This window comes from Phaseolus vulgaris, chromosome 3 (assembly GCF_000499845.2).
Source record: "Phaseolus vulgaris cultivar G19833 chromosome 3, P. vulgaris v2.0, whole genome shotgun sequence".
NCBI lineage: Eukaryota > Viridiplantae > Streptophyta > Magnoliopsida > Fabales > Fabaceae > Phaseolus > Phaseolus vulgaris.
This window is the reverse complement of record NC_023757.2, coordinates 39,228,663-39,348,910: the sequence shown is the minus strand read 5'-3', so window position 1 is coordinate 39,348,910 and position 120,248 is coordinate 39,228,663. Positions and strand designations below refer to the sequence as shown.

General features: G+C 30.3%; 11 protein-coding genes and 2 long non-coding RNA genes across 19 annotated transcripts in view; 10 read left to right on the top strand and 3 right to left on the bottom strand.

The window, feature by feature from the left end:
* Nucleotides 1-7,464: 7,464 nt before the first annotated feature.
* Nucleotides 7,465-7,991, top strand: LOC137805920 (uncharacterized). Its single transcript, XR_011080277.1, has 2 exons — nt 7,465-7,683; nt 7,862-7,991. It is a non-coding gene; the product is annotated as an uncharacterized lncRNA (long non-coding RNA).
* A 14,043-nt stretch (nt 7,992-22,034) lies between these two features.
* Nucleotides 22,035-25,362, top strand: LOC137807594 (monogalactosyldiacylglycerol synthase 2, chloroplastic). The gene is made up of 8 exons (XM_068608312.1): nt 22,035-22,643; nt 23,384-23,556; nt 23,797-23,958; nt 24,056-24,197; nt 24,266-24,490; nt 24,574-24,636; nt 24,716-24,790; nt 24,877-25,362. The coding sequence occupies exons 1-8, from the start codon at nt 22,380-22,382 to the stop codon at nt 25,132-25,134; spliced, it is 1,362 nt and encodes a 453-aa protein (XP_068464413.1). The 5' UTR covers nt 22,035-22,379; the 3' UTR covers nt 25,135-25,362.
* Nucleotides 25,363-31,656: 6,294 nt separating this feature from the next.
* Nucleotides 31,657-34,191, top strand: LOC137807593 (actin-related protein 2/3 complex subunit 3). 2 transcript variants are annotated; one of them, XM_068608311.1, is made up of 5 exons: nt 31,657-31,766; nt 31,851-31,918; nt 32,029-32,137; nt 32,220-32,489; nt 33,801-34,191. In XM_068608311.1, exons 2-5 carry the CDS (start codon nt 31,916-31,918, stop codon nt 33,941-33,943), a joined length of 525 nt encoding a protein of 174 aa, XP_068464412.1. In that variant the 5' UTR covers nt 31,657-31,766; nt 31,851-31,915; the 3' UTR covers nt 33,944-34,191. The 2 variants fall into 2 exon arrangements, with proteins under 2 accessions (XP_068464412.1, XP_068464411.1); XM_068608310.1 differs by lacking the exon at nt 31,657-31,766 and having other exon boundaries at nt 31,769-31,918.
* A 2,974-nt stretch (nt 34,192-37,165) lies between these two features.
* LOC137807592 (histone chaperone ASF1-like) lies at nt 37,166-39,147 on the top strand. The gene is made up of 3 exons (XM_068608309.1): nt 37,166-37,441; nt 38,446-38,510; nt 38,647-39,147. Exons 1-3 carry the CDS (start codon nt 37,340-37,342, stop codon nt 38,987-38,989), a joined length of 510 nt encoding a protein of 169 aa, XP_068464410.1. The 5' UTR covers nt 37,166-37,339; the 3' UTR covers nt 38,990-39,147.
* Nucleotides 39,148-42,841: 3,694 nt separating this feature from the next.
* Nucleotides 42,842-47,346, top strand: LOC137807591 (ubiquitin C-terminal hydrolase 22-like). Its single transcript, XM_068608308.1, has 3 exons — nt 42,842-43,956; nt 44,101-44,225; nt 46,201-47,346. Exons 1-3 carry the CDS (start codon nt 43,076-43,078, stop codon nt 46,971-46,973), a joined length of 1,779 nt encoding a protein of 592 aa, XP_068464409.1. The 5' UTR covers nt 42,842-43,075; the 3' UTR covers nt 46,974-47,346.
* Nucleotides 47,347-49,719: 2,373 nt separating this feature from the next.
* Nucleotides 49,720-55,488, top strand: LOC137807590 (translocase of chloroplast 90, chloroplastic). Of its 3 annotated transcripts, none has more exons than XM_068608305.1 (3): nt 49,720-50,066; nt 50,626-50,762; nt 52,840-55,488. In XM_068608305.1, the coding sequence occupies exons 2-3, from the start codon at nt 50,630-50,632 to the stop codon at nt 55,089-55,091; spliced, it is 2,385 nt and encodes a 794-aa protein (XP_068464406.1). In that variant the 5' UTR covers nt 49,720-50,066; nt 50,626-50,629; the 3' UTR covers nt 55,092-55,488. The 3 variants fall into 3 exon arrangements, with proteins under 3 accessions (XP_068464406.1, XP_068464407.1, XP_068464408.1); XM_068608306.1 differs by having other exon boundaries at nt 49,742-50,066; nt 50,629-50,762; XM_068608307.1 differs by having other exon boundaries at nt 49,746-50,066; nt 52,846-55,488.
* Nucleotides 55,489-58,284: 2,796 nt separating this feature from the next.
* Nucleotides 58,285-59,688, bottom strand: LOC137807589 (uncharacterized). The gene has a single exon (XM_068608304.1). The coding sequence runs from the start codon at nt 59,653-59,655 to the stop codon at nt 58,555-58,557; it is 1,101 nt and encodes a 366-aa protein (XP_068464405.1). The 5' UTR covers nt 59,656-59,688; the 3' UTR covers nt 58,285-58,554.
* Nucleotides 59,689-70,492: 10,804 nt separating this feature from the next.
* On the top strand, nt 70,493-74,847 carry LOC137807588 (bifunctional purple acid phosphatase 26-like). Its single transcript, XM_068608303.1, is given in 9 exon segments — nt 70,493-70,607; nt 72,577-72,810; nt 72,944-73,144; nt 73,242-73,353; nt 73,429-73,655; nt 73,758-73,896; nt 74,023-74,243; nt 74,378-74,499; nt 74,576-74,847. Coding segments are annotated over 8 exon segments (1,362 nt in total). The 5' UTR covers nt 70,493-70,607; nt 72,577-72,636; the 3' UTR covers nt 74,742-74,847.
* Nucleotides 74,848-76,920: 2,073 nt separating this feature from the next.
* On the top strand, nt 76,921-83,777 carry LOC137807587 (bifunctional purple acid phosphatase 26-like). 3 transcript variants are annotated; one of them, XM_068608300.1, is made up of 10 exons: nt 76,921-77,144; nt 77,585-77,813; nt 77,947-78,147; nt 78,354-78,465; nt 78,641-78,867; nt 79,488-79,626; nt 81,422-81,642; nt 81,740-81,861; nt 82,033-82,194; nt 83,536-83,777. In XM_068608300.1, the coding sequence occupies exons 2-10, from the start codon at nt 77,628-77,630 to the stop codon at nt 83,606-83,608; spliced, it is 1,443 nt and encodes a 480-aa protein (XP_068464401.1). In that variant the 5' UTR covers nt 76,921-77,144; nt 77,585-77,627; the 3' UTR covers nt 83,609-83,777. The 3 variants fall into 3 exon arrangements, with proteins under 3 accessions (XP_068464401.1, XP_068464403.1, XP_068464402.1); XM_068608302.1 differs by having other exon boundaries at nt 76,925-77,144; nt 83,513-83,777; XM_068608301.1 differs by having other exon boundaries at nt 77,142-77,326.
* A 1,262-nt stretch (nt 83,778-85,039) lies between these two features.
* On the bottom strand, nt 85,040-95,250 carry LOC137807584 (synaptotagmin-5-like). The gene is made up of 12 exons (XM_068608299.1): nt 94,975-95,250; nt 94,841-94,886; nt 94,633-94,753; nt 93,708-93,829; nt 93,098-93,199; nt 92,541-92,615; nt 90,720-90,799; nt 90,156-90,306; nt 89,831-90,061; nt 88,294-88,590; nt 88,106-88,219; nt 85,040-85,309 (listed from the first exon to the last, which is right to left on the bottom strand). The coding sequence occupies exons 1-12, from the start codon at nt 95,187-95,189 to the stop codon at nt 85,163-85,165; spliced, it is 1,701 nt and encodes a 566-aa protein (XP_068464400.1). The 5' UTR covers nt 95,190-95,250; the 3' UTR covers nt 85,040-85,162.
* LOC137807586 (uncharacterized) lies at nt 94,752-95,205 on the top strand. The gene is made up of 2 exons (XR_011080558.1): nt 94,752-94,886; nt 94,975-95,205. It is a non-coding gene; the product is annotated as an uncharacterized lncRNA (long non-coding RNA).
* Nucleotides 95,251-112,943: 17,693 nt separating the features above from the next.
* On the top strand, nt 112,944-119,484 carry LOC137807582 (putative chloride channel-like protein CLC-g). 2 transcript variants are annotated; one of them, XM_068608297.1, is made up of 7 exons: nt 112,944-113,255; nt 113,366-113,566; nt 113,669-113,846; nt 115,178-115,440; nt 116,173-116,442; nt 116,547-117,678; nt 119,027-119,484. In XM_068608297.1, exons 1-7 carry the CDS (start codon nt 113,005-113,007, stop codon nt 119,132-119,134), a joined length of 2,403 nt encoding a protein of 800 aa, XP_068464398.1. In that variant the 5' UTR covers nt 112,944-113,004; the 3' UTR covers nt 119,135-119,484. The 2 variants fall into 2 exon arrangements, with proteins under 2 accessions (XP_068464398.1, XP_068464397.1); XM_068608296.1 differs by having other exon boundaries at nt 112,963-113,255; nt 113,366-113,846.
* A 305-nt stretch (nt 119,485-119,789) lies between these two features.
* The window catches only part of LOC137807583 (calmodulin-binding receptor-like cytoplasmic kinase 3), a 4,867-nt gene continuing 4,408 nt past the window's right edge, over nt 119,790-120,248 (bottom strand). Inside the window, exon 7 of the mRNA XM_068608298.1 lies at nt 119,790-120,248. This exon is cut by the window's right edge and continues 130 nt beyond it. Coding sequence (XP_068464399.1) covers nt 120,169-120,248 — 80 coding nt within the window. The 3' untranslated portion in view covers nt 119,790-120,168.

The following is a 120,248-nucleotide window of genomic DNA, read 5'->3' as shown; positions in this document are numbered from 1 at the left end:
TCCATCGATTCTGAAGCATCCACGGAACATTAGTCCTAGCAGTAAACGCAGCACAAACCAAGACAGAATCACTTTCAAGCCAGACATTAGTAAGCCCCATTTTTTGAGCTTCCTCCATAGCATGTATAACTCCATAAAACTCAGCAACCAAAGCAGTTTGAACTTCAAGAAACGCTGAAAAAACACCAATAAATTCTCCCATACTTCCACGAAAAATACCTCCACAAGTAGCAAGACCAGGATACCCCCTAGCAGCCCCATCAGTATTAATTTTGACCCAGCCTAGTGAAGGAAATTCCCATCTAATAGGAAGAGGACGAAGAACTTTACCACTACGAGTCTTAATACCGAAAAACTTAATCACGTTGAAGTCCAACATATCATTCTTCATTGAAGCTTTAGACGAATTTCCCACTAGACAAGTTAAATCTTTAATTATCGAAATAGCCTTAGAAACCCCAATCTTATCATGAAATCTAGCATAATTCCTCATACGCCATATCATCCATATAGAAAAGGTTATCACCGCAAGCTTAATCAATTTAACCAAAGGACTACCATCACTCTTAATAAAAGAAAGTAGATCATCCTTATTAGAGAAAAGAGAAGTAAGAAAAATTTGTTGAACCCAACTCCAAATATGCAATGTGTTAGAACATTCAAAAAATAGATGTTGAATAGATTCCTCTTGCTTTTCACAAAGCGAACACATAGAACATATATGCAAACCCTTATTCTGAATATGTTGATCTGTAGGAAGTCGCCCATGAAATTTTTTCCAGAGTACTAGAGTTTTGGAAGGCGGAATAGATGAAGACCAAATGAATTTACCCCAACCACCTGGAACTCCTGGTTCCAAGAAAAAAGTCCTAGCCGAGTTAAGAGTGAAACGACCAGACTCATTTAGAATCCAATTAGGAATATCCTGTTCCTCTCTAATTATGATATGATTAAAAAAATGAGGCATCTGCTGTAAAGATAAGGGAATATTCCAATCACAACTTGTCCAAAATTGAGAGACTGTATCCGGAATGCTAACACCATCAGATAACCCTGCAATATTCGCTAAAGAAGTAGTAGAGCACCATTTATCATTTAAGAAATTAATAAAAGAACCTGTACCAACAGTCCAAGAAGTATAGTCAAGTATGGTAGAATAAAATTGCTTAATTCCAGGCCAGAGAGAGGAAGATCTATAAACCGTTCTAAATTCATATTTTGATTTAAGAACCCTGGCTTTCAAGAGTAAAGACCAAGGTTGGTCGCTATAAGCAAAGTTCCAAGCAAGCTTAAGAAGATATGCATTATTTTCATGATGAAGATTAATAATATTCAAGCCTCCATCCTCAAGAGGTGAACAAATTTTCCCCCAATTAACGGTAGCAATACCTTTTTTCAAAATATCACCAGTCCAAATAAAATTCCGACACCACTGCTCAACTTGCTTAATAAGTGAAACAGGCCACTTATACATATTAAAACTATAAGCTAGAGATCCAGTAATCACCGTATTGACCAGCTGAATTCGACCCATCATGCTAAGAGATTTACCTTTCCAAGATGCTAGCTTCAATTTAACTTTATCAGCCAAAGGTTGAAGAAACTGACACTTTGAAGCACCAACAAAGATAGACACTCCTAAATAAATGAAAGGCAAACAACCATGACTACAGGAAAGAATATTTTGAATTTTGGTGACAAATCTTGGAGAATTATCCATGGTGAAGAAACTACTTTTAGAGTTATTAATATATTGACTAGAAAAATCACCATATGTTTTAAGAAAAGAACTCAAATTTCTAAGAGACTTAATATCCCCCCTACAAAAAATAAATATGTCATCAGCATACAAAATATGAGAGGGAGTGAGATAACCTTGCGGACTGACCATATTTAAAACCTTCTTATCATTCACAAGCTTAGAGAGACCTCTACTAAGAACTTCCTCTGCAAGACAAAAAAGTAAAGGAGACAATGGATCACCTTGTCTTACCCCTCGACTGCAAGGAAAAAAACCCACCAAACTACCACTTATTCTTATAGAAAGCATAGCTGAACGGAAAATTGTACTAATCCAACCGACAAAAGAGGGGTGAAAACCAAAGCGTTTTAAAACTAATAATAAGAACTTCCAACTCAGAGTGTCAAAAGCTTTATGAATATCAACTTTGTAAGCCACATTACCTCCTTTAACCTTTTTAGAAAGCATGTTAATAGCTTCAGAAGCAATACCAATGCAATCCTGAATCTGTCTACCCTGCACAAATCCATATTGATTAGGAGAAATGATTCTAGCAGCCACAAGTGCAAGCCTATCCGCCAGTATCTTGGAAATAATCTTAAACTTGAAATTAGCAACAACAATTGGCCTATAATCTTTAATGGAATCAGCACCCTGAACCTTTGGAATAAGAGATACCACATTACGGTTCATTCTAGGGAGAACCCAGTTTTGTTTAAAAAACTGTTGAACATCATTGCAAACATCTGTCCCAATAATTTCTCAGCAAGAATGATAGAAAACACCACCAAAACCATCAGGTCCAGGAGAACTATTACCGTTAAGATTAAAAACAACATTTTTAATTTCAGAAAAATCTGGACATTTAATCAACATCATATTCTCCTCATAGGAAACCATCGCAGGAATATAAGTACCAATAAAATCTTCCATATTATCAGTATCCAGAACATTAGAAATAGACTCAGCATAAAGATTTTTTATAAAAGTCCAAAATATGATCCTCAATGATTTTAGGATCCTCCGTAACCTCATCATCAATCCGGAGACGATGAATCCCACTAGAATTATTTCTCCTTTTGACCACTGCATGGAAAAAAGCAGTATTTCGATCTTCATCCTTAAACCATAACATCCTAGCCCTTTCTTTCCAAAACAAATATTGACAGTGAAGAGCATGATCAAACTCCTCCTTAGCAATCTTTTCTTGACAGAGAAGTCCATCACTATCAGACAAACTAACAATCTCTAAGCTTTTTTGAATACCAAGAAGGATGCCCTGCTTAAGAAGAACTCCATTATAAACATTACTAAAAGAATTTTTATTTCAGTCTCGGAACTCAAGTTTCAACCTTTAATGTTATCATATATTTAGATACAAAATATATTGTAATTTTATGATTATGATTTGTTACACACAAAAGATTGTTATATTTTAGTTACAAAATATTGTGATTATGAAAATTAATTTTCTTTATAATTTTATAAAAGTAACCTAGGATACATGTGTAATACACACCTGTTACTCTATCTTCTTTCGCTCGTAGAATATGAATATTAAAATATTTTATCGTTTTATTATTACTATTTCATCAAAATAGTGAATTAGTACATAAAGTTTTTACAATATTAAAGAAATTTTATATTTTAAAAGTTGATGAAGAAGTATGTATCGATATGTATTTTATTTTATTTATATATTTCAGATATATAATAGATGCGTTATAAATCCCATTTTTTTTGTTTGTTTGTAATGAAGCTAATATGGTGTTCAATAAATGGAGACTAAGAACAATGGTAACTGTATTTGAGGAGCTAAATTTGTAAAAGAAGTAAATTAAGTAAAAGTTAATTTGGTGAAAATATGACATATTAAAACTAATAAAAAAGATGCTGAGAGAATAAACATGATTTTTTTTAAGAAGTAAGCGATTAAAAATATAGTTTATCCATCAGTATAAATGAATGTCATGTACAAAAATTAACCTGACTTCCACATTGTTAGTTAAGAGTGATAAGTAAATGCTCAAAACTAAAATATTAATTTTAGTTAAGAGTTAATTTTAGTTTATGAAATTTATTTTTTTTTGTTCTAAAAAATGTTTATATAGAAGCTCATCCAAAAAAATCCGAATTAATTTGTTCTAAGTTAATCTTAGCTTCAAAGGAATTCATATATTTTAAAATACTTGTGGAAAAACTTATTCATATAAATCCTAAGATAAAGATGAGCGTTTTGAAGAAGTTTATACGCAAAACTTTTTATTAATATTTTAAAGCTAATTTCAGTTTATGAGTTTTTTATTCTTTCCTTAAAATGTTCATATGAAAAAGGTTTTTAATAAGATAACAAAAGACTAGTTTATGTTGTGTAGCTTATCTTGATCACACTATCGAAACTAATTGCTCCCAAAAATACACAGAAGGCGTGAGGAGAAAGACAATATAAGTATTACCTAAAATTTCACAAAAAAAAGTGGGTGAAAAGAGTAAAAGGAGAGTTTGCAAGTAAGACTCTTTTATTCCTCCACCTCCATATTCAGAAATAGTTTACAGATAATCTGAAATATATTTTTAAAAAATGGTATTTTGGATTATATAATCCGAAAGTCTGGATTTGAGAGTAGCTTTTAGATTAGGTAATCCGAACACACATTTAAAAAAAAACTTTCAAATTATGTAATCTAGAAGCTAATATTATATTAGAAAAGACTTTCAGATTATGTAATCCGGAAACTAATCATGCATCTGAAAAACGGTTTCTGGATTATGTAATCTAAAAACTAATTACGAATTTTAAAAAAGACTTTCGGATTACATAATTTGAAATATTGCAGAGGGGCATTTTTGAAAATTCAAAAGTTTATTGAGGTGAAAGAAGAAAGGAAACAGTGCACGTAGTAAGCCCTTTGTTGAGTTATAAATCATTTTTAGCACAATAAGATTTGGGCAATTTCTCCCTCCACCATATCAATTTCAGCATGCACCCAATCAGCTCTAGAAGATGACAAAAATATCCCTCCTAAATGATGAAAATAATCTTACACAAAAATAAAAAAAATTATTTTTAAAACTTTTATCTAAAATATTTTGGATTTCAATTTTCGGAACATATTTTTGAATTCTGAAATTTTTTTATCCAGAATGTATTTTTAGTTTTGTGTTCAGAATTTTTTTTCCAACATGTATTTTTTTTATTTCTCAATTATAATTATTATTTTGAATTTTTTAATTTGGAATAAGGATAGTTTTGAAAATTTAAAAAATTGATATGGTGGAGGTTAAAATTGATATGGTGCAGAAGGATAATTTTGAAAATTTAAAAAATTGATATGGTGGAGGTTAAAATTGATATGGTGCAGGAAGAATTTGCCTAAGATTTGGTCTCAAAGCCCAATCTCTATTGGGTCAATTCTTTCTGTACGTAGCATAGATTTTTTCTGCAACTTCAGAAACATAAAAATTTCTATTTTATCTTTTGCACAATGGAAGTTATTCTTTTTATAGATTATAATTCGGAAGTATTTTTTTTTGAAAAAAAACCTTTCCAATTACATAATCTAAAGGTCATTTTACTTTCAGAAATGGTTTAATATAATTTTTTTTAAAAGAAAAAATAACTTCTAATTTACACAATATAGAAAGAATAAAATAGAAACTTTATATTTATGAGAGTAAAAAAAATGTATGGAGGAGGTGTAGGAATTCGCTTCTCTGTTGTTCTATCAGCACATCCAGCTTAAGTAATTTTCAATTTGTCACAGTTGAACATGCATGAGCTTTATCTTCCAAAGTTAAAGTTAAAGAGGGGGAAAAATAGGTTACTTAATATAGATAATTACACTTATACATAAATTCATTTAATTTATTTATACATTATATTATTAAAAAATACATACATCTTATTTTATGTATTATTCCTATTTTTTTATGTTGAATAATATTTTTTTATAAATTACAAATTTTGATAATAATTAATAGGCTGGATCACATTAAAGACAAGTTTATATGCAAGTTTTTTTTTATAAAAAAAAAAGTAAATCAATTTTCAAATTTTGTAGAGACGTTAACACAAATTTCCCACATATTGCAACATGCTTGCTTAATTTTAAAGAGTAATTAAAGTTGGATTGATATGAACAGAACTAGAAAATGTGCACAAGGCACACTACCATTCATATAAGTGTAGAAAAAAACTATTACACCATAAACCAAAATTTTGTATATAAGAACTAATATTTGGACAAAGTTTTACGTTACATTTAAAATAAAATAAAGATTATTTATTTTGGGGTCATAGCCCCTTTGATATATAACGTAGCTTCATCCTCGTTTATCTCTCTTTTCATTGATTCAGAAATAAAGTTAGAAACTAGTCCACACACATGCACTTTCTATAAAAAAAAAACATTTTAAATCGTTCTTTTTTTTTCATCCCACACAAAACCTTTTATTTTGCTTTAACATCGTAAAACCACATATGCACTTCATAAACTTTAAACCCATCTATAATTGGTGAGGTCTTTTAAGCCATGAACTCCATTTAGATAATTTGCTTTTACTATTTTTACAAGATTAATAATTATTATGAAAAAAATAAAAACAGTTTTATGAGTCTAGCCAGACTCAAAGGGATTAACATCCTTATTCGTGTTCTTCTTCTATGGGTATGTTTTTTTTTCATTCCTTCCTTTTTCCTTTTCTTTTTTCTTTTTTGTTTTGAATTGTTGCTAGCATAGTATTGTAATGTAATGTATTGTGAAATTGAAGTGGAAAAATCAAAATTCTTTTATTTTCTTTGCTTGTTTTTGGAGTTTCTTGAAAAGGTTCCTTTGATGAACACCTGAGAAAATGTGATGTATCTGCTAAGCTTATTTTTAATGGAATTTCCATTTTTACTATCTCATATTAATTTGTTGTCCTTGAAAAATAAACAAATAAGGAAAACTAATTAACTTGCATGGGCAATATGTTAACAATTGTTTTTAGCTAGTTTAAATTTTAGTTTTTTAAATTTCTTGATTTCTTTAGATGCATTTAATTTAAAGGATGTTATATGGTAATTGTTCTTCATTTCAAAAATAATTTTTTCTTTAAATCTTAAAAGAATGAATGCAAGACAGAAAAAAGATCAATGAGTTTATTTTGCTATTTTTTTCTTCTCTTGGATTTTTTTTTTCCACTTTTTTGAACAAATGTTATGTTTTACTTCTTCCTTGTAAACTGCATTAGAAAATTATCTCTTTATATATTTTTTTCCTTCTTGAATTTGTGTGTGTTAGTTTGTAATCCTTGATGTATGTAAGAGTACTAACGATTGTTGTTGTCACTTTTTTAAAGCCAATATTATAAAAATAGCTTGATGCATTTTCCAACATGGAGCTATTGTCAAATGAGGTAATATGTTATTCCCATTCCTTTAATTATAAATTAATATTTCGAAAAAACTCCACGAACATACTTCCTTCATTAATTTCTTTTATCTCGTTTTACATAATTGATAATATATATATGTTCTCTAGCACATTTTTAAAATAAACGCATTTTATTATTGATTGGTTCAATTAGTTTAAAAATCACAGGTTTTTTAGGTTTCACGTTTTATTCTATAAGTTGTGTTTATGATTAATATTATTAGAGAATGTGTTTGACGAAATGTGTTAAAAAGTATGTGATTAAAAATCTTATTTGTTCACTGTCTTTTTGTTTTTTTCAAAAGCCTTCACATTCAGATGATCATGGCTTACTCCATTTGCCACCTGCATTGGATATAGCAGATAGATCGGTGAAGCTACTTAATACCCATCCAACAATGACAAATCATCATCATGGTCTTGGTCGTTCAATATTTTTGAAACAAACACGACATTATTATGGGCACCAATATTTTCGACGTAACTCTACCAACAATCATGCGAATGCATCGTCTTCACGTGGCAAGGGTATTTCTTCACATTCTAAACAACATGCAAATGTCTGTTTAATGATTATTTTTAAGATGCACAAAGTTAATAATAACATTCTTAGTATTGTTAAGGTTAGTTAAAAACAGTGTTTTTATGATTCATTCTGTATTTGCACTTTAGAAAATTGATTATTCAAGCTTTTTTTTTTCTTCAGAATATAGAGAGAAAGTGTTTTCAAGGCCAGAGAGAATTCCATCAAGCTCCTTGGGGATGGATGAAACATCATCAAATAAAACAGAGATGGTTTGTGGAATCTGTGAGAAACTTCTAAGTCAAAAAATAAATTTTTTGGGGAATTCAATCTCTTCTAGTGAGCTTTCAGTTGTGGCAGTTTTAGTATGTGGTCATGTTTACCATGCAAACTGTTTGGAGCAAAGAACTAGATTTGAAGATCTACGTGATCCACCATGCCCCCTGTGTGCAGGTTTACTCTTACAAGACCATGACAATAATAGTTCCAACAAGATCATATGATGTTACAACTTTATGTCGATGACACTGTTTATGGAACATATATATAACAAAATGTAAGATGAGTCATTTTGTTGTTAAGTGAATTATGGTGTAGCTTGTAAACTAATTCTTAGAATTTGTCAATTAAGAGTAGTATGTGTGATTTCTTTTAAAATTCTTTTGTTTCAAAAAGAATACACAGTATATATACAAGAACTTAATACTTTTACGATTTGAGTCACGATGTAGAAATTGTAAATATTCTAGAAATTTGAACATATAATGGATGAAACACTTCTTTGATTTCCCTTATTCACGCCACCTGGTAAAGTTTTTTTAAAGTGTATTTTGAAAAACTGTCTAAAAGGAAAAAGATATCCTTAAATTAAAATTAACTTATGGATATTAAAAAATAAAAATAAAGAGTTTCTACAAAATAACATACACATAAATTAATTTTAATTAACTTATAGAAATAATTCTTTAATTTTTTTATGAAAAATTATATGAAAAAATTTATGATGTATTTTCAATGAATAAGTGTTCTGACCAAATTGTGATTTACTCAACCTCGCCCAACACTCAATTCTTTTCTCTAAACTCTTTCCTGTTTACACTCTGCCTTCTCCAAAGTGTCGTCCCATTCTCCTCTGTTTTCATTCCCTTTTATCCTCTCCTCTGGCGTCCCTTGGATCCTACATGTTCTCGTCGAGGACTTCACGTTCTCTTCCACATTTCTCACTTCCTCTCTTGAAGTATCTTTATGCTATCCTGATACAGTTCATGATCTAACTTTGACTGGTCAGCCCGACGTAGCCTGTCAAGTCAGCAATCGAACCCTAATCCTTTAGTTGACCCTTAAGGTCGGTAATTAATCCAACTTGACCGAAGGAAGTTTTAAAATATCTTTAAAAAAATATATAATAAAGAAATTTGTAGAAATTTAAAAGATTTTATAATATGCTCTAGGTAATTTAAAGCAAGTAATAATACTTAAAAAAGACAAATAATCCCTTAATGAATTGATATCTCAATGTTTGGAAGAGGAAAAAATGTTTGAAGGAACCAGAGTGAAAATGGTTACATTATTTTACTTTAAGGTTGAGTAAAAAATTTCAAATAGTGAAACTTCATGATTATTCAAATTCATATTATTATATGTTTATTTAAATGAATTTATTTTAAATTCAAATTTATACTTTTTAGATTTTAAATTGTATTCATTTAATCAGATTTGGATTCAACATAAATTGAATAGTTTTTTGAATTTTGAAAATCTAACTTTTAAGTTATTTTAAGTTATAAAATGTTAGGTTGGGTTAGACCTAAGTAAAATAGTTTAAGTCAAGTTGATCAAGTCTTTAAGTTATGTCGGATCAAATCCAGATATAACTAAATCGGTCTAAACTTAGATCGAGTCAAGTTGAGCTGATCCACTTCGAGTCGAGATTTAGATTAAGTCAAGTCAATTCGGATCCAAATGAAGACAAATCAAGTTAAGTGTGGTCAAGTCAAATTGGACCCATGTTGGATCAAAATATTGAGCCTACATTGAGTTAGAGTCATTTCAAATTGAATTAGTTTGATGCTCCATTAAGTGATTAACTCGATCTGATATCACATTTAATCTAGTTAACAAAATAAATTTAATTTAAATTTAATTCATTTAGATTAATCCCACCTCGAATTTAATCTAATTGGCAAAATATATTTCATTTACATTTAATGTAGTTTAAATGGAATAGAAAAAAAGTTCAAATCAATTTGATTTAATTAAAATAAATCTAAATTTTAGATCCAATCAGAATTTTGAAAAATCTAATCACCCATACTTTTCTTGAAGCATGAAAACAATAAAGTACTTATTATTTTATTACATCACAGAGATTACATTCTTATCTCATCTTTTTGTATCAATCAATCTTTCTAAAATGAGAAAACAAAATATGTTAGTATCATATCCTACATTCATTCAATATTTCAACACAATATCTACATTCATTCCAGACAGTAACAACTAATGAAAACTCACGAAGAAGAAAGGATAAGAGAAAAAAAAATCATAAAGAAGGAAAAATAAGCTAAAATCTTCACATCTTCTCATAATTTATTTTTGTCAAATTGACCGATGAATCTACATTGTTATTTTAACTATTAGTGATTAATAAAAGATTTCGAGTGTATTTTGTATGCTTGTACATTTTTTTCCCCATACCCTGTAAATCCATGTATCATTCTCTCAATAATTTGACATAATACATTTTAGTGTTTATTTAATATTTTATATAAATTAAATTAAAATATATCCAGTAATATTTGTAGATTAATTTCTAACAGTTCCACTCGTGCAACTTGATATATAACTAGCAATTATCAAACCCAATACAATAATAATGGTCACCTTTAAATGCTGCTTTTGCTAATTTTTATGTATCAATTTAAATTATCTAAACCTAATCAATTATTATTAATTTTCTCTTCCTTTTTTCATTTCAAACAACCTTAAAATAAGGACGAAGGTTTTCATTAAGGTGAAAAGGAAGGTAATAGCAAAATATTCAATCTAAATCTAAATAAATGAATTGAATTTAAAATTCATATCCATTTTAATTACATATATAATTTTTTTAAATTTATTTAAAGTAAATTAAATTTATATTAAATTCATTTTATTAATTAGATTAAATTTATTTTATTAATTATATTAAATCTATTTTGATATAAATACAAACTAATTTAATTTAAACTGAACCTAAATCAATTTAACATGAACGCGAACCAACTCCGTTCAAGATCCAGTTCAGCTCGACGGGTCCGGAGCGAAGAGGTATTAAATAGTACAGCGATTGATTGGTCATGGGAATTGCTTCCAAACATGAATGAGTGTATCACGTCGACTTTTTTGCTTTCATAAAGCAATCACAGGCTGGAAGCCAACGCGGCGTTTGCGAGCAAAAAATCATTATACATTATAATAATTTAATTGTTCTTTTTTAATTTAATATGTATTATTGTTGATTACATTAATCAGTTGAAAAAAATACATGTTTATAATATAATTATAGTAATTAACTAAACATTTTTATCCTCTTTATGTGATGACAATTAATGCTTAATACTGTGTATTTGTTTTTAGTAGTTGAAGTGCACTCATGGTCAAATCACTCCACTAAAGAGTTAGGGGAACCAATTCTGTCAAACCTAAAATAGATTCTCCACTACTATCAGTGTTTTTTTGGGAATTTATAAATTATAATAACATTTGCACTACAATTTTAGCAGAATCCATGGCATATTCCCTGCAACTTTAAATTTCAAAAGTTTAAGGATTTTTTCTTTTACTTATATTGTTAGTTAAATTTGATTGTAATTCTTGTAATTTTAAATTAAGGAATTAATGATCAAATTTAAAGAAATGCGTAAATTTAATATTTCTCTCAGATTTACGAATAGAACAAATTGTACTACATATTAATTTTATGACATTCTCATTAATTTTATCTAAATAATATATATTTATCTTATCTAAATAATATATTTAGATAATATATCATGTAGTTAATGTATATATAATAAATAAGATAAGAAGATTTTCCAAATTTCTGTATTAATTTCTTAGTTTTTTTTCTCTAGAGATTTATCATTTGTAGTTTCTTCTTTTGTGTAACACACATTATTATCACATATTATAAAAATAATCACAAACAAAAAAAAAAATAAAAAAATAAGGATAAACTAATACCTTTAAAACATTCAATATAATTATATAGATGGTAAACATTCAACAATCATCTCATGTCTCATAATTTACACTAGAACATATTAATCAACGATCAAATGTCTATTACAAATTCCCACATTCATGTCAGAAATTCATTAACATACAACAATAGACACTTGAAACTCTTGAAAAACTCTTGTGTTGAAATTAGACTTAGAGATCTATGTCTCTCATACCACTAAATTATCCCCACAACAAAGTCTCAACATAAGGAAATACATCCTCATATGACATGGTAAATTCCTTATGACCTACTTGATGCAATTCTTGACACCTGAACATCTTTATCTATGTAATTTTAGTGTGTTAGGAGAGTTAGGATCATCTCTTAGTCCCAAAACCAATACACCCTCATAACATCTCAACATAAAACTTCCTCTCTAGGAATAATCATGTCTACATCATTACACAAGCTATATCACCACCAACCCATCAATGATTTTTATTCATACACATATATCCAACTCAAATTAAATACTAATAAATTGAAATTTATCAATCATAACATCATACAAATGTTCAAACACAATATATTAGTCAAAGATAACAATAAAGTGAAAAATAAACTCATTTTAGCATTTAAAGATGTTTAAAAACATGTTTGATCAAAGTTCATAAAACACCTTTTGTCCAACAAGCAATTGGATCGTCCAATGAATTGATTACACACTGCAATTTGCTCAACTGTCATTCTGCTTGCTCAGCCAAAGACATCATCACAACCAATTATTTTTGGTCGTCCAACGAACAAAATGTTTGCCCTACGACTACTCCACTCCACTGTAAGTTTTTCATAAAAACACTACGGCTATTGTGAATTAGCTAACTCAACAGCCAAAGCAATCAAAGTTTTCTTTTAAAAGGCTCATCCTACAACTAAAGCTCTTGAGTTTTAATTTAAAATAATTTTGCCCAATGACCAAACCCTTGGGATCAAATTTGCGCAATGAGAATGACTCGTTGATAAATGTTATAATTTAGTAATATTTCATATAAAAAGATAGAAATTTATCAATATTAATTGATAAAATAGTTATATTTCAACCTCTAATTTAGGAATTTGAACCTTTTTACATATTTTTGGATTATGAGATGAATAAGAACACTTTATTCCCAATTTTGTGATATTTTTAGAAATTTAATAAGAGGTGAAGTGAACAAATATATTATGAATAAATATGTCACTTAGCCCAAGTCTAATTAGGTTAAATAAAAGGCGTGAGACATAACCCAATACATCATTGAGATCATTGGGAGGAACCAAAGGAAGAAAACCCTAAAGAAGGCAGTCGTCAAGGAGAAACACTCTGGATCTTCTTTTCTTGTTGTCCATGTTTGTAATGGCCACCATGAGTGACTAATTCTTTTATTTGGGATTAAGAGTAATTTGTTCAAACTCTTATGTATTAAGGTGATATTTGTCTATAATATTTGTTCTTGATTGATGATTGGTATTATCATTTATTCTCAAAGATCGAATTATTCATGATTTTGATTCTTAAATTTGATTGAAAAGTACTTATTAGAATATGACCATAAATGATAAAGCTTAACATATTTGAATGCTAGGAATAGATTTGAAATGTTAAATTTTTTATAACATCTGATCTGTTCGTCGTAATGATAAGAAGTTTTTATAAATATGTGAGGAATCGAAATTTAGGAGACTCTCTTAATAGAATCTTTAGGAATGATTTTTATATATGCATCAATATCAATCAAGATTGAATATTATAATGTTTTAAAAAATATAGAAGAGTGAGATGGATGAACGTCAATCCCAATTTTCCCAATTGACTCATACAAATCTTTTACTTGGCTTTATTTAATTTAACAAACTTTTACATATTCTTTTATATGTAGTGAATATTATACTTGAGAGAATTTAAATGTTCTTTATGAGTTCGATATTTATCTTTAGAAACAAATTATTACTTCCGACTCAGTATACATGCCGTGAAAAAGAGTCATCAAGTTTTTGGTTCCGTGACCAGAATAATTTTGTTTAAAATTTGAAAGTATAATTTGCTATAAATATTGTGAATATTTTTAATGTTTTTGTATTTTTAAGATGTCAATATTTTTTAAAGTTTTTTTTATGTGAATATTTTAAAAAAAATTATTTTTTTAATTTTTAATTTTGGTTAGTGTATATATTTTATTTAGTTTTTTATTTTTATTTTTATTTTTACTGTATTTATTATTTTATTTTATTTAGGTTTTGTTTAGTGTATGTATTTATTTAGTTTTTGTTTTTATTTTATTTAATTTTAATGTATTTATTATTTTATTTTATTTAGTTTTTGTTTAGTGTATTTATTTTATTTATTTTTTTAGTGTATTTATTATTTTATTTTATTTATTTATTGTTTAGTGTGTTTATTTATTTATTTATTTATTGTTTAGTTTTGAATATTTTTCTTATTTTGTTGTTATATGTTTTAGTTTATTATTTTCTTTTACTTTATTTTTTAGTTTTTATTTTAAGTAAGATTTTGTTTTTTCATATATTTCTTATACGTTTATTGTTTTGTTTTTATTTATTTTAAATAGTTTGTTTATCTTTTATTTTTAAAACTTAGATATTTTTTCTTTATATTAAGTTTTTTTTCCTTTATTTATTTATTTTTAAAAAAATATAGTTAATTTTTTTTCTTTATTTTATTTTTTTTGTTTTCTTTTTTTAAAAAAATAAAATTAATTTTATTATTATTTGCTTTTTCTGTTAGTCCTAACATTGATTGTTCTATGATTTCTGATATTAAGAGGACATGTTCCTAGAGAAAACAACTCGGAAGATTAGAAATTAGAAAAGAAAATAAGTAAAGAAAAGTTAGAAAAGAATCTTCAACCACGTCTACTACTCATATTGAGATAATTCAAGAAGAAAGTAACATGATTGAGGAATGACAACCACCACCTAGGAGAACACCTGTTAAATCCTATGGAGTAGGGGAGTTGGAGGATCTAATGTCACACAAAAGCTGGGTAGTCAATGGTCAAAGGTTGAAGCCTTATTTGGTGGTGAAATTGGAAGGATCATAACAATGGTTTGTTGAAGGAGCTATAAAGAAACCGACGTCAAGCTATATGATGTTAAACAAACACTTGTTGGGAGACAACCCAATATTTTAATTATTATGTTTAGTTTTTTTGTTTAAGTTGTGTGTTGTGTGGTGAAACCATGTTTGATGATTCCATAATAATTTGGATAGTATGTTGCATGACCTACAACGGTAGATGAGGATTTTAATTGTGGGGCAATTATTAATTAGACTTTGTGTTTAAAGATTAGAACATGAACTGATATAGACAGTGGTTGAAAAAAAATGTGATGAATCCATATTCAAATTTAGTTGAGTCTGTGGTACATAAAAATTACACAAATTAAACTAATTAAGTCAAGTGAGTGCGTGTGAATCTTAAAATTTTTGAGAGTTTCAGTGATGAATATTGACCGTTATGGTTGCTTATTTTATTTTATTTTATGTTACATCATAAAAGAACATGAAAATGATTAAGGCATTTGTACTAATTTGAAATCCAGGACCAAATAATCAACCTTTATTTAAATTGATTATATATTTATGATAACCCTTTTTGAGCTAAGAATGTTTTTATTATTATTATTGCACCCTGAATCTTAACTGATATATTTTCATACCTACTGACATGTTTAAGGAAGGAGAACATAGATGAAATTTGATATATAGAAAAGGGATAGTTGGTTTTAATTGTTTTAAAGTTTAAATATTTTATTTGGTTGGAAATAGAAATAATATATTTCTATTATCATTGATTGAAAAAAGAAGAAAGAAAAAAAAAAGAAAAAAAAGGAAAAAAAAGTTATGTTCAAATCAGGAATAAGTAAAAAAAAAATGGGAAAAAGTATTAAAGTCAAAGAAATTGATAATTAGATAGCAATATGTATTGTATTTGAATTGTATGTATGTTCTTCTTATTTTAAATGTGCATTTTGTTATTTGGAATTCAAAACCCAATTTTGGATATGCACATCCGGAATACAAAACCCAATTCCAGATATGTACATCCAGAATATAAAACCCAATTTCGGATAACGATATCCGTAACACATTTCTCTACTACGGACATAGGCGTCCGGGAGTTTCAACTGCAAATGTTAATTACTTACAGATTGTTTATATCCGGAGTGTTTAACAATGACTTCTAGACGCTTGCATCCGTAAGGTTAAAATTAGGCTTCCGGAGATCGGTATCCGTGACCACCTCAGCTTGAATAAAATGTGAAAAACCATCTTAAATGTCTTCTTACCTCACAATAATGTCAAATGACGGACCTTACACTGCAAACGGCCTGTCCACCACCACCTCTGCAGCTCAAACCACCACCAAAGAGGAAAAGCAAGTTTCTCTACACCATACACTGTTTTTCAAAATAAAGAAGAAAACGACATAATTGGGTTTTAAAAAGTTTGTCGGGTGCAAGAAGCAATTGATTGGGTGCAGGGAGTAATTGCCCAATTTTCAACTTATATGATTTCACATTTCTTGAGGCCCAACACTCTCCCAGAAGCCCAACACTTTCTCATAAATCCTAAACCCTAAAGCCCAACACTTTTTCCTTCACCACAATCCTAACTATTTAAGAAGTTATTATTATTATAATTCTTATAATCAAAACTTTTTTTCGATCTAACATCTTCTCACGTTTCTCCCAACCATCTCTCCTTTGCCACAACCCTAACCCTCTCCCTCTCACACCTCCCCAAACCACCGTCCTTCACCGTCTCCGTGCCGAACCAGAAACCACCGCTCGCGTCGTTCCTACATCAACTATCGCGACACTAAGGTCTCACCCTTGCTTTCTTTCGTTTATTTGTTTCTTTTCGTTTATCTGTTTTGTTTCGTTTATCTATTTCTTTTCGTTTATATGTTTCTTTTTATTTTTCTGTTTCTTTTCGATTATCTGTTTTTTTTATTATCTGTTTCTTTTCGATTATCGGTTTCTTTTTGATTATCTGTTTTAGATGTTTACTGTTTAATATTTGAGTGTTCGTTTATACTGTATTATTCCAAAATACAGATTATTGAAATAGACTTAAATTCAATCCCAAGTATCATTTTCTATATTTGATAAGTTAGTTTTGGTTTTGGTTGAATCAAACCTAAATCTCTGAGTTTCTTGTGAAATATTTAATTTAGTTATGAACAAATTCTCAACATTATTTTCTATACTTAATGAGTTTTATAACAAATTATCTTAATTAGAATTGTTATTTGTGAGTTCGACATTCGTACTCTACAGTTGATTCGGTATAGTTGCCGAGAGAAATCAACAATTATATGTTATATGTTATGTTTTTATAAGCTATGTTATGTTTTATGTTATGTTATATATGTTATGTATATAATTATATATAATAATATAAGAAAATCATAACTATTAATGAATAAATTTATAACACAATAAAAGTATTAGACTTTTAAATATTTTATATAAAAACATATAAGTTATATTCAGATTTATTTTACGTAATTATTGTTATTGTACTATATTATAAGTAATTATATGCAATTAATTTAATAATGATAGAATCTCATGACATGATTAGTGGATCTAGATAATTTGTTTATAATTTGGAGAGAGAAAGTCATCCTACACTTGTACATGGAGTTTACATAGAAGAATAAAGATATTAGATATTTTCATTTACTTTGCTTGAGGACAAAGATTCTAGGCGTGAGAGAGTGGATAAATATTTATGGACTTTAATTGATAAAATAATTATAATTCAACCTTTAATTTAGGAATTTGAACATTTTTACACATTGTTGTCTTTTTACATATCGTTGGATTATGAGATGAACCAGAACAATTTATTCACAATTTTTGTGTTATTTTCAATAGCTTAAGGAGTGATGAAGCAAAATGAATAAATATGTCATGTACCCAAGCCCAATTACCTTAAATAGAAGGTGTGAACGCTATATCATTAGGAGGAAGGAAACCCTAAAGGAGACAGTAGTCAAAGAGAAACACTCTGAATCTTCTTTTCTTGTTGTCCATGCTTGTAATAACACCATGAGTGACCAATTCTTTTATTTGGGATTAGGATTAATTTGTTCAAAATCTTATGTATTGCGGTGATATTATCTATAATATTTCAGTTCCAGATTGATGATTCTCAGGTTTTTAATTCTCAAAAATTCATCGAGCAAGTCTGCATAATTTCCATAATTCTTAATTTGTCAAAGTGACTCAAATTGCTTTTTTAGAACATTTTTTACTTGTTTTTTAAAACTTACTACTCTAGTTTGAATCACTTACTCCAAATTCAAAATTTTACTATCTTACACAGAAAAATATACATCAATGGTCAAACAACCATCATTTTCTTAAATTAGTGTTAAATCAACTTATGCATATACACTTCAGGAACAATGACCATTTCATCAATCACTCAAATTATACTTTAGCATTCGCAACCAACCATCAAAACATGCTCACTCAATTTTAAACACAAAATAATTTTCTAGTATCTACTCATTTAAGTAACAATTTATTTCACACAACAAAACAACCTTGCAAGAGGAAATGGAGCATGTGACCATGTCTCCTTCACACCCATATAATCTAACCTAAGGTGCTTTTGAATGGTAAAACTAACTTCCATTACTTAATTAGATGATTAGGTACCCAAAACAAGCTTCAACTTCAAAAGACACATAAATGACCTAACATGCAACACAAAATCCTAATCAACAATCAAACCACATCACTATAACCTTGAACTAATATTGACTAATCCTAAAGTCAATCACATCACATGCAATATACATGTATATAGGTACAGGGAAAGACGCGCAACTGATTCAAAGGAAAAAATGAGTAAAAAGAAACTTACTCTAAATAAAATTTTGATAAAATAGTTTTAGTTCAATCACTCTCTGAAGTCCAAAATTGAAGTATGATTGTCAATCTGATAAATAATGCAATCATAAATCTAAAGAGAAGAAAATAAAACACTTTTCTAGAAAAATAGTAGTTATATTAAAAAAATTAATAACTTTTTTTTTCTATTTATAATAATTTTTTATTTTAATAATAAAATATTGATGTGTAAGTTTAATTATATCATTTATACTCTAAAGCTGTTTTTTAGGTTTAACAAAAATTTAAAAAAATATTTACATATTTTCAAAAAGTTGGAAATTAAATCATTAATATGAAAACTTAAAAAAAAAAAGTTAAAAAATATACCAAAAATACATTTTCCCCGTTTTTATACCAAATTAATTAATTATTTCTCAATATATCTTTTTTTTATATAAAGTTTTCGTGTTAGGCATCACTATGCAACTTGACATCTTAGCTAAGCTGACACATCAAGTAACAACAATCATCTGTCATCACATGAAAAAAAAATATTATTAAAAAAAAGAAAAAAGAAAGAAAATACAAAAATATGGGAGGACTAGACCAAAACCCATATGTTAACAAAAACGATACATAGGTAGATTATACCTATTCATAAAGAATTCTAAGAACATATTAGCTGGGAGTCTATTATACCAATGAAATGATTATCTATGAATAAATCCTAAATTAGCCAACTTATCAGCACACGCATTCCCTTCACGAAAAATATGGGTTACCCTAAACCTGATTGTCCCACAAAAATTAAGACAAGTATTCCATCGATTCTGAAGCATCCACGGAACATTAGTCCTAGCAGTAAACGCAGCACAAACCAAGGCAGAATCACATTCAAGCCAGACATTAGTAAGTCCCATTTTTTGAGCTTCATCCATAGCATGTATAACTCCATAAAACTCAGTAACCAAAGCAGTTTGAACTTCAAGAAACGCTGAAAAAGCACCAATAAATTCTCCCATACTCCCACGAAAAATACCTCCACAAGTAGCAAGACCAGGATACCCCCTAGCAGCCCCATGAGTATTAATTTTGACCCAGCCTGGTGAAGGAAATTCCCATCTAATAGGAAGAGGAAGAAGAACTTTACCACTACGAGTCTTAATACCGAAAAACTTAATCACGTTGAAGTCCAACATATCATTCTTCATTGAAACTTTAGACGAATTTCCCACTAGACAAGTTAAATCTTTAATTATCGAAATAGCCTTAGAAACCTCAATCTTATCCTGAAATCTAGCATAATTCTTCATACGCCATATCATCCATATAGAAAAGGTTATCACCGCAAGCTTAATCAATTTAACCAAAGGACTACCATCACTCTTAATAAAAGAAAGTAGATCATCCTTATTAGAGAAATGAGAAGTAAGAAAAATTTGTCGAACCCAACTCCAAATATGCAATGCGTTAGAACATTCAAAAAATAGATGTTGAATAGATTCCTCTTGTTTTTCACAAAGCGAACACATAGAACATATATGCAAACCCTTATTCTGAATATGTTGATCTGTAGGAAGTCGCCCATGAAAATTTTTCCAGAGTACTAGAGTTTTGAAAGGCGGAATAGATGAAGACCAAATGAATTTATCCCAACCATATGGAACTCCTGGTTCCAAGAAAAAATCCTAGCCGATTTAAGATTCTCAATATATCTTTTACATCAAGAATGCACGTACTATCATAAATTCATATGTGCGGATTAAGAATATTTTTTATAAAACATGTTTAAAAAATGGTTAAGTATATTTTTAATTCTCCTACATGAGAGTTAAGCTTGTTTTTTATGATTTAAATTTAAAATATATATTTTTAATCACTGTAATTTAGAAAACTGAAGTAAACCGTTCTTTATGAGCTGTCGTTGTTAGTTACCAAATTTTCAATGGTATTTATGATGGAGGAAATAACAAAGATATTTTTCAAATTTTAATTTTGGAAGACCTAACACAAACTTAAGTAACATTTGAGAGAGTAGAATTACATTTGTTTTTCAAAAAACTTATTCTTAATCACATATATATTCAATTTTGAACATAAAAAATATTTAAAAAATAATAATATTAAATGCAATTTAGATTTATTCATGAGACATATTTTTTTATATTTAAGACTAAATAAAGTATAGTAGATTTTTTTTATCTCCAGAGTTCTTTTAGGTCATTTTATCCTATAACCCTCAAAATTATCTATATTATAAATTCTTTCATTTCTAATAATGAACTTCATTTTCCAATAAAATAACGCAAATTATAGTTATTATTAAAATAAAGATGGCAGCACAACATATTTTTCTTCCTATTGTACCAAATCACAAATAATCTCAAATTCAAAAGTGAATAAACCCTATTCAAATTTTCAAAATCACCTATATTTCAATTTCATCATCACAAAAATTCTCAACCAATAATATTTTTCATAATCAAAATGATCCCAACATGACACAAACCCATAGATTTCAATATCAATAGCATTCATATAACTAGAATCAAATAAACAGTTTCATATTTACTCAAAAGTTACTTTTGTTCTAAGTAACACACCAAAATTTATAACAACTTTGTAAAAATTGCAAAACAACCAAAATACAAAGCAAAGGTTAAATTGACTAAGAAAATATTAATTTTCAACTGACACTATCAGACCAATAATACTAATTAATTAAAAAAATATAGAATAAATTGAACTCAATCTATATTAGAATCCTAATGGGATAAAATTGTTTTATACTGTGCTTCTTCTATAAAATAGGAATTTAAGAATTTAGAGTAAGAAACATGTACAAGAAAAGAAAAATAAAGAGGGAGAAAAAGAAAAAGAAAAAGAAAAAAAATGTACCGTTCGTCCTTCCATTACCAATTGATAGTTTACATTATACGTCCTTTCTTGCTTATAAGGCATGGCTAAGATATGGAGGGCAAAACAGTCCAACCACCTATTTTCAACAACCAATCAACGAGAAAACATAAACCCATAATTTTCAGCTGAAAATCCAAACGACAGTCTCCATTTTCATTTAACTCTTTCAGAGTCTCCGACATATAAGTTAAATATAGACTACGAAAGAAATTAATGCATTTTACATTTTTATAATTTGTAAAAAAATAAAATTGCATTTAATTTCAATTAAGATAGTTTCATGAGACCTGTAATAATAGTGTGTGGCGTGAAATGACAGATATTTGAAGGACGAAGATAAAGTGGTATTTGAAAGAAGACCAAGATTCGAATCTTGCGATGAGAACATTCGATTAGGAGAGGTAAATCCAACCGCTATCATGTGCTGATGCCAAAAATTCGATGGCATAATTCTCTACCATTATTATTTTATAACACCAGACAAACCAACTAACGTTACAAGCCTCTCAGCCACCCTCCAATTTTGCTCTCTCTTTCTCTCTCTTTCCCTAACAACACTCACTGCCACTCTCCCTCTTCCTCTCTCGGCCGGTGAACCCGGGCCAGTTCAATTGGCGGGAACGGTTGACCGTTACCTCACTCTTTCTTTCTTTGTTTAGACACATGGAGGTTTCCGTTGCGGCCTCGCCGAGAAAGTCCATGGCGGAGAAGGTCTTCGGAGGGTACTACGGTGGGAGTACCGCCCAGAAGAAGCGTGGCAGTGACGCTCGCGGCGATGACACCGATGGAGGCATGGAACTCATGGAGATTGGCGCTGAAAGGACCAAAAACGTGCTGATTCTCATGAGCGACACCGGTGGCGGTCACAGAGCCTCCGCTGAAGCCATCCGTGACGCCTTTCAAATTGAATTCGGTGACGAATACCGGGTAATCTTATCGCTCCCTTCGCATTTCCTTAATTCACCTTTGTTGCTTCTTCTGGACTTGTGTAATTGTGTTGCTTCTTTGTTCATTTTTCAAAAAACAAATTACGTTACATTACTTTCTTTTTTTAATCTTTTTAACCTATTTTATTTGTTTTCCTCTTTTAAATTTTTTTTCCGGTCTAGAGTTTTCTGATCTGAGATGTTTTTGTGTTTTTTATGAATTTTTTTTTTATGGAATTTGGTTTCAAAGTTTAGCATGAACATTTATTATAGTGAAACTTCGATTGAATTCAAACTTCATTTGGATTTATTAACTCAATTTGTTTTATAATTAGTTATTTATACTTTTTATTTAGTTTATACAGAAAAGGAAATTGACATGGGATTAATTAAACTTAATTATGTGGATTTATTAATATCTCTGTACCCGTATCATGGATTATATATAAGACGAATCATAATTCAGTTTATTTAGTTCACAAATTAAATTAAACAGATCATTATCAAATCTCTAACTATTTTTGGATTAGTTCCGGTATCTGTACCCTTACTTTTTGTCATGTCTTGCACTATGGTCGCACACGGACTTTGTCGCTACGTTTCAATTATTTATTTATTTTTTTCCTTTTCTTGGAGTTATCTGCGCAGTGTTTTTTGGGAAAGATAGAACTTCGTGGCAATAAGAAGTTTTTGTTTCAATTATGTTTCGTTGCTGGTCTAACCAAACTTTTCAATTTTCAGATTTTTGTTAAGGATGTTTGGAAGGAATACACTGGGTGGCCGTTGAATGACATGGAGGGGCAATATAAATTCATGGTTAAGCATGTGCAGTTATGGAATGTTGCGTTTCATAGTACTTCTCCTAGATGGATTCACTCTGTGTATTTGGCTGCCATTGCTGCATACTATGCCAGGTACATTCCTATTCCCTCACTACTCCTTTTATGGTTAGCTTTGATAAGTAATTTTGACTACTAATTTTAATGGTGAAAAGGGAAAATGTCTTTTTGGACAAGTTGGCATTGCAAAAATGATCGTTCCCCTTTACCCCGCAAGATAATAACGACTACTATTCGTTTCTGTAGCTGTAAAAGTTTTATTTTATGTTCGTTGTGTTCTTATTTATAATTGCTTCTGCACTCTCTTTTTCTCAGGGAGGTGGAGGCGGGGTTGATGGAGTACAAGCCAGATATCATCATCAGTGTCCATCCCTTGATGCAGCATATTCCATTGTGGGTTTTGAAGTGGCAAGGTTTGCAGAATAAAGTGGTGTTTGTCACAGTGATCACGGACCTTAGTACCTGCCATCCTACTTGGTAAAATTTCATTTTGCAGTTTTTTTTTCTTGCTTTGAAGTGAAGTCCATTAGTCAACTTTTACACGCTCTTAGTCATACTTTCAAGCTATTTTCAGGTTTCATCCCTGGGTGAATAGATGTTACTGCCCTTCCCAAGAGGTGGCCAAGAAAGCCTCTCAGGATGGCCTTGAGGAATCTCAAATCCGCGTTTTTGGCTTACCCATCAGGCCTTCTTTTGCCAGGGCGGTTCTTGTGAAGGTATGCATGTTAAAGTTATAGGTGCAGTTTTGCTTTCATTGTTGGTGCTGACTCTGTCTTTTATATAGGATCAATTAAGAGAAGAACTCGGGTTGGATCCGAACTTGCAAGCAGTTTTGCTGATGGGGGGTGGTGAAGGAATGGGTCCTGTCAAGAAAACTGCAAAGGCTCTGGGAGAATCACTTTACGATAAAGAAGCTGAGAAACCACTTGGGCAGTTAGTCATCATATGTGGTCGTAATAAGAATTTAGTGTCTACCCTTGAATCTCTGGAGTGGAAGATTCCAGTAAAGGTAAGTTGGTTCTTGGTTTTTGTACAGCATGCAGATGAGCATAATGGAGTGCAACTCATTGAAACTTTTTCTTGTTTTTACAGGTTAGAGGATTTGAGACCCAGATGGCCAAATGGATGGGAGCCTGTGACTGCATCATAACAAAAGCAAGTTATCAATGTGCTCTTCATGTCCTCCTTCATATTTTGTTAGCATGTAGGCTCATTGGTTCGTTGAAATTTTCAGGCTGGACCGGGTACAATTGCAGAAGCATTGATCAGAGGGCTTCCCATAATTCTCAACGATTATATCCCAGGACAGGTGAGTGGTTAAATTGCCATTCAGTCTTTTCTTTTATTATTTCTACTATTCCATATTGATTCTGGCTGTAATTGTGGTAACAACAGGAGAAGGGTAATGTGCCGTACGTGGTAGACAATGGAGCTGGTGTCTTCACCCGTAGTCCTAAGGAAACAGCAAAAATGGTGGCCGAATGGTTCACCACAAAATCAGATGAGCTGAAAGCAATGTCAGAGAAAGCACTTAAATTAGCACAACCAGAGGCTGTGTTTGACATCGTGAGGGACATTAATGAACTTGCTCAGCAACGAGAGCCAGCAAATTTTCCATACTTGTTGACCTCATCGTTTACTAGCCTAATCTAATTGATTATTTGTGCTTCTTTCATGGTAGCTTTCTCCATTAGAATTGACTTGTACAGTTAGCTCTATTGATTGTATCATTCTTTATCTCTGCCTTGGTTTAACTGTCTTAAGATTCAATTGTGGTAAACAAGTATGTGTTTGTCTGGTTGTGAGTAGATGGTTTACCTGTAACTGCAAGAATGTTTGAATTCTACAGTACATTTCAGTCTAATGATCTATTTTTTTCAATTTGTTTATTTTATGGTTATATGCTTTGGAAGCGTACATCATATAAATTCTTGCTAAGGGAAAGAGAGTAGCTTCTTGTTACAACAGCTTATAAATGATAATCAAACTAAAACATGGTTGAAAATATGTTCAAATATATATATATTTAGTTTCGAAATGAATAATTTTCGTATTTAGCTTAGAAAGTTTTTCTGTCTATTATACTTCTTTTAAAATATAAAATTTCTGTAAACATTTCAACATACTAAGTCAATGATGCACTTGATCTAAGCAAAAATTTAAAGGACTTTGAAAGAAAAGAAAATTCCATAAGCAAAACCATAATCGTATTTAACTAGAAATTTTTAGATTTGTCGGGTTCTTAATAAAAAAAAAACATTAAAAGATGGGGTAAACATAGATGTGTGTAAACAAGATATATGCATGGGTGTAGATTTTCAATTTTAAGAAGCATAAGTCATTTAGCTTGAGTTGAAATAAAGGAAATTATATTTTTATTATAAGCATGAAAATGTTGGAATCGCATTAAAAAAAAAGTCAGCTATTAGACGTGCATTCTATATTTTGTATCTGCATCCTAATATATCAAATCTTTTCCAGCTCTAATGTATTAATGTATGTGTCATATCTTGGCTGTCCTGTGTATATAATAACGTAATTGTAATAACGATAATCAGGATCATAATTAGTTGGAATATCATTATATATATTTTCTACCTATCGTTATAATTTTAATTTTGAATATTTCTTTTAAATAAAGTGATCATTAGTTTTAAATATATAGAATTAAAATTTTTTTAAATGAGATTTTAAAAAAAATTATGTTTTATAGTGTAACTTATATAAACTGTTTTTATTAATTAATTAATATTATTTTAGAAATATTTTGAATTAATAGTAAACTAATATTTTTTAAACCATTTTACAAATATTCCAATTTATTAATTCAAAATATTTATATTTTATTTTTCATCTAACACAGATCCTGTTTTATATAAATTTTTTTCAATTGATATTTCTGAACATAAATTTAATATTTTTTTTATCACCTATAACAATTTTAATTAGGATTATATGGAGTTAAATTTTATTAGCAGGACATCACCATATATACATATAACAACTCTATTTTTTTTAGCATAGATTTGGTTTCTTAAAACATATTTTTATACATATATAAACATTATAAAAAATCACTAAATAGTAACTAAACTTAAAAATAAAATATTTAGTATTATATTAATTAAATTAAATATTAATTTAGAAAGTAAAAAATTATTTATATCTAAATTTATATTTAAATAGGTATCTACATTTTAACAACTAATATTTTAGATTTTAAATTAGTCTCTATAAATAACAATTTAAAATTATTTTAAATTTTTATATTAATAATAGAAAATACTAATAGTTTTTTTAGTTTATAAAATAGCTTCTAATTTAATGAAATAGTAATTAATTATTTTGGTCTTTAACATTAATTTCTTCTTAATTTTTTCTAATAAAAAAATTATATTTTATATGCTATTTATTTTTATTATATTTATTAATTTTAATAAAAAATATTTAGTAAACAAAAAACAATATATTGCAATAGAAATTTAAAGACAGGAAGTTATAGTTAATAAATTCATATGTTTTAAGCATGAAAGGAATTTTCTACACACACATTAAAGATATTGTGGCTGAGATCTGCATTTATGCAGCCAACAACAAAAGAAAAATAAGAAAGAAACATATCGTGAAACAAATGATGATATCTTTATTTTATTTAAGAAAATTATATTAATATAATTTCTTAAGAAATTACTAAAATAGGTAGATTTTGAAAAAAAAAATACCTAGACCAATAAGTTATATTTAAAAGTACAATTTAACTTTATGAAAAAATATTCTTTGGCACACTCACTTTTTTTACCTGCATTCAACTGTTTTTTTTAATAATAAAATATTACTAAAATAAAATAATAATAATTTATAAAGTTATAACTTGAATGTAGAGAAAAATGTAGGTTGCAAACCATGGTGACTCTAACTTTATCCCTTCTTTAAATCTGTAAAGTCATATTTGAAAGTAAAACGGTACAACTATAACTATTTTTTCTTTCTTTCTGTTTTCATCTTTTCATGATCCCTCGCAATCAAATTGACAGTAAATGTCTTTATAGGTAAGAAAATAATGTAAATATACTTAGAAAAAAAAGTGATTATAAAGTAAAAATCCATTTTAAAATAATCCAATTAATAATCAAAATTTCTATTTTTTATCACATAATATTATCTATGATTTTTTTTTAGGTGTACAAATGTTATTTTTTGAAATAAATATACTTAAAATTCATAAAGGAAGTTAATTAATTCATAGTTGAGAGCTAGTTGAAATCATATCACAGTGTCGTAGGACCATAGTTATCACTTTCATAATTGATTTTTACCATTTTATACAAAAAAAAACATATATAAAGATATTAAAAGTTTACATAATTTCTTATGTATACAGGTTACATAACAATTTACTAGATTTTGGTCTATATAATCCATTGTAAATTATACATAATTGATTAATTATTTCATATACAAAACAACTTTTTTAACTGTAGACTTCTATAATTAGTTAATTATGTAGAACTCAATTAATTATACACTTTTTAAAATTATTGCTTTTATTTTTTTATCAGCAAAAATATTTGTCTTTGTAGCGAAATGAGAGGAAGACTTTTATTGCAAATCTTCACTATTTTGCACAGACTTATAGTTAATTATTTAAGCAATATAAAAAACAATAAAATATTTAGATATAGTTAATTATGTTTAAGAAATAATTGGTTAGGTAAATCTTCCTGTTTTTTAGCATTCATGTGCTTTTCATAAAAAAAACAAACTTGCAGTGTCAATTTTTTTTTTCTTTTGACTTCTCATTTTCCTCCCAAAACAAACAAGTCATTAGTGTCAAGAAAATATTTTATTTTTTTGCATTGGAATGATTTTAAATTGGTATAAATGGATTGGTGATTACTTCTAGCAGCAAGCAAGGTAGATAAGAGATATTTTAGATGTAAGTAATCTTGATGTCTTTCTCCTCATAAACCCAAGTTGCCAATAATAATAGAATACACTATACTTTGATAAGAACCCATGTAGGTTTAAAGCAACATGTAACTATATACAATAAATCTCATACCAACCCCTCTATTAATCTCTAGAAAAAATTTTACATATTAGTTTTATATGTCTTATTAAGAAAACGAAATAATAGACTAGAGAAAAGAAAAAAATAATTAATTAATTAAATAATTATTGATTATCTGAGTATTTTGACTGAACAAGTAACTCTAAAATACTTAAATGAACCGTTTTAAAAATTATATTATTTATTTGAAAAAAAAATTACAAAATGACTTTAAGTAAGATGAAATTATTGGACATAATATACAAAAAAAATTTATGAAATTTGTTGGAATTCTGTGTCATATGTATAACTTTGTTTAATTAATTAAAGTTGTACTCGAGTGATACGCGACTTTAGTATATAATAATATAATTGAAATTGTGTTATTCGTATATAACTTAAGTTCTATTATTTTCAATGAAGTTGTGTTACTTATACATGAGTTTTTGTCTAATTGTAAAAAACAAAAAATAAGCTTAATACGTGAAAGACTTTAATTTTTTTATAGATATATTTATAAATTTTAAAAATTTATTTTTTATATTATTTTAAAGAGAGTGGTAAAATTTAGATTCATATAATAATTTTTTAATTGTAATTGTTTGAGATTATGATATTATGTAAATTTGTCGGAGTTAGTTGAATGACATGTAAGTTTGATAAATGAGAATATAAGAAAGCGAAAGATATTTTTTCATAATAAGAAAAATTATTTATAAATGATGACATATTATAGTCGATACGAGCAAATACTCCTATTGTGTGTGACCTTCATTTATATTGTAAGAACATTTTTTTGGTTTGTTATGATATAGGTAATCTATTTCGTTATGGATGTATCTAGTCTTTGGTCTCCAGATTTTTTACGTCTCATGTGATATTATGAAATACAATTGAGTTCAATTTAAGCAGACCAATAATCTTGATTTTGCAATAGATATAATTAAGTTCAGTGTGACTCATACACAACTTCAATTAATTAACATAATTAAATAAAATTGTGTAAATGATGATTTCAACAAAGTCTCTTTATAGCCACAACTTTCTCTTGGTCAGCAAATTCGTCTGACATGATGCTAAGTGTAGTATTTAAAATTTTAAGTATACACTTATAATTTATTTTAAGTGTAGTATTATAAATTTGCATAGTTATTTTTTATACAACATTAACAATGGTTTTTCTCTAAAACATAATAAATTATGTTTTATAGCATTAATATTAATAGTTATAACACATTCAAATTATATGTAATAAAAAAATATTAAATTTTTTCTTGCACCATTTAAAATTAATATAAAATAATTGAACCAAATGTATTTAAACTCTCTTTAAATATTATCCCGTGGTGTTTTATTTTTTGTAAGTTTTTTATTACTTTAATTTTTTTTAATTTTTTTATTATTCCTTTTCAATCCTTATAATTAATTAAGAGTTAAAAATATAAAATATTAATATAATTAGATTACTTTTAAGTACTTAATTAAATTAATTAATATGTTTGTTTTTTTACGCAATATAATTTCATATAATATTTTTTAATATATTATGAAAAATAATATTATTTTTAAAATATTAGTTAATTTGTATTTATAAAATATTATTCAAATAAAATGATTATATATAAAAAATTATAATTATGTGGTTTTTATTTTATAAAAAAAAATATACATGTTTAAGAATGTATTTTTTATCTGAAACAAAAAATCACAAAATCAATGAAGAATCAAAAACTAGATAAACACTTACATTTTCAACGGGCCGGTGCAACATAATTGTCAGACCTCTTTCTTCCTACACTTCCATACCTTCTTGTGCCACCCCATACTAAATATGAAAATACCATTTTATCCTTTTCTTTTCATCCCCTTGGATTTGAAATAATAAGTATCGATTATGTAATCCGAATAAATTTCGGATTACTTAATCCGAAAGTCAATTTCATATTTAGAAAAGACTTCCAGATTATGTAAGCCGGAAGCTAATAACACATATAAAAAAAAAACTTCCAGATTACATAATCCGGAAGCTAATCTTATGTATAGAAAAGACTTCCGGATTATATAATCTGGAAGCTAATTACAAAAGATTTCAGATTACATAATCTGGAAGCTAATTCCGAATCTAGAAAAAGACTTCCAGATTATGTAATTCGGAATATTAAAAAGGGTATTTTTGGAATAAGAAAAATTTATGGGGGTGGTACAAGAAGGTATGGAGGTGCAGGAAGAAGCAGCCTAATTGTCATTGCCATTGCAGTTCTAGCAAGGTCTCGCACTCAAGAACAAAAGAAGAAGAATGCAGAGGTGGGTAAGAAGAAATTGTAGGTTTGAATATAAATAAGAAGGAGTAATTTAGTATTTTTCACATATCCTATGAGGATGCAATTTAAATTTATGGGGTGCAGAATGCAGAACAAGTAAGGGCTGAGCATGTTTGGGCTTATAGTAAAAGACTGGCCCGCAAAGAGTACCAAGGCTCTATTTACTTATAGGCAGATTCTTCCTGCACTCCTATGTTTTTCTTCCTGCACCCCATAATATTATGTAAAGACAAAAATAACCCTATTATTTTTTAAACACCCAAAATGCACATAAGACCCACACTACCCTCTCTTCTTCATTTGCCCACAGACTGCACATACGGATTTCATTTCTCTATGAACAGCGGTGGTGGCGCTGCTCCATCTCTTAGCACAGAAAGGTGTTTCTTTTGGTGGTGGTCAGTAGTCTCTCGAATTATGGTTTCCACAGTTTATATCTAGTATTTCAGACAATGTAGTTCGGTAATTTTAAGAAATCAAGAATTCACATTGATTTTTTCACATTCCATATTTGAAAATTCATAAATATTATGGAACAGGGAATTAGTAAATTTTCCGATCCAACAATTCGTAACAGAAATTAGACTTCCAAATTCAACAATTTATTAACAATTTTCTTCTAGAACACCTCTTCATCCAGAAAACAACATGATTCACTTCCGGATTAATAAATCCGTTAAGGCTAGTTTCGGAATTTTTAAAATTTTGGAGGTGCCGGAAGTAAAACGTAGGGTGCAGGAAGAAGAAGCCTTACTTGTCTCGCAAGTGTTGCGTTGTAATGAAGAATAAACTAGACTCATTGTTCTCAGATCCATTCCCATACATTGTTACTTTTTTCACAATCTTGATTTCACATCACCTACCAAATTTGGCATCTTAATGACTCAATTTACTTTGAACTTTCCGTTGTTTTGGTATACATTTATCAATTTCTCCACCTCATTCCAAACAATTACATATTTACATGCTTGAATTGATTTCTCTTCCTTCATTTACAGAAACACTTGGGGTTGCAATTGAAATCTTCTGAGCAATCCTTGTTCTTATCGTGGCCACAATAGTCATGGTACGGAATTCAATTAAATTAAATTCGTGCTTATTCAAAATTTTGGGCGTTTTCAATTTTTGATTCCCAATTGAAAAATGATTGCTGTCATTGTTGTTATCTATTGATAGGTTTATCACTCTAGTTTTGTGAATGAAGATGGAGTGAGTAGAGCTTGTGGGTGTCCTCTTCTTCCTCTCAAGAGCCACATCAAGGGACCAGCTCCTGTTTCAGATCAAGGTTTTTCTATTGCTTTTTGTTCTGTTCTGTTTTTCGTGTTTTCTGAATGTGGGATATGCTTTGACTGTGATGTGTGGTACAGATACAACTGATATCGTGGATGAAGCCATCACCTTCTTTCGAGCCAATGTGTTTTTCAGAAACTTTGACATCAAGAGCCCTGCTGATAAGCTTCTCATATACTTGACCTTTTACATCAACATCGCTCTCAAGAGGCTTGAAGGTTGCAGAACCTTGGCTGAAGGAACCAAGGCAATCATCAACTTGGGTCTCGAAAAGGTTCCTGTCCCTGGAGAGTCTGGCTTTCCATTTGCGGGCCTTTTCCCCCCTCCTCAATCAGACCAGGAAGCAGGTGAATCCTGTGATCACTATTCCTTCACCTTGATGTTCTTATAAGTAGACGCATAAGCTTAGTTTAATCATGACATTTAATTGCTTAAGTAGTTATTTAATTGGTGCCCGCCTTCAAGGTAATAGTTAAGGATTCAAAAAGTGGAAAGCTTTTATTGAGAAGTATGATTGTGGTTAATGTTACTAACAAATCTCCACTGTGATTTGCAATAAAAATAACTAATTATTGATTCCTTGGCCATTGCACTTAGGACAATAGTCAGTAAAACTGTATTTGAATAATTCCTTAATCATTGTATTTTAATTAATTGCTTACCCAATATTTGACACCATTTTCACAATTGCTGGCTTAGTTCACTTTAACCTCACATGACCAAATGAGCGTGTCTGTGCCTCAATGTGGGGGTGGCATTGTTTTAAAGACAAGAAATTTTATCAAAGCTTAATCTTTATGAATTTTGAGTACACACCCAACAAGTAAAGTCTAGTCTTTGGCAAATAATGAACTATTCAAGTATTTTCATTCGTCATAAGCTTTCTGAAAGTAAGTATGAGTGTATAACTCTAGCCATGAAGCTACATAGCTATATCGTAAGATAATTCCCAGAATACAAACATTGATTGGAGTGATACCAAATGTCCTCAGAGATCTGAAAAGATGACTCAAGTCTAGAAAACTGTCATTCAGAGAGGTTTATTTAAACTACTAACTATTAAGTGACTTATGGCTGCTGTAATCCAAATTTTGCAGTGTTGTTCAGGTTCACTACTGCTTGGATTCCAACTAAAAGAAATAGAAAATATAGGCATATATTATAAAATAAACTGTAATATGTACTCCCTTGATGTGTAAAAAATTCGTTAATGGAAACTTCAGTTGTATTGCTTTCTGCATCTGAGGAATTTTCAGCTTGTATTTGTACCAATATATGTAGGATTTTTGTTTCCTTGTATATATTTGTCATTGAGCCTTTTGAAGAGTCAAGTCAAGCGACTTTTTCATATTTTTTCAAAGAGCTGATGATCTATCATTGTCCGAACAGTGTGTTGAAGCTCATTTAATATGGACGTAATCTATGTTTATCTGTGCAATTGTCATTGCTTTACATGATTGATGATTAGAACATTGTTCACATATTGAGAATTTAAATTGCGCATACTAGCTTAGATTGAACTTTTATAAATTGTTGTGTTTACCCTATCTGATGCAGTTGCAATTTACTTAACCTTTTTACAGACTACACACATATACATATGTTTATTTATATATTCATATTTCTGTATTTCAAGCTTTGTGATATCAACAATGCAGAATTGTTCAGAAATTATTTGAAGCAGATAAGGGAAGAAACAAGTGGGAGGTTATTAAGTGTTGCATACAGACCTAATGGCACTCCAAATAAATGGTGGTTGGCATTTGCAAAGAGGAAATTTATGAATATAATCATCCCTTGAAGTGTTGGCGATCATGCAATTCTTAAACCATAGGTTTTGCTGTGAAAAATACACTTAAAAAAACTGTTGATCTGACAATAAAAAAATATAGTGATTATTGAAAGGCATGTTGTTAGTTGTCTGGTTTTAAATCTTCCATTTTGATTTGATTATATTCAAACTACTGTTTGCTGGGTAACACCCATTTTCACAATTCTTTTAGTGGTGGTATAATGAAGTCAATAATCATAATCGGGTTATGTCCCCAACCTTGCCTGTGCAAATGGTGATGACTATGTTAGTTGTGTTGTCTATTAAGTATTGCAAGACTTCATCAGTTACACCTCAGCTTCACATTACCAGTATAATGAGTGTGCACTATGATAGCTGCAAATTTTATTTCAGGTATTATTTTTCAGATATGTACTAAATATAGTTCAGAGTATCTGTTTCTGTATCCTGTTCTTTTTTTCTTCTTTCCATTGATAATCTAGGTATTTCTGTCCATTTAGGAAACTCTTTGAAAAAAAAATCTTTTAAAATAATTTTATATATAATTTATAAGGATAAAAATTAGATAATTTTTCATATCCTTGTCAACAAGTTTTAAATTAAATAATATGCATTTAAAAAAAAGTATAGATCATATTCTTAATAAAAAGGCTATTGCATATTGAAATAATGTAAATGAAAATCTGAAATCATTCATTATCAAATGTCAATTAAAAGTGGTTTGCTTCTATTGTAATTTATAGTTGCCTCTGGAACAATTAAGATAATTATTTATTGGGCAATAATTAAGACAATTAATTTGATCATTATCAAAAGAAACTTTTTGTTCATAAATTACAATCTACTTTACTTGGTTTATACCTTTTAGTTTATAACATTTTTTTTTTATATTTTAGATTTTTATTCATTTACTTATTATCCTTAAATTCTTTTTACCTATTATTACATGTTTTTAATTTTACATAGACAAAAAAAATCTAAAAAAATAGTTAATACTTATTAAATCGACTATATTAAGCAAAAATATTTGTCCAAATAAAAAAATATTAAAAAAAAAAAAAGTATTACAAATTTTAGTAAAAAATTAATTATTTAAAAAAGTTACCTAATTATCTTTTCCATAAAAGTACAATTTTTATTTACATAATAACATTTATGTAGTAGTATATTTTTACATTTTACTAATTGTACCGGTCGGGTCCGTACGATACTTGGAGGCTCGATACCCGATCAAGACTTACCATACGATCGAAATCATTACGTCTAAATAGAGGATTAACAAGATCAATCAATGATTGAGCACTAGGTAATACATTCTTAATTATGATCCAAATCCTTAATCTGGCCCAATAACAAATTATTCATGATAATCATATAAATAGGCATAGATTTCAAGAATCAAGTACGTCATCATGCAATACTAATTGCACGAGTGTCGACTTGAGTGTCAGATTGTCTTTTGCAGGTACCAGTTGAGTCTGGATTTCACGGAGACGAGGAGTGGATGAGCGAGGAGAGTACGGAAAGATTGTGTGAGCAATAGGAAGGAAAGGTGGACCAACCGACCGAAAAGGAGAACAATCGTTCTCTTAGTTCCAAACCCATTCGAGAACACTAATTAATTTATTAACTAGTTTTACCATATACTTATTTAACAAATTAACTTATTAACTTTGAACTTGTAAATTAAGATATCATATGTAAGAGTTAATTGTAAGAGTTAACTTATAAATTAGTATGAAAATCGTTTCAAATAATATATAAATTTAAACTAAATATATTAAATAAATATTTTAATTTTTCAAATTTTGGAATAAAAATATAAAATCATGATTAGTAAGAGATATTATATATTTAAGAAGCCATAATTAATTAATTAATTAATTACGGATAAAATATGGTTTTTTTCATATATATATATATATAATATATGTTTTTTTTATATATACAGTGTGTATTGTAAGTTGTCTTGTATATATGCGAACATTGTTGCATGAAAATACTAAGGACTTAATCTACAGTAAGCTTCTCAGTATTGTTGTTTTTGTTTTTTAGTAAGGTGACTTTTGCATTATTTTTTAACTATAATATTTTTTTAAAATATATATTATTATTATATATATAATTTTTTTTTTTTTAATTGTTACCTTAAAATTCAAAGTCACTAATCAAAGATATTTTCTTATCAGACTACAAAAACTTGTGAATCCAAGGGCTTTAATCACACTTGTTTTGAGAGTAAACATTATTGAAACGACTGTGCATTCATTATTCATCTATTTCTTCAACCAAGGATAATTAAAATATAGTTTAACTGAAGAAGATTCAACTATTTTGAATACTAAACAAATGGATATTTAAAAGAATTAATTAAAAATTTTAATTTGTGATTAAAAATATAATAAAATTATAGATGTGGCATGAACAAGTGTCAAATTTGTTCTTCTTGACCTAAAACAAAAGTAACAATATGAAAACATTATGGATAGAATTCGGAAATATTTTTAAATCTATAAAATATTTTAAATAGAAATATCGAAAATTATTTTTTAATTCAGAAATATCGTTATAATTTAAATTTTATATTTTAAGAAAAGCATATTTTAGATTATAGAATTTGATCATGTAATTTTCTTAAACTAGGCTAATGAAGTTGTGGACACTACATGTCAAAGCCCAAGCCCAACTCACATTATCGTGGATTACGTAATCCGGAAGTCATTTTTCAAATTTATAATTAGCTTCCGGATTATGTAATCCATAAACCTTTTTTCAGATGCATGATTACTTTCCGAATTACATAATCTGGAATTCTTATTTAGCTTCCGGATTATGTAATCCGGAAGTCTTTTTTTAAATGTGTTTCGAATTACATAATCCAGAAACTAGTCTATGGAATGACAGAAAAGGATAAAAATGTATTTTCATATTGTGTATGGAGGTGGCAGGAGAAGATATGGAGGTGCAGGAAGAAATAGTCCAGAAGCAATGTAGAAGTAAAAAAGAAGTAGTTGAAAAATGTGCCTTGATACTTTGCCTCATTAAATTGATTTGCTCTTAATGATGCTGTTGTGAAGTGTGCACCCCCAAAAAATGGTCCCCTCATAATTGGAGCGTAAATTAAGGGCAAAAGAAAATAAGAAAGGGCCAAAGCCCAAAGATGCACAAGATCCAAAGCCTTGAATCAAATTGCAGGAAATTATTATAGCCACTTCCACAAAAAAAAAAGAAAAAGTGGAAGTAACGAAATTAGGAGTGGCAATAGAAATAGCAATAGCAATAGCAATTTGGTTCACAAAAACCCTAAACGGTAGAGAATGTGGGGTTTACTATAATCAGTAATCAGATTCGGACCAAACCCTTTGACTTCTCTTCTCTCAGCTTCAGCTTCATACTGTTTCTGCAATGGAGCTTCAGATTCCAATTCACACAGTTTTCCAAATGCCCTCTCTTCTTCAAGCTGTGGCAGCTGACACTATTCTCGCCGCCGCGCAATCTATGGCTTTGGTATTTCTCTCTCAAAACCCTCTCTTTTCTTTCCACATCATTTACCCCTTCAATTTAACGTTTTGTACTGTGTGCGTTACTATGTTAACAGTTAAATACGCGTTTTCAGAAATAGGGTTAAGCTGTTTAACTGATTTGCATGCTTGGAATACCGTGCTTAGTTAGGTCAAAGCATGGGTTCCTTTTTGCATATAAGTGTTTGCCATGAACTCTAGGGATTATCTACAATTATGTTTCATGTAACTGTGTTGAATGTTCTCCATTTGTGTTGTACCTCCTGTTTTCAATTTAATGTTGTTTTCTCCCTTCATTGATATTTTCTTTGTGTGCTACAGGCTGTTTCATGTAATATGTTGTCACTAGTACATATGTTATCAAATACATTGTTTTTGTTTGTTCAAAGTACAAAGTATTGCCATGACAAAAAGTATGTATGGGTTCCTACTTAAGATTTGGGATGCTGGTACATTTTGCTACAGTGTGATGGGATCTTACATGACTGATCCCTGCCATGTCCTTGATACTGTGTGCAATTTCTCAACTCTATGACCAGTGAAGGCCAATGGGGCATTCTTTGTTCTTTTTTTCTCAGTTTTTTAGTTAGTTTGACATTAAGAAAGGCAGTGTACTGGTCACGAACAGGAAGTGTGGGGATTCTCCTAATGCTCAAAACAAGCAACACATTAAAAAAAAAACAAATTATCTCTTATTCTGCAAAAGAACTACCGTCCACCTATACTCCCCCCATTAGGTGTTCAGTCTATCAACACTTCATTTGGTCTTTCTTAGAATTTGAGATGATATAAACTGTTGACAACTTGCAAGCTATATTTCAAGTATGTAATTTTTGTCATTGTTGCTTTCTTGAATATCTAAATAACTTACGGTAAATGTCTGCAAATGTATGTTATGAGTTTAGTCGGTTTCAGAACTATTCTTGGTATTTATCCTGTATTGCATTGAATTCAGTTGACATTTTTAATTTACCTCTGTTTTTCTTTCAGATTGGATATCTGCTGACTAATGTCACAAATCCAGTGTCAACAAATTTGATCCCCATTGGTGGAAGGTAAGAATTAGCTGAAGTACCTCAATAATATAGAAAACTTTACTTTTTCGTTTACATATCTCCTAATCTTGGGACGTCAAATCTACCTCATTTCAAATTGTTACTTATTATTATGTCGGTGTTAAATCCTGGTCAGGTTTCCCTTGGAAGACCTTTCTTGGAGTAAACATGCTTATCTAGAAAACAAGAATGACAGTGAAACTGAGGATGATGAGGATGGTGATGAGGAAGAAGAAGTAAACGAGGAGGAGGATGATGATGCAGAGGATGAAGAATACTCTGGTGAAGAAGGTGATGAAGAAGGGGATCCTGAAGATGATCCTGAGACTAATGGTGGAGGAAGTGATGATGGGGATGAGGATGACGATGATGATGACAACGGTGATGATGAAGATGGTGATGGGGAAGAGGAAGATGAGGATGAGGAAGAAGAGGAGGAGGAGGAAACTCCCCAGCCACCTTCTAAGAAGAGAAAGTGAGAATTAATATTAGTAGGAAATTGTCTTCGGGGAATATGCATTTGAGTCGAGTCTAGTGATTAGGACAGATGAATTAGTAACTTTCTTAAGTAGACTTATCTTGCTTTATTCGTGTCAACTATGATAATCATTATATTAATATTTCCCATTGTTTCCAAGACTTTACCTTCTTCCTGCCAGTTATTATCTTTTGCCGCTACCTAAACGAAGTGTTTTTTTTTAAGTATCAATTGCAATTCTATCTTGGATCATTTGGTTGGTTTCTCCATTCGATATGATCTCAATTGTAGACTTGTGAATCAGGCAAAAACGCTTCATTTCAACTAAGCATGCTTAAAAATATGTATTCATAATAAAATTCAAATAAGATTCTCAATCTGATATCTGTTTTCTTTTTCTTCTGAAGTAATTTTTTCCAATAAAGAATGAGTTATTTGATTATGGTTCTTGAATAGGATCCTAGTTGATTTGACCGAAGAGATGATAGTTGCTTTTATTTTGTTTTTTCTAGATTAGTTCATTTGTTCTAATCACGTAATTGCTGGTATGTATCATTTGGTAGTTTTACATGTAATAGAATAGTTGGGATCATGATTCTGCCACTGGGGTGTTTATATTTGTAACTATTTACTAGCATCAGGCAATGTTGATTTGGTTAAGATGAGAAATGCAGGTGGCTTTGTTCATTGTGTTCAATGCTACACTATCAAGAGTGGAGTTTGGTTAATGCGTCTCAAAAACCTCCACTTAAGCTTGATTAATCAATTATAATAAATTTAAATTAATATGAAGGAATGTTCAATAAAGTCATTTTTCTTACAAATTCAATATATGCATCCGTTAAAATAAATACAATGGAATCTTAAGGAAAATAGTATTGAAACCAAAACAAGAAATAAAACATACTCAAATACTTTATCCAAAGAGAGAGAACAAAATGTCTTTATATTCAAATAGACAAAAAGATAGTCACTATTTTTAAAAAGAGAAAAAAAATATCATTAATTTTAAATAAAGGAAAGAATGTCATTATATTTAAAGAGGGAAAGATTATTGTCATTTGTGCAATGACATACATGATTTTCGAACTTGATTTCTTAGACTCATTAACTTTTTTTTTACTTCATATAAAAAAGTGTAATTCTTCGTATAATTAATATTGTTACATTTCATGATATTATTATTTTTAATAAAAGAGTGATTCCCCCACATTGATTCTATTTTGTAACCAACAATACAAAACAAATATTGTTAGACTATATAATTTAATAACCAACTATTGTAGCCCATAAATTTCTTGAAACGCTTTTTCATACAAAAAAAAAACATTTTCAAAAGCACTTTTTATGAATTTTATGCTCAATTCTAACCAACTTTTTGTGTAATTGGGCTCCCTTGATGGAAGTCCTTTTTGTAGTTGCTAGTTGCTTCTCTGGACCTATTAATGGAAACTTTTTGTGGAATTTATTCAAAGGGAAATAATATTTTATTTTTTATATAATTATATTATTGAAGACCACTCCTATGTATATGATGAAATGTAATTTAATGTGTTTGTGATCAATTTATGGCGATATTATATTGAGACTCAGTCACAAATTGATTTCTCTAATTTGTTTAAGTAACTATTCTTTAGAGAAAAAAAAATATGAAATTACTTTCTTTTATGTAACTACTACCTCATAGTCTCAGTAATTAAAGAAAATTTTGGTAAAAATTATTTTTAATGTTTAAATGATAGAATCTTGTATAGATCGGAACAAAGCGAATGAATGACAAATTTAAATAGTTGGAAGTTTTCAATTATGATTTTTTATTTAAAGCATACACTAAAGTTTTGTTTAAAGCATATTTTTAGCATTTTATTTTCCAATAGTAACTTCTAATTATTTTTTAATTTTCATTTAAGGAGTTCTTGCAAAGACGATTTCAAATATTTTTTTTCTTTTTCAATCTTATTATGTTTTTATGACTTGAACAATGTAAATAGTTATTTTGTAATTGGATATATTTTATGTTATTTATTTTTTAAACTATGTATTTAATTATTTATAATTGAGTGTAATTTAGATAGTTTATCATTGTAATTTAAACAAGTATTTAGTTAGTTTAAGTTATTAGGTTGATTATGTTGGATAACTTTTTATTATAATGATATGTAAATGCAAATTGCATTTGTAACTGAATGTTTTTTATTTTTTAAACTATGTATTTACTTTTAATGTAGTAAAAAACTTTAGTTTAGTTAACTAAATAATGAAATTGATTATGAAAATGGAATGAAATTGCAAAAGGATTAAATCAATATCACTAAATTATATGTTATCATACACAATTAAATTATATAAGAAACTATTTATTATTGTTTATATGGATTTATTTATCATTGTTTATATGGATTTATCATTGCGACCTTTGTTGCTATAATAAAAATATAATTTTGACCTAATTGATCCATTTCTTTATGGATTATAGTAGTTGTTCGTATTTCTGGTTTTTATGGCACATGTGTGGGTTAGAAACGAAGTTTAAACCTTTATATGTTGATTAATAATCTTCGTTTCAGAGTAGATAAAATTAATTTTAATTTTTGTAAGTCTTATAAACGTTGTGTAGACCATAAACTAGGTCAACATACGTTAGCAGTTGCAAGTAACAAGTAAAACAATTGATTATTACATGAGGATAAAATAGTCAAAGAGCTTGAAATGCCACTACAATCATACCACCAATCATTTTATTTGACTGGTCGTCGACCAAGTTGGGGAGTTTCTATTTCTACACACCAAACTCTAAATTATGTCGATTATAGTGTTGCACATGACACTTTGTCGATCTTTATTCATATTTCTTGAGTAAGCTTGTGATATCCTCAAAGTATTGATGTCTAGCTCGCAACATGCACTCTACCTTCATTCCTCTTTCAACAAACTATAAATTTTTTGTTTCAAATATTGTTTTAACAAGAACAGAAATTGGTAAAGATTGTGTTCCCTTTAAAATAGAGTTCATGTATTAAGCTAAGTTAGTTGTCATGTCCATACCTCTTATCTTCATCAAATGCTTAAGTCCACTTATACATTTGATTTATGAAACTATATAACAAAACTCTTACCTTATTGTTGGTAATTTAGTTTGAAGAGTGAGTTATTTCATTTCATAATCTGAAAAATATAATTAAGTAGATAACAAAAATTTCAACCACGTAACATAATATGAATGTTAATGTGCAAAATCAACTATCTTTTCAACTAAATTTTTAATTTTTTTTTCTTGAAGTTAGATGCAATACATTCTATGCACTATAATCTTCTTGGATAAATTATGTATGTAAAATACATAGTTTAAAAAATAAAAAAGCATTCAATTATAAAATAAATAATTACATTTTTAAATAATAAAAAATTTAAAAATTAAAATTAAAAAGATTGAAATTATACTTGCAAGCACGACTTTAATAAAAAAAAAAACTTAGAACATAACTTGAATATTAGATTTTTTTTTCTAAAAACATATTTCATTCACTTTAATTTTAATGTGAAATTGAGAAAAAATATTAAAAATTATCTATCCAAGCACCACGATTTCTATTTTGAAAAAAAAAAATTAAAAAAAATTCGGGAACCTAAATATTTTAAAATCTTTTTTCCCAACGAACTTACCAATTTTTATAATTTTTTTAAAAAATTATCCATTTCAATAAAAATTATGAAAAGTTATTTCACTTACATAAATTTCCCACTTTTTGAATGGGATACGCTGTTACTATTATTTATCGTCAGATAAATTAAATTATTCATTAATTTGAAAATAGAAAATGTATAACTGAAATATTGATAATAATTATTTCGATTGTTACAAAAATAGAAAGGAAACTGTATAAAAGAATAACGGAAGAGAAGTAGGGAAGAAGAGTAGGCAGAAAGGAGTGAGCAGAAGCTGAAATAGGGAGTGGAGTCTCGGCCCCCACAACAGAAAGGAGAGGAACCTCATCAATCTCAATGCGTTACTACAATCTCACCCGTTCATTCTCCCATCCATGAATCTTATGCCCACCAAACCTAGGTTTACCACATTATCAACGCCATGTCCCCCAAGATCAACGCTCAGATTTCTCCCCAGCCCTGTCCCCACTTGGCCGAGTTCCGCCGCACCTCAACTAAGCCATTTCTCGCTCTCCATAACTGCCTCCGCATCAAGCCTCCCGGCGGCCGTGCCGCTCTCCGCCGTGATCCCGACGAGGTCCCCCGCTGCGGCGCCTGCGGCCTCTCCTCCCCCTCCCGCCTATATGCCTGTGTCACCTGCGCCGCTGTCTCCTGCCACTCCTCCTCCTCCACTGGCTCCTCTCATGCCGCTGTTCACGCCGCCTCAATGCCGCCTGGCCACCAGATCGCGATCGACGTCGACCGCGCCGAGCTCTTCTGCTGCGCGTGCCGCGACCAGGTCTACGATCGGGACTTCGACGCCGCCGTGGTGATCTCTCAGACTGCCGCGTCCACTCTTGGCGCTGATCCTCCGCCTGCCATCACCTCGCCTCATCCGGAGAATCTCCGGAAGAAACGGCGAGTGGATTACCGGCCTTGGGCGCCAGATCTGCGCGAGCGCGCTCTGATCGGCAGCTGCTCTGGCCCGATCGCTGACGATACCGCCGATCCTTCGCTGGATTTGCCGCGCGGATTGCGCGGGCTGAACAATTTGGGAAACACGTGCTTCATGAACTCGGTGTTGCAAGCGCTGCTTCACACGCCGCCGTTGCGGAATTACTTTTTGAGCGATAGGCATAATCGGTTTTTCTGTCAGAAAAGGAACAACGGTGACGGAGACAGTGGTGCTACTGGGAAGAGAAATGGCAGCAATAATGGGAACAAGAATGCGCGGATATGCTTAGCTTGCGATATGGATGCTATGTTCTCTGCTGTGTTTTCTGGAGATCGCGTTCCCTACAGCCCCGCTAAGTTTTTATACAGGTGCGTATGGTGATGGCCTATAAACTGTGATTGAATAAAATAGTTATGTTTTTTAAAAATTCTTATTTAGGATTTAAGTTTCTCTTATGTCAATTTGTTATAGAAAGTTTAACTGTTTGACTAGTTATTGATGCTATGTTTCAGTTGGTGGCAGCACGCAGCTAACCTTGCCAGTTATGAACAACAGGATGCGCATGAGTTTTTCATTTCCATGCTTGATGGCATCCATGAGAAGGTGGAGAAGGGTCGGCGTAAGCCAGATACTGAAGGTAATGTGTTCTGACTGTGACACCCATTTATTATTCTTTTCACCCTCTCTGAAGTGCTTGCTACTGTTATGATTTTTTTTGTTCGGAAAGAGGGGGTTTCTTGTATAAAAGCCACTTATTCTAGTATCTTATGGGATATTCAATTCAAGCGTAATATCAAAATGAAATTAAAACGTGCGAGGAATGTTGACATCTAACTTTGTGCTACTATAATCTCTTAGCTGGTTCAATTTTGGTGTTATACAACAAATCATTTCGTAGATAATATCAAGTCTACCAATCCTGCCTTGCTTAACATTGGTTTGGAGTATTTGTCTAACTCTTGTGGAAGCTGTGGTCTCTTTGTTGTTTTGGCTCATTTTTAAAATGTGTATTTTTAGTGGTGGTTCATAGGGCCGGGGTATTTTAGTTGTATGTCTTAAAAAATAATATAGGGAATATTGTAACACCAGTCTTTTTATCCTCTTATTGCCATCAAAGAGACTTCTTTAATGACCAAAATCTATGTTTACCTACACATTGATCCATTTTATAGGAAAAATATCACTGTATGGTTAAGTTGTAATGAGTAAAGATATTGAGCGCTAGCATTAGATTGTTAAGAACACAATCTTTATATGGTGTAAGAACTTAGAAGTCAATATGTTACCTTTTTTCAACTTGTAACAAGTTGGTGAATTAGCTCAGATTAATCATAGTTGCAACCAAACTGATTATAGAAGACGATCAATAGAGCGCCACTGTCTTGCTATCTTCAATGTCTTTGACATTTTTTTAATTTCAAAGTAATTCAAAATACTATTTAAGATAACAGAGTTATCATAATATTTAAATGCAGGGTGAGAGTTTAGGTCTCTTGCTTGTTGCCTAAGAGTTGACAATTGCTCAAACATTTAGGGCTAATTTTCAACCACAACCTGCTGTCCTGATGGTGTTAGCTGCTACGTTCCTGTGAGTCCGTGTAAGTCAATTTCTGCTTAGCCTATTCGTTTCATCATTCAGGAGATTCTAGACCAAATGATGTTAATGTTAACTCCACCTTTTTACCTTGTTTAGGCTATAGTTCCAAAGCTTGTCGTATCCTGGAGAAAAGGTTGCATTAGTTTTCCAGCCATAAAAAATGTCAGAACTCTGAGTTCTTTGAAAGCTGAGCTAAGATTTTAGCCTCGAAAGATGTAGTTCTTTCTACTTTTGGAGTGTTATTCCCACATGGAAATACTCATTTTCTTGCCTCTGTTTATGCTTGTGGCATTCCTCTGTTTCAATGCAAGACCTATTTCCTTATTCTCTCAATTAGAGGCTGTCAAATTTAGTGGGTTGACTGTTCAAGAATCAATTATGTTTTTAAGATAATGTGTTTTGTTCTGGACTCCTTCACTCTGGAGGACCTAGGGATAATACTAGGTATTGTTCTCGGGTTGACTGTAAGGTGCAAAGGTCTCACAATATTTAGAGGCTATTAGATGCTATATTACTTTGGACAAAAAGACAAATTCTTGGCATGCTTGGCTTGTAAGATCAAGACAAATTCTGACGGCTGTAAAATTTTAGTTCCAGTAAGTCGTGATTGTCGACAGTAATCAGTTGATCCTGTATTCTGTCTTTTATCTTCTGTATTTCTAAAAATATTAAGAAAAAAAATGTAAATCTATTTTGTGTACAAAATTTCCAAGTTATTTAAATTGCAAAGAAAATGAGTTGTTTCTCTTTGGGCATTTCCAGAAGTCTAATTTTACCCCAGGATAATGGTTGTAGAATTAGGAATCCTTTTGGCAATTTCATTCAGCATTGAACACCTAAGTTCTAATAGCAGGGTGGTCTACCTAAGTTCTAATAGCACCAAAGAAACAAGGAATTTGTTTGCTACCTTCTTTGTTTGCTGAATTGTACAAGATCTTCAATGTAAGGTCTGCTCTTAAACTGATGTCATTTTATTAAGCATCTTTGTCTGACAACATTTTCTCCGATATTGCAGGCAATGGTGACTGTTGTATTGCTCATAAAGTATTCTCTGGTATTCTGCGATCAGATGTTACATGTATGGCATGTGGTTTCACATCAACTACTTACGACCCATGCATAGACATCTCACTGGACTTGGAACCGAATCAAGGGGGTTCTAACAAAATGGCTACTGCAACATCAAATCATTCTTGCAATGGTGAGGCTGATTGCATGAATTCAAGCCAATACTGTGGAACATCTACCTTGACTGGATGCTTGAAGAGATTTACAAGAGCGGAGAGATTGGGAGCTGACCAAAAATTTTTCTGCCGGCAGTGTCAGGTGAGGCAAGAAACACTCAAACAGATGTCAATAAGGAAACTTCCCCTTGTTTCTTGCTTTCATATAAAAAGATTTGAGCATTCTTCAACAAGAAAGATGTCCAGGAAAGTGGATCGATACCTACAGTTCCCATTTTCACTGGACATGTCACCTTATCTCTCATCAACAATTTTAAGGAGTCGATTTGGGAACAGGATCTTTCCTTTTGATGGGGATGAGCCTGATGGTTCAGATGAGTTGTGTTCAGAGTTTGAGTTGTTTGCCGTTGTCACGCACACTGGTAAGCTAGATGCTGGCCATTATGTTACTTATCTGCGATTAAGCAATCGATGGTACAAGTGTGATGATGCTTGGATTACTCAAGTTGATGAGCACATTGTGAGGGCAGCACAGTGTTACATGATGTTCTATGTACAGAAGATGCTTTACTATAAAGCAACTGATAAACAGGTCGCCTCATGATTCGAATAAGAGAAGGTCCAAATCATTGATATGCCATGGTTAATATCAATTTTCATTCCAACGATATGCCATGACTTTCACATTCATACATGAGAAACACAAAAACAAAGGAAAATATTATGCATTCGCATCACAACTAGCGAAAGAGGAATTTATAGTTTCAAGTTGGGGATAGAAACCAGCCAGGATTTTTTAGGCACTCCAACTTTTTGGAAACTCGAGGGACATGGATTTCTTAAAAAATGTTATGCTCTTCCCTTTTCCTTCCCTTGCTTCATCAGGAAAAATTAAATACTCATTAAAACTACAATTGGATGGATATTAGAGGTTATGGATATATATTTAAATATCTATACTATTATCTATGCCCAAATATTTGTATGTATCACTTGTTATCATATTTAGGCTTTAGGTTAATTTTATGATATATTTTCTTAAAACTCAAAGTATAAACTAAATTTCCTTAAAACTTGTTTAAATATATAAGAATGAAATCCATCTATTTTATTCTTGGTGAATTGTATACTATAAAAGCTGGATCGGATAGTTAAATATTACACTTTAATAAGTTTATTATTTTGAATATATTTAAATTAAAATACATATAATTTAAATAGTATATAAAAGAAAATTATTTTAAATAAAAATAAATATTTGTTTTAATTTAACTAAAATTAAATATTCTATTCGTGTATTATTCAAACAAGTAATTTTAAAAAAATAAGTTTACCATGAAGAGAATTAAATCACATAATAAAAAAATTAATAACATTTTGTTCTTATAAGGTCTTATACGAACTACAATTACTTTTACTTCAAGTCTCATCAAAATTCATCGGCTATTCAGTTTTTAAGTACTTAGGTTTACTTTAATTATGTTCATGATCTCACGGCTTCATAGGTGAGAGAGAAGGTGTACCTGTAAAGACTTTATGATGATTAAGTTAGTTTTCGTCTTAAATGTGTCATAAATAATTTTATCTACTTGTTCATAAAGTTATTTATTTATATGATTGGATATTGGGTTTTGTTGGTCTTATTTGACTTATTGCTTATAGTATTTGGCATATTGTTCTTGCACCATATCATTTGTGATTGACACCCAACATGTCAATGTGAAATTACTATATGTATTCTTAATGAAATAAAAATTAGGTTAAAGTTAATTGCACCCAGTAAAACAATAAATTTTCATAAATTTTTTTATTTCTGTATATATCCGTAATTGTGTGTATTGTGTTCCGGATGTATATGTCCATAATAGTTCTGGATAATTATGTTGGGAAGTATATTTTGCTTGATTTGTTACGGATGAAAAATCTGGAATGTGCCCTGGCCAATCCCTTTAACTTTTTCTTTGAATCTCATGTGGCCCCTGCCAACACATGGTAGTGTCCCATTCGTTGGAGGATAAAAGGGTCCTACAAATCTAACTCTCTTAGTTCAATTGATTTGAGGAATGCAACCCTTTCTTTCCATTGCACTTTTACGTCCAAGATTTTCAGAGTGCTTCACCAAACTATTAGTTTGCTAATTCAATGGCAATTAGGCACATGATTTCACAATTTTATTTTGTCTTTTCTAGTTGCTTTTGGATTAAAGTCCATAACATTAATTTTTTTAAATTTGTTTAGTTTACTGGTTTTTAATCCATTAAAAGTACCAAAATTATCATACTGCCAAAAAAAGAGTTGAGGATGATAACTTCCGGATATATATCCAAAAGCATGATGTGCCTTCCGGATAAAGATGTCCGTAATTAAAGAGTACAATTCCGGATGATAATATTCATAGGCAAACATGACACTTTCGGATACCAATATCTGTAGGCAAAACTAACACTTCCGGATGTCAATATGCATAGACAAAGCTGACACTTTCGGATGCCAATATCCATAGGCAAATATGTGACTTCCGGATATTGATATCCATAAGCAAATTTGTGATTTTCGGATACTAATATCCATAAGCAAATCTGTGATAAGGACAAAGTTGGGTTTAAGAGGTTAGTTGGGTGCATATCGAAAATGATATGGTGTAGGAAGAAATTGCCATAGTAGTTCTATTATTAGACTCAAACCTTGTTAGTGTGACTGGGTCACTAATTAACATAAACAATATAGATTTAATTTTAACTTTATCATGTTAATCTTAAATTATTCTTAGTTGAAACATAAATATACCATAAAGACCATCTTGATCAATATTTAATAAGTCGTAAAGTTGAAACCTTAATTAAATTTCAGATTAATAATACTTAATCTAAAAGTCGAGAGGTTGACTGTGAGACCAAGAAATTAAACTAATTTAAATAATATAAATATTAATCGATTAACCTTTAATTAAAAAATTTGATATTAAAAAAGATAAAACAATTCATTTATTTATAATTTATATTAAATTCATTTAAATAATATAAGAATTAAGATTCTTGAACTAAATTAAGCATACTGGTATTGTATCTCATATATATATATGTTTATTAAGATCACTTGTAATGATTATTTGTTTTTTCATTAACACAACATTTAAGAATGATAATAAAAAAATAGTAAATTTTAATTTTGGAAAGATAAAAATAAATTAAAAAAATTGGCTATTAAGAATGCTTGTGGTGAAGGGGTTGGTGGTGCGCAATATTTTAGCATCTCAGTACAGACACTTTTTGTTGCCATCTTCCACTTAAAATTAAAAGTAAAATGCATAAAATATTAAATAAATAAAAAAATAAAAAAAGTAAATAAGAGGACGAGGTGAACGACTTCTCCATCTGTCTTACTCTTATCTTCAAATCTCCATTTTCTTGTTCTCTTCTCCTTCTTCCTCTTTTCATTCTACTCACACACCCCTTTCCAATTGCGTTTTCTTCTCCCTAATTAGGGTTTTCTCGCGCCCTTTCTTCCTTCACTCATTCTTGCCCGACCAACTCTTCTTCTTTTTTCTGCGAGAATGACAGAATCTGGTTGCCTTAATGATTTGACCACGTCGATTCGGCTCTTTCCGGGACCATAAATTGCTTCTTTGGATCTCAGTATATCCTCGACCTTCGCATTTCGTGTTAAGCTTCCTTGTGTTTGATGTCCAAATATCAAAGTGAGCGCCTCCATTAATCTAACCTTTTTGCCGTTTTCATTGCATTCTTTATTCTTCTCAGCATTATTTTATTTTATTTTTCCCTGTTGGATTTTAATGATTACTGCAATTCGCTTGCTGATCTCTGTTTCATAGTTTTTTCACGTTATTTGTCCTCTGTCACGTACCTCGTTTTGCTCATTTCTGCCCATTTTGTATATGGCTTATTGAAATAGAGTGTTTTATGATCCTGTTTCTTAATTGCACCGACACTGATTAACTTAAGTTTTTTAATAAAAAGGGTTTATGCTTTCAAGATTGACCGGCAATTGGCTAGGCACTCTGTTTATATGTTATTGATTGAATCCTTTCGTAGACGAAAATCGAATCGAGGATCCCCTGTTAAGGAATCATATTCTTTGTTGATTGCATGTGATGAATTCTTTGACTGATGTTTATGATATGTTTTGCGGCTTTCTTTTCTCTTCAAGAAGAACCAAGATCTCTCTTTGGCTTTTCGTTTTAAATTATCATTTTCTAGTTGCTTGGAGTTATGGAGTTCTGCTTTCTTATATTGCAGTAGGATGAAAGGTGTTCGAGATTGGGTTTTCTCTCAAGTTCTATCCAAATCACTGGCCTCGCCTTCATCATTATCAGGTGGTAATAATTTTTATGCTGAAGAGCACCGGATTCAGAATGAAAATTTTAATGAACAAGGTACAGCCCTGATTTTACTGTTTGTGTCTTCAAGTGGAGTCATTGAAAATGCACACAATTTTATTTTATTTTATAATAAAAATGCTCATAGTTAACTTCTCAAAAGATGGGGTCATAGTGGAATTCTCCTCCCAAAATGGTGATTGGTGAAATAAGACGGTAATAGTAGGGAACTCGTTTTTCTCTGTTATTCCGTGCATGTTAAGCTCAGCAGATATATAATTATATAGTAAATAGTAACACCTTCAAATTGTGTAGTGCTGTATGCACATCTTCGTATGCCACGCTTAGACTAGTCACTAGTATTAGGTGTCACAATTCTTAGAACCAGTAGGAAACACTGTGACATGGTTCACCACCATACATATAGAGGAACTGTGGAGGTTATGCTTGGAGTGATAATAGAGTTAGCCTTTACGGTATAATAATGTATAGGCAAATATATACTTACTATGCCAGAAGGCTACGGTCTGTATTCAAACTCAAGAATTTGAGCTAGGTAAATGACCATTCTATCATTGAATGATTTGTTATTTCCAGAATGCAAAAGAAATTTTCTTATCTTAGCTTAATAACAAAATTAACTTCTCAACAACTTAAATTTGTGCAGAAGGGGCTACTGGCCTCCCCGTGACATTGATAGCTGCTCTCTATTTCTGCAGGAATTGTGTTAAACTTAATAGTTTGGACACACTAAGGGTGTGTTTGTGATAACTTTGAAAATTAGATTATTTCAATAATAAATTATATGTAATCAATTATTGTTATAACCAATTATAATCAAATTTAGTTGTTTTGGTAAGTGTTCTGAAGAATGATTTTCAAGATAATTAATTTTGTGCGGAGACTACAAAAAAATTCATCCTTTTCAAAGTATTTATAAGAAGGGCAATGTATGAAGCTGAAGGAGAGAAAAAAGTTGTTGAGAAACTTGAGGTTTTTTTTTATAGGCAAATGGGAAATTTTGGAGTAATTTCCGGATAACATGTTTCAGGTGAAAAACAAACTGTTGAAAAATAATCGTATTCTACAAACGTCTGGGTACATAAAATTAGTTTATTTTTTTTAAAGAGCTTGTTGTAAATTAAACATTTTTTTCAAGGAAATATAATAATGCTCAATAATTTTTTCCAACTAAAACACCTGAAATCAATTATTTAAGCTATCTCAAACATGCTCCAAATATTATTTTTAAAGATTGAAGCAATTTTTGGAACAAAAATTTGTTTGTGATTTCAGTTGTATGTTTCTGACTGTAGCTAAAATTTGTAGAAAAAAGATGAAAAATAAACTGCTTTTATGAATCTGAAAATTTGTAACTTAAGATTATTTTCCAATAGCCTTTTTTCGGTTTTAGTTTCATACATACTCTTTTTGTTATGTAAAAATAGATTCTGGTTTGTACCAAACGATATTAGTTATCTTAAAACCATTTTCCAACAATTTTAAAATACAGTTGATTCTTGAAATAATTTATTATTTCTTTACAGTTTTTTCAAACGCACTCATCTAAAAGGTTTTGTTGAAAGAATTATGGAATTACACCAGAATCTCTTGCACACAACGCCTACACAGTCCTCTGCCCCAACACGGAATCTACTCCTTCAAACCAACACCAACAATTTAATATGCAGTCACACAACGCCTCAGAGATCTGCCACAAATCTTATTTAATAAATACACACATAATGGTCATACAACTCAGGAGTTATTGTGTGTTACTAAACACAATAACTGTCCTAGCAAATTGCTGCCGTTATGAATTTACCGGCTTTTTGCAGCTTGTTCGTTCTTTGATGTTTGGAGAAATAGGAGATTTCTTCTTTATATCTAGTCCAGGGAACGAGTAAAATTTCAAGATTATGTTTTCTTACAGTTATAGGGATGCAAGATAATGTGTTTGGAGTTGATATGTGTTTTATTTTGTACACTTCTGTGGTTTAGGATGATTAAAGTGGGTGATATTCTGTACGTAATATAATTTCTAAAGCAATATTTGCGCCAAATCTTATTTTTGTGAATGTAATGTCTATTATCAGTACAATTTAGATAGAAGTAAGACATGTTTTTTTGCCAGGTTCAGATCACTCAGCCAGTTCAGCCATTCCTTCTGACTCATCAAATTCTTCAAATGGTGATCAGAGCAATCATCACAGTTCATCCTTGCAGCTAGTTTCAGATACAGAGGTCGATCACTATCAAGATAACACTAATGGAAGACGGAAGGATACTTTGGCCAAGGTTGAGGATCTCCAGGTTAAATTCTTCCGATTGCTACAGCGCCTTGGCCAGACACAAGAAAATCTTTTGGTTGCAAAGGTTCTCTATCGGATGCACCTGGCAACTTTGATTCGTACCAAGGAATCAGATCTGAAAAGAGTTAACCATAGTAGCAGTAGAGCCCGAGCAGTAGCAAGTGAACAGGAAGCTATTGGTGTGCCTCAATTGGATTTCTCTTGCAGAATACTTGTCCTTGGTAAAACAGGAGTCGGTAAAAGTGCTACCATAAATTCTATATTTGGTCAAGAAAAAACCACCACCGGTGCGTTTCAACCAGCTACTAACTGCATCCAAGAAGTTGTTGGAAATGTCAATGGTATTAACATAACATTTATTGATACCCCTGGTTTCCTGCCTTCCTCCACTAACAATATGAAGAGAAATAAGAGGATCATGCTTGCTATAAAGAGATTCATTAGAAAGTCCCCTCCAGATATTGTTTTATACTTCGAACGGCTTGATTTTATCAATGCTGGTTATGTTGACTTCCCACTTTTGAAACTCGTTACTGAAGTATTTGGCTCTGCGATTTGGTTCAACACCATCATAGTTATGACTCATTCTTCCTCTGCCATTCCGGAAGGACCTGATGGGTATACTATTAATTATGAGTCATATATTTCTCACTGTACTAATATAATACAGCAGCATATACATCAGGCAGTGTTTGATTCTAGGCTTGAAAACCCTGTACTTTTGGTTGAGAACCATTCTCAATGCCCTAAAAATATTATGGGAGAGAAAATTCTCCCAAATGGTCTAGTTTGGAGATCTCAACTCTTGTTCTTTTGCGTCTGTACCAAAGTTCTGGGCGATGTAAATATTCTTCTCAAGTTTCAGAACAGTGTAGATCTGGGGCCAACAAGCAGTACCCGAATTCCTTCTATGCCCCATCTCCTTTCGTCCCTTTTACGCCATCACCCTATATCCAATCTAAGTGGGATTGATGATGAAATTGAGGAAATATTACTCTCTGATAACGAAGAAGAAGAATATGATCAACTTCCACCCATACGGGTGTTGACAAAATCTCAGTTTGAAATGTTGTCTGAGCCTCTGCAAAAAGATTATCTGGATGAAATGGATTACAGGGAAACTCTTTTCTTAAAGAAACATTTGAAAGAAGACTATCGTAAACGCAAAGAGAAGCTACTCTTAACAGAACAGAAGTTTTTGAACAGTGATAACCCAGATGATCAACAGGCACCTCCTGAACCTGTTTTGTTACCGGATATGGCTGTTCCTGCAAGTTTTGATTCAGATTGCCAAAGCCATAGATATCGATGTGTTGTTTCTGACGATCAATGGCTTTTGAGACCTGTTCTTGATCCCCAAGGATGGGATCACGATGTGGGCTTTGATGGTATAAACTTGGAGACAACTACAGAAATAAAGAAGAATGTAAATGCTTCAGTTGTTGGACAGATGAATAAGAACAAGCAGGATTTCAGTATTCAATCCGAGTGTGCTGCAGCTTATGTTGATCCACGGGCCCCTACTTATTCTGTGGGTGTTGATGTTCAGTCCACGGGTAAAGATTTTATATGTACTGTTCGTAGCAACACAAAGTTGAAAAACATAAAGCACAATATTGCCGACTGTGGTGTTTCTTTAACATCTTTTGCAAAGAAGTACTATGTCGGTGCAAAACTTGAGGATACTGTGTTTGTTGGGAAGAGATTAAAATTTGTCTTGAATGCTGGGCGCATGGAGGGTGCAGGACAAATGGCATATGGGGGGAGTTTTGAAGCTAATTTACTAGGGGAAGATTATCCCGTAAGAAATGACAATGTAAGCTTGACAATGACAGTCCTCTCTTTCAACAAGGAAATGGTGTTGAGTGGAAACTTACAATCGGAGTTCAGGTTATCTAGAAGCTCAAGAGCATCTGTAAGTGCTAATCTAAATAGTCGGAAAATGGGGCAAATATGTATAAAGATAAGTACCTCTGAGCATTTACAATTTGCCTCGTTTGCAATTTTCTCAATTTTGAAATTCCTGTCACGTAGAAAGGCAACTAGGAACGTGGTGAAGGAAGGGATGGACTAAAGTCTGCTCTCGTTGTTTACTTACTGGTACCAACAATTTTTTGTTCAAAGAAGACAGGAAAACAGTGAAGCATTCTACATGTCCGCTGTAAAAGTAGACAAAAAGTTAAAATTTGTTTTTACTTTACTTTTTAAAGAGGGTAGCTGAAATTTTGTTTTCGTGATACATTCGATGCCTGTTTTTGGAAATCTCTTTAGGTAAGGCTGGCTGGCATCTTGAGCGTGTTTCAATCTGTAGATTAGTGATTAATAATCAGCACCAGGGAGCTTCGAGTATTGTTGATCTTCATTTCTAGTATAATTAAGTCATAACTGTACAGTCAAACACAAAATGTCTGTATTTTTTTGAAATTTCTGTTATTTGTTGAAGTATTGGTAAGTTAGACGTGATTGTGTAACTATTGTTCAGTAAGAGTTTTTGCAACGAGTAGAATGTTACAAAGTTTGGGGTATATGGTAATCATAATGAAGGTAGTTGATTGCAGCTACCTCTGTTGCCGAATAAGCTGTATATTTTTCCTTTTCACCAAAGAAACATGTTGGACATTTTATAGGACATTTCTTAATGTCGGTTCAAGAGGGGACTGTTTATTTTTATTTTTTAAAATTAATAACCCAAATACTTATATAATTAAGTTGGATCAAATATGCATGTAATGCTGTCTCTTTTGGTAGTTTTAGTTTGCGAAGAAGTACTGGTCCCACTGAAGTTAAAACAAAACATTGGATTACAATATGCTCGTTAAAACATTTGGTTCCAGGGATCAACCGTTATGTTTGTTTAGGAACAGATTGAAACGAAAGAAGTAATAAAGATTGAGAGTTGTTTTTAAAAGTTCAGCAAGAAATTAAAATATTTTATAGAGTTTAATTTTCATTATTATTTTTTTAATAAACCTCATGTCAACTAATTGAAAAGTATCATAAATATATTTTTAGAACAATTCTTTCAAAAATCTAAAATTTTTTCATATATAATGATAGAATAAACCCTTTGAATTCTTAAAGCATTTTATACACGTTATTCTACGGAGTTTGAGATACGTAAGAAATATACTTAGTGGGTATATTTGGGTCCGTATTAGTTTGAGGTTTTTTTTAACAAGTTAATCATTTAAACTATATAAGGAATAATATATTTTATTTCATCCTATTTTTTGTTTTTAAATTAAATTTTAATAATTTAAAAATATCAATAAATTTATATTATAGTTTGAGTTATTCATCATATATCAGAATATATAATTTGGAAAAAATAATTCTCACTCCATCTTTTTTGTGTTGGAAATTTTCAATATTTTCCTTTCTTTGGATATGTACTTTTCAAATTATCCCAATATGCATCAAAAGGTTTTCTTGTGTTCTTTTTCACAAACTATCTGCACTCTAAAAATTGTCCTATTATGATGTGAATTTTCACAAACTTTGACCTCTTCACCTCTTGTTCTAGTTTGTGAAACTGTGATTAGGATTATCATCTTCTCCTGCTCCTCTTGTTTAGTCATCAATGACGTAACCAAATATCATGTCCTTAGTATGAAATCTAATCAATAAAAAACATTTCTGTTTGCTACTGATCTTGAAAGCACAACAAAGTCTTTAATTTTAAGGAAAAACAATCCAATATTATCCATCAAATTGTGAAATCATCTCATTTGTCTTATTTTCTTTTATTTTCATTTTTTAACCAAACATAAGGATTAGTATCCTGCCACGAAAATTAATAGCATTTCCGTGGAGGTTTCCTTCTATAATGCCAGTCTCTACACGCAACTATGGAGATTTGACTCCCATTAAAACAACCATGCCACTCATTATTGAGGTAATTATAACTCGCCTTAGTTACTAATATAAATATTTATAACTTTTTCCACCACAATTTATCTCTATTTAATTCTCATTTTTATTTTGATTTGGATTAAATATGTTTTCTTTATTTATTATAATATAAAATTGATTTTGGAGTCTAAACCTTCCGTCTAGATGTTTATAATATAGAAATGATTAAATCATTCTATATATATGAAATTACTTCAACTTAACATTTCAATACATCAATTCATTAAAGCATAGTTACATTGGATATCTACAATCAAACAAACAATGAATTTTAAAAAAATTACAATTATTTCACATATATAATAATTCATTTTAATCATTTTTACAGTATAAAATTTGGATGTTTAAAAGTTTAGATCACGAAAATCAATTTCAAGATATAATAAAAAATAAAAAACATATTTAGTCATTTTAATTTTATTATTAAAACATTTTTTTTATTTTGAAATGATAAACACCTAAAATTTATATAATATTATAAATTTCTAATTTCTAATTTCATAATTTGATTATTCAAACAATCCTTTTAAGTCTAGTCAAACTTCAAAAATTATAGAAATTGTATCACATCCAGTAAGAAATTGTCATCACCCAAGAGTCTTCTTAAACCATATAACCTCATAATCTTTTTCTGATAAAACCATCACATCCAACCACAGTTGAGATGCTTTGACAGATACAATTTAATTATTTAAATCCTTAAATTGAATTATTTCCTTTTGTTCCAGTTCTTAAATACATGTTAGTTCTATCTTTGAAGTGATATGCCATATTTTGCACCAACGTAAGTGATGTGTTGCAATTTATTTTTTATTTTTAAATTTCATTGATTCTTGAGAGTAAAGTAAAACATATTTTGATGGAATTTACTCAAAATTTCCACAAAGCAGTTGGTAGCATGAGCAGACATAGAAGTTTAATAATATCCTTAAAGTTGGTAAATTTTTCACAAATATTTTGAAGACATGAAAAAAAGTGAAATAATTTTTTTCTTAAAATTAAATTCTTCACAAATATTTCTTTTTTCACAAATTAATTATAATCAATAAAAAATTATTTTACTTATTTTATTCTTAAAAAAAAATAAAAAATGAATGATTCCAACTTCTTCACAAGCATATGCCATGAACGATTCCCTTCAGAATCCTGATTCCTCAGAAGACAACTCACTCGCCCACCTCTTAGCATCCACAATTAATTTTTGTCATTATTATCATTCATCGTCAGGTCAAAAATCTCCATTAAAGCCTGGCCCAATAAATAACAAAGCATTTTCAAGCCTTCAAACTCAGCATCAATTAGTTTCAAATTGAATAATCCAATCAGTTGGACTAATACTAAAACTGTGCAATGAATTTATTTCAAGGACAATTGAAATGCATTATTCATAGTGAAGAAAGAATCAATAATTACACAATTTATGAACTAAATTGAATTCCCCTTTCCTAAAACTCAATCTTTACCTACACAACAAACAAACTCAACACAACTCACTAACTAATATGAAACTGTTCTGAGTTCTGAATATACAACATCTTTAGATCCCGGGAAGAAGAACTCAACAACTTCACTACTTCACTATCCATTGTGTTTGCAGAAAATATATGTGATTTGAATGAAATAGTCTAAGGCGAAGAACCCCACAAAACTTCAGCTGCAATGGTGGCAGCTTCGGCATCAGAAAGAGAGGCTTCTCTAACTCTAACCAGAATCTCCGGTTTAAAAGCCCTCTTTTCTCTCTGTCGCAACCCTTCCCCAACCTCCAACTGCACCGCAAACCTCGCCACGCAGCTCGCAAAAGGGTGTCTTTCCAAAACCCCACAAACTCTTCCCTTCCCAATCTCAATCAAATCGTCACCGGTCTCCGACCTCTGCAACTCTACCAGCTTCTCCACCAACCCCTCCTTCACCATAGCATCCACCGCTTCCTTGCGCCCGAAGTACCCGATCTCCAACACGCACTCCAACGCCAGCAGCTGCAGCTGCAGATCGCGTGAACTCAACAGCGCCATCACCTTCGGAATCTCGCCGTTCGATTCAATCTCGTCCACCAGAGGGGACCTAATGGACCTGATCAGCGAGCACAGCACCTCCACCGAGTACATAGAGCCCATCGCCACCAAAGCACGCACGGTTGGGCCCATCATAACCTGGCCCACGAACACGTCTTTATTGAACCGGATCAGCGCCGCAACGGCCAGACCGGCCTGCTCGCGAGCCCGGTCCGCACACTTTTCATCCAGGAGAACCGTTTCCAGCGACGAGAAGAGCTTGAGTTTGAGAACCAAATCCTGCAAGTCGCGGTTAAATCCCTGGGAGATTCGGTCCCGGAACTGAGTCAACAGCGCCATCAACTGGTCAATAGCATCGTCGGGGTTTCGTAGCGAAGCGGAGAGAGTGAACAGCGTTTCGCGGTCGATCCATGCTTGGATTTCTGACTCGATCGAGACGGCGAGCCGAGAGAGGCAGTGCGTGGAGAGGGGGCGCGTGAGGAAGGATCGGAGGCCCTTGGAGTGGTTGAGAGAGTGTACGAGGGTTTTGAGGCGATTAAGGTAGTCGGAAAGCGCGCAGAGTTTGGGGTCTGACGAGGATAAAATGGTTTGAAGCTCGAGAAGCGCCTTCACCGCCGGAGAATCAGAGGTGTGGTGTTGTTGGATATGGTGTGTCGCTTCTTTCAGAGCTTCCAACACTTGCAACATTCCTGGCGCTTTCTCACTCTCTTCCATCGATCTCTCTTTCCACTCTCTCACCAATCCCAAACTCCTTTTATACTCTCAACATCAACTTTTTCTGCATTCTCAACTACTCTAACCAATCACCTTTTTTTATTTTTTTTCTAATTCTTATTCAAATCAAAATTAATCTCCCTGCATATTTTTAGTAAAAGTGGATTGTTTAATTAGTTAGTTTCATATCTAAAATAGAGTAATTATATTTTTGTTCTTGTAATATTTTATCTTCTAATTGAAGTCGGGTGTTTTTACATGTTTGAATTAATTACATGCCTTGTAATAATTATAAATAGTTACATATATGATACTTATAATTTATTATAGAATGATATTGGAATTAACATTCATTGCATTTAAAACTATTTAACAAAGGAGTCTGCGATGTAATAAATAGGGGGATTTAAAAGAGAGTTTTTTACGTCCAAAACATTTTGTACTATAATATATTTAATATGAGTATTCTGAAAACAATTTGTCAAATTTTGTTTGTCTTTTTTCAAGTCATTAGATTTATTATATATATTATTATTATGTGTAAGAATTATTATAATATAATTCATTTACATATGTAACACTTTAATATGTTTAATTATACATGTACGATTTTTTTCCCTTTATATTATCACATTTAAAATATCAACAGACTTCTATTGGATTACTAAAATATACATGTTCTAGACGAATTCTTTTTCTAAGCCCTTTATTGAGTAAAACATTTTATTACATCATCCTATAGTTTCTATTGTAGAGAATATGTGCATTTTTTTTTCTGGTATATATATATATATATATATATATATACATGGGTGTTATTATTATTATTATTATTATCTTAAATTGAATTTAACTTTTCAGTCTTAAATAACCGTGTGATATTATAGTTTTTGAATGTAATATTGTATTTTATAAAAAAGAATTATATATTTATTATTTTATTTTTTCTAAAATTAAAATAATTGCGATTTAAGATTTCTAATTAATAATATTTTTTATGCATTGCATATTCGATTAAAAGTAAATTTATATCTATTGCCTTCAACATTTGAAAGCCTATGTAATAAGTTTAACTTAATTTTATATTTTGTAGGAATCTAATATGAATATTAAGATAAGTGTATTAAAAGATCAGAAACAAACACGTATTGTTCTGAGTTGACTAAGTTCGTAGGTAGTTATTGTTTTTTGTTATGTGCCGACAATACAACTCAATTTAAATGATTGCATGAAAAACGTGGTTGTTATGTAAGATTTCTCAAATTCTAAAATCTATAAGTATATAATAAATTTAAATTTTATCTACAAAGATTAAAAATAATTTAAAATTTTAATATGTTTCTTCTTTTGAAATAAATACTTAGGAGTTAAAATTAATTATAGTTAAATTTTATTTTTAAGAGATCAAATTATAAAACTTTTCAAAAAAAATGCTATCAAAATAATTTGTCCTATTATTATTATTCCAAGAATTTATAGGCACATTTTTCATCAATTTTTATTCAATTATGACCTGTCTATTTTATTTTGACGAGTTTCTAAATTTAGTTACATTGCCTTAGTACAAGATTTCGTTTAATGTAGAATATGTTTGAATAACTTTCTCTAAAAACAAAAAAAAAAAACATTTTTCTATAAGATAAAATTAGTTTACCTATACATTAAAAACAATAAAATTTTAAAATTATATAAAATATTTGTTATCAATTAACTTATGTATAAATTCTTTATAAAAAAATTCCATCGTATTTCTTTGATGTTTCCTTGGACTAGTTGAATCAATTGATTCCTATTGTTGTAAAACTTTGGTGATTTTTTTTATAAAAACTTAATAATAATTTTTTTATTTTTTTGTGAATTATGTTCAAAAGAAACTTAATTTCTAAAGTTACATATAATTTTTTATTCATTTAATATAGTCTCACATTGCTTAACATTTAGATTATGAATAATTTATATAAATTTTTATTTTTTAACTCACTTATGTATTTTTAAAGGATAAAATTGTAATAGAACTTTAAGTCTCAAAACGGACAATACTTCATATGCGGTGATTAACCCTAGTAACATCATCTTAAAAATCTTGAGATCGAAACATTAGAATAATTAACCTTAATGATGTCAGTCGACACAATTTTCAAAACACATCCCATATCCATCTATATCTATTTAAAGGTAATTATTCTTTTATAGAAAATAATAAAATAATATTTTTTAAAAATTTACTTGTCAAGAAATGTTATTTAGAATGTATTAAAAGTCTTTTAAATTAATTCTAGAATTTTTTTAAACTATATTTCACAGATCATAATCTAAAATTAAATTTGAACTATTTTAGAACACTCCATACTAAAAATTATCATTGTTAATATTAGTTATAGATTGATAATTTTGGAAAAATAAATTTCCCAAAAATATAATTGTATGTCGGTCTAGTATAATTACTTGCATTTGTCATCTATATTCCAGAAAGAAAAATGTATTTGTACAAAAAAAATGTGTCGCGGAAAAACTAAATTTTTGTGTGATGATGTTTTAATTTTACATATTGAAAGAGAACATTACATAATATATCTAAATTAATTTCAAAACATTATTTTATAATAATATTTTTTGTTATGAAGTGTTTTCTTAAATAATTGATAATATTTTAAAATTTATGTTAGATTACCCATTTTAAAATATAATTTTAAATTCTCATTCTTAAATAATTTTTTAAAATATTTTTAGAATAGGTAAGTTAGAAACTTTTTCATACAACCTTTATAACAGTAGTATAAGAAACAAATTGGGGTGCATAAAACAATTACATATTTAAAGGCACACCTGGAATTAACAGGCTCATTACCGTTTACGGGCTTTCTTATTATGGTCCATGGAATGACTTATTTTTAATAATTTAATTTAATTCTATTTCTTTAATTAATAAATTTAAATTAACATAACTTAAATTATAATGGCATCAATTAAAAAATACTTTAATAAACAACCATATTTACTAAAACAATTTCAATTTTTTATTGAAAAATTTAATCACTACTTTTCATTATTAGCTCCTACTTATAATTTTAATTACTAATTTAAAGATCTAAACCTGTTTTCTAAATTTTAATTCCAATGAAAATATTAAAATCTATTTTAAAATCGTCTTCTCTTCTCTTGTACAGTCCAACTACAAAAACAAACAAAGCGGGGAACTTTTCAGTAAAATATATTCTTTTATTAAAAAAATTATGTCAAGAAAAAAAAATTGATGTAATTTTTTATAATGTTTCAAATTAATACAGTTATTTAATGTTGTTTTGCCAATAATGTAATTAGCGAATTTTATATTATAATTTTATAAAGTGTTGTTGTAAAAAGATTTTTTCATATTTAAAATTATAATTATTAGAATTGTGAATCCTGAAAAGGACGGTTTTAATAAATGATTGAAGTTTAGTTTTGTTAACAAAAATATTACTGAAAATGTGTGTGTGTATTTATATTCTTGAAATAAAAAGAATAATATGTTACTTCTACTAAATTTGTTAAATTGTTATCACATTAAATAATTTAACAAAAAACAATACAATATTTTTAATTTCAATTTTAGGAAAGATAAAATTTCACCTCCCCATATAAATGTTTTTTGTGGAAAGTCATTCAGGACCATTAGAGCAAAACAATATTTCTAGTAATTGAATGAAGTGAATAAAATTGAATCATTACTTCTTTTTTTCACTAATCTTTATTATATATATATATATATATAAACAATTTTTTAATTTTTACCAGAAATAGATGAAAGAAAATCGTGAGAATAAAAATGGAAAGTGAGAATATACACTACAAGAAAATAATTAAATAGAAATTAATTTTAGAGAATAAAATAATTAATTACTATTTGATTAAATTAGAGACTATTTTATAAATTAAAAAAAAAATTATTAGTATCTAAAGGGGTTTATATTATTGATAAAAAATTATAAAATGATTTTTAAATTAGTATCTAACCATTGACTACCAAGATTTTAGTTACTTCATACTTTACATTCTAAATTAGTCTATATATTAGTCTCTAAAAATCTAAAATATTAGTCGTTAAAACTTAGGTAGCTAATTTAGATACAAATTTAAAAATCATTTTATAAATTTTTATTAATAATAGAAATCACTTTATATATAAACAATTTTTTAGTCTCCGAATTAGTATCTAATTTAGTTAATATAATGACTAATTATTTTTAACTTTTAAATTTGGTTACTATTTAATAATTTGTTTTAGTGATACTTGATTCAAGGAGAATAAGAGTTATAATAAATAGTGTAGTCACAAATAATTTGGTGAAGAAGCATAGTGATTAAAATGTTTAATCAAGATAAAAGTGTGAATATTTTCTCATTTAAATTAAAATACTTATAAATATAAAATTCTAATTATTTAATAAAATTAATTATCTCTTTAAAAAAAAATATATTTTCTTTTTAAGATTTTGAGTCTTTTTCATCCGTTTTAAAATTAGAGTTTGTCATAGTGGAACTAACACAGAGTAGAAGATATTTTCTAGATCATATTTGTGTTTATAGTAAGTTTTTCTTTGAATATTTTTATTGCGCTGTTTGTATGTGAGGTTTGGAGGGAAAATATTATATCTAATAGCCAAGGGTAATAATACCTTTAGTTTGATGATCAAATAATAGGTTTCAACTTTTGTAGTAAAAGCAAAACTTCTGTGACTTTGAACACCTCAACTTTTAAGGTAATGGGAATTATACTTAATGATCTTTTGATGATGAATTTAGAGTTGAATTTTAGGTTAGCTGTGGAGATTTTGTATAATACCTATTATGGTGACATTTGAGTTTTGCAATTTGAGATAATTTGAAATATTGAACTCTTGCATATTGAATTGGACTTTTCCCTTTGAATTAGTTTTGAAATAAAACAAAGTCATTGGTCGTATGTTATAAGAAATAATGTTATATGTTGGAGTAAAAATGTTATTGGTGGAATTATGAGTTTTAAGTTATAGATATTTAATTTGTAGTTTTTTTTAATCAATTACTATCTTTGGAATGTTGATATGATGGAAAAATTATAGATTTTTAAATATTGAACTAAGGTTTGTATTGACACATGGATTGCAAGAGTAAATTATTTTTTTCAAAAGTCAAATAGGTATTGATTTAAGAATTTAATGTGAATGAATGTTGCATTGAGTTGGAATGGGTGGAGTATGATGAGTGAATAATTGATCTAAAATGTTGGAATGGGTGGAGTATGATGAGTGAATAATTTATCTAGAATGTTGTAATGTCAGGAGGTCGACCCATAGTACATGGAGAAGACACTTCGTGGAAGCAATATAAAGTTTGAGCGCTAGGTGAAGGTAAGTTGTCTTTTGGATGAGGAGTAAGTTGGTCATGTGATGAGTTTAACATGAATGATAATTTTGTTATTGAAATTTTAGAGAATTTGACCAATTAGCTTAATGAATTTCAAAACTTGTTTTTTCGGTACTATGAACCCTCTTACGTTAGTTTTCTAATAATTAAAACTACCTAGTAAGATAATTTGAGAATTAGACTCTAATAAATACGACACTTCCTAGTTTAAAAGGGACAATTTTATTCACTAGCTTAGAGTCATTACTTTGAACCAAAACAATTGCAAATGTTATAATGGAAGTGATAACTTTCTAGTATTGTTTTGGTTTTGTTACATGACACTCGAGTGGAAATAGAAGCAAATCAATTATCTCTCATTTGTGAGAATTTTGCAATAACGAAATTTTCCTTGTTTAAGCAAAATTGATGCTGAAAGTTTATGTTGATATTGAGTTAATTTTCGCTCAAACAAAAATAAAGTAGAAAATCACATTTACTTTTGAGTCAATTTTTTTTCAAAAAAAAAGAGATTCATTCAAGCAAATAAATTTTCATTCAAACTAAAATTTAAAAAAAAAATACTCCTTTCATTCTAAAAAATGTGTTTCTTTGATTGAACGAGTACAAGTGTTATATGTAAATGTATAAAAAATATTAAATTGTGTATATTTAATTAATTTATTATTTTTATTAAAGTAAATTATGTTGTGAAAAATGTAGTTGAAAATTATATATGTTTGTAAAATATATGAAATTAAGATGTGGAGTGATATGTTGAATTCATGTATTAAAAGTAGAGCTTAGAATACAAATATTTTGGTTTCACTATGCATTAAATAATGAAAATTGAAATCATAGGTGATAAGAAGCTAAATGGTAGTTTATTGGACACTTAAAACTCCATGAGCTTTGAATTAAGAATGTCTTAAACATACCATGAATCCATTTGCCTTCATTAAACCCAGTGGTGCCCATGGAGATGTCACTCTGAAGGAAATAAATCAACGTATTCTGTCTCCACCACCTCCTCTCAAATCCAAACTAAGTGTTGAAGATTCATCAACTTACCCAAAATCAGCTTTTTCTGGGAAGCCCGTTGTTGGAAAAACAAAAATTCACATTGAAGGGGGAAAAGGGAGCATCGCAATTATGAGAACCAAAGGCTAAAGGCTTAAGTGTTTAGTACTAACTTTTTGTATTGGGTTTGGCTTCATTTTGTGCATGTAAAATACCTGGTAATTTAATAGTTGGTGTTTCAAATTTTTGTTCTTATTTTGCACCCATGATAACACCACCTTAGTGTTTTGTATCCTAGTTGAGGATCTAGATGACTCTAAGTGGCTTTTCTCTTCGTAGATGCTTTTGTTTAAGCTAACTCTGCTATGAAAATTTTGCTCAACACTGATATCCTATATTATGATATTATGATATAACAATATATATAAACCTAGTTGGTTTAATGTTTTTATAAAAAAAAAATATTACTTTACAATATGACTTATTTGATATTGTATTCCGTAATAAAACATTAGTTAATATTCTTTGGTGAATATATTTTATTATACAGATCCTTGTATGATTTATATCTATATACATATAAATGTTCGATGAATGAATTCAATATATGTCCATGAAAATATATGGATAAATATGAATAAATTAAATAAATTTTAAAAATATATGTATATAATTTTTTTTTATATATGCATATATGTGAAATTAAAACATGATCTTATGATATAATGTGTGTGGTTTGTAATATAATTTGATGGTGATGATTGTGTTATACAAAAGAGTTATGGTGATAGGTGTAAAAAAGATACATAAGTGACAGGTAGAAGAAAAATAATAATTGTGATTTTTTTTATTTAAAATTTTAGTTATGTATGTAAACTCTTAAAAAATAATTATTTTGTTTAAAAATTGATTATATATATATATAGGTAAGTATAATAGTTTTTGAGATGTTAGAGATAAGTAAAATAAAACGTGGTTGTTAAATTTATTCTCATTGTGTAGTAAACAATGTATCCACATGGAAGAAAAATAGCGATAGAATAGAAAAAAAAGTTAGGAGAAAAATGGAGATGAAACATAGGTGAAAGTAGATGACATGTGTCTTTTTGGATCTAACAAAATAAATCTACATGGAATGGGTTCATGTGGTCTATATATTCATGATTTTTTCTTCTTTTTATGTTTGCATTCGTAATTTGATGTCGACAATGATTCGGTAAATAGAGAGAAACTTTATGTGTGGATACACAACTCTCTACGTGTAAAACAAAATCTTTTCTAACTTAAATACTCCTGTTTTCAATCTCTGAATTGCAAAACCTTAAAATGATTCGGTAAATAGATCAGGCATGGAACGAAACTAAAAAAAAACATTTCTTAAATATTTTTTCAAAAATTGACTAATTTAGAACTTAAAAAATGCTAAACAATAACAAGTTATCAACCAATGATATCAACTATTAATTATTTTATTATATCTCATGATAAAAAATTAGTGGCTCACCAATAGATCACGTATAAGGAATCGGTGATTAAAACATTCATTATAAATGAAAGTTAAAATTCTACATAGGAAATTTTTTTTGACGCGAGACAAGAAATGTCTAATAATTTTTAAAAAAATTAAATTTAAATTACTGGCTGTGTGTTGGCCACAGTATATACATGACAAATATATAATCTAAAAAAAAAGACATAATATTATATATTATATTTGTGATGAGGTGTGGTACCGTGGATATGCACATCGTTATAGAGATAATTATTATTAGTAATTTTTTATTATTGTTAATATTTCTAAAGTCATAATATTATTAAAAAATGATTAATTTGATAAAGAGGATTGAAAAGCTAACAAGTAATATTTTTTAAAGGTTTGATTGTGAAAGGCGAGAGAAACAATAGGTTACCATTGCAAATCCAAGTTACGAAAACTCAATATTCCGTAATAGTCGTCTCTCCATAATAGTGAACCTCTTTCCTGCCTCGCGTGTAAGAAAGATTGCATCAAAAATCATAGACAAAAAATTCTATTGACGAATTTGGAGAAGCTTAGATGTCACATTTGTGATGAGAAAAATAGGTGATTCGTGAAGAAAAATAAGTTGTTTTGCTCCTTATTCACATCTTCATCCAGATCGTCCACATGAGGCATTCGAAGATGATCGTCCGCCAAATGGAAGTTAGAGTTACAAATTGAGTCATTGGTGAAGAAACTGTGACTGACATTTATCCATATTTTTTTACAAAAAAAGAATAAGAAACTAAATAATAAGAAAGAGTAACAAATATAATTTTTAAGAGAGATGAAAATATGAAAAAAAAACAACCTACTCCTCCAAAACTTTTAATAAATCACTTTACATTCAAAATTTAAAATTAAACTACTCCACATTCAAAATTTAAAATTCTTTAACTGCTTTTTACAAAGTGATAGAATTAATTTTAAATATAAAAAAATATATTTTTTAATTAATTATAAAAATAATTAATTAATTATTAAATATTTTAAAAAATAATAAAATGACTAAAATATCCAAAATAAATATTAATATAAAAATAAAATTGATAAACATCAAATTTTATTTATTTTTTATATCTGTATTTAGTAATAAATTATAATATGTGGTGCTTTTAGGACCAATTTTTTGAAAACATATTCCTTTGGTGTCACGGGAAAAGAAAGATAAGACCTGTGTGCAGCTCGTGATAACGCTTTCAATTTTATTTTAGTTTCTTTTCTTCATTAGACTCAACTAAGGGTTAAAATTAATAAAAAATATAATTTAGTTTCTTTATATTTTTTAATTTCTAATATTAACGAAAAACGATTTTTAAATGACAAGAGTTGTCTCTAAAATTATAAACATTTTTTAAGCGCTCATTCAAAATATAAAATCAAATTTCTATAAATAAATCATTCAATTCTTCTATGAACATGCTTTTAGGAATAATTTTTTGAAAACATATTAATAAAAAATATAATTTAGTTTCTTTATATTTTTTAATTTCTAATATTAACGAAAAACGATTTTTAAATGACAATAATTGTCTCTAAGATTATAAACATTTTTTAAGCGCTCATTCAAAATATAAAATCAAATTTCTATAAATAAATCATTCAATTCTTCTATATTTTTAAATTTTATGCTTTAAAATTCTAATTTTAGTAAATATTTTATTTTAAATAAAGTAAAAAGATGAGTATCACTTCATTAAAACCATAAAAATATTTAAATAATTTATTTAAAACAACTAAAACAAGAGAAAAGAATAAGTTTTATCTTGTTAAAATGTATAAACATGTATTTTAGTTTCAAAATTAATTTTAAAAATAGTATAAGTGCAATTTCTCCAAACCTATAATATTATTGACATACAACTCAATAGGATAGCAAACCAAAACCACACATTTACTAGAACAAAATTGTTAAGAAATGGGTGGTATGTTTTTTAATCATTTTTAAACCTTTGACGTCTTATTTTTATCATTTGGAATAGAATTTTCAATAATATTACCCTTTTATTTTTGTTATTTAAAATGTATTAGTTTAATTTAATTAATGTTAGAAATTGATAAATATTTTTACATAAATTATTGATTGGAAAGTTAGATATATAAATAAGTAGCGAAAAAAAATATGGAGAAGAGACAAATTACACATAAGTATGAGAATGCAAAAGAAGAAGTTAACACATGAGTTGATGACTCTAAATACACCACACACATACACATTGTCTTTTGTCCGCATCCCATTGGTTTCCTTAAAGCAGATGATTCCTTTCCATTCAAATTGTAAGTTAGGAAATGTGCACAAAATTCTCTAAGGCCTAAATAAGTACCAAACACACAACCAAATCAAAATTTTCACAACCATATATATATATATAATCATTCGTAAGATAAACTTTGTTTTCATTTCATCCTCAAATATATTCTCTAATTCAAACACATCCTAAAAAAATATTTAAAATTTAAATTTATTTTCTAATACAAACATACTTAAAAACATTTAAAAGTAAAAAAAATCAGTCAATTTGGTTAGCATGATAGTAATTTTAAACTCAAACACCATGATAGTGTTTTTTTTTAAAAGATTAATATATAAATATGAAAAGTATTACAATCTGGTGTGATATTTGATTAATCACCTTACCAGACTAGATAAAAAAAAAAAAAACTATTTTGGCCCTTTATAGCCCATCAAATTAGCACCAAACCATGTAAGAGAATCTTAATTTGAAGAAATTTAAAAAAAATATCATTGAATTGATTTGGACAGAAACAGTGATTTGAATCATGTGGGAAATTAAAAATGATTAAAGGACAAAAATAATAACAGAGTAGTATTGTCTTTGTTGGGTGTGGAGCAACGAGATGAGGACATTGTGGCTCCAAATGAGAGTTGGGTGTGGGACAGTGTGGAGCAAGCAGATTAGGACATTGTGGCTCCAAATGCACCAACCACTTCATCCTTCCTTATAAATCAATGCATGTTTTTCTTCTGTTATCATCGTTTGGCTTCTTCAGTCTTCTCTTCTCAGCACACGCTTCATTAGCCAAGGCAAGTCAACCCTCTCTCTCTCTCTCTCTGTTCTTTTATATTACTCACACTTCTTGCTTAAACAATGTCAATTTGTGATTGCCTCTTTCTTATTTTTGTTAAAAGGTTAAGGTTTTTATTTGATTACATAAATCCATACATACATTTTAAATTTAACTTAATTTTATATAACACACTTTTTTTTTTACGTTAAGATTGTGTGATTATATATTTATAAATAATATAATCAATTTAATCAATTTATTAAATTTAAATTTTAAATTACTGATATTATATTAAAAGTGGCTTTAAATTTAATTGAATCTAATAAAATTAAATTTTACACCATTAGTTATAAGTGTTAACAAAAGGGTTGTAACACAGCCACATAAATGAATACACTTTTTTCTCAATTGGTATCCAAATGTCCAAAAAGAAAGATGAAAATAAAGCTCCAAGTTCTAAAAACTAGTAAGTCAAATATTAAAAAAATAAAAACAAAACACTTTTATCGTGATAAACTTTACTAGAAATATATATATATATATATAATATAATGTTTATAATTTAGTTATTAATTATTAATATTTATTAATATATTTTTTATATTGTTATAATAAAATGAATAATTAAAATAATAAATAAAATAAATTTAATTTTGATCTTTAGAGTAAAAATAAACTTACTCTATTTAAAAATCTGATCGGATAGAAATGATCTTTAACTCTTTAGCTACAACGTGGCGCGATCAGATTTTAAAATAAATGAAGATTGGAAGAGAAAATTAAGAGAAAAATAAAAAAAAAAGAATACCATGAAAAAAAATAACCAATAAATTTGGTTACACTGGAAAAAGTAATTTATTATATTAGCAAAAATAAGTTATGTTTTCAAATTTTTTTGTAAGTTTTTAGTTAGTTGTTTTTGTTATGATAGGTTCTTTCAAACAAGTTAAAAGTTCACTAATATCTAATATATGTGGATTGTTTTTATTTTTTATGTTTTGAGTTAAACTCAAATTGAATTAATCATGATACACATTTAACATTTTCTTTCTTTCTAAGATTGTGTTCGACATCATATATCTCAGAGTTACACTGCTGCTCGAGTATCCAACAATCATTTATTATTATATAAAAAAATATTAATTAAAAGTAAAAAAAAAATATAAATATGAAGGATTAGAACAAATACATATACATGAACAGGAACAAAAAACCTAGAATTAATCATGATAAATTAGAAACCTAGAATTAATTATGATAAATTAAGTGAAAACGATTTAATTTTTACTAGAAAAAAAGTATGAATCTACATTCCATTGAATGCTCAAAATAAATCGGTCTTCCAATCTATTTTGTTATCTTCTAAAAAGCAAAATGGGTGTTGGAGAAGAAGGGTGACAGAAAAAAGCAAACATGATAACTTCTAAAAGTTTAAGACAAAAAATATACAATTACAAAGGTGAATTAAAATAGTTTCAGAATTTATTTTAAAATCATTCTAACCGATAAACCCCTCTTTTCAATTAGGTTTTATTTTCAACTTTTAAAAAATAAGTAAGTAGAAAATTATAACCACTCCAAGCGGAACTAAGTTTTCTAAACAATTTTTTAGGATATTTTAGACTAAAACTTAAGAAACGTGATAAGTAATAAAGGTGTATGAAGACTAAAACTAAAGTTTATTTTTCCTTTTCTTTTTCATACACGAAATTATTTCTAAATTTGTAAACAAATCATTGGTTTAATCTTGTTAAAATTATAAACCTGGGAATTCAAGTAATCAGTAATTACACTGATTTCACCATACATCAGAGGGGTGTTGTTGACAGTAAAGAACGTGTGATGGATGGTTATGGGTGGGAACATTGGAATAACATGAGAAGAGTTTTACCTTGAAACATGTGATTTGGAAGTGAATTAGTTGAGTGAAATACTTAGAGTATGCTTGAATGACATTCATTGGGATTCTTGATTCTTGAATGCAGATAATTAGGACTCTGCAAGCTGATTAAAGGCAGCATTCTAGTCTCTGGAAATATACAGGGATGCAGACCATGTTGCTTAAGTTTGTTCTTGCTTCCTTTGTCTTGTTGAGTTCTATCAGAGATGGGAGTGCAGGGATGACTAGCTCTTTCGTTAGGACAAAGTGGCCATCAGAGGACATGCCCGTGGATCATGAAGTATTTGCAATTCCAAAGGGTTACAATGCACCTCAACAAGTAACTCTTTCAAAGATAACAAGGCCTATTTTTCTTATCTATAAGCTGATGAGGATCCTAATTTGGACATGTGAAGCAGTTTCAAATTCTAAAGCTATTCCTTTTATTCAGTGATTGATTAATTCCACTGCAGGTGCACATCACGCAAGGTGATTATGATGGGAAAGCAGTGATCATCTCATGGGTGACCCCAGATGAAGCAGGACCTAGCCATGTACAGTATGGCACATCAAAGAGTAACCTTCAAACTAGTAAAGAAGGCACAGTTGCAAACTACACCTTCTATAACTACAAGTCTGGCTACATTCATCACTGTCTTATTGAAGGCCTTACGGTAATATTGTTGATCCAATTATCATCACTCGCCTTATATTTGCAGTGTCAAAACTAGAATGTGCTCATTTGGTTAATTCAACCATTTCCCATTTCAGCATAATACTAAATACTACTATAGAATTGGAAGTGGTGATTCTGCTCGAGATTTTTGGTTCCAAACACCTCCCACAATTGGCCCAGATACTCCCTACAAATTTGGGATCATTGGTAAGTTGTCTGTTTCTTCACATGCATATATATATTATTTTGAAGTTTGTGGCTCTCATAAATGAAAAATTGCAGGTGATTTGGGGCAAACGTTTAATTCACTTTCAACCCTTGAGCATTATTTGGAGAGTGGAGGACAGGCCGTGTTATATGTCGGAGATCTTTCTTATTCTGATGAGCATGAGTTCGAAGATGTTGGTTTACGGTGGGATACATGGGGGCGATTTGCAGAAAAAAGTGCAGCATATCAGCCATGGTTTTGGAATGTAGGAAATCACGAAGTAGAGTTTATGCCTGAAGTGGTAACTCCTAAAAAATTTTATTACAAAATTTGTTGCAAAACTATGTTTATGTTGATGTTGAGACGTGAACTAGTTTTGTGTTGCTCTTGTTGAAAATGTCAGGGAGAAATAGTTCCTTTCAAGAACTATCTTTAATGATATACTACTCCCTATTTGGCCTCCAACAGCAGCAGCCCCCTCTGGTATGCAGTGAGGCGTGCATCTGCTCATATAATTGTGCTATCCAGCTATTCTGCATTTGGTAACTACTACCACTACTAACCAATCTTCTCCTCTTTATCTACTTGTTAATATATATATCAATTCCTTAATTAGCTGCATTGTTTCATGGTATTGTTTCCTAATAGCGATCTTAATTTGTCAACAGTGAGGTACTCGCCTCAATACATATGGCTTAAAGAAGAGCTGGCAAGGGTTGATAGAGAGAAAACGCCTTGGCTTTTTGTGATCGTGCACAAGCCACTCTACAGCAGTAATGTAGCTCACTATATGGAGGGTGAAGCCATGCGATCAGTTTTCGAGAGCTGGTTCGTCCAATACAAAGTTGATGCCGTCTTTGCAGGACATGTCCATGCTTATGAAAGATCAGTATGCTTTTCTTCTCTTTCTGCTCATTTCTTTTGCTCCCACCCTTTACACCACAATATATACGTTATCTTCCTATGCTATGGTATCAATAACTCTATGATACACTGTGTTGAAATTTTATGTTTTGCTTTCAGTATCGCTACTCCAACATAGACTACAACATAACAGGAGGTAGAAGGTATCCCGTACCAGACACATCAGCACCTATATACGTAACAATCGGAGACGGAGGAAATCTAGAAGGTCTTGCCTCAAGGTAAAGTAAACAAATCATTAACATTTGTTTGTGTGATGCATACTTTAATAGTTTGTGACTATGGTTGGTGGTGCAGTTATTTGGACCCACAGCCAGAATATTCTGCTTTTAGAGAAGCAAGCTATGGACACGCGACACTGGAGATTAAAAATAGGACTCATGCAGTCTACAACTGGTATCGCAATGATGACGGCAAGAGAGTACCAGCTGACTCTTTGGTTTTGCTTAACCAGTATTGGTAGGTTCATTCCACCTTTTCTTTTGGCACACCTATCAAAGTGCCAGCCAAAAATATGATGAATTGCATGTTGTCATTACATTTGCACAAATAGTGAGACACAAATTTTAGACATTCTTTGTTCCACATGCATCTTATGGCCTACAATTTTCTCCTCAAATTAACATCTGTCTGGTGGAGGCTAATCATGACAAGTATAAAAAACATCACAAGCCAAATAACTCTAACTAATCATCATTCAGTCACTTGCCAAATAGAGTTAAAACGGGTTGATGCATGGAACCCAGCCTTTTTTTTAGCTTTTCTTGCATAACATAATTATATAAAAAAATGATAAATTTATTATTATTTCTAATTTCTAATTTAGTATATAAACCCATGAAATATGCATATATAGATTTTTTGTCCTTGAAAGGAAAATTGAAAGACGGTGGAATTGTGGTACATGCAGGGGAAGCAGTGAAGGAAAACAGAGTGCGTGTTATTGATGAAGTTGGCAATTGAATAGGAATAAGTATAGAAAAATAAAAATAGGCCTTTGTAGTGTGCGAAACAAAGCTTGTTAGAAATGGTTACGTGTGAACTTGGCTTGTTTGCTTCAATGATTGTATTCTACAAAAGCCACTATTAAATAAACGCGCTTTTAGCATGAGAAAAAAAAATCGTCACCAAGATATTATTATCTGTTCATATCTATTAATAATTTTTAAGCGTGAATTATATTCATAGAATAATTTCAATTTTAACTTTTATTCTCCATCTATTTCTGATTATTCGAATTCATTTCTTGTTTTACCTTATTCATACTTTTATTAATTAATTATCCTTTTATTAATATGATATTGAATTTCTGTAACTCGCTAGAAGATTAGTTTCAAAATCAAAAAATTCATGGAGTCAATTAATTCAATTTAAGAAATGAATATTGAATTTACGTAGTCCAGTTAATAACATATGAGAACAATAATATAGTCAGTGCTAAAAAATATATTAGTTTTTTTAGCTATATATTTGACGTATCAAGTTATTTATAAGTATTCAACGTGCAACTTCTAGAATTTAACGTGGATCTTTATTTTGACTATCTTATAAAAATAATAATTTAATATAACTATAATAATTAAAAAAAAAGTTAATATTTATTACAAGTAAATAAATAAAAAACCGGATAAGTGAGTCCATGGACCTTATTCTCAACCTTACATAAGCTGTACAAGGTCATTTATTTACGAAAAATTTATTATCTTTTAAGACAAATAATTCATATTAAAGAAGTTTTAGAATTGTGTGAAATAAGTGAATTTATCCAGTTGAGGCATGATTGATTGAGAAAGGATGATCTTACAAGAAACGTTAGTTAGAAAGAAAAAAATACATATTTTATTAGAATAAATATTTTAAATTATCCTAATAAAGCCTTTTCTATAAAATATTTATGATGTATTTAAATAAAACTTCTAAAGAATAAAAATCTCCCATAGACAAAACTAATTTGGAAGAGGCGCATATTAGACATTTTAAAGTTTAATTTTATTTTTTTAAATATTTTTTGGAAATATTTATCTGAAATGACACATTTTATTTTCAAGGAAAAGTTACAATTTAGTTGTCGTTTATATTTTATCTGTAGTTAGTCAAATATTTAATTTTAAAACTTTTATTTAATTTACTTTTTACATTTTAATCGATTTACTATTTTTACAAAAAATTAAATGAATACGTGAGATTTAGAGTTCTATCGAATTAAAATTAACGATAATAACAAAATGATTACTTTTTTATAAAAGTTAAAGATCAAATCACAAAAAGAAAAAAAAAAGCAAAACTCGTATAAAAAAATCAAATTATAATTTTAATTATGTATTATTTAACTTATATATTATTATTATTATTATTTATTTATTTAAAAAATGTAAAGATAGAAGGAATATCTCCGTTCCGCCTGGTGAATAGTAATTTTATTTATACACAGTGAATTTATTATTTTTATAATAAACATTTGAGAAAACAATGATAACAATTTTCTTACAATAAGAAAGGCAAATATAATTTAACATCTCTTTTTCATATAAAACTAGCTAATAAATCTATTATAATATAATAATAACAATAATAATAATAATAATTAAAATGTATTTTACTAAGTGATATATTATATATAAAACAAGTAATTATATAAAAAAAACTGAGTTGGGAAACAATTATTAGAGAGAACAAGAAATTAAAGTGAAATGATTGAGAGTTATGGGAAGAGAAGAGAAGCAGGTGGAGTAGTTATCGTGCACCATCCCTGTCCATTCCTTCCCTTCCAATTCACTCTTTCATCAATTATTCACTTCTCCACTCTTCTTCCTCTCCTTCCCTTCCCTTCCCTTCGCTCTCTTCTCTGCAGATACTTCATTTCAAGGTAAACATCTCTCTCTCTCTCTCTCATTCACCATAATATCATACATCACTCGCTTGTTTTATGATTGGATTCGCTTCATTTTCACGAACCTACCGCTGTTCAAAATTTAAACGGAAATTTCGAAAACCTTGTGCAAGACTAACTTCGCCTGTTTTATGATTTGATTGACATTTCAACGCAAGGTGTTCGCTTACGTTAAAATTGATTGCTCGTTTAGATCCGAGACTCAGTAGATTCAAGTAGAGGTCAACGCTAATCAGAGAGCCTTTTCAATAGTAAAAAACTGTGAAAATAAATAAATGAATCAGCATAAGGGATAATTGGAACAGGATAGTTGAGATTTACTTTGAAATAAGTTATTTCAATGCAGATTACTTCAAAATATATGTAGAGTAATGTGTGCAAAGTATGAGTGACAATCGTTGGATTCTTGGATGCAGATGGTTATGACTCTGTAGGCAGAGAAAGACAATCGTCGTGCCCATGGAAAGAAGAGTGCAGACCATGTTGCTGAAGTTTGTTCTTGCTTCCTTTGTCCTCTTGGTTTCTATTAGAGATGGGAGTGCTGGGATCACTAGCTCCTTCATTCGGTCAGAGTGGCCTGCAGTTGACATCCCCCTTGATCATGAAGCATTTGCAGTTCCGAAGGGTTATAATGCACCTCAACAAGTAAGTCATACAAGAATAACAAGGCTGATTTTATTATATATTCGCTAATAGTATTTAGTGAAATTCTGATGAGGATCTAACGTTTTCCCTTTTATTCAATTAAACTCTACTGTATTGACTAATTCCACTGTAGGTGCACATCACGCAAGGTGACTACGATGGAAAAGCAGTAATCATCTCATGGGTGACCCCAGATGAACCAGGGCCCAACCATGTACAATACGGCACATCAGAGAGTAAATTTCAAACCAGTTTAGAAGGCACAGTTACAAACTATACTTTTTATGAATACAAGTCGGGATACATTCATCATTGTGTTATTGAAGGCCTTGAGGTAATTGTTGATCAAATTACCAGACTAGAATTATCATCACTGGCATTTTACTTGAAATGTCAAAAGTAAAATCAATTCAAAACTGAAGTCTAACGCATAATATACAATATGTTCTCTTTTTCAATTAATCTCGTGCTTGTTAATTCTCATCTTATTGTGTGTAGAATGTGTTCATTTAATTAAAATCAGTGATATCCCCATTTCAGTACAAGACTAAATACTACTACAGAATCGGAAGCGGTGATTCTTCTCGAGAGTTTTGGTTCGAAACACCTCCTAAAGTTGACCCGGATGCTTCCTACAAATTTGGGATAATTGGTAAGTTGTCTGCTTTCACACGTTCGTTCTTCTAGAAAATAGTTTTCTGTATCCTCAATTGTAGTTTCTTTCTATTTTTATTTCGCAAAATGTCTATCAGGATGTCCTTTTTCTATAGATTTCCCGTAAGTTTTAATTTGGCTCTCATAAATGAATCATTGCATAAATATTGCAGGCGATTTGGGCCAAACGTTTAATTCTCTTTCCACCCTTGAGCATTATATACAGAGTGGAGCGGAGACTGTCTTATTTGTTGGAGATCTTTGTTACGCTGATAGGTACGAGTACAATGATGTTGGTTTACGGTGGGATACATGGGGCCGATTTGTTGAAAGGAGTACAGCATATCATCCCTGGATATGGGCTGCCGGAAATCACGAAATAGATTACATGCCTTACATGGTAATGTACTAACCTGAGTCTGTCATGTGGCTTAGTTGTTCTTGTTGAACTGAATTAATAGAATGAAATGAACTAATTATTACGGGCCAATAACATAATAAACCACCATCATGGTTTCAGCTTTCCCTTTCTTTTTTTGGAATTGAAAAGTATAAGAAACATGTTTATTTTTATTCTTCTTAACTTTGTGTGCGCTGGTTTGTTCCTTTTCGTGAATTATGCATGATCATCTGCAAAATATGACTTAGCTGACTCTCAGGTCCATCAAACTATTTGGTGCGAACTAGATATCTTCTTTGATATGCCATCTTATTATTTCTACAGTTTTGGAGCAACATCTTTTATATGCCATCAAACACTAGATTATTTTGTGTAGCTCTTAAGATATCCCAAACTTCAAGTGGCAAACAACTACTTGTTTTGTACATAATAAGATATTTCTTATGTATTTGTGAATGGTTGGCACAAGAACAGATGCTGAAGTAAATATTCATGAGATTTGTTGTAACACTTCACTTTAAGATCCCAATATTCTCCCGTTGCTTATGTTGGAAACTTCATACACTTTGCATTCAGTGTTAACTTGGCTCCAATGTTCTTATACAAATATGCTTTGCCAGGGAGAAGTTGTTCCTTTCAAAAACTTTCTTTACCGATATACTACTCCCTATTTGGCCTCCAATAGCAGCAACCCCCTCTGGTATGCAGTGAGGCGTGCGTCTGCTCATATAATTGTGTTATCCAGCTATTCGCCATTTGGTAACTAATCTCCTCTTTATCTACTTATTCATATTCCTTACATGTTGATTTGTTTCAATTCAATTTTGTTCAGGTTACAACAGGTGTAACCGTGTGTGTATATATACACACACAAATAAAAGAACTATCTTTAATCTATGATAGTAAAATATGAAATGGCTATCTTTTTTTTATATTTTACCTAAAAGATAAACCTGTCTGAAAGATAAACTAAAAATTATGAAAGATAAGCTACAATAGAAATTGAAAGATAATTTTTCTATCCTAAATATAATTGTATTTATTTACAACATTACCTCAAGTTGATATCAATCATTCCCAATTGGCTTCCCAAGGAAGTACTCTAGTTATCCCAACCAACTCCATTTCAAAAAGCGTCTCCTTCAAAGCATGTTTTCTATCTAATCATCACTTACAATGATCACATAGTCTACATAAACTGGGAGAAGAGGGAATTTGTCATTTGGGGAATACTATACAAAAAGGTATGATCACCTTGACTTTGTCTATAACTTAGGGATGTCATAGCCTTGGCTAATCTTACAAATCATGCCTAGAGAGACTGGTTGAAACCGTACAAAGCCTTCTTGAGCGTAGTGACCTTGTCCTTTCCACCATAAATCAAATATGGGAGAAAAACTTCCTTTTCTAAGTCTCCGTGTAGGAAAGAACATTTTTAACATCAAATTGCTGCAAATCCCAGCAAAAATGGGCAGCTGGGGCAAGAGTTATTCTCATAGTATTTATCTTTGCTACTGGTAGAAATATCTCTTTATAGTCAATTCCACAGGCTCATGTGTACGTCTTTTCAACCAATCTCACTTAGTATGGATATAACATCCCTTTAGATCTACTTCATACTGTTCATACTATATACCACCTACATCTATTTGCCTTGTCTTTTTGGGTTGTCAACAATCTCCTAGTTTGAGCTTCTCTCCAATCCCATCATGTTATCATTCATGGCTTGACCCCACTTCTCATTTTCAGAGCATCTTGGACTAAAGTAGGAGTTTTGATTGCATCAATAGCTGCAATAAAATTCTGATACTTATGAATTACGGGCACATATGTAGAATAGTATGTTGTTGTGACCTGCATTCTTTGGATACGATATTTGTTTGACACTCATCAACTGTGTCACACTTTTTTCTTTTTCAGCACAGATACCTCTTCAATATATCTTTGGATCTTTTCGATGCAGTTTGAACTGTGATTTAAGAAAGTATAAGTCGTAACTGTTCTTGACTAAAGAAAACAACTTATATTATAAATAATACGAGGTCATATATAAAACGGTGTTACTGTGTCCTATATCTTAGATATTAACAATGTCCGAGTGTTATATTTGGTGTTCGTGTTGGAATTAGTGCTTCATAGTTCAAGAGAGACATTTTTTTTCGTGTTTGTCTCTCTTCGTTTCATTGTACTGATAAAAGAAAAAAAATGAAAACAAATAATATTCCAAAGACAAGTAATGCCCAGTTGGAATATGGTACCAATATAAGCAACCAACATTTGATTTTTCCAGACAGGAAAAGGGAAAAAAAGAAAAGGCTTTGACTTCTTTACATTAGGACTCTGGTGCCAGTTTGTTAGGAATGGTGGAGAGCAGCATTCTGAAGTTTCCAGGTCTTAAGAATGTTAGATGTTGTTACTTAGAGCTGTACTATTGCGGTTGAAAAGTCACTACCATTATGTATGCTTGTTACCAAATTTTGTTGTGTTTGGTCTTTTGGAAATTTTCTATGCTTTCTTTTATGGTATTCTATGTAATAGTGATCTTTCATTACAGTAAAATATACCCCTCAATACATGTGGCTTCAAGAAGAGCTGAAGCGGGTTGATAGGGAGAAGACTCCTTGGCTCATTGTGCTCATGCACGTGCCACTCTACAACAGTAATGGAGCTCACTATATGGAGGGTGAAAGCATGCGATCAGTATTTGAGAGCTGGTTCATCAAATACAAAGTTGACGTGATCTTTGCTGGACATGTCCATGCTTATGAAAGATCAGTATGTTTTTCACTTTCTACTCATTTGTTTTGGTCCTCTCACTTTCAGTCATCTAATGTCGGAGTGGATTTTTATAATTTTTCTGTCATGCTTTCAGTATCGTTTCTCCAACATAGACTACAACATAACAAACGGTAACAGGTATCCCTTACCTGACAAATCAGCACCTGTTTATATAACAGTCGGAGATGGTGGAAATCAAGAGGGACTTGCTTCAAAGTAAATTAAACAAACTATATCTAATATCGTATTTTTTACCATTGTTATCTTGGGTTTCTATTTAATCCTTTATGAATAAGATTCAATTTTCGTTAGAGGTTATGATCCGGAGTTACCGTTTGTCAAATATGTCTTGTCATATAAGTTTTAATTCTATCCTTGGTCGTGCAGGTTTTTGGATCCACAGCCTGAATATTCTGCATTTCGTGAAGCAAGCTATGGACACTCTACCTTGGAGATAAAAAATAGGACTCATGCTATCTACCACTGGAACCGCAATGATGATGGCAAGAAAGTACCAACAGACTCTTTCGTATTGCATAACCAGTATTGGTAGGTTCACTCCACCTTTTTTTGTCAGCTATCAAGTGGGTGGGGAAATATGTGATTATCTTGCTGTTGTGAGGAATTGAAAGTTGTAATTGCATTGCATTTGAACAAATGGCGAGACACAAAAAGTAGACATTCTCCGCCACATGCATTTTATTCAAGATGATAATGGTAGAAGTTTAATATCGTTATGGCCTGCATTCCAATAGTAATTTTGAGGGTTGGTTTGTGTGGTGTTTTCTTCTTAATGGTACAAAGAAACTTGCTTAAGTGAACCCCACGAAGTTCAAAACTTATTTTGGTTGACAAGAATCACAAGATATGCAATACATACAACTTAGCAGAGTGATATTGAGAAAAACTGGACTTTTACCTAGACTAGAGATAAATTCTGAATGGAGTACATGATTGGGTTAACAACTTTTACCTTTCAGTTTTGTAAAATTAAGTCTAAATTTAAGATATTATCAGAGTTTATCTTTAATTCATTAAAAGAGTCTCTTTTATACTATTTATGTATCAAACGCAATTGTGTTAGGAGTGAGAGAGTATATTGAGAAAAATTCAAGTCGCATAAGATTATAGATAGAAACTTGAGAAGAGTATATAAGAGTAAACCTCATATTCTATATTACCGAGTAGACTTCTGTAAAATCATGTAATCTCCTGCTGATTAGTCTTAAGCTGCCTAGAGGTCTTCGCTCTTTTGTGACATCTCGGTCTCATCTTGGGTCCAGGAGAGGCGAATTAGTGTTCAAGAGTACAATCAATGCAATAATAAATATACAATAATATTAGTAGTGAATACTTTGGAGTAGTGGTCTATTTATATTATTTTAAATGAGCTTATCTCATTTTTAATCTAGGTTTAGTTATTGTTTAAACATGATTGGTTTTCAATACTTATTTTTGTTTGATTGATTATGCAAACACTGTATATGGTTGCGGTTGGTACTTCTCGATAGTTTCGTGTGTTCTTATTTTATTAGATCTTTTAATATTACGCATAAACCTTCTGGGTTTATTAATTGTGTAGTACATGTTCTATATATCATGTGCAAAATATGCATCACATTTAATGGGTCATGCATTCGATATTTGGAGAATCATTTCTTTTAAAGCTCCGACAAAAAAGGTTGTTCCTAAATTAAGGTAAAAATATTGATTTTTAAACTTTTTCTAATCACTTTTAATGAGATAAAACGGTAACCTGATTAAAGAGTAGCTTTCATTCTGATTCTTTGAAGAGATATTTAAATCAATGATGTAATTGCTTGTTATGATTCATCTGACGCACATTCAACGAATAATTGCAACCCAGTTGAGTTCTGGTAATGCATGCAGGGGAAGCAATCGGAGAAGAAGAAAACTGAAACATTTTCTATTGACAGTTATGGATGAAATTGCTGACATGTAATTCGGAACTTTGAAGCAGTGTGCCCCTTGGGAGTGGGCAAAATGAAAGACCATGGAAATGTTATATGTATTTGGCCTTTATGTACTCTAAAGAGTATTTAATGAACTTGCTTTTAGCAGAAGGAAAAATATGAGATATTATCCGCATATTGTTATGCTTCCGTTTCAAAGCGTTGTGTTATGTCAGGTCAACATTTTTTTCTTATATAACAAAAGAAAATCACATAATTTATATTTTGAGCCACAAAAATTAATTAACCTTTTTTGGAAGAAATTATTTTTAACTATCTTAAAACACTGTCTTTCTAATTTCAATGGACAGTTACATTATGATATCGTTATACTCTCATTTCTTATATTCTCACTCGAAACTTAATCTTATATTCCCAATAAAATGGGGGTTTCTCATATTAAGGTTCAATTCCTTTGTCTAGTTCTTTCTGTTTCTGATGTATATATAAACAAAAACTTACATTATTTGGTCGATTTTTCATTCTATTCAAACTTATGAAATTGAGTAAGGATAGAGATCCAAAAGTTTTTGAAAATATATTTTCAGTAAAAAAAATTACGAATTTGGTTCAGGGACAGAACAAATTGAATTCATTTTATTATTATAAATTATCTGGTCCATTTTTTACTTTATGCTTTTTTATTCATCGTGTTTTTCATTAGTAGTGCTCTATTACAAGTCAGATTTTGGTTTTTTGTAATTTGTCGGTTAATTCCAGAATCGATAAACTCATGGAACTAAATAATTTAGTTCGTAAAATATTGTATATCAAATCCTCATAATCTGATAACCTATGGTAAGTTGAACATGAGGACATTTTCTTAATTTGTATTTCATACTAATGGAAATTCGTTTATGTAAAAAAATTTAAAGAAAGAAAAAATGGTGGTGTTGATTGGGAAAAAAAAGGAAAATTGTTGTTAGGGACTAAAATATAAAAAAAAAAAAAAAGTCCTTTAGAAACTAATATTTTAGGTATTGAGACCAAAGCATAAATACAGTTCAAATTTAAAAATAGAGCACAATGACATTTATATCAAGCCACGTATTTGCCATGACATTAAATAATATTTGACACGAGAAACCAGAACATAATTATGTTCTGTATAAAGCTAAGAATAAACTTTGGGTGAGCAGTAAAATGTAAAGATTATATCTGAACCTTTTATATATAATTTTAATACAATAAAAGTAATAAAAATGGCTCAAATATTTCTTTTTCAGATAATAGTCATCGAGCATGGAATTAACATTTTTTACCATATTCATATTTACTTAGTGCAATTAATGCTACTTCAATAACATCTAACTATGCTAGATAATTTATTTCGAGCAAGGCAGATGATAAAAGCAACAAAAACTAACAACTACGCAACCACAGGCTGTTGATTTTACATTTGAATACTAATAAATGACGGGTGATGGAAAATAATATGATAGAAAAATTCGTATATCCTTATTGTGTTTGACAAGTATATACATTTCCGAAGTATAAACTACAATTAAGATACGATACAAGATGTGCGAAGGTGGATGGAAAATTTAGGCATCACGGAAAATTGGTTGCGGCATCCACTTGAGATGCAAATTCAAATACCCAGATTTGCCACCATCTAGCTCAAAACGTTCTCTGTACTCTCCTTCCAGTATTACCCTAGTAAGCGTCAATATGCACCTCCCCATATAATCCTGCACCATTCCGGACGGAAACAACAAACCATCAGAACTGAACGATCCAATACACTTTAACTTTAACCTCTACCCTATTTCTTTCTTATACAAATTACATTTATTTTTAAAACTTTCACAAACTGACACAATTTCAACCATCTATAAAATCCCTTAAAGTGAGAAGATTAGTAGACTGAGAAAATGGAATTTTAATTTTTTTTCTAGATTGGGAGATTGAGACGCCAATTAGATATGAATAAACATATGAGAAAGTATAACACTGTTTCTAACCCAAAACCTTAAATCTTAGCCTTGTGTTTTTTTTTCTTTTATGCACTACTCAACTTTCTCATTTCTCCTCAATATAACATTTTCAACTTATATTTAGATTTTTAATAATATTTTCAACTCTTACTTGATTAGTATTTCCTAACCGTTACCTCAATCTAATTCTTTATGATACACTTCATGGACTTTTAGTCAATAGTTTGCCGTTACTTTATGATGAATTAAAATTGAGCTTCATACAAGTTTTGACTCTATACAGTATCCTATTTTTTAAACCTTACAGAACGTCTTATTTTCAAAAACGGCTTGTTCGGTGGACAAAAGAAGAAAATAGGTTGAGATAGGAAAAAGAATGAATAATAATAATAATAAGCCTGCAAACTATAGTGCACACCAGAAAACCTAGAACATAAAAATTACCCTCGTAGAAAAGTGGTGGAATTTACAGGGAGGCCAGTGAAGATAGTGATACTGGGTGCTAGTGTAAACAGCGATAGTGTCAGTGTCAATGTCGTGGTAACGACAACCGTGATGAGGTAAGAGTTATAGTAGTCACAACATGTATTATGACAATAAAGGTGGTGGCAAAAATATCATGATGAGATTGTTAGTAATCATAATGGGTAGAAGTTACAGCAATATTAGTTATAACAGTGATACTAAAAACAATAATATTGATTTGATAGTAGTGATGACATTAAATGAAATTGTTCAATATACACAAGTCATATTTCAAGGATTGAGGTGGAAGATCTCCCAATATGCCCACCGGAACAGACCTAAATGTAAGTCTCTCCTTTAACTAGTGTGTAAAGGGTCTTTGGTTTGTTTTGGAGGAGAATAATATCCGAATTAATCAAAATTAATTAGATGGTTTCAATTTAAATGCGAAAAAACTTTCTAACAAGTCTCAATCAAACCAACACGATTGAAGAATTGTTTGATTCAGGAATTCAAACGGATCAAAACTAATTTATTAGATCCAATTTTCAGTAGTTAAATAATGAAAAAAAGTAAAGTAAATTGAGAAAATATATTTAATCCTACAAAAATAAGCAAAAAATTATTTTATCCATCTAATTAAATTGAAGTAACATAACATATCCTAATGTCACACCACAGGTTTCGCGCTTTGCAAAAGTCTGTGAGTAGTAGTACGAGGTTTTCCCCTTGCATATATGCACAAAAATCTGTTCTTCTAACTCCAACACAACCAACCAGTCACCAGGGCTGAACTTATTAGTGTGCGGTAATTATTATTATTGTTGTTATTTTGACATTGCTTACCTTTATTCAAAGATATGAAACTATAACTTCTTTTGTCGATAAATCTTGTGTTACTTTAACGGTTTTTTAAATTTATATATAAGTACCTGATAATTTCAATTTTTTACTGCATTAGAATAAATATTATACATTTATAAAAAAAAAGTGAGATTTATCATATTTAGAAGTATAAAATTACCAAGGTTAGTTTCATGATTATATTAAAAATAATTATTTCAGTGGTTAATAACTTTACAAAGTGTTCTATTAAAAGTTAAACTTAATAGCACCTCCAATGGGGTTACCTGTATTTATTTTTAAAGGCAGGCAACTTATAGATATCATTGGAGTAAATGACACCTTGAAGTTTTTATAAAAGTTACTTAGATAAGAAATAAGCAAGGTCGCTTAACTATTCTAAAAAAAAAAAAGTAAAGTGAAATAGGGATTTTTGAGAGGAGATAAATGAGACCTAGTAAAGCTAAGTTAAAAACTCAAATTAGATTCTACTACTGAAGTAATTAACCATAAATATACGATCCACTAAAGAATTAAGAACCTATTGAATTCTTATATTAGATAGATCTTCTACAGTATCATATTTACAAAAGGAGAGGTTTGTGTAAATTTAAAATATAGCAAGGATTTTGAAAAACACCCACCGAATAAAGAGGTATGGGTAATTTAATCTTAAATATATTGTCGCTTTAATGATGTTTAATATTATCTCGGTTCCTACGTGTGAGACTCTTTAAATTTATTTATTTCATTTTACAATAAATGCTATAAATTATTTAGAATGGGAGAAGATGTAAATGGTTGAGTGAAAAGTATTAAGTATCATATAATATTTATAGGGGTGTTTCTTTCAAGCCTGCCTATCTAAAATCGCTCAATGACCGAATGTCCTTCCACCCCATTCAATGACTTGATGTCTCTCCATTACCTTTCCTTCCCACCCTCTTTGTCATATGAGCAGTGTTGCTTTTGCTACAACCCAAATCTTTATTTTTGCCCTTACTCATTTCCCACATTATCTAACGTAGAAACGCCCAACAGTTTCATTAATTCAATAGTTGAGGCCCATAAATTGACACATCCATAGACTTCTTCTAACCTCCGTTAAGTTATTTTGTTAACATATAATTGGCACTCCACATAATTTATGTTAAAATTCAATACTAATTCACTTGAAATCATCAAGACAATAAATAAAAGATAATATTAGAAACAAAATTCAACATAAAGCGAATAATTTACCTTTCCAAATGTGTCGTGGTCCCAAACTTCAACAATTAGCATATCATGTAATCCATCCTCTACAACAAAGTCAAATGTTTGATTCCAAACTGGATTCAAGCTGTCATTCACAACCTGAGAAATTAACAAACTTTTAGGCCAAGTTCATAATATGTTGATAATTAATTTAACCACAAAACTGCGAATACCCTGGTTTTATTTTTTGTTTCTGCTTTCTTCAAGGTAAGAACAACAAAAGGATCGGATTTCCCCATGAAATCTGTTGCGGGCAAGTCTTCAGCCGATATTACAGTAACAGAAAGGACTCCTCTAATAATAACCTCCTTTTTCTTCGGGGTAGCTGCATTTTCATTTCCATTAGACTCCATTCCCTTCGTTGCATTTTTAAGAACCTTTTCCAAAGACGTCATTGAGTAGTTGGGAGCAAATGGGTTTGTAAAGCTATTCTCCATGCCATATGGACAGTACAAGAGCTCCAAGTGTACCTAAGCAGAAAGAACAATAATGTAACAAGTCAGATTTAATTGGTTCCTGTAAATTCAATATCTTCTGACAGTGTGAAAACGTAGAAAGCACACAAGTGAAGAATTCCTCTCGATAATTTATATTCAGTGGTAATTATCAGCCCGTTGTGAGGAATTACACCAAAATAAAACAAGAAATTGCAGTACAGAATTTACAAAATTACAATACAGAGATAAGAGACAAGTCAAAGGCAACAGAGAGAGAGAAGTTCACAAAATACATCACGCCCCCAAACCTCTTCCCCCACTACACATATTATTATTAACTGTTCCTATACCGCAAAGGAGACTGAGTCACACTTTTGCTATGCCTAACCGCATTATTATGCCTACTATCCTCCATCTTACAACATATTTCACTTAATCAAGCGAAAGTTTGACCTTGTTCTAAAGTCTCCCAACAAAATTATGATTACAAGTTATGTTCAACTCAAAATAAGCTAATACAAACAGGTTTAACAAAGAAGCAAATATCTTTATTATACCATCCATACAATTGAAAATATGTTCACAATTGTATACAAACTAGGGAATTATTATAAATCCATATTTACTGGTACTTTTGATCCATGAAATTCAAAGCACCTACACTTCAAGAGAGAAGTTGGTTTTGTCAAACATAGGGTTCAAATCAATACCACCTACTGACAACATTGAAGTTTGAACAGTACTTTCAGGAATTAAAATTTAATATTATAGAATGAAAAAAAAAAAAATAACCACTTCTTTTATATCAACAGGGGCATAACGTGAATAAGACCAGCCTAACCTAAAGCCCCTCTTGATGACAAAGCTTGATTGACTTGACACCAGGAACCACACTACCTTTTGAATGATGCACTTGCATTCATCCTATACTTTCGTATATGTGTATGTGCTTTCATGCTTAGACTTTAAATATTTAGTTATATAATAATTTTAGCAAATGACCAATTTGAAACCGTAATTTCAAATAGAAGTGCAAATAGGAGATATATGACAAATAAGTGTTTCAAGTTCAGCTTTATCCAGCTCTAGGTATGCCACTAAAATGATTGCATTTTGCTAACCTATTTTCAGAAAACACAGGATAGCTAAGCATTATTATTGTTAGTGGGGGTTCAAAGGTAAACTCTAAAGTCAACAAAAATATCTCTCCTTAACCAAGAATCTTCAAGCCTTCAACAGTTTCAACATAGCAAGTCATGCATGTATTTCTCACCTGCCCTCTGTTCTTGTTATCCCTTTGGATCTCCAGATCCTTGACCAACTTCAACCAAACATCCTTCACTTTGCCAGGTTGAAGTTCATCAAGTCGTAGCTGAGCACAACCAATCAATTCAGATGACTGTAACCCCTCAGAATCATAAACTTTCACAGTTATGTGTTGAGTGGACACGTCTTCAACAACAAATTCAAAGTGTTCATTCCAAATTGGATTCAAATCATTGTTCTGGAGGGATAAAACAAAATTAGGTATTTCTTCCATAACTGAAATCCAATAACTTCTCTAGGAAGATATAGAGAGGAAAAAGAAACTAACATACAATTGTCTTGCTTTTCTTCATTCTGTCGCGTAGAGGCCGTATGTATACGACAGCATATGGATCTGATTTTCCAATGATATCCTTGTTTGTTAATTCCTTTGCTTGCACAAGCTTTACTTCTAATATACCCACAGGCTTCAACTCCAAATCACTGAACAAGAAAATAAAGCTGTGAGGTTCAAAATAAAAACCTGTTATTTAATCAGCTGAGACCATAGTGAAAGTAGTCCCGTGATCAAAAATTCATTTGAATATTTAGAAATTATCACATAATTTGTTTTGTATCTTATGAAACGGAGTATCTCAGATGGTCTCTCAGTAATTCCTAGTTCTGGTGTAATTTAATTTGGATTAGGAGTAAAGTATTTTGTGGTTGTTGAAGAGAGAACGTTATTAATGTAAATAGGGTCATGGACTTAACGGTTTGTATTGTGAATCATATCCTTCACACCAATGTCAACATAATTTTATTATTCTGAGTATTTTTCTTCCTCCCTCAACATCTAAACCCTCTAATTTTTAACATAAGAACCAGAAGAAGAAAAAAAACTGTGATTGATTTACCTGTAATCTCCAGGCAAGATGGGTACAACTTTTCTCACAGGCCATGTAATAGAATCTTCAACAGCATCACGAATTGCCCCCTGTAATAATTTAAAAGACCTAATCATTATTAAACATCTGAATTTCAGAAACTTAACTAATTCATCTAATTAGAGAGAAAGGGACAAAAGGCATAAAAAAGAAATAGGAACATGTTGGGATCCAATTGAAAGGTATGGGACTTTTGTCCCGCAATGAAAGCATGGGATTCTAATGTGGACACCGTGGAGTTTGTAAGGCATTGGGCTCTCCAACTACAAGAGGGTCTCTCAAAGTTAATACTATTAATTGGTATCAGAACTTTCCACCATGTTTATGTCTATCAAGTTCAAACAAGAGGCGCAAGTGGTGGCATCAATTTGTACGGGCACTGGAGCTGTAAAGCACAGCGGGATGATTAAAATCCAATTGTAGGCGTGAGACTCAATCTCATTGTATGTATAGGATCAGTGCAAGGTTTATAAATCTTAAACTCTCTAACTGCACTGGAGCTGTAAACTGCAGTGGCATAATTAAAATCCAATTGTAAGTTGTAAGGTGTGGCACTTATACTGTATGTATAGGATTAAAGTGCCAGGTTAGTAAATCTTAAACTCTCCAACTACAATGACTAGCCTTTGTGAACTGGTTTTCTCGAGGTTCATATCATAATAAGCTCAGGTGATTATTCTGTTTATGAAAGATTAAATATAGTACATTACAATAATAAATTTTATAAATGATATGAAAGATGGCGCAGTACCAAATATATATAAGCAGCAAAAGTAACAGAGGTACATGTAAACATAGAGGAATGAACACCATAATGATTTTATTTACATTTTCTACATATGAAAGAAAACAATTACATAAAACGCCTCATACGGACAAAATATTGTTTATATAGACACTTAAAAGTTCATTTCAAAAGATTTCACAAACTTAGAATGACAAAAATACCTGACATAGAGTACAAACTTAAAAATAAACTCACATGTTGCAAATATATGCACAAATTCAGTGGTCTAGATTTTCTAACTTAATACTCAAATTGTACAGATAACGTGTTCTAACAATGAAGAGATGAAAAAAGGTTGAAGATGGGAAAATTGATGGAGAGGAATCGGGATGCAATTATAAAAGCTACATGTTTATAATTTAAATTTCACATTCATAATTCAACATCTTTCATAATTTAATTTAACAAGTTAATACAAAAAAAAAAAACCTTTGGAATGTTTTATTAAAAAAAAAGTGAGATGAAAACCTACCTTTATTTCTTCACTAATACTTAGCAGTAATGATATTTGGTGAGTAAAGCTGAACTTCAGTTACAAAAATTGACTTCAGGGCAATAGGCTTTTCTCTAACCAACCAAAGTAAAATGAATGTGAAGTTATGGCCATTTTTTCCAAACAATGGTGAAGAATGAAAAAAATCTTCTATCAAACTTCAATAAATGGTAAATAAATAAAAATTGAATGACACAGTTAAAAAATCTACTGGAGCTGATATAATTAATTCTTTAACGAACATTTACATGCTGTGTATTAGTTTTGTGTCATGGTTTTTATAAATGAAAGGGTAATAAAAAAACATAACATCTACTTAGAAGACAAAAATAATTTAAAGTTACAAGTTTCTGCATCAATACCGAAAAAGCTTTCAAATAACATAGTGTGCTCTGGCGATTAACATGACATATTCATCATCAGAGTCAGAGATATGTTAAGCTAAAGCAAAGAAAGAATCATGAAAAGATACAAATGGGTATCATTAACAGACAATGGGAGTAGTCCAGACCTCAATTGCATCATATAATCCAGGGATTGCTGAAATGTCGCCGCCGATGACTTTAAGAGTAAAATCCAACTTTTTCTGAAATTTAAAATTTTCTGAAATGATTAAATATATTACATGTGGTACCGTTCATGAGGTTTAATTTCTTTACAGAAATATGGCTTGACAAGTGTTACAGGCATGCATAAAGAAATGTGAGAAGGAGGGCATTGCATGTGGCTGTATTAGAGCACATTGAAGAGAGAGATACTACGAGGACAGGAACCATTTCCATAATTAGTAACTGTAACCATCAATTCACCTAATATGCAAGAATAATTAAATACAAATCTAAATCAATCACATTCTATCCATGAGACTAAGCAACTGTTTTAACAATTATTTGTCTAGATCTCGCAAAACATATAACATGTTTGGTTGGTTTAATTAAAAATGACCTTAAGAGAGTGTTTGTCCCCATTATAAGACAAAAAAAAAGAATATATACATTGAAAGTTTGTCCTAATGTAGATGCACTGAGAAGAGTAGGAAATTATCTGATTGAAGAAGAGATATCATACCTTCTGCCTTAAAGAATAGCTAAGAGCTCCAAAACCAGGAAATTCATCAACTAAAGGCTTAAAGATCAACCTAAAAACACCAGTAAATCCAATATTTTTTACCTGAAAAGGGAGTATGAGATCACAAAATCAAGTATATTCTTTCAAAGAATAAACCTCACAAACTTAATGTATATTACTTAAGCAAAAAATTACTGATTTCTAATCAGAAAGCTTTTACTCACAAACATTCCATGCTTTTTTATGCATGCTAATAATAATGCAAAGGATGAAGAGAATTTTTCCTTCACCTAGTCAAATGGTCTTCTATTCTCATAGTTCATATCAATGGGGTGCCACTAATGAAATATAAAAGAACAAGCAAATCCAATATAATATTCAGTTTAGGAGCTAATTGGATAAGATCTCTTGTTAAATTGGAAGAATTCGGGTCTTACAATAATTTTAGTGAAAAGAAAAGGCACAGTTTGGCTTGGAGACTTCAAAGATAAGGACAGGGGGAATATTAATACAATAACCTGAGCAACTGATCCATTTATAGCATCTAACCAGATACTGATAATAACAAGTAACCACACATGCAGTGGCAGTAAAAAGTTGAAAGAGGTACCTGCACTGGTAGTGCAACACCAAGAAGAGTTTTAATATCAAGTATAATACTTGGATTCCCATCCCATTGCATTTCTAGCTCCATTGTAACACCATCCCCTCCATCCTCAATTATAGACACACCTAAAAAAGAACATCAACAAATCAGAAGCTCCAAAGAAATGTATGACGTCAAAAAAATTGAGTAGAGATCCTTAATAAAGTAAAAATGATGGCCTGAAATGAGTAAACAGAAGAAACCACTTGTGTAACTACTTTTGCATAAGCTAGAAGCAAGGGAACAATAAATAACCTCAAGTTTGAACTTGTTAGGATTCTATGCAATTAAAGATACGAGCTTGAAGGCATGCCTCCTGGGCTGGGGCAGCTAAAAATAGGAATGGTAAAATAGAAGCACAATGGAAAGGCTACCATTTCTATTATGCTTGACCAATGGTGGAAATTAGAGAAACCCACTTTAATGTCATAGAAGCAGAGGTAAAAGCTCGTAGGGTTGGTGCAAAAACTGAAATCTAGTTGTCCTATTTTCAAAATATGTTACGCGTGTTATACAAGTATCAAATCATTTATGTGTCTGCTCTTGAACTTTTAGCATAGTTGGTTCACGATAATTCATCTACATTTTTGTTTTACTAAGAAAATATATATTGTATGCGGTCCCATTTCATATCTACGCGGTTTCCACTCCACTCAGCACTGCAAACCAGTTCCCCTACAGTCCAAACCCAGCTAAAGAAATCAAAAAGGGAAATCAAATTAAAGTGAACAAGTCTTAGACTGTTGACAAATCACAAATACTTCTAAGTAAGCACTATCTAAGCTTTTATTCAACGAAAAGGAGGGGAACCAGTCAGATGACAACAGTATCAATTGCACCATAGGAAATGCGGATTGCCAAAAATCCAAAGCAATTGGATCGAACGGACCTGTGAACTGTGGCGCCACAGTACCAAGTGTAAACTTGGAAAACTTGAGAGAAGCCAAAATCACGGGTCTATATTGTTCAAGAATGGGTTCCACCGACGTCTTTATGAGCTCAGAAGCAGCCTAGCAAAACCGACGCATGAACAAAAAAACAAAAAAAAATGAACAACCACCACGAAAGCCACATCTGAAGCATGATCCACGAGCTACCTCATTAACAAAGGGCCAGATCTTGGTGAGATGCGAGTTAAGCCAAGTCAACTGAAAACAATAACACAACAGCGTGAGTCCAAGACCGAATTTGAGACGACGAGTTATAGAAAGTACGTGTTGAGAGAAGAAAGCTCAACTTCTGGCTGGAAGAGAAAACGACCCAGGAAGGGTAGAACTGAGGCGGCAAGATCTTTCTAGAATCTTCGACGGTCATCCTGGCGAAGGCGGCGATGGTGGTGGCGAGCTGGGAGCGCTGGGCGGCCCGAGCATTCTCGCAGCGGACGAAGCCTACTATGATGCCGAGGCCCACCACAATTCCGACCACCACTCCGAAAACGAAGCCCATCGGGAGAGTGTGAAAAGCGTGAGACTCGTGGGCTTGTTGGGTTTAATCAGAATCCGAAGCGTTGATCCTGTGACCTTTTGTCTGATAGTGATAAAAACAAATAAAAATAAATAAAGTTACTGTGGTGATTAGTTGAAGGTGGTTAGAAGGACATGAACGGTTTGATTTGTCTGAAGAAAGAAAGTCAGATGAATATGGAATTACCGCATTGACTTTAACTTTTTTCTTTTCTTATTTAACTTTTTAAGGTGGATTTACTCTTATTCTCTGCCGTCCAACCAATCCAATACCTCATCGCAATTTTGCTTCTTCGGATAAGCTACTTTTCAATTGACTCTGGAAACATTAAAACGGAAATTAAGAGAAAAAGAAAATGCTAAAATATAATTTGTTCATTTATTTATATTTTAGGTTGATTTCTTAAATTTAAATTTATAATTTGACTGTTCTATCGCAATATCTCTATTTAATAAAATTATGACAATATTATGACTATATTAATTTGGTCTATCAATAAAAGTATGATAATGATTTTGTCATTCTTCGTATATTATTTAACTAACAAAATTTCAATAATAACATTTTAGGTATTATTATGATCTTTCACTAATAAAAGTATGATAATAATTCTCTAGTTCTTCATATTTTGTAGTGTTTGGTATGATATTTATTGAATGAAAGCGTAAGTTTTAGTATTTTGTATAATTTATAACAAATAATAGTGAGATAATAACTCTTTAGGTTTCTGTATAGTCTTTAGATTGAGTTTTCTTTTGATTCTCTTCTTTTTCATGTGAGTTGTTGTCTACTTGATCTATTGTTGGTAGAGTCATTATTTAAGTTCCTTTTCCAACCAAAATCAAATAATGTGATGGGTGAACAAAAGATAACATGGTTTCGAAAGTAATGGTACAACCTCTACATAGTGATAGTGAGATTAAGTTCAATAGGTGAAGATGACAAGGATAAAGAAGAATTATAAATTTTTACTTTTTGCAACGTTGTAGTAGTACAACGATGTTACTTTGATGTATTAACTTTATGAAATTTGTTTCTTTATCAATTGTTCTTATAATGAGATTTGTTTCTTTATCAATTGTTCTTAAAATGAGACTGAATATCTTCTGGCGAGTGTCCTTCTATCTTATGTTGTCGTTCGCCCTTCAGATTCGAAAGGTGAGATACCTACAAAGACACTCTAACGCTTAAGTCAGTTGAGAGTGGTATTATGTCTAAAGGTTCAAAACTAGAAATGTCATTACCTTTTGTCATGAAGTCTACCTCTATTTATACTTTTCTATTGGGCTTTGTATTCCACGCGGTTTAGTGCAGGCCCAATATCTCTTTAACCATGTTTTATTATCCTTAACCTGTCTTTGACTTTAATCATTAATTAGGGAGAATGATTGAATGATCGAATTCCCTAACCGCCCATTTGGGTAATTAGCTCCTACTAGGACACAGACCCCCAGGCTTGAGCCTCCTTGTTGAGGCGAAAAGTCTTTTAGATTCTCGCGTATTGAACCGTGTGCTTGGGGATTCTGGAACTCCGTGTGTGGCTCTGACGCATGGCTGACGTGTCTTGTCAACTTTGCGAATCATCACTTGATCTGGTTCATTCCTTTGTTTTGATCTAATGGGTCAAATTTGTTCGATGGTTCGTATTTCGATGCAACTCCTTAGTCTATAAATATGTGTAGTGTGATAGCTGTCGTTTTGCTGTCAAATTAATATGATTCTAACGTAGACTTGTCTAACACTAGAGAGATAATAGTATAATTGTGGACAAATGTCCCCAAGTCGTCTCCCAACGAATCCAATAGTAAAATCAGTTGATCAGGGTTTAAAATCTATCTGCAAGCAATAAAAGTTAGCAATAACAATAAAGATGAAAAGGGGGTTTGAGATAGTTGTGCAAAAAATATAAAAGAAATTAAAATAGCAAATAAAAAGCGGTTGATCCCAAGTTCTTCCACCATTGAATTCTTCACAGGTTCTCTAAAGATTAATCTTTTCTCAATCCTCCAACAGACCAGATTGAACATGCGCCGATCTGATTCAACTGAAACTCACTAGTAAAGCATGCGTCTACTAGTTTAATCAATACCCACTTTGTTCCATGCGTATACTCCATGGGAATGCTTACCTCCTCTCCCTTGAATCATGCGCCCAAGAAATTAATTAGAACAATGCGAACTAACTAAGAAACCAAAGTTTAAGATAAGGAAGACTCTCAATCATGCGTTCAACACAAAAACCAGTTTTCCAGGAGATTAGACAATAAAAACAACTGTTATAGAGAATTAAAAATCGAAACTTTTATTGGAACAAAACCTCAGAACTCAATGGGGAATTACAAAAGAATCAACCAAAAAGGTTTAGCCTTCCATGCGGAGGCAAAACAAAAGAATTACTAAGAAGAAAATAAACTAAGAAAACCCTATGAAGCTCTCCCTTCTCTCCTTTATGCTTGTGTCCTTTTATAGGCTTTTCTGCTCCAAGGATCTTGGGAAAATATTGCAGTTTAGATTTTGTAAACAATTTTACTTTCCATAATTCTTTTTATTTTGCAGAAGATTTGCTTCCAATTCTGTTTCTGGAATCTTGTAGCTTTTATTTTCTCTTTCTTCTCCTCATAATATTTTTTCTGTTTTGGTTCAAGAAGCAACTTGGATTTTTGCATATTTGGCCCATTCACAAAGGTAGATGCTTCCTCCGAAAAATTTACTCTAAAAACACAAAATTAACAATAATAATAGTTAAGGCCCAAATAAACCCAATTATAAGAATATTAATTAAAACAATGGATTTATTTATTATTATAGTCCAATAATCTATGAATAAGGCTAGTGAGTGTGAATAAATATATGCTCATCAGTGGTCCCCTGATTTTCCTGATTCTTTCTCATTATCCTTTCTTCTCCAACATACCACCACGTTTTTAAAAGAGCTTTGAGGTAACCATGTCTTCTTCCTTGTTTGGTAGTTCGACCTGTCGGGTTCTAGGGTTCTCGAAAGTATGCTTCCACGCGACGTTGCCCATCTTTCGGAGACAGCCTCAAAAGCCTCTAGTTCAGAGTCTTCCCATATTAGCGACGAAGCTAGTGTGGGTGGGCTACCTGAGGACATTCGCCTCTCGGTTATCCCCGTTGAGGGTGCCGCAAAACGAGACCTTCTACCTCGCCGACTTCCTCAGTATGCCTGGGTGGATCCGAGTGTGCTAAAACATACTTCCCAATTTGAAACTACTACGTCGCTTAAATCTTTTAGCGTCAATATAGATATGTTAGACCCCGAGTCGCCGGATGGGGTTGTTTCGCTCTGAAGGTTTGTGCCATCTGATGTCGTGTGTTTAGGGTTTGATTCTTTGGGTGAATATTTTTTATTTTATTCTTGCTTAATAATCAACGTCCACGTCCGTTTTCCTTTTGATACTTTTACCGTCGACGTGTTGCGTGCCTTGAATGTGGCACCTTCAAAGCTTCATCCGAATAGATGGACTTATATCCATACTTTTCAGCTTTTATGTCTTTATCTCAATTTAAATCCCACCCCTCAAGTCTTTCTAACTATGTATGGTACGAGGTCGGGTTGCCAAGTAGGATCGTTGTCCCTTGTTAGCCAACCAAGGTTGTGCTTGTTGACTCCATTTACTTCTTCTTACAAAAACTTCAAGTGAACTTCTTTAAGGTTGTGGTTGGGGAGGAGGGTCGTCAATTTTTTACGACGACGACGCTCCACACTTTCCCTTTTATTGGACACGCGATCCTGCACGTTTTTGTACATGGTTGAGGTCATCACTGACCCGCGAGGACCTGGAAACCTTGTCAATTTTAGACAAACTCCTCTGCAAAATCCCTACTCGGTTGCTGCTACAGGTTTTCTTGTCGCTCACTCGGCTTCTTGACATTGTGGGTATGATTTTGTTTACTTTTACGCGTTTTTGTCTTTATTGATACTCTGTTTTTTTACTTTAGCATTTTGCAGCCATTATGACTTCTCACGCTTCCCGTGATAGCAAGCATTTTCTGAAAGAACTTCTGAAGTAGCGAAAGGCCAGTTTCGGCTAGGGTCTGACCATTCAGCCCGAAGCAGCGACTCTTTTGCAAACCGTTTTGGCAAAGGATGTCCCTTCCCCCCTTCCTAATAACCCAAGCTCGAGGAAGCCTCATCGAGAGAAGAAACGAAAGAAATTCTCTCGTCCTCACTCCAACAGGTCCTCATCCGGGAGATCTATAAGAAGGTTCGTGTTGATACCGGCTCTAGCTCGGCAAAAGGCTTCCTCGATCGCGAGCTATACTTGAGTGAAAAGGTTTCAATACCTTTGAATTTGGCTGAGAAGAAGCTTTTTATGTTGGCGTTTATGACTGAGTTGGCGAACTCTTTCCTCAAACTAAGTACTCGTGCTATTGTTCTCGAGAAGCGCATGGGTTCAATGTTGAAAGAAAGGGAAGGAGCAAACGTAAAAGAGTTGGCAAAATATTTCCTTAAACTTAGTACTCGTTTAAATTTTCCAGGCTGTATGCTCTGTTACCTAGGTCTTCGGTGATTCGGAACGGCCCTTCCCAATTCACGACGAACTTTCCTTGAGTCTTGTCTTTGTGGGCCTCCCCCTTTGCTCTCAGTACCAAGTCTCCCAGGAGGAATGACCTCGGTTTAGTCGGCATTCAAAGATTCCTCCAATATTCTAGACCGTCTTACCGTTAGAGGGGTGTAGTGTGAGAATCGAAGTGTTCTCGAGAGTTCTTTGGGCTTTTAGGGCGGTCGCACACTGCCGGGTACCCCCCTCTCGACTTTTTGGTTATTGACATTGTTCGTTAGCTTTGTCTTGAACTCTCGCATTTCTTCCAATTGCATGAATTTCACAACTCTTTGCCTCAGCTCGTCCATGCTTCCCACTGGTTTTATATATAAGTTGTCAGAGAATAGACCTGGTTTAAGAGAGGTCACCAGGTGATGTAGTGCGACTTCTGGACTAAGGTCTCGAATATTGAGGGTTATCTTTTCGATCTTGTTCATAAATGAACGTAGTGTCTTAGTTCTCTCCTGCCGTATGTTAACCAAAGCGAGGGAGGTGAGGTGATGGGGTTTGCTTGTGGCGAACTGGGCCTTCAGAGAAGCTGGTGGCAAGCGAGTGAACCAATTTAGTGCGGTTCCCTTCAGAGAAGTGGGGAACACTCAACATAACAAATCATCAATGGTTATGTATAAGCTAATTTGGGTGACATAAGTGTCAACATGTTCATCGAGATTTGTGTCGATGTCATACTTATTTATTGTCGGGCTTTTCCAAGTTGCCAATAAAGACACTTTCGTGATTGCTTCGGTGAAGGGGTGCCTCCGGGACGACATACCCACGATTCCCCCTGAGGCTGTGTAAATGGTGCAACTCGCCCGTGAGTTGTATTCTCCTTCTACACATGTTTGGGTTTTGTGTTCAGTATGTCTTCGGCTTCCAACATTCTTTTCGGTCGTCGGGGTGTGCCCAAACTCCAATTTCTTCATCATCATTCGATTCTCGGCCTTTAAATCTCCTATTTCCTTCGCGTTCTTCTGTTTCATGTCCTTAAACTCTTTTTTTATTTATTTCTAGCATCAAGGTCATCGGATCGATTGAGGACCACACTTCATTCTTTCTGTCGTTTCCTATCATGCTTCGTGTGGATACCATGCGATTTCTTGATAGGTTTTTCTTTCGGTCTCACGGTGGATGCCAAAATGTTATTACAATGAGATCGAATATCCCCTAGCGAGTGTCCTTCTATCTTTTGTTGTCGTCCGCCTGTCAGATCCGAAAGGTGGGATACCTGCAAAGACACTCTAACACTCAAGTCATTTGAGAGTGGTAATATGTCTAGAGGTTCATAACTAGAAATGTCATTACCTTTTGTCATGAGGTCTACCTCTATTTATACTTTTCTATTAGGCTTTGTACTCCACGCTGATTTAGCGCAGGTCCAATATCTCTTTAACCATGTTTTATTATCATTAACCTGTCTTTGACTTTAATTATTAATTATGGAGAATGACCGAATGACTGAGTTCCCTATATGTCCATTCAGATAATCGACTCCTACTAGGACATTAATATTTAGACATAAATGTGTTTTAACTGATGTTGAGGGCAAGAATAAAGAACAGTGAGGCAAGTCGACAATTTTAACTAGTGCAACATTACACTAGTGCAGTGATTTTAGTGGAGCCAATAGATAAAATATTCAGAAGTCTTAGACTATGTGTAAGGATGATTCATTGATTCTTTCCATCATTATTTCATTAAATCTTATAATTTTTATTTTTTTTCAATATTTAGACATAGTGTTTTTTAATTGGTGTAGATGACAATAATAAAGAAAAATAAGACAAATCAACAATTTTAACTGGTAGAATAGTATGAATGTCAATTGAATCCATTAGATAAAACATTTTTTAAGTTGTGCATGAGAATCATCCATCAATTTTTTTTCATCATAATTTCATTAAATCATATAAAAATTTTCTTTCTCCATATTAAAACATAGTGTGTTACTATATGGTATTCAAGTCTATGTCTAATGGTGCTTGAAGTTCAAAGTATTTTAATAAAATCAACAAATTCATTTATAATTATATTTTATAATGGTAACTTATAATTGGAATACATTTGAATTCTTGTAAGGAAATGCTTATTATTACCTTCAAATATATGTTTTTAGAATCCAATTCATTTCAAAATGAAGAATAGTTTTTGATAACTTTAAATTCAATACGAGAATCATAAACAATTTTAGTTTTGGTGATGTTCTATTTAATATTCTTTAAATTCCAAAAGAATACAATATATTAGAAAAACATAAAAAAAAACTGTATTGGTCTATGATAATAATAAGGCTACATCCATTTGTTTAATCACTATAATTAAGAAAATTTACTAATTTTCAAAAATTTAAGAGAGACTCTTAAGAAAATAATACAACTTAAAATATTTTTAATCCTACAAGATCTTCTAACACAACTTAGGAAATTTTATCATAAACACACACTCACTGATCAGGAAATAAAAACTGCAAAAAAGAAAACAATTGGAACAATATTAGATGAAAAACTTTAGCTTAGATTTTTTAAAACAGTAGTAAAAGATTATATTCAATATAAGAGAGACAGGTATGATATTGATCGTTAAATCTTTAAAGAACAACTCTATGATCTGTGGCTTTTAGTGTGTAAAAACTCTTGTAAAAAATTGAAGACTTATTTAAGTTCTAAAAAAATTCATGTTTTAAATAGTAATTTTAGTAAATTAAAAGTGTATTTTAATTAGCTAAAATAAAATAAAAACTTCAAATCTTAAAAAGTTTAAGTGATTTTAGTAAACTAAAATCAAGTTTTAACAGACTAAACGGTTCTATTTTCAAAATCCAACCAGATCAAGATTATTTTAGTTGATTAAGAAGCAACTTTAACCAACCAAAATGATGCATATACAAGAAATGTTCATTTGTGGCTAATTCAACTTTTGTGCCTAAATTTGTTTAGTTAGATTAGGTAAAAAATGAAAAAATTGTTTCTACTAAAAGTGATAAATATGTAACTTATTCCTAAGAATCAGTATTAATTATCTAGAACTTTGTGTAATCTCAATTGTGATTAAAATGACAAAAATATTATTGGAAAATAACGACCTTAGATAAAAAGAGGTGTAGATAAAAAAAAATACTTTTATTGTCCTCTTCTTCTGAAATACATTTTTGATTTAGATTTTTAGAACACATTTTTTAATTTAAAAAGGAAAATTCTAGAAAGCATTTTCAGATTTTGTATTCTGGATTTTATTTTTTAGAATGTATATTTTACATTTAGATTTTTCTTTTCAAGAATATGAAATTTTGATTTTTGAATTGTATTTTTTTATATTTTAAATTTTAAAATTCGAAATTAAAAATAAATTTCTAAAATTTTTAAAGATAATAAGGTAGAAGTTCAAATTGATACAGTACATTAACAATTTACTTTTTAGAAATTCATTACTAATTTTTAAAGCCCTAAATTTCCACAAAGTAACTATCACATAAAAAAAAACAAGGGACAGAAAAACTCAATATTAACTCAGAACTAATACAAAAAATTCTTAATATATGCAATCAAATTATTATTTATTTAATTAGTAAGTTAAAATTTCTAAGGTGTCACATAGCCTAAATATAAACTATACAAAAACAAAACATAAATGAAAATGAATGAGCCTTAATCCAAGTGTCATGCATATATCACAACACCTAGATGATATATGATGTTCCTTATTAGTTTAATTGTTTTTTAAATAAATTTATTTGAGTGTTTATCCAAACTTTAAAGAGGAATTTTCTTATATCTATAAGAGATTGTAAACTTCAATCTCATAAAAAAAGAAAAAGAAAATGAAAGTAAGATATATTAAGGATGACTATATAAATTGAGGATAGGAACAGTTTTGTAGTCATGTGTTTCTATTAATCAACATTATTTGCTTTTGAATTCAGATTTTTTTATGCGTGTGGAAGTGTGTGAAATTCCAAAGTAATAACTTATGTATAACTAATTACTAGTTTTAGGGAAAGATAATTAGCTTAATTTTCGGCTATAACATCTTTGGCTCAATTCCCTATCTAGTACCATTTATATCTTTATATCCTTATCTAGTACCTTTTTGTTTTTATTTCCCTATCTAGCACCCTTTTGTTTTTATTTCTCTATCTAGCACTCTTTTATTTTTTATTTCCCTATCTAGCACCATTTTAAAAATAAATAAATAAATAATAAATTATTATTTTTTTAATAATTTTAATTTTTGAATGCATTAAAAAATAAATATTTTTAATGTTTAAAATAATTAGAAATATAATTAATGAATAAATAAATGAATTTTTACAAAATAAAAATAAAAAAGTAATAAATTAAAAATGTTTAGTTTAAAATTATTTTTTTTTTAAAATGAAGAAAATAAAAAATTAAACTATACAACAACATAAAAGTTGAATCTATAAACATAAATTAGTATTTATTTTTATTATTATTAATGATATAATCATGTTAATTTTAAGTAAAAAATACAGGACATAATTATTAAAAAACCAAAGTCAATTAGTATTAATTAATAGTGGACACATAAATAATATTGAAGTGTTTACCTAAATGCAAAATTCTAAAAAAAACTAATACAAATGTTACACTTAATGCTTAAAAATGAGAAGAAAAAAATGCAAAAATAAATAAGTCTAGAAAATAAAAACAACAACAATAAAATAAAAACAAAAACCATAAATAAATAAATAAAGATTGCAGAAAAAATAATAATAACTAAAAACATAAAAGGTATAAAATAAAGGAAAAACAAAATAAGATAAAGATAAAAGATATAAAAAAAACAAATAAATCAAAACAAGATAAATATAATAGATATAAGACGATACTAAATAAGTATATGTTGATCATAAAAAGGAAAATAAATGAGAGATGATCATTAATTTAATATGTTTCTAGTTATTATTATTTTTTCTGCCATTCTTTATTTATTTCTATTTATGTTTTTATTCATTAATTATATTTCTAACTATTTTAAATACTAAAAATATATTTTTTTAATACATTCAAAATTAAAATTATAAAAAAAATTACTGGATTGTGCAATTCTCGTCATTAATTATGTTTCATTTTGCACAAACTATTTAATGTACCACTGAAGAAAATATCAAATGAATGATCATCTTTTATTTATTTTCCTTTTTATGATCAACATATACTTATTTAATATCGCCTTATATCTCTTATCTTTATCTTGTTTGAATTTTTTTTATATCTTTTATCTTTGTCTTATTTTGTTTTGCCTTTATTTTATATCTTTTATGTTTTTAGTTTTTTTTTTTCTGTCATTCTTTATTTATATCTATTTTTTGTTTTTATTTTATTGTTGCTGTTTTTATTTACTATACTTATTTTTTGATCTCATTTTTAAGCATAAGTGTAACATTTGTATTAGTTTTTTTTAGAATTTTGCATTTAGGTAAACACTTCAATATTATTTATGTGTCCACTATTAATTAATACTAATTGACTTTTTTTTTTTTTTTATAAATATGTTCTGTATTTTTTTACTTGAAATTAATATGATTACATCAGCAATAATAATAAAAATAAATACTAATTTATGTTTATAGATTCAACTTTTATGTTGTTGTAGAGTTTAATTTTTTATTTTCTTCATTTTAAAAAAAATAATTTTAAACTAAACATTTTTAATTTATTACTTTTTTTTTGTAAAAACTCATTTATTTATTCATTAATTATATTTCTAATTATTTTAAACATTAAAAATATTTATTTTTTAATGCATTCAAAATTAAAATTATTAAAAAAATAATAATTTATTATTTATTTATTTATTTTTAAAATAGTGCTAGATAGGGAAATAAAAAATAAAAGAGTGCTAGATAGGAAAATAAAAACAAAAGGGTGCTAGATAGGGAAATAAAAACAAAAGGGTGCTAGATAGGGAAATAAAGATGTAAATGGTACTAGATAGGGAATTGAGCCATAACATCTTACTATTTTTATTAATTAAGTTCATTAACCTCTTTATAATTCTATTTGTACTTTTGCTTTGTGATGTAAGTTCTGAATCATATTTCTATTGTTATTGTTACTCAGTTTTGTGGAATTATACATGTTATGGAGGAATTTCTCTAGTAAAATCAGGTGTATGGTTACTCATATTTTTTTGAAAGGAAATGCATGTGCTGATAAATTGACTAATTTATAATTTATTCATAAATAATTTTTTCATTAGTATAATAGGCTACTATCTAGTTTGTTCTTATAATATTTTATGAATATATATAATCTACCTATGTATCGTTTTTGTTAACATATGAGTTTTAGTCTAGTTCCAATTTATATATATATATATATATATATATATATATTTTAATAATATTTTTTTCATGTGATAACAAATGATTGTTGTTAGCTTAGATGTCAAGTTACATAATGATGTTTAATTTAAAAGTTTTTATTTCAACGATAAATAGTATTTTAAACATGATATATATACATATATGATCTAGTTAATCATATAATCTTACCATTAGTGTGTTATTAAGTAATCTTAGTTATACAGATTACACAATGGTTTGGACATTGAAACATGTCGCTCTGCACAGAAGACAAAATTATTACGTGGTCCTCACCTCGGTGTAATGTTGTATTGGACAACACCGTTGGCTTCAATCCTCTTCACTTGTTTGTTTTATTCTTAAATTATTTATGCTCTGGGACCATTAATAATGGAAGAATAATATCCATTCACTTTTCAAATACCATGATTAATTAAGAGCTGAAACATGTGACCTCTCAATCACACGACCCCATTGGCAATATTTAAGAAGAAGAAAAAAACTCCGTTAAAAGATATAATATTCAATTTTTTCTCTTCACATTTTAATAGTGTCTGATTATATATAGGAACTTATTTTCACTATAAACCAAGAATAAACTGCACTTTTCGAAACCACCATTTTAAGATCATAATATAGACGAAAATGAAGATGGAATTATATGGAATATTCTAGAATCCAATAAATGAGGTAAAATGAATGGACTAAGTGGCTTAGGTGAGTGGAATAGAGATTTATATGCGACAATAGACGAATCATTGAATAACTCGATCCAACTTGTAATCATTAAAATAAAGTATTTGATACATATGTAATTAACTTCATGTTAATTGATATATGTTCTCTATATTCAATCATAATGAATAATTACAATTATGTTTAGTTTAGTGCAAGTACGAATGAAGATAATTTTTAATTAATAAAAAGAGAATGGAAAATGAAAATATATTTACTTGCTCTAGTTTAAAAGAAAAATAAAAAAATGTAATTTTATTTAGCTTTTAAAAAAGAGAGAACATATATAAAAAAAAATATGTTTTCTAGAGAATATCACGTGTTCTTTGTGAATGTTATCATGAATCACATTTATATGTTATCTATATTGTTGTTTAATTTAATATGCACATAAATATCTCAGATCCCCGTCCTCATCATTAGATTCCATTTCCATGACTCTCCTTCACCACATGATTTGTAATAATGAAGATATTTTTGTTTTCTTTTTTTATTTATTTTATCATTTACATTCTCTTTCCACTCTTTTATTACAATTTCATTATTCTCAACCTCTCTCACCTATTGTTGTTGATCGATCACCAACCCATAAGAAAGGGTCGAATTAGGTTAACGACTAATTAAACATGGACCAGTTTACAAAAAAATAAAATAAAAATATGTAATTTATAAAATTAATTTTAAATAGATAAATACCACAAGTGGAAATCAGAGTGCCACATAGAGGGAGAGTGTTTTGCTTGGATGGAAAATGAAGTGAAAAAAAATACAAAACGTGACAGTTTGAATAAATAAAGAGTAAAAAGTAAAGAGAAAATAAATAAGTAAATAAATTTATAATTAGTATAATAAAATAATTATTTTATATACTAATAATTTGAAATTTATTTTTTAAATAATTTGATGTAATAATTTTTTAAAAATATAAATTAAAGTTAAAAATATAAATTACTATAGAATTTTATGAAAAAATTATATTTTAAAATAATAAATGTTAAAATAAGTTACTTTAAAAATATATAATTTAATTATTATTTTAAATTTTTTATCATAATTATTTATTAAAAAAATAAGAGTTAAAATGTTTTTAATCCCTATAATTTAATTTAATGCGAAACTGATTTTCATCGTTATAACTCAAACTTTAAATCTCTTAAGTATTTGTAGTAGAAAAACTATGAATTTTTGTCATTTTTTTTAAGTAGAAAAAGTTTTTCAAGGTGAACTAGGATGTTAATTTTTTTTTATCGCTGGTATGTATATTATAATACCGTTAACATTGAAAATTTGTTTGTTACGATAAAAAAAACTAATAAAAACCTATTTAACCCAAAATATAGTTTTTACTACAATATTAATAATACTCAATTATATTAGAAAAAATATTATATACATGAATATATTTATAACATAGTGAATTATCTTCGTAATTGATTATATTATACATTTTTTTATTTGTTGTATTATGCATCATACAAGAATGTATGATTCTTAATTTCAAATGAATAAAGTTTAATTCTTTATAGTTAGTTATATATGGCAAATTCTACATGCACTTTCATACTTTTTACTTGCCTCTTCAATTTTTATTTTTTTTAATTTCAACTATACTTCTATGGTGAATAATATGTTTTTTTTTTCATTTTCAAGTAATGATGGTTGCTTCTGGTGGTTGATGATGAATGTTGGTGATTAAGGTAAATTTGTGGTATTTTTACTGGTGGTGATTGTGTAGTTCACTTATTATACAATTCAAAAATCACAAAACTAAAAAAAAATCAGCAAGGTGCAAAAATGGAGGACAAAACTCAATTTTGTTTATCTTTGCACTTTAGAATAAACTTTTTGATTCTAAGGGTTCACAATTTGCTTCAAATTGCACTAACAATTTACTTCACGAAACCATTGCAAGTGTAACAATAGTTGTTTTCTTGATAGAATTTTTGCGATGTTACCTGAGGAAAAACTTTTAACTACAAGAAATCTAAACCCCTGGGTAAGTATACATTATATTATGAAATAAATTAAAACATGTCAAATGATTAAACTATTTTCTTAAACATTGTTGTTGAATAAGAATGGAAATATTGTTGGATGAGAGATATGGACTTGAAAATGAAGTATTGGGTGTATGAGGTACAACTAAAATTATTTTAAAAAAATGAAACTATGCTTCATTTATAGTTACTTATTTTTTTTTTTTATTTTACAATTAATATGGAGGTGAAGGAAAAAATATGGAGGTGCAGTGTCCAAATCACCTTGAAACTATTTCATTATTTCTCTTTATCTTGGTTTTACAAAGTGTTATAACTTTAATTTTTTTTAACCTTTTCTTGTAGGTATGATTTTATCACTGTAATTTTGTAAATATATTTTATTTAGTGTGATGTAATAATTTTTCATAATGAATCTTTTGAGTATCAAGATATATTTAAGTTAAAAAAATAAGAAAGATGTTTATGAATTATAATTATTTTAAATTTTCCCTTTATACTCATTCAGATGTGTATTATAATATTTATTAGTAGAAAAAAAAAAAAGTAAGGAAAGAGGTTTACCAAGCATAAGTTTGTCTCCTAAGACAGCACATCCCTCAAGCATTACTTCAAAAAATTTAAATAATGAATAATAAACACGTGACATCACAAGCAGAAGATTTTTTTTTTTTGAGAAAAAAAGTTATCACCGTCAATGTAGAAAGAAAGAGGAAAATAACAATTGCAGACAAAAAAAAAAAGGAGGAATGAACCATAAACTTATGAAAAGGGTTACCTTTTGAGTGTTTTTGGTTTTTGGTTTTTTAACTGGATTTACATTTAAAGCATCATTTGAATCTGTGGTTTATGTGATTTCTATCTTTTTTTTTTGCACTTGAATCAGAAACATAAAAGAGATGTTTATTTTTTATTTGAATCTGTTTTTTCCAGCATTAATAATGACAGTGGGTATTTAAATAAAATGTTCCAATTAAGATGCAATATTACAGAAATAATAAATTAAATTTCCATTTGAGAAAAAAAAATCTTAAAAAATAGTCTTTTGCAAGACTATATTTTTTACAATAATTACACCGACATTATAACAATAGATGATATTATCAAAAAGTATAATAGTTTAATATTCATTTTAGAATATGTTATATATTATGCTATGGTAAATTTTAATTTATGACATCTTTTGACTGGTTATATTCAAGTAACATTAGTTTCTAATGTTTCTATGGTTAGTTTTTTTTTATTATAAAAAATTAAAAAGGAATTAGCCAATTAAGATATGCAACAAAAAGATGAAACAAAATTTGTGTAAAGATATGATTGTAAAAATTTCTGACTGGTGAACATAATATGATCGAGTTGAATTTGTATTTTTTTATTCTGAATATGAATTCATCTCTTAAAGGTTATTGAACAAGTTATAATTTATCTAAATGTATCTTTGTCAAAATGTATTGAGTTTAAAAATTGAAGGATTTAGCTAATCAAGTTATATCACAAAAATATGAAACAAAAATCTAAGAAAAAATATGTTTAAAAGTTGTAAAAGATTGTAAAGGTGAAAATAATATCATCAAATATAATTTGTGTGATTTTGTATTAATGGATATTGCATTCCAATATGAAATTATATTTTACAAATTCCAAGTAAATATATAATTTGCAAGTTTTACTCATAAAAGGAAACTCTTTAAGGAATAAAGAATAAAGGTAAAAATTAATGCAAAATCATAATGTTCATGTAACACACACCAACACTTTGAAGACAATGCTTAGGTCTCAAAGGGTGAATGGAATTCTTCTATCCTCAAAAAAAAGTCCTCAAACTATAATGAAGAGACAATTAAATTGTGAAAAATTTGGAGAGGTCTTTTGTTTAGATAGTATTAAAATACTTAAGATTGTTTTATCTCTTAGATGAACAAAACTTCAAAGATGTATTTTTCAATGAAGATGAAAGTCAAAGATGATAGTTTACATAAATTTTTATTTTGTTAAACTTTTTTAACAATTAATTATTTCTCTTGTGTTTTCATATTATAAAATATGATTATTAAATTTTAATATTCTTATAAGCATATACACCTGCACTATATAATTTTATAATTTAGTCATATATTTGTGTCTGTATTTCATAATCTACAACTTGTATCGTTTATGTGATAAGACAATGATGAGGGATTACTTGAGTGAAAAAAAATTGTAGAAAAGAGAAAATTGATGGAACACCACTCCCCTTTCAACTCTTAAATAATATAATAAGTGATACTATTTCAACATTTACCTAATTGTTTAAATAATATTAACATCTAAATTATTTCTCTCGATTAAATAAACTATAACTTAAATATTAGAAAATATATTTATAACCAATTTCATACACATTCTTCGAACACCACAATAACCATTTGACTTATTTAAACAAATTTTAAATATTCATTTTCACTTAATTATTACAACATTATAGCTCAAGTAAAATTATATTTTAACTTTGATAAAACTAAGTTAAGTATTGGATTAAATGATTTCAGAGTAAATTTTTATGTGAAGTGTTTTAAATTTAGGTGGCATTATAAAATTCACACAATAAAAATTAGTGGAAACAAAATTACTATCCACATTTTTTTAATACACTATCTTATTTATATAATTTATAATTTAATTTTTTATATTTATTAAGTAATGTGTATATATATGTATGTATATTACTGTTTTTTTATATTTGATATGCAGTTTGTATATGAATTAAAGCAACGTTGAATAAGTAATACATATTGCCGATTTATATAAAAAAACATAATTTTGAAATTCAAAATATTAAAAACTAAAATATATTTAAAGATAAAATTAAAACATACAATATATATATATACACACACAAAATAGATTATTGTTATTATAAATTGTAAAATAAAAATACATTTACATTTGACATATTTTAATTTGCTTTTCATAATCTTTAAAAAATGCACCAACGTATTTTTGGCATACATTCATATTATACTATTTATTATATATTGTATAAAAGTTCACTTTTTAAATACAATTTTTTAACCTCAAATTATATATTGATAACAAATATTTTATACAAAAAAATGTCATATCTATCAACACTGCTTAACTTAACATATATGTTACAAAATATATTCTAATTATAATTGCGTGCTACTTTATTTTTATGATTTAGATAAAATTAGTATATTTTCATTTAATCGCAATAATGTTAACTAACGTAAACTGTGAAAGTGAAGCTGTTAGATTTAGATAACAACATTACGTTAATTAAATATTAAATATAAATGACAACCTTCATTTAATTTAATTTTGTTTTACTAATTAAATAAAACTTGAACAAATGAAATAAAAATAGATGAAAAAAAATAACATATTCTTTTACATATATTGATGTCTATTAATAAAATTTGAGTCTACTAAAAGAAATTAGTCCTCAACAACCTAAAAATTAGATTAAACTTTCTTGTAAAAAAAAGTGTACATGTTTATATGCCTAAGAATGGACCAGTTACGTTAACTTAAATAAGTATTTATTCAATGAGAAGATAATATTTATTTATTAAAAACAAAAATAAATATTATAAAAATAAATATTATAAAAATAAATAAAATAGATAAGAACATCAATAAAGCTGAAATTTATTTATTTTATTAAAAACCAAAATTTAAAAAATAACTAGGAACAAACTCACTCGATATATCAAATAAACAACAGTAGTAAACAATTAAGAAAAATAACATTGTATATTTCTACATTGTCTACACCACATCAAAACAAAAACCTTATTAAAAATTACCCAAACTTCCTCCCAATAAATAAGGAAGTATATTCAATGGCATGTTAAACCAATTAAATATCAAGAAGAAAAGTTGAGTTATACATATAAATTCATCTTAAAAGAGGGTTAACAATATCATTAAAAAAATATAAAACTCTTAAATTTGGAATCCTTTATAATAATTTAAGCATTAAAAAAAGTATCAAAGAGTATACATCATATTAATAGAACACCATTAATAACCTCATTTCATGCCACGTCAGACTTTGTCAAGGGAATTTCCTTTTTCAACCTATTATTTGGGAAATTACGCTCTCTTTTGTACCCTAAATAACAACTTCTCGTACTCCTACTCCATCCTCAATTATTACCCTCTCGGTGGATGTTTCAGCCTTTCTTCCATTTCTTTACGCTTGTTTCGGTCAAACTCTCATGCTTCACACTTCACTACCCAACTTTTAACACTCGCACTTCCCTCCAATTCCCTGCCATGAACCGCCCCCATAATGGAGACACTGAAACTCTCCTTCGTCAAGCTCTGCTGTCTTCTTCCCAGAGATCCATCATCAACTCCACGTCCCAGGTTGCTATTGTCGGCGTCAATGTCAGCCCAATTGAGAGCCTCGATTATGAGTCGGTTTTTCCTCCTTTTTTTTCATCTGGGTATTGCGCTTTTGTCCAAAGGTGAAATCTTTTCCGTGACTCACCTCTCAAGTCTCGTGCTTTCCGTTTTGGGTGTGCAGGATTTTTGAGAACGAGTTCTTCAAGCAGGATTGGAGGAGCAGAGGGAAGGCTCAGATATTTCAGTACATTATTATGAAGTGGCTCTTGTGCTTTCTCGTTGGCGTGATCGTTAGCCTTGTTGGCTTCTGCAACAATCTCGCGGTTGAGAATCTCGCTGGCGTCAAGTTTGTGGTCACCTCCAATATGATGTTGGAGAAGAGGTACCAAGTTTTAAATTTCGCCCATTTGTTTTCTTTTTCTATCTGTTTTTTCGTTTCTTTTAATGGATTTGCTGAGTTTTGGAAGCTTGGAATTTGTCGCAGGTTTCAGTTGGCCTTCTTTATATTTTTTGTTTCTAATTTGAGTCTCACGCTTTTTGCCTCCTTAATCACGGCTTTGATAGCACCTGCAGCCACTGGTTCAGGTATACCTGAGGTGAAGGCTTACCTAAATGGTGTGGACGCACCTGGAATATTTACTGTGCGAACTCTTTTTGTTAAGGTATACAATAAACTAACACGATGCTTATTTAGTGTTGGGTTTTGCCTATACAATAATGTGATATTGGCTATTATGATAATCATATTTCATATGATCTTGATGTTTTTTGACCCATGTTTGCATATGAAATTAAAGTATGGAGGAACAGTAACAACACATTCTCTAAAACACTATTTTTTATTGAAGTTAATGTTGGTCTCTTGTAATTATTATCACTCGTAATAGAGTAGGTTCTATTAAATTCCACCTATAGTTAAAGAGTTTTGAGAAGCATACTGCTACCATTTTTCTTGAAATGTGGGACGTTCAAAGTTTTTGGTTCCTGGTGGAGTATGCAAATGACGTAAACACTAGATAGTAATGAAAGATAGAAATAGGACAATGGATCACCAATATTTGGTCAATTTATACACATTGTTGAAGTCACTTGTAAGTTCAAAACGGAATCCACTTCCCATTCCTATTATCATTCATTGGCATTGCTATTGGCACTTCACAAAGTGGTGTAAATCTTGCAACATTTTCCGGCGGTAGTCAGTAACTTTCCATTCTATATTGTCAATTTTTGTTTAGATATCTTCTTGTTTATCTCTGGATAAAGTTAGGCAAGCAACTCATTTCAAAAGTTTTTAACATACACTACTAAGTTGTTAAGAACTATGAAGTGATGAAAATTTATGCAACTTCTGTGGTGAGTAAATGATCTTTTCAAGTACATTTTGTAGCCATATTACCCATCATTTAATTACACGATCTATTCTTTCTTATTGTCCTATATTTTTTCCTGTTTTCCCCTATAAGTTATTTTCTTGTTCCCCACAATACATGATTTAATCCTCATGAACATGTTTAGTAAACAGAGAAAAAAGATGAATGGTTACCTCGACTAATATTTTTTGTTAGCTATGATAATATCATCACTAGGTGTATATTGCTCGTCTAATTAGTGTGAAATATTCTTTTTGTCACATATATTTGTGCTGTCAGCTGTGACATCTAAATATTATCTAATCTAAATCTAAATACCGTACACATGAGGCAGGCAATCCTTATATCAATGTAGTCTCCTCTCCACCTTCTATGGCGCTTTCAATATTCTATCTTTTATTTCCTCCCTTAATTGATGGAGCACGTGTTGTGATAGAATTCTGAAACTAATATTAAATTTTTATGTTTCTCCAATATCATTTTGTTTCATAATATAGCATTGGTAACACTGTCTCTTAATTAACTAGTACTCTGGATTCCCTAATTAGATTCTGCCATCTTCAAACAGGAATTGTTGTTTTGCCTGAAGAAGAAATTTACTTTCACGTTGGTTCTATCTACAGATTATTGGAAGCATTACAGCAGTTTCTTCGTCACTTCTGATCGGGAAGGCAGGGCCGATGGTGCATACAGGTGCATGTGTAGCAGCATTGTTAGGTCAGGGTGGGTCGAAGAGATACAGGTTAACGTGGAAATGGTTACAGTTTTTTAAGAATGACCGGGATCGGAGAGATCTAATAACATGTGGATCAGCGGCTGGAATGGCTGCTGCCTTCCGGGCCCCTGTTGGTGGTGTGTTGTTTGCTCTAGAAGAGATGGCATCTTGGTTTGTTTGCCTATCTATTAAACATTACAATTTTTCATGATTTTTTGCTTGAGAATTGGAATCATATTTTTGTCTTTGGAATTGTTTTTGTCAATGATGTTGTGAAGGTGTTTATTTCCTCCTTCCCTTTAATTTTAGTGATAAAAATATGTGCCTTTAATTTTGTTATTTCTTGAGCTGCATATTGTGGTCGAACTTCTCCCAGTATAATTGTATTCTGCATCATTTTGTTTATTCTACTATGGATGACAAACATGTTAAACTAAACTCCTCTGACACTGGTAGCACCTTTTTCTTATCAAGCATAACTTTCTTTGGGTTTGGGTGGTTTGTTAGGCATATATTGAACTGATGATGAGGCTTTCAACCTCTTATCTAGCTTCTGTTGCCCTCACTGCAGTCCTCATTCTGCAGGTATCTTGTTCTGTCTTTTTCCAGTAGACCAAATAATATGTAATAAGTGATATTCACACTGAAGGCTGCTGATTAATTGTCCTTATGTGTTTCTGTACAAGCGCTGGTTGAGATCCTCCAGCCTTCAGATGACAATTGCATTGGCTTCTTTTGATTCTCTCCCAGTTTCCCCATAGTTGTCTTCTTATAAATGGCTTCTGTTATTGTTTTTTAGAATTGGGTTTCATTTAGCTACAGTGGATGAATTGTTATGTTTATTTTTTCAATCTTCAAATCCATAAGTGAATTTGTAATAAATGTTTAATTTCTGTCCTATAGGTGGAGAAGTGCCCTTCTGTGGAGAGCTTTCTTCACAGCAGCAATAGTTGCAATTTTGCTTCGTGCCATGATTGACCTATGTTTAAGTGGTAAATGTGGGCTATTTGGTAAAGGGGGACTGATAATGTTTGATGCTTATTCAGCAAGTATTTCATATCATTTGGTGGATCTTCCTCCAGTGTTTATTCTTGGTGTTATAGGGGGGATACTTGGCAGCTTATTTAATTTGCTGTTGAGCAAAGTTCTTCGAATATACAATTTTATCAATGAGTGAGCTATCTTTTAGTCATAAGTGCATTCAACAAATTAAACTTCTCCTTACATTGTACAATACATTATACAAAGCTCATTCTTTCCATCATTTACTTTTGCAGGAAAGGAACCATTTATAAAATTTTGCTTGCTTGTGTACTCTCCATTTTTACATCCTGCCTTCTTTTTGGTTTGCCATGGTTTACATCTTGCCGACCTTGTCCACCTAATCCAACTGAACCTTGTCCTACTATAGGCCGGTCTGGTATCTACAAGAAGTTCCAATGCCCTCCTAATCAATACAATGATCTTGCAAGCCTTATTTTCAACACAAATGATGATGCTATTAGGAATCTATTTAGCAAGAATACTGATGACGAGTTTGAGTTTACATCAATGTTAATCTTTTTCATTACATGCTTTCTTCTAAGTATCTTTAGCTATGGAGTTGTTGCTCCCGCTGGTCTTTTTGTGCCAGTTATTGTTACTGGTGCATCTTATGGACGTGTTGTTGGAATGCTGCTTGGCAAAAACTCCAATCTTAACCATGGTCTTTTTGCTGTACTTGGTGCTGCTTCCTTTCTTGGTGGATCCATGAGGACAACAGTTTCTCTGTGTGTAATTATTCTAGAACTAACCAACAACCTGTTATTGCTGCCCCTAATCATGATGGTGCTATTCATATCTAAGACTGTCGCAGATGCTTTCAACGGAAATATATATGACATTATAATGAAAGCGAAGGGTTTGCCTTATTTAGAAACTCATGCTGAACCTTATATGAGGCAGCTAACCGTAGGTGATGTAGTAACAGGCCCACTGCAGACATTAAATGGCATCGAAAAGGTTCGTAACATAGTGTTTATTCTCAAAACTACTGGACATAACGGTTTTCCTGTTATTGACGAGCCTCCTATGTCGGAAGCTCCGGTGTTATTTGGCATAATCCTTCGTGATCATCTTCTCACGTTGTTGAAGAATAAAGTTTTTATATCCTCACCTTCAGCAACCACTGGCAATGTCCTCAACAAGTTTTCAGCCGATGATTTTGCAAAGAAGGGTTCAAGCAAAGTTCGTCTAAAGATAGAAGATATACAGTTATTGGAGGAAGAGATGGACATGTTCATAGATCTACATCCATTTACTAATGCTTCTCCTTATACTGTTGTGGAGACAATGTCCCTGGGAAAGGCCCTTACACTTTTTCGAGAGCTTGGTTTAAGGCATCTGCTTGTGATACCCAAGATTTCTAGTGTAAGTAAAATTCTCATACCTTGTTAATTTTGATCAAGAAAGTTAACTGCTCTAGTTTTGCTTAAATAGGGTGCTAGCTTTATTTGAGTATGTGCACATACTGTTTCTTTGATTTCTTTTTCTTATAAAAAGGTGTCAGGCTGTCAACCCAGTTCTGTTTGTATTCATTATTATTATTAAGTGAATATGTGATGAATTAAAGTCTTGGGAGTTCTAATAGGAGAAGAAATTTTGGTGAGAAAGAAAAATATTTTTGACATTTTCCTCTTTTAATGTGCAAAAAAATGAATTGATGTTTTATCCTAGTTCTTAGGAACTTCTAATACGGTTTACCAATCAGAATTTGTGTTATACTATAGTAATAGACAAAACTTACACACACTTCCATAGACATAATTGGTGTTATTCTTCAAGCTGAATTAGAATTTTATCTCAGGAATCTGCATTAACATTTAATGGAATCCTTTAGTTAGGCATGTTGGTTTTTGAGCTGAAACTCTAATTCTATTTGGAAAACAACTCTAATAACAAGTAAATTTTGTCTTCTAGTAACACCGCAAGAAAATTATCAAATTGCAACTAATTTTAGATACCAAAATAATTAGTTATTGTATTAAATTAGAGACTATTTTAGAGACTAAAAAAAATATTGGTATCTAAAGTAGTTTTTATTATTAATAAAAATTTATAAAGTAGTTTTTAAATTGGTATCTAACTATTAGCTACCAAGGTTTTAACTACTAATATTTTTTATTCTAAAATAGTATCTAAAAGACTAATTGAGACCATTTTGAAATCTGAAATGTTAGTTAGCTAAAATCCTAGTAACTAATTTAAAAATTATTTGATAATTTTTTATTAATAATAGAAACTACTTGAGATACAAATAATTTTTAGTATCTAAAATAGTATCTAATTTAGTTAATATAATGACAAATTATTTTCGGTCTCTAATTTTAATTGTTATTTAATGAATTTTTTGCAGTGTAACTTCCGTAATAAAGGATCTTATTAAATGTCAATATAGATAATTGACTAAAACTCCAATTTCAACTGGAGAACAATACTATCAGAATATAAGGAACTGCATATAATTTTTGTCTAAGTTAATTTTATTATATTCAACTTACATTCACAAACTTTATTCATCAACACCTGATGGTTGGTAGTCATTGACTGGGTTGCTATTTCATTTTCTGTACTAAATTAACAATTGTTAGATAGTTCTATTTGGTAACTTATTTATGCCTTGTGTAACATTACATGCTACTTATTAGTTGATGTCACCACTTCGTTATTACTGTTCTCTGATGTTCACTCATCCAAGTTTTGTGCATTCTAACTGCAGAGATCACCTGTGGTTGGTATACTCACTCGGCACGATTTCATGCCAGAACATATTTTGGGTTTGCATCCCCTTCTGGCAAGAAACACAGGGAAAATATTAAGATTTTAGCACCCTTGTATAGGGAAACATAAATTTGGGCATCCGAACAATGCTCACATATTCTTGCTAAAGCTTTAGGGCACTGACCAAGGCTTCCCAGCTCAATTATTCTTGTGTTGCAGAAAGAATTCTTATTCATGAAACGAGATTACTAGTAATAGTTTTCTTCCATCTTCAGGGAATCCAGAGCTGAGTCATGGCAAAATAGTCTGATTCAGTGAGCCGTTTTTCAATTATTGCTCATTGTTCTACTTTGTACATAATTATGGTATGTAATTGCCTGCCATAAAATTGTGTATTGTCAATTGCATGAAGCTGCATAAAATAACGATGGCCTTTCATCAAGGGGATTTCGTTTACTTTAACTCCATTATATTGTCATAATAATTTACTAGTATCTGAAGTGCTTCGCCTCTCAGTCATAAATAGTAGTTTATTCAGTTTTTCAATGGATATGTTTAGGAGTAAAATTTTAGATGGAATGGGAGAAAATATTTTTTTCACTGTGTTAATTATCATGTTTTAGAACCAAAGAATTATCCTTTTTTTTATGGTTCAAAAAGATGACAATACTGTTATAACGCATTGCAGCCAAGCCATTTAGCAATTAAGTTCTGAAACTCGCCAATTTTTTTGTAGCCAATTTTCACTATGACATGGAAAGTAACACAATATATGTTCCATCCTTTGAGAACAAATTCATATTGTACAAAATCCACCGCCAACTTTACACAGACAAATACTTCAGTGGCAAGACAAGGAAGTTCCTCGTCGTACATTTTTTCTTTTGTCGAAGTTTGTTTATTCAGGTATTGCTTTCTGAGCCAGTTGCATTTGATTGTCACTTCCTAAGTAATGTTCACACTTCACAATAATGACTCAGGCAGTTTACTGTGGAATAAGTCACCAAGAAAGATTCAAATGACATCACTTCATTTCACAATGGTTGAAACACCTTTAGGTAGGATAGATAAAGAAATAAAATTCTTAAAAGGAAAAAGAGATAAAGACCAACTTCACTATATCATCATCAAATACGCTACTTATGCTCTCCCTGCACTCTTGAGGTAATCTGCCCTTATTGCCCACAACTGCTCGCTCACTGATTTCATGTCAGGTCTCT

Coding starts and splice junctions, on each gene's coding strand:
- LOC137807594 (XM_068608312.1), top strand. CDS start 22,380: ATGGAGGTTTCCGTTGCGGCCTCGCCGAGAAAGTCCATGGCGGAGAAG. Junction 23,959..24,055: donor AGTACCTGCCATCCTACTTG/GTAAAATTTCAT, acceptor AGCTATTTTCAG/GTTTCATCCCTGGGTGAATA. Junction 24,791..24,876: donor ACGATTATATCCCAGGACAG/GTGAGTGGTTAA, acceptor TGGTAACAACAG/GAGAAGGGTAATGTGCCGTA.
- LOC137807593 (XM_068608311.1), top strand. Junction 32,138..32,219: donor AGCTCCTGTTTCAGATCAAG/GTTTTTCTATTG, acceptor TGTGTGGTACAG/ATACAACTGATATCGTGGAT. Junction 32,490..33,800: donor TCAATCAGACCAGGAAGCAG/GTGAATCCTGTG, acceptor TCAACAATGCAG/AATTGTTCAGAAATTATTTG.
- LOC137807592 (XM_068608309.1), top strand. CDS start 37,340: ATGGAGCTTCAGATTCCAATTCACACAGTTTTCCAAATGCCCTCTCTT. Junction 37,442..38,445: donor CCGCGCAATCTATGGCTTTG/GTATTTCTCTCT, acceptor TTTTTCTTTCAG/ATTGGATATCTGCTGACTAA. Junction 38,511..38,646: donor TTGATCCCCATTGGTGGAAG/GTAAGAATTAGC, acceptor AATCCTGGTCAG/GTTTCCCTTGGAAGACCTTT.
- LOC137807591 (XM_068608308.1), top strand. CDS start 43,076: ATGTCCCCCAAGATCAACGCTCAGATTTCTCCCCAGCCCTGTCCCCAC. Junction 43,957..44,100: donor CCCGCTAAGTTTTTATACAG/GTGCGTATGGTG, acceptor GCTATGTTTCAG/TTGGTGGCAGCACGCAGCTA. Junction 44,226..46,200: donor GCGTAAGCCAGATACTGAAG/GTAATGTGTTCT, acceptor CCGATATTGCAG/GCAATGGTGACTGTTGTATT.
- LOC137807590 (XM_068608305.1), top strand. CDS start 50,630: ATGAAAGGTGTTCGAGATTGGGTTTTCTCTCAAGTTCTATCCAAATCA. Junction 50,763..52,839: donor TGAAAATTTTAATGAACAAG/GTACAGCCCTGA, acceptor TTTTTTTGCCAG/GTTCAGATCACTCAGCCAGT.
- LOC137807589 (XM_068608304.1), bottom strand. CDS start 59,655: ATGGAAGAGAGTGAGAAAGCGCCAGGAATGTTGCAAGTGTTGGAAGCT.
- LOC137807587 (XM_068608300.1), top strand. CDS start 77,628: ATGGAAAGAAGAGTGCAGACCATGTTGCTGAAGTTTGTTCTTGCTTCC. Junction 77,814..77,946: donor GTTATAATGCACCTCAACAA/GTAAGTCATACA, acceptor ATTCCACTGTAG/GTGCACATCACGCAAGGTGA. Junction 78,466..78,640: donor CTACAAATTTGGGATAATTG/GTAAGTTGTCTG, acceptor TAAATATTGCAG/GCGATTTGGGCCAAACGTTT.
- LOC137807584 (XM_068608299.1), bottom strand. CDS start 95,189: ATGGGCTTCGTTTTCGGAGTGGTGGTCGGAATTGTGGTGGGCCTCGGC. Junction 94,754..94,840: donor TCTGGCCCTTTGTTAATGAG/GTAGCTCGTGGA, acceptor CGGTTTTGCTAG/GCTGCTTCTGAGCTCATAAA. Junction 88,591..89,830: donor ATAACAAGAACAGAGGGCAG/GTGAGAAATACA, acceptor CTTTCTGCTTAG/GTACACTTGGAGCTCTTGTA.
- LOC137807582 (XM_068608296.1), top strand. CDS start 113,005: ATGTTTCAGCCTTTCTTCCATTTCTTTACGCTTGTTTCGGTCAAACTC. Junction 113,847..115,177: donor TGCGAACTCTTTTTGTTAAG/GTATACAATAAA, acceptor TTCTATCTACAG/ATTATTGGAAGCATTACAGC. Junction 117,679..119,026: donor TGATACCCAAGATTTCTAGT/GTAAGTAAAATT, acceptor TTCTAACTGCAG/AGATCACCTGTGGTTGGTAT.